The sequence below is a fragment of the Hemitrygon akajei genome, chromosome 28 (genome assembly GCF_048418815.1).
Source record: "Hemitrygon akajei chromosome 28, sHemAka1.3, whole genome shotgun sequence".
NCBI classification, from domain to species: domain Eukaryota; kingdom Metazoa; phylum Chordata; class Chondrichthyes; order Myliobatiformes; family Dasyatidae; genus Hemitrygon; species Hemitrygon akajei.
Window position 1 is genome coordinate 30621274 of NC_133151.1, and position 144179 is coordinate 30765452.

Here is a 144179-nt window from a genome sequence, read left to right on the forward strand (position 1 = left end):
GTACAGTGTGAGAGTGTGGGGTTCATTCTGTACCTTTCAGTCTCTGGTACAGTGTGAGAGTGTGGGGTTCATTCTGTACCTGCCAGTAGCTGGTACTGTGTGAGTGTGCGGGGTTCCTTCTGTACCCATTTTTGTTGAAACTGCATTTTTCACAACCATATTGACCTACCGCTCGCTGATACTTAATTATCTATGTAACCAGTTTGAATGAAGCTGGTTACATTGGATTAGTACTTCAAAAGTCATTGAGACGGAAAGGGACCATCGGCCCATAATGTCTTTGCAAACAACTGATTAATAATCTACACTATAGGAGTCTATTTCATTCTCGCAGTGAACATGGGTAAACTAACACTGTACTGAGGGACGGTGAAAAATGACTTGCAGACTGTGAATGCTCTTGATTTCCAAATCCTGTGCTACAATAGAATGCAGAATAATGTGAAGATTCCTCCGTGTGTCTGTATGTCCCTCTGGTGTAATGACCAGGACTGGACACATTGCCTTAGGTTTGGCCAGACTTGTTTTTTTTTTATTCTTCTGCCAGAGTTCCCTGCTCTGGCATTTCGCACCTTCAACTGATTTCGTCAAGTCTGTACGATTCGAACTGACCGAGTGAACTAAATCCCTACCTTCCGAGATTTGTCCTCATCTTTTTCAGGGTCCCTCTGGCCCTCTGTATGTCTTCATGTTCCAATATTTTTTATGTATCCTCTGGTCTTGCTAAGATTCTCCGCCTGTATTGCCTGATTTTCGCGTAGACATGTACGCTCTGGATTTAAAAAGAAGAGTTTCCAATTATCCATCTGTGACATTCATGAATCATTAGAATCTCAAACATCACTTTTACCTTCCTACGCTCCAAGCAAATGAAATCATCCAAAACGAATACTTTTACAATATTAATTCACATTTAACGGGAACGATCAGTCAATATTTGAGAATGTAATTCAGCCCCGGTCCATCACGCTGTAGAAGCTGGTGATTGCATGGCAGCTGAATTGTGATCTTGTTCATGCTGAGTAAGCAGAAGATGCGAGTTCCAGTGGTCCCGGTCAAAGGGACCCTGAGATCAGCAAAGTAGGGAGTTCCGGTCACTTTTCACATGTTGCCTGCGAGATCTAAGCACCTAGTGCCAAAGAAACATGATCACCCAGGGCGCTCCACGCCCAAGGTGCTGTTCCCCAGAGAACTGATCAGGAATGAGGAAAACTTTCAGTTCCACTGAGAGGTCCTTCCCAGCCCCCGGACAGATCACAATGGCAGAACCGCACTCTGTGTGTGTAATCACGTTGCAAGTTGAAAATTCCCAGCCAACTGCAATGGAGCCATTGCACTGGTCCCGGCCCCCGGACAGGTCACAAAGGCAGAACCGCACTCTATGTGTGTAAGCACGTTTCGAGTGCGCATTCACAGCCAACTACAGTAGAGCCATTGCACTGGGTCCCGAGATGCTCCTACAATCTGGTGAAGACTCTGGCTGCTCCTCTTCCAAGAGCAAAATTTTCAATTCTCACCGTGACCTCGGGATCAGTCTCAGAAAGACATAGCTATTGTGGATATGACCCTTGTCCTGACCACGTTAACATCTCTGTCTCCAATCGCCTCTTTCCTCCTGTTGTCACCCATGTAAACAACCGACAGTATCTAGTAGCCAATCAATACATTATCCAGTTTGCCTTCGGTCTATGGAAGGAAATCCGTGCCGTCATCTTTTTTCATTCCCACCATGCAGCATGAAGCCTGTGAACTGCTTTCTGCATTATTCAATATAAGAGCATCACAGTTGTTAAGTAAGGTCCGCAGACAGTTAAGGTCCACTGACACTATAGGTGACTTTTGCTTGTACCCAGATTCTGCGAAATTCTTCTTAATTTAAGAAAAGAAATGACTTCGGTTCTTTTCGGGTTTAGGACCTGCTCTCGTTGTTTCACGACTTGGCGTTATTTGCAAGCGAAGGTCGCAACCGAAGAGTTTTGCTTGCCTTCGGAGGTCGAGGATTCGTGGATCTGGAGACGGGGTGTGTCGAAGGTCGGTGTCTGCGCAGGAGCTGGTGTCCTGCGAGTCGGAACATCTAATGGCGCGTGTCCGGAAACCTGAGATCTTGGGCACAGAGCTCGGAAAAAGCGAAGCAACAGACATTTAACATCGTAAACCAGCGTGTTGTTTGTTATGTATCTCCCCTCGCTGTGAAACTCAGAAACAACTTTCCCCTTATTAGGGACAGAGAGAGCCTGTGGTATGTCGGGTACCGTGTTGAATGAGCAGTCTTTCGATTACTGCAAGTCTGTGACTTTGCTCTTGCTTTGCTGCACGCTTGACTGCTCGGTGCTGTGTGCCGATGCTCTTGGTTTTGCTGGTGGAGGCGGAAGGGGGAGTTGGGAGTAACTTTGCGGTTCCATCATTTAACTGTCATTCATTCCTTCGGGACACTCCTCTGTTTTTCGTGGATGATTTCGTAGAAAAAAAACATTTTAAGATATTTATTGTATACATTTCTCTGACATTAATTGCACCTTTGTAACCTTCGAAAGGTTTGGCACAGGAATGGCATGATAACACAGATAAATGAGTTGTTGAGGAGATGATGCATGTTGGCAGAATTTCGCGTTCTTGAAACATTTTCTGGGAAAGGTATGATCCGTGCACGAGGAGCGGGTTACTCATGAGCTGGAAGGGATCCAATATCCCGGCTGCAAGGCTTATGAATGCTACTCAGTGGTGGGAGTGGGCGTGTGAGGGTGATTTTAAAATTGCGATGCAGGTGGCAGGGGACTGGAGCACCAGATCATCATTTGAAGGATTGGAAAGGAAGGTAAATGTCAAGGAAGGTTTTGATAGGGAAAATTGAATTAACAGTTATGATGAGACTGAGAGTTTGAAGTGTGTGTATTTTTATGCTCGGATTATTACGGTTAAATATGATGAACTTAAGAGTACATGGAACTGCAATGTTGTAGCCATTAGAGAGACTTGGTTGAGAGATGAGTAGGATGGGTGGTTAACGTACCAGATTATTTAGTAAAGTTAAGAAGAAAGTAAAAGTGGAGTTAGTTACACTACAGGACAGGGACAATATCACAAGGGAGACATAAAGGAGGGGTTAGATACTGACTCGATTTGGGTGGAACAATATTGAAAGGGTGTAATCATATGGATGGGATTGTACTACAGTCTCCAAATAGCCACCGTGACATTGAGGAACAGATATGTAATCGGATTAAGGAAATATGTAAAAGTAATAGGGTTGTTTTAATGATGGGCGTAGGGTGGTTCCAATTTCCCTATCACAAACTTGTACCATATTATTGTAAGGCATTTAAATGTGGCAGAGTTGTTTAAAGGTATCCAGGATGGTTTCTTAAATTAATATGTGGACGGTCCAATGAGAGGAGTAGCCGTACTAGACCTGCTGTTCGGTAATAAGCCTGGTCAGGTAACCGACCATACAGTGGGTGAGCAATTAGGGATCAGTGGTCACAACGCCTTAACTGTCAGGGTAGCTATAGATAAGGACAGGTATGGTTCTTCTGGAGAGCTTTAAATTGGAGTAGGGAAAATTATGAAGTAATTAGGCAGGAATTAAAAATAATTTATTGGTAGCACCTTTTCTCTGGCAAGGGAGGGTGCGTAATGGCCAATTGCACAGAGTACAGGAAAGGTATGTTCCTGCTGGAAGGAAGTACAGGAATCGATAGTTGGATGTCCGGAACGGTAGTGAATTTAGACAAAAGCATAAAAGGGAAAGCATGTAAAAAGTCGAAAAGTTTGGATCAAACGAAACACATGACGAGTATATAAGAAACCAGAAAGGAAACAATGAAAAGAATTAGATAAGCTATCGGGGTCCATGAAAGACCTATGTAAATAGGATTAAAGTGAATTCCAAGGCATTATACACATACATAAAGAGCAGAAGGATAACTGTGGATAGGGTAGGACTACACAAGCTCATTTTCTCGGATGCTGAAAAAATGCGAGTGAGAAACTTAATGAGTATTTTGCTTCATTATTTATTAGGGAAGATGATATGGAAGACAAGGAGATCAGTGCTGGGTATATAAATACGTTGGGCATTGAGAGATCATTGTGGAAGAAGTGTAGGGCCTCTTAATAAATATTAAGGTGGATAATCCCCAGAGCCTGTTGGGATTTATTGGAGGAGTTTGGAGTCAAAATTACTCGGCCCTTGACCAATATCTTAGTGATCCTTCTGACCACAAGTGAGGTCCCGTAGAGCTGGCGAACGGCTGTTGTTGTACTTTTGGCTAAAAAAAAAAGAACAGGGTAGTCCTGCGAAGACTGTGAGTCTTCCGTCAGTTGTAGGGATATTGATGGAGAACAGTCTTAAGGATAGGCTATACGTACGTTTGGAAACCGATGACTTAATTAGGGAGATGCAGCCTATGTTTCTGCATGGCAGGTCGTGCCTTCCCAACATGATTGAATTTATTGACATGGTGACGAGAGGGATTGATGAGGGTAGGGCAGAGGATGGCGTCTATATGGATTTTATTACGGCGTTTGACAAAGGCGCTCGTGAGAGGCTAATCCAGAAGTATATGATGCATGGAGTCGGTGGCTAATTGGCTGCTGGGATTCAGAGATGGATTGTACATTGAAGACAGTGGTTGAAGGGACTTATTCGAGCTGGAGCTCTGTAATAAGCGATTTTCCGCAGGGTTCTGTGCTGGGAACTCTTTTGTTTGTGGTGTATATAAGTGACCGGGATGAAAATGTAGAAGTGCTGGTTAGTAGATTCGTCGAATGATACCAAGATTGATTTAGTTCTGTGCAGTGTAGAAGACTGGTAAAGAGTGCAGCATGATATAGTTCAGTTATAGCTCAGTTGCAGATAAGGGCTGAGTAATGGCTGATCGAGTTTTACTCAGATAAATGTGAGGTGTTGCTTCTCGAGTGGGCACAAGCATGGAGAAGTTCACCGTTAAAGGCACGATACTTAACAGTGTTTTTGAGCAGAAAGATCTTGGGATCCAAGTTGCTAGCTCCTTTAAAGTGGCTTTACAGTTTGATCACTGTGTTTTACGTGATAATCAGTCTACAATCTATGTTGCCAGACTTCCTCCACCAATCCGACCTCTGGTCTTGTGCACCAGCCTTTTATGTGACTCCTTGTCAAATGCCTTCTGAATATGCAAACACACCACAGCGACAAGATCTCTCCCTCAACTTTGTTGGTTACATCTTGGAAGAGTTCCATTCGGTTTGTCAAACATGAGTTAATTTGAACCAAACCATGTTGATATGGTTTTATATCAATATACTTTTCTAAATGCATTTTTATTTCTGTACTGATCGCAGATTCCAGCGTCTTGCCGACAGCAGATGGGAAATGAGCAGGTTGACATTTAACTGATTTTTGTCTTCCAGTCCTGAACAATGAAGTGACATTGGAGATTTTCCATCGTACTGAAACCTGAATTGGAGATGGTGTACTTTGACAAACAATAAACTTTTCAACTTTTTTCCAGCCGGTTTCTTTCAACAGCACATCACCCATCCCCCACTCCTACGGACTGCAGTACGTTGGGACCTAGTGATGAATGTTTTTGGTCACGTTAGATTTTCTGTTGTGATGACTCAGAACATACTACAGTATGGCATGGAAACAGGCCCTTCAGCCAACAATGCTGTGCTGAATTAATTAAGCTACTAAGTAAAGGCACAATTCAGCTAATTTGTTTTGTCTACACAATGTTCATGTCGCTGCTATCTCCACACAATAATGTGCTCATCTGAAAGCCTCTTAACAACCTCTATTATGATTGGATCTACCACCATGCCTGGCAAGCACATTCGAATCATCCACCACTCCCTGTGTGTAACACTTCCACTGAACATCCCCCTGTTGTGTTAAACGCACTCACTTTATTATTGGAGACATCTTTCCTGTAGAAAAAGTACCTGCTCTTTATCCATGCCTTTCAAATCTATAACCTTCCATCCCATCTCTTCATACCACTGTTACAGAGAAAACAGCAGAGGTTTATCTATCTGTCCGCATAGAATATGCCTTCTATTCGGGCGAGCATCCTGATAAACCTTATCTGCACCCTTACAAACACTCTATATTGTTCCTACAATGGAGGGACCACATTTGATTGCAATACTATAAGTGCAGTTTAAAGAGTTTTATAAAGTTGCATCATAATTGACTGACATCATAACTTAATATCTTGACTAATGACGGCAAGTATCCACACACCTTCATTACCACCATATCAACTGGTGTGCTCTCAGTTAGGGAGCTATGGGCTTGGATCCCTTGATCCGTCTATAATGGAATTATTGGCTTTTATGGTTGATCTCCCAAAGTAAAACGCATCATTTCTGGCTTTGTTAAACTCAGTTTTCTATGTTTTACCTATACCTGCCATTTCGCTGTTACCTTTAGATTTTACGTCTCTTGCTGCAGATTCCTGAAACGTTTCCAGAACTCTGGTCTATCTCCATCTCCGGTCACTCAGTTCACAGCAGATACTGCTGAAAACACACCTAAAACAGTGTGATCCTAGATCGTTTCTGTAACACAGCACCAGATGAAACAAACCTTGACCTTTCGACAAATTCCTCTTCTACTGTACCTTGTCCCTTTGATTAATGTAATCAATCTACAGAATATATCACTGATTACAAACAGTTACCCTCTTAGCTCCCTTTGATATTTCCTCAGTTATGTTTTGCCCCCTTGAGAGGGAAAGTTGGGAGTCTGGAGCGCACTCTCACCCGGCTGTCCTTCTCCCTGTCCCTGATTATTTCCTTACAGCTTCATTCCCCAACACTGTCCCTACATCATATCCACCACTCTCCAGTACGCAGTGAACAAGGACACCCTCCTCCTTTCACTTTTGATGAATTTGGAATATCCCAGAATACTGAGCTCCCAGTCCCGGTCACCCCGACAACATTCTACCAGCAATAATTGTTAGATCAAACACAGCTGTTAGTATTTGTGCTGTCAGCTCCACTATCCTGTTATAAATGCTCCATGTGTTCAGATAAGGAGCCCAAAGCTTCGATATGCTTATACTTTTTATTTACCCATTTCACTTTCGAACATCAGATTTGGTGATATTCTGCACATTCCTATTACTTTGGTTATCGTTTCCCATTTGTAACTGGGGGACAGTTAGCAGCACAGGGACAGGCCTTTCTGACAGCATGTCTGTCTTGACCAAAAAGTCAAAATAATCTATATCTTAGTGCAAGACGTCCAAACCATATAAAGAGTTGGGTTTGGGGTGCTGTTTCTTTGCAGTAAAAGAGGACCTGTCGTTGATTGGATAACTAATTGGCAGTCGCTAATAAAAGCATTTTAGTCATGCGAAGATGCCATTTTAGGAATGGTCGGTATCAGAATGAAAAACTAAGACTTTGAATTAAGGAGACAGCGGCTGTTCTGTTTCGTTAAGTTCTCTTTTTCTCTTTATTGTACAGGTAAAGCAGTGGGAATGGATTACAGATATATGCTGTACTCCTCTTTCAGGACGTTAGAAATCAGGGAGACTTCTAATATTTCTGATGGTTACACGTGCGAAAATTGCATTTGTTTGTATTTCTTTACAGACCTTGTTAGGAAACTGGAGTTCGATGACCTTTGGAACATTCAAAAGACCGAAGGTTTGATAGATAGTTATAAGGTAGCAGTCATCCTTATTTTGCAGGAGGAAGGCAGCTGGGTTACTATTTGAATGGGCAAAAATAGTATGAAGTATTCAGAAGGGAGAAGGGATTATATTAGCTGTCCATGTGATTGCAAATTTTAATGGTTCAGCACAACATTTTGGTTCAAAGGCCCTAGTCCTGTTCTGTACTGTTCTGCATGCTATCAATTAATGTGTCTTCGTTACAGGATGGGTGGGACTGGAAGCTCAATGTTCTGAGGTTGGAATGATTTAGACAGGATAGAGTGAGTTATACTAAAGTGGTTGGGTGTCATTACACATGAAGAAAAATGTTACAGTAGTGCCTAGAGAGTACGTATTTATATTACAGTAAAAACGAGCTAATTTATCTTTAGACATATGAGCCCTAGGTACCACTTTAAATTGAATCAAAGTATATTTCGCACAAATAGAAGAAAAATTAACTAATTGAAAAATGTTCTCCCATTTCTCTACAGGTAAATAAAGTTGAAGCTCCCTTTCCCATTCATTTTTAATGTTATTGGACATATTTGGCTGTATATTCATAATCATATGATACATTATTGCTATTAAACCCTTTTGATAAGGGTTTAACCCTAAAAAAATTTCCATGGTATCAGTTGGATTTGAAATCAGAAAAGTAGGTAACATCGTATTTAAAAAATCTCTGATCTGCAATTATTTAAAAAATTCGGATATGAGCAAATTATATTTATCAGACAACTGCTCAAAAGACAAGAAACAGTTATCCAAAAAAAAATTACGATAACATATTATACTCTGAGTTTTCCAGACCAAACAGGCTTGATCCATAACAGAGGGTTGAAAGAAAACAAATAGATATAATCGGACTTGATAAAATAAATTTATTCAAGCCAAAATATTTACGAAACTGAAACCGGGTTCCGGTGCGTCATCGTCGAGAATGGCAGCTTAAGTCAATAGATCCTCCGGGAAAACGTGTATTTTACCCCGCTAAAACCATATTGGAAATGTATGTTTAATTATTGGATTAACCATTTGTTTATTCAGTTTAGAAACAAAAAAACAAGGGGAGCGATGTCCCTAAGATGCAAGTCAATGAAACTCCTTGTACAAATTACATTCAAGATTAACCTATTGTGGACTGACATTATTATCCACATCTTGTGTCCAAAATATTAATTACTCAATAATAAAATCTTAATTTCGGCAGTGCCAAGACCCCGTTTGTTTTGGATTTCTGCAAGTATTTTTTTACTTATCCTAAGATTTTTATTCTGCCATATATCTGACGAAATTTTAGAATCAATAGTATCAAAAAAAGGATTTAGGAATAAAGATTGGCACCGCTTGGAAAACATAACAAATTTAGTTAAAATAATCATTTTAATATCATTAATTCGATCAATCAATGATATAGACAATAAGGACCATTTAGTAAGCAATTCTTTGACCTGGTATATTAAAGGTAAAAAAATGAAGTTAAATAAATCCTTGTTTTCTTTTTAGCAATTTTAACACCTGGATAAGTAAAATAATCCGTAAACAATCTAAATGGTAAACATCTATAAATTGGAACTTGCATATTTAAAGGGAAAAGTTCACTCTTATTAAGATTCAGTTTGTAACCAGAAATGTTACTGAACTGAGCAACCAAGGATATAACAGCAGGAATGGATTTCTCAGGATTCGAAATATATAATAGCAAATCAGCCGCGTATAATGATAACTTGTGTATTACATTTCCGCGGGAAATGCCAAATATAGAAGGTGAATCACGAATAGCAAAAGCTAATGTTTCCAGGGCAATATCAAATAACAATGGGCCAAGAGGGCAACCTTGCCCAGTGCCACGAAACAAATGAAAAATAGGGATCTTATATTATTGGTAAGTACCGAAGACGTAGGGGCATAATATATCATTTTAACCTAAGATATAAATTGCGGGCTAAAATTCAATTTCTCAAACGTATTAAGTAAGTATGGCTATTCAACTGTATCAAACGCTTTCTTGGCATCCAATGAGATGACACATTCTGTAGTTCTAGATGACGGAGTATAAACAATATTCATTCCTCTCCTAATATTAAAGGACGAATAACGGTTTTTAATAAATCCGGTCTGATCAACCGAAATAATTCGAGGCAAAACCCTCTGGTACAAGAGGGAAAACAACCAGAAGTCATGATACATGTCGGTACCAACGACATAGGCAGGAAGAGGGATGAGGTCCTGAAATGTCAGTTTCCGTGTGAGGACCCGGAGCGATAGAGCAGTGAAAGAAGTGCACGGAGTAACGCCAGATCTAACATATAGAGTGGCTTTGAGGAAAGAGAAGCAGAATAAAGAGTGTAAAGTTAGTAAGGTAGAAGGGCTTAAGTTTCTGATGCAAGAAGCATCAGGAACAAAGGTCATGAACTGTGAGCTTGGATACATGCATGGAATTGTGATGTAGTGGCCATTACGTAGACTTGGCTGGCACCAGGGCAGGAATGGATTCTCAAACTTCCTGGATTTCAGTGCTTTAAAAGGGATAGAGAGGGTGGAAAAGGGAGGAGAGGTGGCATTGCTGGTCAGGGATACTGTTACAGCTGCAGAAAGGGTGGGTAATGTAGCAGGACTCTTTTGAGTCAGTATGGGTGGAGGTCAGGAACAGGAAGGGAGCAGTTACTCTAGTGGGGGTATTCTATAGGCTCCCGTGGTAGCAGCAGAGATACCGAGGAGCAGATTCGGAGACAGATTTTGGAACGGTGCAAAAATAACAGGGTTGTTATCATTGGTGACTTTATCTTCTCTAATATTGATTGACACTTGATTAGTTCCAAGGGTTTAGATGAGGCTGAGTTTGTTAAGTGTGTCCAGGATGGATTCCTGTCACAGTATTTTGACAGGCAGACTAGGGGGAAAGCAATACTAGATCTAGTATTAGTTAACAAAATGGGTCAGGTCACAGATCTGTCAGTGTGTGAGCATCTGGGGCACAGTGATCACCGCTGCCTGGCCTTTAGCATTATCGTGGAAAAGGATAGAATTAGAGAGGACAGGAAAATGATTAATTGGGGAAGGACGAATTATGAGGCTATACCCCACTGAATGTGCATCCTATCGGCCTATATCTTTGCTGAATACGGATTTTAAGATTTTTAGTAAAATTTTGGCTATTAGATTAGAAAATATATTGCCTCGGATTATTTCTGAGGATCAGACTGGATTTATCAAAAATCGCTATTCATCTTTTAACATTAGAAAATTAATTAATATTGTTTATACCTCTTCATCTAAAATCCCAGAATGTGTCATTTCCTTAGATGCCGAAAAAGCATTTGATAGAGTCGAATGGTCATATTTATTTAATACTTTGCAACATTTTAATTTTAGTTCAAAATTTATATCATGGATTAAATTAATATATCAGAAACCTTTAGCTTCGGTCTTCACCAATAATCAAAGATCCCCTTTTTTTCAGTTATTTCGGGGCACAAGGCAAGGTTGTCCTTTAAGCCCTTTATTATTTGACATTGCTTTAGAACCCTTGGCTATAGCTATTCGTGAATCACCCAATATTTTAGGTATTACCCGTGGGGAGACGATGTATAAGGTATCATTATATGCGGATGATTTGTTATTATATATATCTGACCCTGAAAGATCTATTCCTGCTATTTCTTCTTTGCTTGCTCAATTTAGTAATTTTTCTGGATATAAATTGAATTTTAATAAGAGTGAACTTTTTCCATTAAATATGCATACTTCAATTTATAATCAGGTACCATATAGAATTGTTACAGACTATTTTACTTATTTAGGTATTAAAATTACTAAAAAACATAAAGATTTATTTAAAACTAATTTTTTGCCTTTAATAGATCAAATTAAGCAACTTGCTAATAGGTGGTCCCCACTATCTTTGTCTTTGGTAGGTAGAATTAATGCCATTAAGATGATGATACTACCTAAATTTCTATATCTATTTCAAGCATTACCAATTTTTATTCCTAAATCTTTTTTTGATATAGTTGATTCTAAAATATCTTCGTATTTGTGGCAGAACAAAAATCCTAGGCTAGGTAAAAAATATTTACAGAAATTGATATTTTGGACACAAGAATCGACTACAGTTGCTGGCCCACAATGGGTAAATTTGGAATGTAAATCTGTGCAAGATTTCTCATTGATCTCAATCTTAGGATCTTCACTTCCTTTTTCGTTATTCAAAACGAATAAACAGATAACTAATCCTATAGTCAAGTATACATTACGAATCTGGTTTCAATTTCGTAAATTTTTTGGTTTGAATAAGTTTATGCTGTCAAGTCCTATAATATCTAACTACTTTTTCCGACCATCATCTATAGATCAAGCTTTTCTTTTATGGAAAACAAAAGGTATAACATGTTTTCGTGATCTGTTTTTGGATGATAACATTATGTCCTTTGAACAGTTATCTAATAAATATAATTTATCTAAAACCCATTTTTTTAGATATTTACAAGTTAGAAATTTTCTATATAATGAACTAAAGTCTTTTTCGAAAGAATGTCCATTGGACATTACAGAAAGAATTTTAGCTCTTAATCCTTGTCAAAAGGGCTTAGTAGCTATCATTTATAATATGATTATGAATGTACAACCAGATATATCAGAAAAAATTAAGAAGGAATGGCAGGAAGAATTGCATTGCCCTATATCTACTGAGCAATGGGAAAAAAATTATTATTGGTAAACTCATCCTCTATCTGTGCTAAACATGCTCTAATACAATTTAAGGATGTACATAGAGCTCACATGTCTAAAGATAAACTTGCTCGATTTTATTCTTATGTTAATCCAACCTGTGATAGATGTCATTCTGATATTGCTTCGTTGACCCATATGTTTTGGTCTTGTCCTTATTTACAAAACTATTGGAAAGATATTTTTAATATTATTTCAAGAGACTTAAATATTAATCTCCAACCATATCCTTTTACCGCAATTTTTGGTCTACCAATGATAGATAATAAGCGTTTATCCGCTTCATCCCAACGAATGATTGCATTTGTTACACTAATGGCTAGAAGATCTATTTTACTGAATTGGAAAGAAATTAACCCTCCAACTGTATTTCAGTGGTTTTCTCAAACTATTTCCTGTTTGAGTTTAGAAAAAATTAGAAGTGTGGTTTTTGATTCTTCAGTTAAATTTGAGGAAACTTGGAGACCATTTATTCAACATTTTCATATGAATTAAATGGTCTGATCCTGAACCTTATTGTTACTATCCTGAATTGTGTGGATGGAGGTTGGGAGTCATTGGCACTGCTGTATGTATTTAACATTATGCGATTGCCCATGTTGGTTAGTTTTTTTTTTAGTTTTTTTTTAGTTGTTGTCTTTTTTTTTGGGGGGGGGGGTTCTTAATTCCTTTACATTATACTATGAGTTTGAGAGATTCTATGTATTGATTAATACATATTTGATTGTTAATTAATCTATTATGTACTCTCAAATGATTTGTACTAATATTTTTCTTATGTTTATCTTAAAAAATTAATAAAAAGATTTGAAAAAAAAAAGAATTATGAGGCTATAAGGCTAGAACTTGCGGGTGTGAATTGCGATGATGTTTTTGCAGGGAAACGTACTGTGGACATGTGGTCAACGTTTAAGGATCTCTTGATCCAATGTTAGGGATAAATTTGTCCCGGTGAGGAAGATAAAGAATGGTAGGGTGAAGGTACCATGGGTGACAAGTGAAGTGGAAAATCTAGTCAGGTGGAACAAGGCAGCATACATGAGGTTTAGGAAGCAAGAATCAGATGGGTCTATTGAGGAATATAGGGTAGCAAGAAAGGAGCTTCAGAAGGGGCTGAGAAGAGCAAGAAGGGGGCATGAATAGGCCTTGGCGAGTAGGGTAAAGGTAAACCCCAAGGCATTCTTCCATTATGTGAAAAACAAAAGGATGACAGGAGTAAAGGTAGGACCGATTAGAGATAAAAGTGGGAAGATGTGCCTAGAGGCTGTGGAAGTGACCGAGGTCCTCAATGAGGAAACACGAGGAAATCTGCAAATGCTGGAAATTCAAACAACACACACAAAATGCTGGGGGAACGAAGGGTCTCGGTCCGAAACGTCGACAGTGCTTCTCCTTATAGATGCTGCCTGGCCTGCTGTGTTCCACCAGCATTTTGTGTGTGTTGTTTGAGATCCTCAATTAATACTTCTCCGGTATTCACAACTGAGAGGGAATTTGATGACGGTGAGGACAATATGAGTGAGGTTGATGTTCTGGAGCATATTGATACTAAGGGAGAGGAGGTGTTGGAGTTGCATTAGGGCGGATACATCCCCGGGGCCTGCCGGAATATTCCCCAGGCTGCTCCACGAGGCGAGGGAAGAGATTGCTAAACCTCTGGCTAGGATCTTTATGTCCTCGTCGTCCACGGGAATGGTACCGGAGGACTGGAGGGAGGCGAATGTTATCCCCTTGTTCAAAAAAGGTAGTAGAGATAGTCCGGGTAATTATAGACCAGCGAGCCTTTTCTCTGTGGTGGGAAAGCTACTGGAAAAGATTCTTAGAGATAGGATCTATGGGCATTTAGAGAATCATGGGCTGATCCGGGACAGTTACCATGGCTTTGTGAAGGGCAGATTGTGTCTAACAAGCCTGATAGAGTTTTTGAGGAGGTGACCAGGCATATAGATGAGGGTAATGCAGTGGATGTTATCTACATGGATTTTTGTAAGGCATTTGACAAGGTAGGCTTATTCAGAAAGTCAGAAGGCATGGGATCCTGGGAAGTTTGGCCATGTGGATTCAGAATCGGCTTGCCTGCAGAAGGCAGAGGGATATGGTGGAGGGAGTACATTCATATTGGAGGGTTGTGACTAGTGGTGTCCCACAGGGATCTGTTCTGGGACCTCTACTTTTCGTGATCTTTATTAACGAACTGGATGTGGGGGTAGAAGGGTGGGTTGGCAAGTTTGCAGTCTCACAAAGGTTGGTGGTGTTGTAGATAGTGTAGGGGATTGTCGGAGATTGCAGAGAGAGATTGATAGGATGCGGAAGAGGGCTGAGAAGTGGCAGATGGAGTTCAACCCGGAGAAGTGTGAGGTGGTACACTTTGGAAAGACAAACTCCAAGGCAGAGTACCAAGTAAATGACAGGATACTTGGCAGTCTGGAGGAACAGAGGGATCTGGGGGTACATGTCCACAGATCTCTGAAAGTTGCCTCACAGGTAGACACGGTAGTTAAGAAAGCTTATGGAGTGTTAGTTTTCATAAGTCGAGAGAAAGAGTTTAAGAGACGCGATGTAATGCTGCAGATCTATAAAACTCTAGTTAGGCCACACTTGGAGTGATGTGTCCAGTCTGGTCGCCTCACTATAGGAAGGATGTGGTAGCATTGGAAAGGGTACAGAGGAGATGTACCAGGATGCTGCCTGGTTTAGAGAGTATGGATTATGATCAGAGATTAAGGGAGCTAGGGCTTTACTCTTTGGAGAGAAGGATGAGAGGAAATAGAGGTGTACAAGATAAAGGAATAGACAGAGTGGACAGTCAGCGCCTCTTCCCCAGGGTACCACTGCTCAGTACAAGAGGACATGGCTATAAGGTAAGGGGAGAGAAGTTCAAGGGGGATATTAGAGGAAGGCTTTTCACTCAGAGAGGGGTTGGTGCGTGGAATGCATTGCCTGAGTCAGTGGTGGAGGCAGATACACTAGTGAAGTTGAAGAGACTACCAGACAAGTATATGGAGGAATTGTACGTCGAAGGGCCTGTAATATGCTGTACTATTCTGTGTTCAATGTTCTAAAGCATTCTCCAATCTAGTTCCCGCTATTTTAGAAAAAAGATCTTAAATCCGCATTCAATAATAATACATGGCCTATATGATCGCATTCAGTGGGATCTTTATCTTTTTCAAGAATTAAGAAAATAGAGGCACCATGAAAAAAATGGGGCAATTTACCAAAAATAATGCATCCTTAAAGAATTTACATAGACAGGGAGAAAGTATAGCAGAGAAAGATTTTTAAAAATCTAATGTTTAACCATCTGGGTCAGGTACTTTACCTGAATTCATCGAAGAAATAGTATATATTATTTTTTGTTACGTAACAGGAGCATCTAATACTAAACGTTTATTAGGTGATAATTTCGGAACATTCAATTTCCTTAAGAATTCACTCATTGTAGTGGAGTCATCAGGAGATTCTAATTGACATAAGGAGGTATACAATTCTTGAAAAGATTTGTTTATCTCATCATGATCAACAGTCATAGTTCCATCTCGTTTACGAATTTTAATAATCTGACGTTTAACCGAAGCAGATTTCAATTGACTAGCCAGTAGTTTACCAGATTTATCATCATAGATTAAATTGACTCCTAGACTTAATTAATAAGTTTCAATCGAGAATGTTAAAAGTAAACAGTGCTCCATTTGGATTTCGACCTTTGTTATCAAGCTCCTGACTAGGAGCAATAGAGTATATTTTACCAATTGCTTTAATCTTTTCAGGCAACATACAAATCTCTTTATTAATCCGTTTTTTTTTCCAGACCAGTAGAATATAAGATAATCTGTCCACGGAGCTATGCTTGAAAAGTATCCCATAAAACCCCGCCAGAAATTTCATTCGCAGAGTTTGTTGAAAAGAAAAAAAGATCTGTTCCTTAATTAAATTCACAAAGTCCGAGTACTGTAGTAATCCAGAATTGAATCGCCATTGTCCAAAACTAGAAGGCGTATCCATTAGTTTAATAGAGAGTTTCAGGGGCGCATGGTCAGAGATAACAATGGAATCGTAATTGCAGTCAGTAACAGAGGGAATTAAACGTGAGTCAATAAAAAAGTTGTCAATTCTAGAATAACTATGATAAACCTGAGAAAAGAATGAAAACATTTTTTTTCCTTTGGATGCAGAAACCTCCAAATTCCTGAAATTCCAAAATCAAGCATAAAGGAATTAATAAATGTAGCGGATTTATTCGGAAGTGCCTGATTAGACTTAGATCTGTCCACTGAAGAATTTAAATAGCAATTAAAATCTCCTCCCATTATCAACATATAGTCATTTAAATAGGGAAGGGGTGTGAATAAGGGTTAAACAATTCAAGATAATCAATATTCGGAGCATAAACATTAACCATAACCTATTTTTCTTGTTACAGAGTAGGCCAGCGATTACCCAAAATCTACCATTCGAATATGAAATGTTTTGTAATGAACAAATGAAATAAACGAAACTATAAAAATAGAAACACCTTTCACTTTAGCCTGGGAATTCGAATTTTTGGAATTCGAATCCAAGACCAGAGAAAAACGCTGATTATCCTCTTTCCTCACATGAGTTTCGTCTGCAAAAATAATATGGGCATTCATTCTGCAGAATACCTTGATTTTTGTTTTCCTTTTAATCGGATGGTTTAAACCGTTTGTATTCCACGAAACAAAATTAATAACCTTATCCATCATAGTAAAACAAATAATACGGTACGTAAAGGGTTAACCAAAATACAAACTCACGAACTCAGAAGAGGAAAAAAGGTTCAAAGAGGAACCGGACGTAACGACATATCGGACATTTTAGTAGTTTCGACAGCTCTTTTAAACAATGGAACAACAGTAACCTCTTTTCAGTCACTGGGACAACCTGCAGTGGACCTCCACAATCTTCACTCTCATTCCACAAAGCAGTTGGTCAGGCCCTGAGGATTCATTCACTTTAATACACCGTAGGCTGCTAATAACTGCTCGCTGGTAATATGAGTGTCCTTCAAAGCAACTCCACTACTTTGCACTATCTATTGAGCAAACATGATATTCTGCTCAGTAAACACAAAGTAGAAATTATCATTGATGGATTCATGCCACCCATTCCCTGTGGCACAGGCATGGACACTCTGCTGTTATTTATGGGGCCTCTCTCTCTCCCAAGCCGCACTATTACTCCTAACAGAGCTATTGAACCTCTTAGTATTTTGCTGACCTGCCTGATCAATCACATATCATTCGTCTGTCCTCCTGGTTTCCTTCTTAAAAGTATTTTTTATTCTTATCAAGTGATTTGCCCGATCCTGACCTCCTACACCCAGTGTATGCTTCCTTTATTTCTTGACCGGAGCCTTTATATCTCTCATTCACCAAGGTTCCCTAAACTTGCCAGTTTATGATTCACTCTAAAAGAAACATGCTTCTTATGGACAGCTGCAATGACACTCATTAAAAAAACTCCCACTTGCCATTTGTTGATATTCTGTCATACAGATTGTCTCACTCCAACTCTTCTAGATCCAATCAAATCCATTAAACTTCACCTTTTCTCCAGAATAGATCCCAGGTATATTAAGGACAAAAGAATTGTAAGGGATAAAAGCGTGCTCTTGAAGATCAGAGTGGTTGGCTACGTATGGAACCAAAAGAAATGGGGGAGATCTTAAATGGTGTTTTTGCGTCTGCATTTACTAAGGAAATTGCCATGGAGTGAATGGAAATAAGGCAAACAAGTAGTGAGGTCATGGAACCTATACAGATTGAAGAGGAGGAGGTGCTTGCTATCTTGAGGCATATCAGAGTAGATAAATCCCTTAGACGTGGGGGTATTCCCTCGGACCTTGAAGGAGACTAGCGTTGAAATTGCAGGGGCCCTGGCAGATATATTTAAAATGTCGGTATATACGGATGAGGTGAATTAGACATTGTCTCAATGAGAGAAGCGAGAGAGTCGTAGTGGATGATTGCTTCTCTGAGTTGAGGCCTGTGACTAGTGGTGTGCCACAGGGATCAGTACTGGGTCCATTCTCATTTGTCATCTATATCAATGATCTGGATGATAATTTGGTAAATTGGGTCAGCAAATTTGCTGATGATACAAAGATTGCAGGTGTAGTGGACAGTGTTGAAGGCTTTCAACGCTTACAGAGGGATCTGGACCAGCTGGAAAAATGGGCTGGAAAATGGCAGACGGAGTTTAATACAGACAAGTGTGAGGTATTGCAATTAGGCAGAAAAAAAACAATGTAGAACCTACAAGGTAAATGGTAGGGCATTGAGGAGTGCAGCAGAAGAGAGTGATCTAGGAATATAGATAAAGAATTCTCTAAAACTGGGGTCACAGGTAGACAGGGTAGCAGAGAGTAATTTTGTTACATTTGCTTTTACAAATCAAAGTATTGTGTATAAGAGTGGGAGTGTTATGGTGCGGTTGTTTAAGGCATTGATGAGGGCGAATTTGGAGTACTGTGTGCAGTTTTGGTCACCGAATTACAGGAAGGATATTAATAAGGTTGAAAGAGTGCAGAGAAGGTTTACAAGGATTTGAGAAACTGAGTTACAGAGGAAGGTTGAATAGGTTAGAACTTTATTCTCTGGAGCGTAGGAGAATGAGGGGAAACTTGATGGAGGTAAATAAAATTATGATGGGTATAGATAGAGTGAATGTAAGCAGGTTTTTTTTCCACTGAGGCTAGGGAAGAGGAAAAAAAAACAGAGGACATGGGTTAAGAGTGAAGGGGGAAAGAACTTTTTCAAACAGAGAGTGGTGGGAGGGTGGAATTATCTGCCAAATTAAGTGGTAAATATGGGCACACTTTTCACATTTAAGAAAAACTTGACAGGTACATGGATGAGAGGTGTATGGAGAGATATGGGCTTGGTGCAGGTGAATGGGACTAGGCAGAAAAAATGGTTCAGCACGGCCAAGAAGGGCCAAAAGGCCTGTGTCTGTGCTGTAATGTTCTATGGTTCTATCGTTCTGAACTATGAACTTGACCATACATTCCCATCACTATCTTCAAACTAATAGAAAGAATGAAGAAGGTATTAACAATTACAAGGGTAAGAAGTGGGAACACGAAACAATCCTCACAGAGGGATCAGAATAGGAGAGAGTGAGCAATTTCAAGTTCCTGGGAGTCAAGATCTCAGTGGATCTATCATTGTCCCAAAATAACAAAGCACGTGTAAAGAAGAGAAGACAGCAGTTATATTTCATTATAGTTTGGTTTCTCAATTAAAACATTCAAAAACCTCTCTTAATGTACAGTGAAGAGTATTCTAACAGGTTGCATCATTCTTTGGTGGGGATGGGGGCGGTTACTGCACAGGACCAAAAGAAACTTCCAGCAGTTGTGAAATTAGTCAGCTCCATCTTGGTTCTAGCCTCCGTAGTAGCCAAGACATCGTCAAGTAGCGGTGTATCAGAAAGACAACGTCAATAATGAAGGACTTCCATCACCCAGAACATGCCTTCTTCTCATGGGTAGGGGCAGGAAGGGAGCACAAAAGCCTGAAGGCGCACACTCAGTGTTTCAGGAACAGCTTCTTCCCCTCTGCCATACGATTCCTAAATGAATATTGACTCCATGAACACATTACTTTTATTATATATTTAATTTTTGTATTTGCACGATATTTCATCAGTTGAATATGCACATATATACTTACTTTTATTGTGTTATTTGTTTATTTTTATCACTTTCTATGTTATCATGTATTGGATTGAACTACTGCTGGTAAGTTAACAAATCAGAAACAGGTTTATCATCACTAGCAAGTGTCGTGGAAATTGTTAACATAGCAGCAGCAGTTCAATGCAATACATAATATAGAAGAAAAACAAAATAATTAATAAAAAATAACAATAATAACTAAGGAAATCGATCACAGTATACGTATACTGAACAAAAAATTGTGCAGAAAACAGAAACAATATAAAAAGTGAGGTAATGTCCAAGATTTCAATGCCCATTTAGGAATCGGGTGGCAGATGGTAGGAAAATGTTCCTGAATCGCTGAGTGTTTGCCTTCAGGTTTCTGTACCTCCTGGCTGATGGTAACAGTTGTCAAATTTCACAACACATGCCGGTGCTAATAAACGCGATTCTAATTGTGATGCTAGGGATTCTTGATCAGCCTGGTGAGCAGGCTGGGGAATGGTAAATGGTGTTCAGTCCAGGTGAGTGAGGTGTAGCAATTTGTGAAGTCATATCAGAGAAGGACTTTGTGATCACAGCCCAATCTGTCACAGAAACGTTCCTCTCCTCCATTGACTCCGGCTGCCTTTTCTGCTGCCGCGGGAAAGCAGTTAACATAATCAAAGACCGTTCGTTACCATGTCATTCTGTCTTTTCACACCTTCCATTGGGCAGAAAAACATAAAGGAGTGAGGACACACAGCACCAGGATCACAGACAACATCGGTACTACTGTTACAGCACCTAAAAAAGTATTCGTACCAATCTTCGAAGTTTTATTGTTTTACAACATGAATCCACAGTGGTTTAATTTGGATTTGTTTGACATTGAATAACAGAAAGACTAGTTCATGTCAAAATGAAAATTATATCTACAAAGTGATAAAACGAAAATAAGCCAATATTCACCCTCTGTAATATGACACACGAAATAATCACTGGTGCAGCCAATTGGTTTTAGCATGTATATAATTATTTGAATGGAGATCACCGTGCGCAGTCAGGATGTTTCAACTGACAGTCGTAAAAATATACCAGGGCCAACTGTTGCTGCGTCAGTGTCCTGGCAAAAAATACACCATGAAGACACCATGTCCTCTGATCAAGGCAAATGGACGGGATTTAAATAAAAATGGAAAAGATGCCTTTCACTACATTTCAATGTAAACGTGATAAATAACTATAGTCTTTATAAAAGCAAGGAAGAGCTCAAGAGAATAGACGGGAGTTTAATGTACATATATGTCACCATATAGAAACTGAGATGAACTTTCTTGTATACTCAACAAATCTATAGAATGATAACAGTTATCTATTCCATAGGTAGCAACTATAACAGAATCACTGAAAAACCGGCCAACTAGTGCGCTCAACCAAAGTGAAGAAGGCAACAAAGTGTGCAAATTCAAAAAGAAGAAACAATAATTAAACAACCAATAAATATTGAGAATATGAGATGAGGTGTCTTGAAACTAAGTTCATTGGTTGTGGGAAAATTTCAGTGATGGGGCAAGTGAAGGCGAGTAAAGCTAATTGCTTTTGGTTCAAATGCAAATTTAAGCAGGTTGTTTACACTTTTCCATCCACGGCCTCAGTATCTCTCATCAATCAGGGTTCCTGAAACATGCTAGGATTTTCCTTTACCCTACGAGAATCATACAGGTTCTGAACACCTGACATCACACTTTTGAAGGGCTCCCACTTCGCACAACCTTGCCCATTCTCCCTTCTAATCTGCATCTTTATATCCTGGAACATTGAGCTATCCATTCTTCCCTTCCTTCAGCTATGATTCAGTTGTGGCTGTGATCGAACCATAATAAATAAGGGCATAATTAGGCCATTTAGCCAAATCCAGTCTGCTCCACTTTCTATGATGGCTGATTCTTTCATCTCTCTTTCCGCCATTCTCTTGCCGTCTCCCCACAATCCGTTGATCCACGGACTAATCCAAAACCTGTCAACCTTTGTTTTATACTGAATGGCTTGGATTCCAGCCCTGTCAAGTGGCAATGAATTCAAGTTTCCTTACCAACTTTGTAAGCAATTCCTCTTCGATTCTGTTCTAGATGGATATCCCTCTATTCTGCAACTGTGCACTCTGGTCCTCGACACCTCCACTATAGGAAACATCCTCTCCATATCGTCTCTATATAAGCCTTCCAATATTCAATAGGTTCACTGAGATCCATCGAATTCCAGTGAACTCCACCGAGTAAAGGCCTGGAGCCACTAATCACTACTCAAACATTAACACTTTAACTTCTACATTCACGCTGATAAATCTAATATGTGCCTTCTCCAATGCTAGGAAATAATTTTGTTTAGATTAGGGTCACAAACCCGCTCATACTATTGTTGTAAGTGCGGTCTGACCAATGACTTGGAAAGCTTAAAGTAACATTTTGCCATGGCATACTTGTCCTCTTGAAATGAATGTATTTTTTTATTTGACTTCCTTATCACTGACTCATACTGCAAGTTACACTTCCTACAGGTGGACTCACAAGTCTCTTTGCACCTCTGTTTTTTTTTGTTTTTTTTTAAACTGCTTGAAAAGTAGTCTTCATCATTACTGCTTAAATGCATGACCATACAGTTCGCTGCACTATATTCCATTCCTTTGACCATTCTCCCACTGTCTGTCCTTCAGCAAATTCCTTGCTTCCTCAAAACTGCCTGCCCTCCATCGATCTTCGAATTGTCGACAAACTTCACCACAAAGCCATTCATTCTGTCAGCCAAATCACTGACCTACACGTAAAAGGAAGTGATCCAGCAGTCAGCCGAGTCAGTCACACCTGAGTTTATCCACCTGACCTGTCAAGCTTCATGCACTGAAGCAAATGCTGCTGAAACCAATTGTCTTTCCTTTCTTTTGTCTGTGCTCCTGTCCATCGTTCTGACTAAATTTGCCGTCATTGGCAAAAGTATTATCTCCTACTCAGGCTCACACTGCCTTCACTCCCATTTACATTATTCTGAGCATCACTCGCAAATCTACAGGAAATTCTGCCCCCTTCAGTTCAGGAGCAATCCATCTCTTGTGTGTAAGTCTCCCTACAACAGCGGAAATTGCAGGCATCCAAGAAATCCAATCGTGCCCCCTGCCTCAGCCCCTCAGTCAGATATTCATCTGAATCATCTTTCTATTTCTATCCTCACAAATATTTGTCACAGTGAAATTACTATTTTTGAAGTTGTGCTTTTTAAGTTCTGTCATAATTCCTTCTATTCGCTGTGTACAAGCTCAACCCTCTTTTTTACCAAGTTATATGTAGAACGAGCACATGAGAATTTTATGCAGCCGCTCTGACTCATCCTGACCCTGGTTATCAAGAGGCAACACACCATCCTGGGATCTCTTTTACAGCTACAGAATATTGAGTCTTCTCTCAAATACTGTCCAGATTGATCCTGCCTTTCCCTTCTGGGCATCTGTGGCACTGTCAGTGCCAGCAGCCTGGCTGCTGCTGGTGTGCCCTGAGAATTCATTCCCCCATTAGAATTTAAAATGTGTACGTTTTGTGAGGGGAGCAGCCACTGGGGGACCCTGCACTGCCCGACTCATTCTCTTCTCTTTCTAGTTGGTCACTAAATATACAGGCATCCTTCACACTAGCTGTGAACGTCACACTAAATGATCTGGTCTCACTGTTCTAGATGAGCCGAGCTGCAGCTGGTCCATGTTCGTCATGTGAATTTACAGGGGACACTGACTGACTCCCTGACCTACCGCATCCTGAAACAGCGGATTTCACTGGCATTACTCTCATTCTTGCTACTCCAACAGCGAGAGAGATTCGGGAAAGAAAAACTAAGTTTCATATCCTAGAGTAGACCACTGCATATGCCACTTGTCTATGTTCTGCGAATCCTTTGGCAATCTTCCTCACTATCGACAAATGCACCAAATTTTTGTGTCACCTATGTAGTTTCCTGGTTTGTCACTATAGACCTTGATAAATGGGCGAACAATATTGGATCATCTGCAGTCCTCTACCGCAACATATGTAATTAAAAATACACTACAAAGATCCCTGTGTAAGACCCAGCAATCCGCAATCTTGCATCATTCACTCATTAACCTGGAATGAATTCTATACTGTCCTAATGAGTTATCCACCTTCGATTTCTTTGAGAGTCCCTTTGCTCCCAGCAACTTGTTAACAGTGTCCGTGGAATATCAACGTATCTTTCCTGATGCTTATTCCCACCCACCCCCATCACTTTCCGTTTCGTGAATACTAACGTGAAATATTCATTTGGGATTTGGTCGCTTATTCCGTATTCAGACCTACTTTCATTCCTCCACCACTGAGTTTTCTGCATTTCTGTGTTCGCTGTAGTGCCCCTTTTGTTTATAATGTACAAGGAATTCTCTCTAGGCTTGGTCAGCAAAATCATTCCCTCTCCCCTACCATCATTCAGCAGTGCAGATTATCTGTTTAGTTTGCATACTGCTGCATATTCATCAAAGGCATTTTCTAATTTCCACTTTCTAAACTTTTCTTATCGTTCCTTTACCTTTTTGACTCCATTTGCAACATCTCTGCTCATGCAATATTTTTAGATCTGGATTCTTGTATTTTCCCCTCGCATAAACCAATTAAATTTGGAAAGACTCAGCTCTAAACAACTCTCACACGTCTGTTGTAAGTTACAGCAGCTCCCGGTCTCTGCTGTCCCCAGGTCCTGCCTAACATTAGGCTTGCAACACGCACAAAATGCTGGAGAAACTCAGCATCTATGGAAAATAGTAAACTGTCAACATTTCTGGCTGAGGCACTTTAACAAGACCGAAAAAAGAATACATGCTAGGTCGGGATAAGAAGATGGTGAAAGGTGAGCACTAAGTACAAGGTGGTAGGTTATCATTAACTTGCTCTTAGTTAAGCAAATTCCCCGAAGATTGTGCCCGTCTTTGAGGGTGACTGTTTCCAAAATGGTCTCCCACTGAAATTCATCAATTGCAAGGGCCGTGTCCCAGTGTAAGGACACTTAAATTAGTCCTTAAAGCATCTGCCTTTACCACCATCTCTAGCAGTAAACTCCACACATTTTCTATGTTTAGAAGTTAATCTCAGACATCCCCACTCTACTACACTTTTTTCGAAACACCTTAGAATTACTCGTTCTTGTTTCAGAGACTTAAACTTTGCGAACCATTCCCTAGATGTCCACTCATTTGATGTTTCCTATCATTTTGTATACCTCCATCAAGTCACCTCTTCCTGCCTAAGAGAAAAGCCCTATCTTCCTCCACCTATCCTCACAAGATATTTTCTGTGAAGTTCAATGTTCATAGTAAATTTAATGTCAAAGTATGAATGTTACCATGCATATTTTGCTGTGGGCATGTACAGTAAATACAAGAAAACACAAAGGAATCAATGAAAAAATGTACACACCAATTACTGGCAAAACAGCAGTGTAGAACAGACAACTCAGTGTTGAGCTGAGTGCCATTACCCCCTCTGCTTCCAAAGCCTGATCGTTGAGGGGTAATAGGTATTCCTGAACCTGGTTCTGTGCGACATGAGGCTCCTGTAGCTCCTTCCTTGATGGCAGCATCGAGAAGCGAGCATGATGATGGGGTCCTTGAAGATGGATGCTGCTTCCCTGAAAGAGATCTCCTTGTGGATGTGTTCAGTGGTGAAGACGGTTTTACCTGGGATGGACTGTAGTCTCAGCCAATGTTGGAGAAATTACAGTCACGCACTACAGTGTTGCTTTTTCTGCTTTCCAGAACCTGTCTATATTTCTGTTTCTCTTCCTGCTGCTGGCATTTCAAAAAGCTTTGGAAATTGAAGCATACATTATTCAAGGTTCTCCTTTGTCAATTTTCTGTTGCATCCTGAGATATGTCCAGTGTGATTGAGGGCATGGATGGTGTTCATGAATCGAATTGCATTATCACAGTTGTACAGTTTTCTGACCTTGAAGTGTTGTTGTTCTTCTAGTGTTTAACGGCGGTGTACAATACTGGGTGTGCACAGGACCGTGTGCTCACTGCATATTGCAGTGAGTTTTGCTGCTGTGAGTCCTGGTAGTGAAGGTCTAGCTATTGTAAAGTTCACTGTCCCTGTAGTCAAATGTTGACTTTTCTTGAGCAGTCACATATGAAGGGCATGTTTATACTAGAGATAGACCAAACCCTTCTATTGCATTACCGGCCAGATGTTATTAATCTCTCAGTTCTTATGGTACGTTGACGGCATACTTCACTGCATGTGGTCTGCGTCTCCAAATTTACTAAATTTCCCCAAAGGACTTACCCATCAAAATTTTTTGAGATCCCAAAAGCGCTTCCTCTTTAGTATCAACACACCAAAGAATATCACCATACCACCTTTCTCATCTCATTTTCCTCTTTGTCTTTTTCCTTAGTGAACACTAATTATTCATTTTCTACATCACATGCTAACTCTGGCTCCAGCGATAAACTATCACCTTTGTCCCAGTGTGGTCCTGTCCTCTCTTCACTATACTGTTGTTTACTGTGTATGCATAAGATGCCTTGGGATTCTCATTGATCTTCCTGAATGAGGACATTTCCTGGTAACTCTTCACTCTCCTGATTCACTGTGTGACTTGTCTCTTGCTTCCTGTATGTTCCTCCAAGACATTGTCCAATTTCATCTACCTCGTCCTTTCCTATAACTCCTCAATTTTTTAAACAGATACGATATTTCTCATCACCCTAAGTTCCTGACCATCCCTATCCTTCTCTACCCTCCTCAGAGGGACTGCGAACTAATAAATTCTGACCGGCTGGGCTGCACGTGATTTTAACATGCCAGACATCTGCTAACATCAGCTCCATCTCGTAACAACCAGTAACATCAGCTTTCAGGCAACGCTGTATGAAACCTGCCCAATTCTTCCTCAAATTTACAATCATCGACCTGCAGGGTCAAACATATTCTTTTCAATAATGATCTGAAAGCATCCAGAGTTAAGATCCATAAATATTTCACAATTAAACTCCAATAATCTTGGTAGGTTATTTTCTCAATACCATAGCAAGTTTGTCTCCCTCCCTGGTGGACTACCTACATTCTGTTTCTGGAAAACTTCCTGAACACACCAAACAAGTAATGCCCCACCTGCTCAATGCTACTTACTGACCTGTAGCTCTGGAATCCAACACCCGCTCTGTATGGCACACGATGAAAATCGTCAGGATGGCTCCAGCAAGCTTCCCTGTGAGAACATTACTTCCCCTTCATTGCAACCATGTGGCCCCTGAAATCACTTTTCGTGAGTTCCTATTTGCTAACTTTCTGCCCTACTCCTTAAATTCTCATTTTCAGGACCTTGTCTCTTTTTTGTTAGTTCTAATAAAGAACTTGGCCTCTGGTTCTTCACTCTGCCCTTTCAGAATGGCCCGTATCTACTCAGAGACATCCTTGGCCATGGCATGATTGGTGTAATGCATCATCCTTCAGTCTTACACATTTACACATATACACCTGTCTGCGCGCCCGCTAAAGTGCTTGCTACATGTCATTCATATCTTTCCATATGCGCTTTCTAATAGCCTGTATGTAATGAACATAGCTTGAAAATTCATTCGTTTTATTCTTCTTTGATTCGGCTCAGGCAATTTACTTATGCATTCGCAAACAAAGGAAAGTGCACCCGTGTTGAAACCACACAATTTGTTAGAACTCGTAAGATCTTAATATAGAACTAAAAACCTAATCTCTACAGTAGTATCTGTTAAACAGTGGAACCACAGATCCGGCGATGTCACACAGCCTGTTCTCTACCTACCTACCTATCTATCTATCTATCTATCTATCTATCTATCTATCTATCTATCTATCTATCTATCTATCTATCTATCTATCTATCTATCTATCTATCTATCTATCTATCTATCTATCTGTCTGTCTGTCTGTCTATCTATCTATCTATCTATATATATATATATATATCTCTTTCCCTCTCCTTTTCCCTCTCCCCCTCCCTTTCTCATGTTGTCTTCGTCGCTTCACTCTCACGCTCTTTCTCTCTTTCATTCGATTTTCTCTGCTTCTCCCACACGCCCATTCCCTCGCGCTGACTCTCGGGACATCTTCCTCATGTACTATCTGTCGCGCGCTCTCCCTCATGTGTTCTCTTTTGCGCTCTCTCTTTCGCGCTCTCAGACCTCTCCTGCTCCCGCCCACTTTCTCTATCTCTCACCGAGAGACAAGTGAACTTAACGGTACTTTGGCTTCAATTGTAAAACTGGAAAATTCTCTTACAGGAAGATAGTTCAAGTTGGCAGTGAGAAGGAAAACCTACAGGTAGAAAAGGAGGAGAAAAAAGGTGAACAAAAGAACAGGTTTTGACGGGATCAGGAGTGATTGATACAGACGAAAATATTGTCAAAGATCAGGCAGTTTCTTCAGAACCGGGAAGCAGGGATAACAGGTTCGCCTCAAGCTTCAATTTAACAGAACGAGACATGAGGCGCAAAGGCGATTTTCTGGGATGGTGAGGCTGTGATGCCTTTTGTGCTGAGTTTTGTAACTCGAAGGCAGCACACACGAATCGGGAAATGAGTAAACATTTGACAGGACTCTGATAAAGTGTCTCGGCCCGAAACCTCGGCAGTTTATTTTCTTTCGCAAATGCTACCTGACCTGCTGAATTCCTCCAACAATTTGAGTGAGGAAAAGAGTAAATAGTCGACGTTTCGTGGCGACACCTTTCATCAGGATCTGATTTTTTGCGTGTTGTTTTGTATTTCGAGCGAATGCCGGTTCTCTCGTGTTTGATTTGTAACTCAGTTTCCATTTACCCACAAGAGGTGGATAGAATATGGAGCATGAAGGCAGCTGAATTGTAATACTTTACAGAATTTATTTCTAACATTTCATGTTTCAAAATACCATTCAGTGGGTATTTCACCGCATTTTTTAGTTCCTCTCGGAATTTTCTCTGAGTCAGGACGTAAATACACGTGTTGGTGCAGGAACTGAGAATCTGCAGCATTCCTGCTGTCTGTTGTGTGATGTAACGGGGATCCGTGACAGAATAAACAAAACTCATTGAAATCCGTCTATAGATATAAAATAACACGTCTGTTCCCCACAACAATATGAAACTACCGGTTATACTGAAGAGCAAAACGATGGATTTGCGTCGGTTCTCCATCTCCCGGTCTTTGTCATTCTCTCCACTCTTTCGTCCCCGGAGCCCCCTGCGGGCTCGACTGGCCGCTAGAATCCGCCTGACAGTCAGAATATTGAACAGCAAAATCAGAAAGAATGGGACACAATGGGGTTAAAATTAGGTCAAACATTTCAAATGCCGCCCATGATGGAGAGTTTGTGAAGCTCGGTGTAACAACACAACCCCAGGAAACACCATCTATTATTTGTCCAGGCCCGTATGCAAAGCCCCAGGGTACAGTCTCCAAACAGGCCAACACACTCACTGTCCTGATAACCACACCCGCCGTTCTGTCAGTGCAATATTTTGTTTTCAGCTTCTCACAGCAAATAGCCACAAATCGATCGACGGTGAAAGCGACAGTCAGCCAGACTGAGGCCGCAGTGCTTGCAGAAAGCATCCATTGGCCGAGTCTGCACACCGGAGTGATGAACAAGAATGATCGGGAAAAATAAATCACAGTAGTCCACCCCAGTAGCGGATCGGAAATAACGATCAGGAGATCGGCCGCTGCCATTCCCGCCATGTAGCGAGTGACACATTTGGAGAGACCGCACTTTCCCCGGGACAGGATCACAATCGCCACCAAGTTCACTGGAAGAGTGACAGGGAACAGCAAAATGAGAAAATACTGAGCAGAAGCCAATGCTGCAGTTTGAGGTGATCCTATAATATTTTCATTTTATTGTTGCATTTAGCGGTGGGAGGGTCGAGAGGGGGCGCAGAGCTGGCGGAGACAGAGAAGAAGTTTACACAGTAAAATAAAGTCAATCTGATCTGAATAAGGATTGCTTACTGATGACGGAAATGTGAAGTGGCAGCGGAAAGCTAAAACTGAGTAACTACCCGCGTCTCGTCTGGATGAAATTAATAAATCCGGACGCTGACAGGGGGGGATTCTTCCGTTAGACAATCATCAATTTCCATGGCGATCCCTGTCAGCGACAGATCAGCCGAAGGACGGAACAAAAACAGGAAATGCCGGAAACGCTCACCCAGGCAAAACGGAACATGTGGAAAAACAGTTAAAGTATTTCTCCTCAGAACTGTTCTGAGAGACCCCTGATACCAGTGTTAACTTGTTTCTCTTTCCATACAAGCTGCTTGTGGTTTAGTGATTCCAGCATTCCTATTCCAGCATTTGCCACCTCTCTGACTTTACAACAGAACATTGAATAATTCCAAAAGATTAACAGACTAACACAACCTCACTGACAGACATGACGCCTCCCATTGAATCCATCATAATGAAACGGGGAGAGGAATTCAAACTCAATGCCGTAGTCAGATGTCAGATGCAGATATAATAGAAAACATTTCACAGAATTGATAACTACGAAACACCACATAGGTTGTATTAATTGACTTAGCATCGACTTCACTGTGTTGTCCAATTGCTTTATGTTCAGTCACATCACAGACATTTACTAAAAATCCACAACAGTTTCGTGTTACAACACGGAACTCCTCATATTTGCTAAAGTGTTAGTACAGTCTATGGTTTGATTGTTGTTCATAAATACATAATTGCTCACATTCAAATGCAGTCGATCAATTGGCTTCAGTTGCGTGGGCTGTATAAACACAATATTTACTAATGCAGTGTAAAAACTATGTAAAAACCATAGTGTTTACAAAGCAAAGGAAAACTAATAGCAGTTCAAATGTAAATGCTATACTGTAGGTTCCTGAATTCAGCTTTATTTTGGGTATTCCATTGTTTTGATGAGTATTCTTGTCGTTTCTACACAGTTACAACTCAACCTGAATAGGTAAGAACAGCTACTTAAAACAAAATGCAGAGAATAGGAAGCAATGCGTTCAGCTGAAGTGAGTGTGCATTTCAATTTTGCTCAAAAGTAATATGTGCTAACTTGATGTAAACCTTTTTGCTTAGCTTACCATGTGATTTAAAGTTGTTTACAAGCAATATTATGAGTGTGCCACTGCAGAAAGGGAACTTACTTAAGTAATATCACCAACAGCACATAATAGAAACATAGTGTTTACAAAGCAAAGGAAAACTAATAGCAGTTCAAATGTAAATGCTATACTGTAGGTTCCTGAATTCAGCTTTATTTTGGGTATTCCATTGTTTTGATGAGTATTCATGTGGGTTCTAATCAGTTACTACTCAACCTCTACAGGTAGGTACAGCTACTTAACACTGAATGCAGTGAATAGGAAGCAATGCTTTCAGCTCAAGTGAGTGTACATTTCAATTTTGCTCAATAGTAATATGTGTTAACTTGATGTAAACCATTTTGCTTAACTTACCATGTGATTTAAAGTTGTTTACAAGCAATATTATGAGTGTCCACTGAAGTTAGGGAACTTACTTAAGTAATATCTCCAATTGCACATAATTGAACCATAGCGTTTACAAAGCAAAGGAAAACTAACAGCAGTTCCAATGTAAATGCTATACTGTAGGTTCCGGCGTTCAGATTTACTTGGAGCATTCCATGCTTTTGAGTAGTATTCATCTAGTTTCTATTCAGTTACTACTCAACCTCTACAGGTAAGTACAGCAACTTAACACTAAATGCAGAGAATAGGAAGCAGTGCTTTTAACTGAAGTGAGTGTACACTTCAATTTTGCGCAAAACTAATATGTGCTAACCATGCATACCGTTTTGCTTATCTTACCATGTGATTTAAAGTATTTTACAAGCAATATCATGAGTGTCTGACTGAAGCTACGGAACTTACTTAAGTAATAACACCAATAGCACATAATAGAACCATAGTGTTTACAAAGCAAAGGAAAACTAATAGCAGTTCCAATGTAAATGCTATACTGTATGTTCCTGAATTCACATTTATGTTCCGTATTCCACGGTTTTGAGTAGTATTCATGTGGTTTCTAATCAGTTGCTACTCAACGTCTACAGGGAAGTACAGCTACTTAACCGAAAATGCAGAGAATAGGAAGCGATGCTTTCAGCTCAAGTGAGTGTACAGTTCAATTTTGTTCAAAACTAATATGTGCTAACTTGATGTAACCCTTTTTGCTTATCTTACCATGTGATTTAAATTTGTTTACAAGCAATATTTTGAGTGTCCCACTGAAGGTAGGGAAGTTGCTTAAGTAATATCACCGATAGCACATAATAGAACAATAGCGTTTACAAAGCAAAAGAAAACTAATAGACGCTCCAATGTAAATGCTATACTGTAGGTTCCTGAATTCCACTTTATTTTGAGTATTCCATGGCTTTGAGTAGTATTCATGTGGTTTCTAATCAGTTACTACTCAACAGGTAAGTACAGCTAAACAGAAAATGCAGAGAATAAGAAGCGATGCTTTCAGCTCAAGGAGGTATACATTTCAAATTTGTTCAAAACTAATATGTGCTAACTTGATGTAACCCTTTTTGCTTATCTTACCATGTGATTTAAATTTGTTTACAAGCAATATTTTGAGTGTCCCACTGAAGTTAGGGAAGTGACTTAAGTAATATCACCGATAGCATATAATAAAACCATAGTGTTTACAAAGCAAAGGAAAACTAATAGCAGTTCCAATGTAAATGCTATACTGTAGGTTCCTGAATTCCACTTTATTTTGAGTATTCCATGGGTTTGTGTAGTATTCATGTGGTCTCTATACAGTAACAACTCAAACTATACCGGTAAGTACAGCTACTTAACACTAAATGCAGAGAATAGGAAGCAATGCTTTCAGCTCAAGTGAGTGTACATTTCAATTTTGTTCAAAACTAATATGTGCTAACTTGATGTAACCCTTTTTGCTTATCTTACCAAGTGATTTAAATTTGTTTACAAGCAATATTTTGAGTCTTCCACTGAAGGTAGGGAAGTTACTTAAGTAATATCACCAGTAGCATATAATAAAACAATAGCATTTACAAAGCAAAAGAAAACTAATAGACGCTCCAATATAAATGCTATACTGTATGTTCCAGAATTCACATTTATTTTGAGTATTCCATGGCTTTGAGTAGTTTTAATGTCGTTTCTCTACAGCTACAACTGAAACTATAGAGGTAAGTACAGCTACTGAACAGAAAATGCAGAGAATAGGAAGCAATGCTTTCAGCTGAAGTGAGTGTGCATTTCAAGTTTGCTCAGAAGTAAGAAGTGCTAACTTGATGTAAACCTTTTTGCTTAGCTTACCATGTGATTTAAAGTATTTTGCAAGCAATATTATGAATGTGCCACGGCAGAAGGGGAACTTAAGTAATATCACCAATAGCACATAATAAAACAATAGCATTTACAAAGCAAAAGAAAACTAATAGACGCTCCAATGTAAATGCTATACTGTATGTTCCTGAATTCACATTTATTTTGAGTATTCCATGGCTTTGAGTAGTTTTCATGTCGTTTCTATACAGCTACAACTGAAACTATAGAGGTAAGTACAGCTACTGAACAGAAAATGCAGAGAATAGGAAGCAATGCTTTCAGCTGAAGTGAGTGTGCATTTCAAGTTTGCTCAGAAGTAAGAAGTGCTAACTTGATGTAAACCTTTTTGCTTAGCTTACCATGTGATTTAAAGTATTTTGCAAGCAATATTATGAATGTGCCACGGCAGAAGGGGAACTTAAGTAATATCACCAATAGCACATAATAAAACAATAGCATTTACAAAGCAAAAGAAAACTAATAGACGCTCCAATGTAAATGCTATACTGTATGTTCCTGAATTCACATTTATTTTGAGTATTCCATGGCTTTGAGTAGTTTTCATGTCGTTTCTATACAGCTACAACTGAAACTATAGAGGTAAGTACAGCTACTGAACAGAAAATGCAGAGAATAGGAAGCAATGCTTTCAGCTCAAGTGAGTGTACATTTCAATTTTGTTCAAAAATAATATGTGCTAACTTGATGTAACCCTTTTTGCTTATCTTACCAAGTGATTTAAATTTGTTTACAAGCAATATTTTGAGTGTCCCACTGAAGGTAGGGAAGTTACTTAAGTAATATCACCGATAGCATATAATAAAACCATAGTGTTTACAAAGCAAAGGAAAACTAATAGCAGTTCCAATGTAAATGCTATACTGTAGGTTCCTGAATTCCACTTTATTTTGAGTATTCCATAGGTTTGAGTAGTATTCATGTGGTCTCTATACAGTTACAACTCAAACTATACCGGTAATACAGCTACTTAACACTAAATGCACAGAATAGGAAGCAATGTTTTCAGCTGAAGTGAGTGTACACTTCAATTCTGCTCAAAACTAATATGTGCTAACTTGATGTAACCCTTTTTGCTTATCTTACCAAGTGATTTAAATTTGTTTACAAGCAATATTTTGAGTGTCCCACTGAAGGTAGGGAAGTTACTTAAGTAATATCACCGATAGCACATAATAGAACAATAGCGTTTACAAAGCAAAAGAAAACTAATAGACGCTCTAATATAAATGCTATACTGTATGTTCCTGAATTCACATTTATTTTGAGTATTCCATGGCTTTGAGTAGTATTCATGTGGTTTCTAATCAGTTACTACTCAACAGGTAAGTACAGCTAAACAGAAAATGCAGAGAATAAGAAGCGATGCTTTCAGCTGAAGTGAGTGTACATTTCAATTTTGTTCAAAACTAATATGTGCTAACTTGATGTAACCCTTTTTGCTTATCTTACCAAGTGATTTAAATTTGTTTACAAGCAATATTTTGAGTGTCCCACTGAAGGTAGAGAAGTTACTTAAGTAATATCACCAGTAGCATATAATAGAACCATAGCGTTGACAAAGCAAAAGAAAACTAATAGCAGCTCCAATCTAAATGCTTTACTGTAGGTTGCTGAATTCAGATTTGTTTTGAGTATCCCATGATTTTGAGTATTGTTCATGTCGTTTCTATACAGCTGCAACTCAAACTATAGAGGTAAGTACAGCTACTGAACAGAAAATGCAGAGAATAGGAAGCAATGCTTTCAGCTGAAGTGAGTGTGCATTTCAAGTTTGCTTAGAAGTAAGAAGTGCTAACTTGATGTAAACCTTTTTGCTTAGCTTACCATGTGACTTAAAGTATTTTACAAGCAATATTATGAATGTGCCCCTGCAGAAGGGGAACTTATGTAATATCACCAATAGCACATAATAAAACAATAGCGTTTACAAAGCAAAAGAAAACTAATAGACGCTCCAAAGTAAATGCTATACTGTATGTTCCTGAATTCACACTTATTTTGAGTATTCCATGGCTTTGAGTAGTGTTCATGTCGTTTCTATACAGCTACAACTGAAACTATAGAGGTAAGTACAGCTACTGAACAGAAATTGCAGAGAATAGGAAGCAATCTTTTCAGCTCAAGTGAGTGTACATTTCAATTTTGATCTAAACTAATATGTGCTAGCTTGATGTAAACCGTTTTTGCTTATCTTACCAAGTGATTTAAAGTTGTTTACAAGCAATATTTTGAGTGTTCCACTGAAGGTAGGGAAGTTACTTAAGTAATATCACTAGTAGCATATAATGGAACTATAGCGTTGACAAAGCAAAAGAAAACTAATAGCAGCTCCAATGTAAATGCTTTACTGTAGGTTCCTGAATTCAGCTTTATTTTGAGTATTCCTTGTTTTTGAGTAGTGTTCATGTCGTTTGTATACATGAACTCAAACTATACAGGTAAGTACAGTTACTGAGCAGAAAATGCAATGAATAGTAAGCAATGCTTTCAGCTCCAGTGAGTGTACGTTTCAATTTTGCTCTAAAGTAACATGTGCTAACTTGATGTAACCCTTTTTGCTTATCTTACCATGTGATTTAAAGTTGTTTACAAGCAATATTATGAGTGACCTACTGAATCTAGAGAAGTTACTTAAGTAATATCACCAATAAGAAAACCATAGCGTTTACAAAGCAATAGAAAACTAATGGCAGTTCCAATGTAAATGCTACTCAAATTACATGTCAATTTGATCAAATGTAGTATGTGCTGACTTGATGTAAACCTATTAAATGTTCTTACCATATGATTTAAAGTTGTTTGCAAGCAATATTATGAGTGTCCTATTGAAGCTAAGGAAACTACTTATGTAATATCACCAATAGCACCTAAGAGAACTATAGCATTTTGAAAGCAAAAGTAAACCAATGGCAGTTCCAATGTAAATGCTGTACTGTAGGTTCCTGAATTCAGCTTTATTTTGAGTATTCCATGGTTTTGAGTAGTATTCATGCCGTTTCTATACAGTTACACCTCAACCTGAACAGGTCAGTACAGCTACTTAACACAAAATGCACAGAATAGAAAGCAATGCATTCAGCTCAAGTGAGTGTACATTTCAATTTGGTCAAAATGACCAAATATGACAATATTAATATGTGCTGACTTGATGTAAACCTATTAAATTTTCTTACCATATGATTTAAAGTTGTTTACAAGCAATATTATGAGTGTCCTACTGAAGCTAAAGAAACTACTTAAGTAATATCACCAATAGCACGTAAGAGAACCATAGCGTTTTCTAAGCTTTACCATATGATTTAGAGTTTTTTTGCAAGCAATTTTATCAGTATCCTACTAAAGGTATATAGTTTACTCTCTGTAATATCACTAGTAGCACATAATAGAAGCATGGCTTTTTCAAAGCAAATGAAAGCTAATGGCAGTTACAATGTGAACGCTATATTGTAGGATTCTAAATTTAGCGCTATTTTGAGTATTCCATGGTTGTGAGTAGTATACATGCCGTTTCTATAGTTACCACTCAACCTGAACAGGTATGTGCAGCTACTTAACACAAAATGTTCAGAATATAATGCAATGCATTCAGCTCAAGTGAGTGCACATTTGAATTTTTCTCTAAAGTAATATGTGCTAACTTGATGTAAACCTTTCAGCTTATCTTTCCGTGTAATTTAAAGTTGTTTACAAGCAATATTATGTGTCTACTAAAGGAAGGGAAGTTACTTAAGTAATGTCACCAATAGCACATAATAGATCCATAGCGTTTCCAAAGCAATAGAAAACTAATTGTAGTTCCAACGTAAATGCTATACTGTAGGTTCCTGAATTCAGCTTTATTTTGAGTATTCAATGTTTTTGAGTAGAATTCATACCGTTTCTATACAGTTACACCTCAACCTGAACAGGTAAATACAGCTACTTAGCAGAAAATGCACAGAATAGAAAGTAATCCATTCTGCTCAAGTGAGTGTACATTTCAATTTTGCTCAGAAGTAATATTTGCTAACTTGATGTAATCCTTTTAATTTTATTTACCATATGGGATATGATGATTATACGGGATACGATGAAATCTTTTCGTAGGGGACAGATAAATTCATATTCAGCAGCTTTAAGAAAGAAGACTAAAGCGGAACTATGAGTGCTTAATAATAAATTTAGAGAGATCGATAAAGCGTATTCAGTAAAACCTACTGAAGATATATATAAGGAAAGAGTTGAACTTCAAACACAATATGATTTGCTTCTGACTCTTGCCATCAAAGAGCAAATTTTTAAATCTAAAAGTTTATTTTATATACATGGAGATATCTCAGATAAACTCTTGGCTGATCAGTTAAAGGCAAAAATGGTTAGAAGACAGATTTTGAAAAAACGCAGGCCAGATATAACTGAAACATTAGACCCTAATGAAATTAACAAGATATTTATGGATTTCTATACCAATCTTTATAAATCTGAATTCTCTGACAATACTTTTATTATGAACAATTTTTTGCAAAAATTAAATATACCTAAAATTTCGATCAAGATATTAATATACTAGATGCACCTATTAAACAAGAGGAAATAGCTAAAGCTATATCCTCTATGCAACTAGGGAAAGCTCCGGGACTAGATGAATATGGAGTGGAATTTTGTAAGACCTTCAATGAAAAGCTTTTACCATATTTTTGTCAAATTTTCACTGATTCTATATCCTCTGGGAACCTTCCAAAAACTTTTTATGAGGCATTAATTTCATTGATTCCTAAGAAAGGAGAAGATCTATCTGAATGTGCATCCTATAGACCTATCTCCTTACCTAATGTGGATTTTAAAATTCTCTCTGAGTTTAGCTAATAGACTTGGGAATAATTTACTTTCTGTTATCTCAAATGATCAAACTGGATCTATTAAAAATAGGATTCACATTTTAGTATTCGAAGATTGTTTATATTATTTATTCCCCCTCAGTTAAAGAATTTGAATGTATTGTGTCTCTGGATGCAGAGAAGGCTTTTGACAGGGTGAAATGGCCTTATTTGTTTCAGGTTTTGAAGAGGTTTAATTTCGGTCCGGGATTTATTTCCTGGATCTAATTGATATATCAAGCCCCGGTATCTGCGGTTATAACTAATGATCAAATATCCCCTTATTTTAGATTATATAGAGGAACCCGGTCAGTGTTGTCCTCTCTGTCCTTTATTATTTAATTTGGTTTTAGAGCCACTTGCCATTGCTGTTAGGGATTCTAATTCTGCTCAGGGTATTAAGAGAGGGGATAAACTTTATTAGGTTACATTTCAAACCCTAGGAAATCTATTACCTCCATGCTCTCCATATTTACTGAATTTAGTATTTTCTCTGGATACAAATTAAACTTACATAAAAGTGAATTTCCTTCCTCTAATTGAATATACACAAGAAACCTTTTCCAAATGGTCGCATATGATGATATCATTAATTGGTCAAATAAATGCTATAAAATGGTAATCTAACCAAAATTTTTATATACATTCCATCATTTGTCCCGAAAATGTTTTTTGGTAGAATAGATTCCATGATCCTGTTATACATTTGGAATAATAAAAGCTCTAGAGTGAATAAATCTTTATTGCAAAAATCAAAAAAAGATGGAGGTCTGGTGTTAACAAACTTTAGATTTTATTATCGGGCAATTAATATTCATTATATCTCCTTTTGGATTCATGATATAGATAATCCGGACTGTCCTTCATGGTTACACTTGGAGGAGAATTCGGTAAGGTCCTTTTTTGTTCTCTGGGATAGGTAGACAAGGTCTCAGTCCCATTGTTAAACATACATTAAAAATTTGGTTTCAATTTCGTAGATTTTTCAATTTAAATAACTTTGTTTTCTCTAGTAATCTCCATTTTAAATTTTTTTAAAAACCATCAATTTTGGATAAGGTTTTTTTAACATGGAAAACTAAGGGAATAAAAACTTTTTTAGATTTGTTTTTAGAGGACAGTTTAATGTCTTTTTCGCAGCTAGTGGGAAAAAATATGATATATCTAATGCATATTCTTTTAGATACTTACATGTTAGGAATTTCTATGTGACTTCTTACCGAATTATCCATTTGTTCATTTACCAAATATGATACATGCTACTTTTCAGATTAAATCATTTCAAAAAGGATTGGTAGCCATTATATATAAACAGTTAATGAATTCACTTATGATGCCAAATGATAAGATTAAACAGGCTTGGGAAATGGAACTTCAGATTATCAATGGAATAAAATTTATTATTTAGTTAATAACTTAACTATCTTTGTGCGTCTCTCACTAAGTCAGTTTAAGATAGTGCACAGGGCACATATGTCAAAAGATAAACTAGCACAAATTTTTTCTAATATAAATCCAATCTGTCATATATGTAACGTTGAGGTGGCTACCCTAACACATATGTTTTGGTCCTGTACAAAGTTAAATAATTTTTGGAGAGATGTTTTTAGAACGTTATCAAACGTCATAAGTGTGGACTTACAACCTAATTCACTTACAGCAACCTTTGGGATTATTTCAAAGGAAGCAGGAAATTTTCCTGCTTCCGCTAAACATGTGATAGCCTTTTCAACTTTATTGGCCAGGAGAGCTATTTTGTTATACTGGAAAGATTCTAATCCACCTATTGATTTTAACTGGCTCTCCTCCATTGTCTTGTTTAAGCTTGGAGAAAATTAGAAGTCAGATGTTCAATACATCTTTTAAATTTGAGCAGCCTTTTATTCAATAAATATGATTTATTTTTTTTATTTTTTTAAGTAAATTTTTAAAAGTATATTTTTTCTCTCTCCTTGCAGTTTCAGATCTGACTAGAAGGATGTTTTCTTTTTTTTTCTTGTAATTTTATCCTCAAATGGACTGCCCAGACTTTTTTTTTTCTTTTCGGTTAGTTTAGTGGTTATTTTTTTCTCTTAATTAAAAAGATTTCCAGTCTTTCTTTCTGTATGAATTGCCAAGAGGAGTTGTGTTTCTTTGTTTATATATAATAGTTCAATATAACATTTACATGACTTTGACCCCATCCCTTTTGTTGTTTTGTACGTTTATTTATTTGATCCAACTTCTCCTCTGATTTGTAATTATTATTTTATTTTAAAAAATCAATAAAAAAGAAAGAAAAAAATCCTGTATTTGAGAGCATCTGGCACAGTGTGAGAGTGCTGGTTTAATTCTGTACTTGAGAGCCTCTGCACAGTCAGAGAGTGTGGAGTTAAATCTGTGTTATAGAGTCTCTGGTACAGTGTGAGATTGTGTGGTTAATTCTGCATTTGACTATCTCTGGTGCAGTGTGACAGTATGGGAGTAGTTCTGTATATGAGAGACTGGTGAGGTGTGAGTATGTGGAGTTAAAGCTACATTTGAGAGTCTTTGATACAGTGTGAGAGTGTGGGGTTAATTCTGTATTTGAGAGTCTCTGGTACCATGTGAGAGTGTTGGAGTAATTGTGTTTTTGGAATCTCTGCACAGTGTGAGAGTGTGAGGTTAATTCTGTAGTTTAGAGTCATGGGCACTGGGTGAGAATGTGGGGTTAATTCTGTTGTTGAGAGTCTTTGGTACAATGTGCCAATGTGGGCTAAATTCTGTATTTGAAACTCTTTTGTACAGTGCGAGAGAGGCAGGTTAATTCTCGATTTGGAAGTCTCTGACACAGAGTGAGAGTCTGTGGTTAATTTTGTATTTGAGACTCTCTGGTACACTCTGTGAGTGTGAGGTTAATTCTATATTTCAGAGTCTTTGACACAGAGTGAGTGTGTGGGGTTAATTCTGTATTGGAGAGTCTCTGGTACAGCATGAGAATGTGGATTCAATTCTGCATTTGAGAGACTGGTAAAGTGTGAGAGTGTGGGGTTAATTTTTAATTTGAGAGTTTCTGCACAATCAGAGAGTGTGGGTTAATTATGTTTTTGAGAATCTGTGGTACTGTGTTAGGGTTAATTCTGTATTTGAGAGTCTCTGGCACAATGTGAGAGTGTGTGGTTGATGCTGTATTTGAGAGCTTCAGCACAGTGTGAGAGTGTGGGTTTAATTCTGTATTCTAGAGCCTCTGGTACTGTGTGAGAGCGTGGGGTTAATTCGGAATTGTAGAGTCTCTGGTACAACATGAGAGCATGGGTTTAAATATGTAATTGAGGCACATTGTGAGAGTGGGGTTAATTCTGTACTTGAGAGTCTCTGCGCTGTGTGAGAGTGTGGGGTTTATTCTGTATTTGAGAGTCTCTGGTTACAGAGTGAGTGTGGGGTTAATTCTTGTCAAGTAGGAGTTCTTGTTCTTATTTGAACATGTGCGGCTTTCCCACTTGAAAGGGATTGAAAACGCCTACCCGATGGTTTTTTAACCGGATTCCACTCAATAACCAAACAACTTTTCCTTTTTTTCCCTTTTATTTTTTGCAAGTGCCACAGTTTGATAGTTCCGTTAGTTAGTTATTAGTCAGTAGTCATGTCATAAATAAAGTCATACGTTGTCATTAGGTTAGGTCTAATCATTAGGATAAAAAACTGGCTGCCTCTCGGACTTCGTAGACGACTTCGGACCTGCACCTCCGTTTCTCGAATGGACCGTTATGGCCTCCGACCATTATGGTTCCAAACTGGGCAAACTCTCTCGAAGGTTTGCGAGCTTTTATTAAGCCTCGCACCATTTCCGAGTAGTGCCTGCGCACGATGGCAAAGATAGCAGCAAACCCAAACGCAGTGACAGCAGTGCTCTTTTTCATGAAACAGTCTCTCAAGTTATTTAAAGTTCGGCATCTACCGCGGATTCCAACTGCTGCTGTAACGCTGCAGGGTCCGCCCAAATGTTCCGGGCAGAAGCAGCACTCGGGCAGTAGGTACCGTTCAGTCTATCAGTGAATTCTTGCTCTTAATTTTAAATTTTATTTTCTTTTGCCTCTAGGTCCCAATACCTTCTAGAAACTCAAGCTTGACTTGACACTTCCCACTCGATCTGCCCATGGAAACACTGAGGAGATCGCCAGCTTCAAAGGGAAACTTGGCGGTCTCAGTTCGGTGTCCTTAGGATATATTGTTGACTTGACTTTCCATCTGTTCTTCAGTAGGTAGTAAGACAGCCAGCCGCCTAATGTCTCTGTGAAAGATGGTGGCTTGGATCTTGTCTTTTTTTTCCCATCAGAGATTGAATGCCTTGTTACTTTCAGAGCTTTTGTCACAGGTACACTGTAGCTTGGGAAGATCCTGACGTTGACGTCCCTCAAGATGCCTTTGCTGTCTGGATTAGTCTTGACGACTCTGCCAAGCTTGAAATGTCCCCTCAGTGCATTTTGGTCGCATAACCAGACGATGTCCCTGACAGTGATGTTCCTCTGTGCAGTATGCCACTTACTCCTGACAAACAAATTAGGACCAGCGAGTTGGCTCCAGCACCTCCTTAACTTGGTCACCTCTGACTGCATTGCTCGGAGGCTTTTGTAGGGGTAGGTGGAAAAGTCAAAGGTTTTGAAATCACCACTTTGAGATGCGCGACCGAGTAGAAGAGTGTAGGGTATGACATACTGGATACAGTCTTCCTGGCTCTGTACCCTGGTGTTAAGTGGGTGTTCATTGGTAAGGTTGGCTCATATGTGAAGAGTTGTCTGAAACTCACTGTAACTGAGCCCAGAGTCCTTCCCAAGACTCTGGAGTGCTCTCTTCACAATGCGCACAGCGGCTTCTACAGCACCATTCCTGTGTGGAGAATCCGGCAGATGGATTTTCCACATCCACTCCGTTCCATTTTTTGCCACTGTCTCCTGCAGGGCTGCTTCGTTCAGGCCATCCAAGAATCTGTACAGCTCCTCCAAGACTGGTTTTGCTCCAATGAAATTGGTGCCTGGATCTGACCAGATCTTTCTTGGATGTCCCCTGATTGTTGTGAACTTTTGATAGGCCATCAGGAATCATTCAGTTGATAGGCTGTTTACCAACTCTGGGTGGATGGCTCTACTGGCCATGCAGCAAAAGACCACTCCCCAGACTTTCAGTGTAACTCTTTTGTTGACATCATCTTTTACTTGGTAGGGTCGAAAGAGGTGAACTGGAACTGGAACGGTGCAGCAGGTTCAGTTCTTTCTGGGGGCAAGTCACCATTTACTTGTTAACATTTCCTTGCTTTTGCCTTCCTGCAGAGCATGCAGCCATCGACAATTTTTTGGGCAATTTACCTTCCCCTTACGACCCATGCCTTCTCACTTTGAGCAAGATTCCGGCCAATCCGTGATGACTCTCATTGTGAGCCTCTCGAGTTAGCAGTGTGGACACCCAAGCATCATAGGGCAAGATAGGGACACCAACTTGATCTTCGTTGAAGATTTGCACTCGGCCACCGCAAACCAAGTGCCCAGAGTCTTGGTTTTTGTAGACTACCAGCCTGTCTGTAGTGGTGCTTGGGAAGGTTGCGCCCTCTTGTGCTGCTAGAAAAATGTCTCTTAGAGCATCTTCCAACCAAACTGAATTGTACATCTTTATGTGTCACCCAGAGCACTGTATGTACACTCCACCCCTGAATCTGAGTAGGACAGATCGAATCTGGTCGAGGACATCTGGACCTTTCATCAGCAGGTCATTCAAGCTCACGCCTCTGAACCTTTGGCTGCTGATCCACACAAGTCTCATTGGGGTCGTGACAGAGTGCGGGTTCGAAACAATAAGGTGACTCACGTACCAAACTGGCCCGTTCCAGTGGATGACCGTGTCTTTGGACAATTTCATTGTAGCCCTTCGATCGACCATGTCATGCCCTTGAGCAGTGCAGGCAGCTTTCCACTAGGGTTCTTTGGCTAGTTGCTTTTCCGTCCTGAGAAATGTAGCCTCGACTGTTCTTTTATTGTTTGGCAAGGAAGCTGGATCTACTAAACAAGGATATCTGGTGTGCCAATGTGGTTCCTTGCTGTGGCGGTCACCTGCAACATAGGTAAGGCCTCTTCTTACAACTTCAAGTTCCCTCTCTTCAGCAAGAGTCATTCCTTTGCCGCCTGGCTGGCAGTTTCCACAGTGGCAAACCCCGCATTTTGTCTCGCATGCTGCACCAATACTATCCCACTACCACCACTCTTGGAAGTCCCGGTTGGTGGCTGAGGTACCTGACTCCTGGAGCTTGATGAGGACCATCACTGGGTTCTGGAAAACCAGCAACAGAGGAGCTGAAGGCAGTGTGGACAGGGCCAAAGAACTTATCCTGTTCTTCAATAGATTTGACACTGTGGCCCCTGCCCATCTCCCACATGATTCATCTCTTGTCGGCCCCCAACCAACACATACTCCACTCTCCCCTCCTACCTCTCCTCGCAGCCACCCACCCTGCTCTCGTGACTGCGGCCCTCCCTCACCTGAAACCACCACGGTGGGCTTCACAGCTGAACAGGTAAGAAGAGAGCTGAAACGTCTCCATCCAAGCAAGGCTGCAGGCCCGGATGGTGTCAGCTCCAGGGTGCTCAAAGCCTGTGCCCCCTGCTATGTGGAGTACTTCACCATGTCTTCAACCTGAGCCTGAGTCTCCAGAGGGTTCCTGTGCTCTGGAAGAGGCCCTGCCTCGTCCCTGTACCGAAGACTCCGCGCCCCAGTGGCTCCAATGACTACAGACCGGTGGCATTGACCTCCCACATCATGAAGACCCTGGACAGAGTTGTTCTACAGCAGCTCCGGCCTATGGTTAGGCCACACTTAGACCCCTCCAGTTCGCCTACCAGCCTCGACTAGGAGTTGAGAATGCCATCGTCTACCTGCTGAACCGTGTCTACGCCCACCTGGATAAGCTGGCGAGCACTGTGAGGGTCATGTTTTTTGACTTCTCCAGTGCATTCAGCACCATCCGCCCTGCTCTGCTGGGTGAGAAGCTGACAGTGATGCAGGTGGATCCTGGTGTCATGGATTATTGATTACCTGACTGCCAGACCACAGTACATGCGCTTGCAACACTGTGTTTCAGACAGAGTGGTCAGCAGCACTGGGGCTCCCCAGGGGACTGTCCTGTCTCCCTTTCTCTTCACCATCTACACCTCGGACTTCAACGACAACACAGAGTCTTGCCATCTTCAGAAGTTTTCTGATGACTCTGCCATATCAGAGTCATCAGAAAACTTCTGAAGATGCATCAGCAAGGGAGATGAGGCTGAGTACAGGGCTACGGTGGGAAACTCTGTCACATGGTGCGAGCAGAATCATCTGCAGCTTAATGTGAAAAAGACTAAGGAGCTGGTGGTGGACCTGAGGAGGGCTAAAGCACCAGTGACCCTTGTTTCCATCCAAGGGGTCAATGTGGACATAGTGGATGATTACAAATACCTGGGGATACGAATGGACAATAAACTGGACTAGTAAGAGAACACTGAGGCTGTCTACAAAAAGGGTCAGAGCCGTCTCTATTTCCTGAGGAGACTGGGGTCCTTTAACATCTGTCCAAGTTGCATGCCATCTTGGAGAATGACTTCCATCCACTCCATAATGTACTGCTTAGGCACAGAAGTACATTCAGCCAGAGACTCATTCCACCGAGATGTAACACTGAGCGTCATAGGAAGTCATTCCTACCTGTGGCCATCAAACTTTATAACTCCTCCCTCGGAGTGTCAGACACCCTGAGCCAATAGGCTGGTCCTGGACTTATTTCCACGGCATGATTAACTTATTATTATTGAATTATTTATTGTTTTATATTGCAATATTTCTTCACTATTCTTGGTTGGTACGGCTGTAACGAAACCCAGTTTCCCTCGGGATCAATAAAGTATGTCTGTCTGTCTGATGCCATCCTGTCTGTTTGGTAGAAGTTGCTCTGGGACTCTGCTGGTGAGCTCCTCGTACTTTACAGCAGTCGCGCTCATTGACCTTGCAAAATGTGTCTTAGACATGTGGGCCGACACAGACAGCTCCAGAAGAGATCAAGATATGCTCCTCTGACCGTCTTCCCCAGTGGCCCGTTCCACAGCATGAAGTCTTCAACAGCTCTGAGGCACTAGATGACCTTCTCTATGGCTTATGAGTAAATCTATTTCTCTGGGTCTCACAAGTTCATCAAGCGGTATGTCTGGGAAGAGTTTCTGCTGTTGCTGCGGTGTCACATGTTTGTGGACATTTGCAATGCTGTCTAGTCCATAACAAAGTAATTGGTGTGACTTGAGAGTGCCCTTGGGAATGCTTACTCTGATTTTTAGAAGGTACTGCTTTGTCTCTACCTGAACCTTCATCCCCGCCCCCCCCAATTCCATGGACGATGAGAGTGATTTCCTCACTTCTGAGGTTTAGTCTGCTTGCAGCCTTGTGGGTTATATAATTGGTGTCTGAAACTAAGTCAATTAACGTCCCGATTTTTTGTCCAGCATTAGCTCTGACCTCGAGAAGCATCATAATCACTGGCAGCTCTTGCAATCCACTTTCCACCAGAAGGCCCAGTTTATCTTTCACAGTGCTGAAGGCTCTGGATGCCGTGTTTTTAAATACATCGTGACATTGTTTGGCCAGTTCTGGTGAAGGTTTGCTGAAGAACTCCTCCTGATCCTCTGCATATTTCTCCCTGCCTTTATCTTCCTCAGGACCAAATCTGCTCTTCTTTTGACCTGCGCTGCTTTTCTTAATTTCAGCTTGGGGCACAGATAGTAATGAAGCTCAGGAGTATGCTCATCCTTGCTGTCTTGGTTTTTACACAGATAGGCAGGTTTGCAGTATGAACTGTGATTATGAACCTCGAGACACCTCTTGCATGCCCCAACTTTTTTACTACAGCCTTTTTTCTCTGGTAGCCTTAGCGCTCGAAACTGTTTGCAAAAGTATAGCTTCCTTTTGTGCTTTCTATCATCGCAGACTACACACCCTGCATGGTCGTAGACTTGGTTCTGGCATGTCTGGACTCTGCCATGGTTTCTCTTCTACTTGGCTCTTAATCCCTTAGTTGCTCGAACTGCTCATATATCCTCTCTTGCTCTTTGAGGAATTCCAAGAGACTGGCAAACCGATTATCTGGCGCCACAGCATTTCTCTTGTCAGCGACATAGACCAGCCATTCCTTTTCATTTTTAGAATCTTTTTATTGATACATAATCTTCTACAGCTATAAAATGATACAAAACTTCAACAAATTGATATATATACAATTAATAAAGCTGAAGAAAAAAAAGCTGATCGTAATATATGAAAATGGAAAAAAAATTATAAGGAAAAGAAGGTAAAAAGAGAACCCCCAACTAAATAAACAAGAAACCCCACTAACTACAAAAAAAAAGTAAAAAGGAAAAAAAAACATCAGGAATCAGCCCGCAAAACAATACATCTTACCATCATCTATATATATATATATATATATATATATATATATATATATATATATATAAAGAAAAAGAATAATCAACCGCCAATTCATGTTTATATAGAATAAAATTGTAAGGAAACCATATAAAATAATTCAAATTAAATGATAATATTTGGCAAAAGAGCCCCATCTTCTCTCAAAATTGAATCGAGGATCAAAAGTTCAACTTCTAATTTTTTTCCAAACTGAGACATAACATTACTTCAGAAAACCATGGAATTAATGTAGGTACAGAGGTATCTTCCATTTTAATAAAATAGCCCTTCTTGCCAACAATGTAAGAAATGCAATTACATGTTGATCTGAAGATGAAATACCCTAAATATGATGTAGAACCATTCCAAATAGAATAGTCAATGTAAAATTGTACACAATAAAGATTTTCAAAAAGATTTTAATGAAGAGCATGACGAGAACTTATGTGACAAAGTGACAACTTCAGTTTTACACCAATCACAGTCATTGTCTATGCTAGGAAATATTTTGGATAGTCTGTCCTTTGTTAAATAATAACAGTGAACAAATTCAAATTGAATTAAACAGTGATTGGCACATATCGAAGAAGAATTTGCCATTTTCAGAGCTCACAACCAATCTTCATTAACAAAGTAAATATTAAGTTCTCTCTCCCAATTTTGTTTGATCTTTAGTGTAGAGATTATCTTTTTGTAGTAAAAATAAATTATAAATTCTACCAATGGAACCTCTTACTAAAGGATTCAAATTCAAAATGGTATCCAACAAATTAGATTCTTGCATATATGGAAACTTAGATAAGTATTGTGTAAGAAATGTCTATTCTGAAAATATTGCAGGAAGTGTGTATGAGAGAGAGAATATTTGCTAATGAATTTTCCAAAACTCATCAATCGACCATCACAAAATAAATCTGTAAAAGGACGGATCTCCTTATTTCTCCATAAGAGAAAAATGGGATCGGTTGTTGAAAATTTAAATTAAAAAATTTCGATATAGAGAACTAGTCTATTTAAGTTGTTTAAAATTTTAAAAATTGCGAAACAGAAACCAAATCCATAAGGACTGTTTAATAACAGGGTAGAGATTTAAATTTGGAATTTTAGAGAGCTGTAAAGGTAATGGAGCTCCTAATAATGATCTTAAATAAAATTGTTTGACAGCTTTTAATTCCAAATCAATCCAAACTGGTTTTTGGCTCTTATCGAGCTAATATAACCAAAAACAGCCCAATAATACAGTCTTAAATTAGGAAGTGCAAGTCCACCATCTGTTTTAGATTTTTGTAAGTGATACTTATTAATTCTTAGTCTTTTATTGTTCCAAATAAAGGACGAAATAATAGTCAATTTGATCAAATTATTTTTTAGTTATAAAATAGGTATATTTTGAAAGATATATAAAAATCTAGGTAAAATTATCATTTTCACGGCATGGATACGACCTATTAAAGAAAGAGTAAGTGGATTCCATCCAGAAAATAGTTGCTTCGTGGAGTCCATTAAAGGAACTACATTAGCCTTATAAAGATCTTTATATTTTTTAGTAATTATAATACCTAAATATTTAAAAGAATTAACAATTCTAAATGGATATATAATGTTCATCAATCTCCGAACATTGGAGAAAGAATAACCGCCTTTAATAAAGCCTGTTTGATCCATAGAGATGATTTTAGTTAAAATTTAATAACGAACTAGGTCTATATGATGAACATTCAGTAGGATCTTTGCCTTTCTTAAGAATTAAGGAAATAGAAGCTAAAGAAAGAAGAAGCTAAACAACCCTTCTCAAAGGATTCATGAAATATTTCCAAAAGGTCTGGAGAAAGTAATCTTTCGAATTTTTTGTAAAATCCTACCGACTAACCATCAAGTCCAGGAGCTTTACTTGACTGCATTGACAACATAGCCTTCTGAATTTCATGCTCAGTAATTGGAGCATCAAGCATCTGTTGATCTTCAACAGTAATTTGAGGAAATTTAATCTTATGTTAAAAAGCCTTCATTTTGGAGGAATCTGCAGGAAATTGAAATCTATAAAGATCAAAATAAAAATCCTGAAAAATATTATTGATGTCTTCATGGTTACTTGCTATATCTCCATTTTCTTTACAAATCTTTAAAATTTGTCTTTTAGCTCTAGCTGCCCTTAATTGGGAAGCTACCAGCTTACTACTTTATCCCCAAAAATATAAAACTGACTTTTCAATTTAAGCAAATATCTTTCAATAGGATAAGTTAATAATAAATTATATTGTGATTGTAATTCCACTCTTCTTTTAAACAAAACATTTGGAGAGTTTGCATTAATGCTTAATTTGTTTTGAGATTTTATCTAATTCCATTCTTGTCTGTTACTTCAACTTAACTATATATGAAATAATCTGACCACGTAAATAGGCTTTTAATGTATCCCAAATCACTAACTTTGAGACATTTCCTGTATTATTGAAGAGAAAAAACTCTTTTATCTAAGTTACAATAAACTCAACAAATTCTAAACTTTGTAACAAATATTCTGGAAAACGCCAAAGTGGTCTGGTAGAAGCAGCATCTTTCAATTCAAATATTAGGTTTAAAGGAGCATGATCAGAGATAACAATTGCATCATATTCACATTTCTGAACATTAAATAGTCGATTCTCGAATATTTATTATGAACATGTGAGAAAAAAGAATATTCTCTATCACTAGGATGCATATGCCTCCAAATTTAAATTAAGCCGTAATCAATTAAAAAGGAATTAATAAATGATGCAGAATGATTAGGGAGTTGATGTTTGGATGATGCCTTATCCATTAAGGGATTTAAACAAGTATTAAAGTCACCACCCATTAATAACATATATTCATTTAGATCAGGTAATAGAGCAAAGACAGCTTTAAAGAAATAAGGGTGCAGTGGTGTGCAAGGCGCTACAAAAGGAACACACGGAGGCAGAGAGAGCTGAACTCGGATTGGTTTACTGATTCAAACTCGCGCGCTTAAAACCCCCTTCCCATGGGTCCCTGCAAACAGCGGGGCGGACGTGACGTCAGACCATCCCCTGAAGGTCTGCTCCGAGCGGGTCGTGCATCTGCTTGCAGCTTCCGATGGCGTTTCAAGCCCCGTGTGTGCAGACTGCCACAAGGGATCATCAACATTTGGTCCATAAAAATTAACCAAAACCATTTTCCTGTTATGAATTGTTCCTTTAACAATCAAAAATCAACCATTAATATCAGCTATAATGCCCTCATGGTTAAAAGGAATATTGGAATCAATAAAAATAGAAACCCCTCTAATTTTACTTCGAGAGTTTGCATGAAACTGAGAATCCTTCCAAAATTTAAAAAAATCGAATTTTATCACATAACCTGATATGCATCTCCTGTGCAAAGATTATATCAGGTTGGAATCGGTTAATAGTGTTAAATGTTTTCTTGTGCTTAATAGAATGGTTCCAACCACGGACATTCCAACTTAAAACATTTATCTGTTTAGATATCATCATGAGACTTTGTATCTTAAAAAAAAAGTAGTTAGACGCATGTCGGGATAAGATAGTCAAGAATGGCGGAGATAAACAACAATAATAATAATTAGCATATGCTCCGGGATTCCATAATGGGGATAAAAAATAAGAAAAGGAAAAAGAAAAAAAAAACACCCAAGCTACAAAGCCTGGAAATAAGTCGATATCAATCGACGCAAGCCCCAAAGAATGCATAAAAAGCAATTATAACTCCACCTGTCTAAATAAAAAGTTAAAATGAAAAAAAGTAATCTCTGTCTCCCTCTTCCAGATATAAAACTCATTACAGTCGACATATAACTCAATATAATTGATTTGGAAAGAACAGTGTTTTTTTTTTCAAAAAAGAAAAACGACCTTCAATTTTGTGAATAACTTTCATAATATTAGATAAGGGAAGAAAAACACTTCCAAATATTTTTTTGAAATATTTGCACAGAAGAAAAACAATCTCCATCTTTAAATTATCCAACCTATCTTTAAAAAGTAAGGAAATCCAGATAATTACTTAAAAGATCTTTACAAAAGCATACGGAGAAAAAAAAAACAATTAATTCATTTAATGCAAGAAGCAAAAAAAAATTCTAGATGGTTCAAAGTTATTTACAGTCTTTCAACAGTTCTCCCGTTATGTCTTCTAAGGTTAAAACCATCCAAACCAGTCTATTTCAGAGATTAAAGTACAGTTTAATGTAAAGGTATAACCATCAAATCTTCCAATTTTATCACTCCATACATCACGAGACAAACATTTGTAAATCATTCAAACTTCAGGCTTCAGGCTCGTTGGCAGAGAATTAATAGATAGATAGATAGATAGATAGATAGATACTTTATTCATCCCCATGGGGAAATTCAACTTTTTTTCCAATGTCCCATACACTTGTTGTAGCAAAACTAATTACATACAATACTTAACTCAGTAAAAAATATGATATGCATCTAAATCACTATCTCAAAAAGCATTAATAATAGCTTTTAAAAAGTTCTTAAGTCCTGGCGGTAGAATTGTAAAGCCTAATGGCATTGGGGAGTATTGACCTCTTCATCCTGTCTGAGGAGCATTGTATCGATAGTAACCTGTCGCTGAAACTGCTTCTCTGTCTCTGGATGGTGCTATGTAGAGGATGTTCAGAGTTATCCATAATTGACCGTAGCCTACTCAGCGCCCTTCGCTCAGCTACCAATGTTAAACTCTCCAGTACTTTGCCCACGACAGAGCCCGCCTTCCTTACCAGCTTATTAAGACGTGAGGCGTCCCTCTTCTTAATGCTTCCTCCCCAACACGCCACCACAAAGAAGAGGGCGCTCTCCACAACTGACCTATAGAACATCTTCAGCATCTCACTACAGACATTGAATGACGCCAACCTTCTTAGGAAGTACAGTCGACTCTGTGCCTTCCTGCACAAGGCATCTGTGTTGGCAGTCCAGTCTAGCTTCTCGTCTAACTGTACTCCCAGATACTTGTAGGTCTTAACCTGCTCCACACATTCTCCATTAATGATCACTGGCTCCATATGAAGCCTAGATCTCCTAAAGTCCACCACCATCTCCTTGGCTTCAGCTGGGTCATCAAAAATACGAACCTCAGAATTTTTGATGAAAAGCCTGAATTCAGCTTTGTTTTGATAAGCTGTACGCATAGCCGGAGCAAATCCAGTACGTTTTTTAACAATTTCATGAGGAAAATCTTCAAAGAAGCGAATCTCTGAACTTTGAAATTGAAACAACCTTTGTTATCTTGCAAGCTTAATAATGTGGTCTTTGTCTCTAAAACGAAGAAAACGCACAACAATATGCCTGTTTTTACCTTGGTCCAAAAGTTTTAAAGCACCAATTCTGTCGGCCATTTCAATCTCCAGAGGTTGTGGGCAAGCCTCCGGAGATAAAAACTGAAACATTTTAGCAAAATAATCCAGTGTGTAGACAGGTTCTGATTTCTCTTTCAATCCAACAACTCAGATATTATTCCGAGGCAATTGAGCTTCCAGATCGACGATTTGTTGATGAGCCTTTTCCAAACAAGAAGAAAGGTCAGCTGCATTTCAACTAACTTCTTTAAGATCGAGGCTCAGAGAATCAATTTTCTTCTCAAAAGGGAGAAATTTATCTTTTAGTTGAGTTACTTCAGTAACGATATAGCTGATTTGAGACTCTAATCTCTACCCAAGGCGATTCCTAAGAGGACTCGTCAGCTTTTTTAGGCTTTCCATTGCCTGGGTCCGGATTCCTTTTGGTGCTTCTTAGGGTAGACATAATTATAACTGTTGCTCTGCAGATCCAACTGAATAAGGTTAAAATTTCAAATTTTAAGTCGGAAAAGGGAGAGACTAAAGGCAGGCAGAAAGAAACTATGTCTTACATGTCCACAGGCAGGAGGCAGAGTCCAGCCATTCCTTTTTGAGAGTTTCCGGAAGTTTACCTTCAATTGATCTTGCAACCAGTGGATTTTTGATAGCACCCGTGTCTCCAAGGTCACTTAAGTCTTGAAGTGCCTTCTCCACAGTTTGAATTCCACTATTTTCCGTGGCAGCTGGTATTTTCTGTAACTCTTCCACTATTTCAACAGCAATGCACGTTTGATTTCCATTGCAGTTTTCAGAAGATGTCATCTGCAGTGTTATAAATAGCGAAGCTTCTGATTTTGTCGTCAAGACTGATGTAGTTGAACCTTTTTCACCGCTCTTGAACCAATCAGCTCTCCCTGCCTCTGGAGTGCTTTCTCCACCTGTGAAAATCACGTTTGATGCTAGTAAACTTGGGAAGGGCTATTGGCTTCAATCTAATGACCAGCGTGGGAAAATTGGAGGAAAAGTCCAATGCCGTCGGTGTTAGTCTTTCAGCTTCCTCCTTTCTCCCGGCCTGTATGAAGTGGGCCTTCTTGGAAACCAACTTGGGGATGTGGAGTTCGAGCCCCTTTAGGCGACTCTGAAGGTCCTTCCGATCCCCTGGCGGGATTCATCGTTTCCACCGACCATGCACCTCCTTCGCTGTCTTTACCAGTCCTTGCACGTGGTTAAACCTGAAGTCATATGCCTCCTGGTGGCCATCAGGTTGTATAGCAGCGATGTTTTCATATTCATCCTCTGCTGCTTGTAGTGCTGTGAAGAATTCAACATTTCCGAAGTTGTTCCAAAGAGTCTCCTGGATTAGGCTTCTGACCTCCTTTAGTTTCAACTCACACTCAATTGCCATCTTTGCCCGGTCAGCTTTTGGTTTTCAGTTAACACAGCTCCTTTCTCTGTGTTCAGCTATGCCTCCAATTCTGCAATGAGTCCGGCCTCCAAATCATCATTGGCTTTCCAGACCTTCTCGGCTTCTATTGTGAGTTTATCGAAACTGACTCTGAGCTCCTCTTCAGTCATGTCTTCATAGGTCCTGGTAATACTGTTGGCCAGGCGAGAAAATAATCGTTTTGCTGTCATTCGCACCAGCTTGAATTGCTCAACTGATTTCCCAATAGCTTGATCAGACATGTTTGATTTCCTCTGCAGGCTGTTCACAGATGAAAGGGTAAGTACAACTTTTTATGTTGTCTTTGATGTTGTTGTATCTTAACTTGATTTTCTTCCTTTTTCAGGATTCCAGGTTATTGCTCCTGCTCTTCCAGCTCCAAGCTCCCAGATTTCTGTTCCCCGGTCAAACAGTTTTTTTTTCCCCACTGTCTCAACCAGTTTTTCACTGCCAAGTCAGAGTTTTTGTTCTTCTTTGAACATGTGCAGCTTTCCCATTTGAAAGGGATTGAAAACGCCTACCCGAAGGTTTTTTAACTGGATTCCACTCAATGACCAAACAACTTTTCCTTTTTTTCCTTTTATTTTTCGCAAGTGCGGCAGTTTGATAATTCCATTAGTTATCAGTCAGTTGTCACGTTGTGAGAGTGTGGAGATGATTCTGCATTTGAGAGTATTTGGTAAAGTGTGGACTGTGGAGTGAATTTGGTATTCTAGAGTCTCTGGCACAGGGTGAGAGTGTGTGGTTAATACTGCATTTGATTATCTCTGCTGCAATGTGACAGTATGGAGTTAATTCTGTATTTGAGAGGCTGGTACAGTGTGAGTGTGTGGAGTTAAAAAATGCGTTTGAGAGCCTCTGATACTGTGTGAGACTGGGGTTAATTCTGTATTTGAGTCTCTGGTACAGTGGGATAGTATGGGGGTAATTGTGTATCTGAGAGTCCCTGGTACAGTGTGAGAATGTGGGGTAAATTCTCTATCTGAGAATCTCTGACACAATGTGAGCGTGTTTGGTTAATGCTGTATTTGAGAGTTTCTGCACAGTATGAGAGTCTGGGGTTAATTTTGTATTTGAGACTCTCTGGTACGTGATGGTGTGCGATTAATTCTGTATCTGAGAGGCTTTGGCACAGTGTGAGAGTATGGGGTCAATTCAGTGTTTGAGATTCTCCACTACAATGTGATGTTAATTCTGTAATTGAGAGTCTCTATACAGTGTGAACGTGTAGGTTAATGCTGTACTTGAGAGCCTCTTCACAGTCAGAGAGTGTGGAGTTAAATCTCTGTTATAGTGTCTCTGGTACATTGTGAGAGTGCAGAGGTAATTTTGTCTTTGAGAGTCTTCAGTACAGTGTGAGAGTGTGGGTTTTGTTTCGTATTTGAAAGTGAGTGGCACAGTTTCAGATTGTGGTGTTAATACTGTTTTTCAGAGTCTCTGGTGCAATGTTAGAGTGTGGGGTTCATACTGTATTTGAGAGATTCTGCACAGTGTGGGAGTGTGGTGTTAATAATGCATTTGAAAGTCTTTAGTACGGTGTGAGAGTGTGAGGTTAATCCTGTATTGAGTGTTTATGCAGAGTGTGAGGGTGTTGGGTTCATTTTGCATTTGAGAGACTCTGGTAAAGTGTGATAGTGTAGGGCTAATTCTATATTTGAAAGTACAGTGTGGGAGTGTGGTGTTAATAATGCATTTGAAAGTCTTTAGTACAGTGTGAAAAAGTGAGGTTAATTCTTTATTTGAGACTTTCTGCACAGTCAGAGAGTGTGGGTTAATTCTTTAAGAGAGTTTCTGCACAATCAGAGAGTCTAGGGGTAATTCTGTATTTGAGAGTCTACCGCAGTGTGATCGAGAGTGGGTTCAATTCTGTATTTGAGAGTCTCTGGTACAGTGTCAGTTTGAGTGCTTAATTTTGTATTTGAGAGTTTCTACACCGTATGAGAGTCTGGAATTGATTCTGTATTTGAGACTCTCTGGTACTTGTGACGGTGTGGGAATAATTCTGTCTCTGAGAGGCTTTGGCACAGTGTGAGAGAGTGGGGTCAATTCAGTGTTTGCGATTCTCCACTACAATGTGATGTTAATTCTGTAACTGAGAGTCTCTGCACAGTCAGAGAGTTTTGAGTGTCTGGAACCGTGTGAGAGTGGAGAGTTAATTTTGTGTTTGAGAGTCTTTGGTACTCTATGAGAGCGTGGGTTTTATTTTGTATTTGACAGTGCTTGCTACAGTGTGAGATTGTGGGGATAATTCTCTATTTCAGAGTCTCTGGTGTAATGTGCCAGTGTGGGGTTAATTCTGTATTTGACAGACTCTGCTACAGTGTTAGAGTCTGGGGTTCATACTGCATTTGAAAGGTTCAGTACAGTGTGAGAGTATAGGGTTAATTCTGTATTTGAGATTGTCCACTACAATGTGATGTTAATTCTGTATTTGAGAGTCTCTGCACAGTCAGAGAGTTTGGAGTTAAATGTCTCTTATAGAGTGTCTGGTACAGTGTGAGAGTGGAGAGTTAATTTTGTGTTTGAAAGGCTTTGGTAAAGTGTGAGAGTGTGGGGTTAATTCTGTATTTGAGAGTTTATGCAGAGTGTGAGGGTGATGGGATCATTTTGCATTTGAGGGACTGGTAAAGTGTGATAGTGTGGGGTTAATTCTGTATTTGAGAGTCTCTGGTACAGTGTGAGAGTGTGTGGTTAATACAGCATTTGAAAGTCTGGTGCAGTGTGAGTGTGCGGGATTAGTTCTGTATTTGAGAGTATCTGGCACTGTGTGAAAGTGTGGGGTTAAATCTGCTTTTCAGAGTCTTTCTTACAGTGTGAGAGTGTTGGCTGAACAGCCAACTTGAGAGCCTCTGCACAGTCAGAGACTGTGGAGTTAAATCTCTGTTATAGAGTCTCTAGTACAGTGTGGAAGTGTGGGATTAATTTTTTTGAGAGTCTTGTGTAAAGTGTGAGTGTGGGGTTAATTCTGTATATGAGAGTCTCTCTTATGATGTGAGAGTTTGGGATTAATTCTGACTTTGTGATTCTCTGGTGCAGTGTGACTTTGTGGAGTTAATTCTGAATTTGGGAGTCTTTGCTCAGTGTGAGAATATTGGTGGGGAGGGTCACACAACCCTGTTTCTTTTCTCTATCTGGCATTCGGTCTCACATATAGTCATCCCCATTTTTGTTCTCATAAGTTTTGCACAGGTGCATTAAGCTACATCTAGCTGATACTTAAATTCATGGTACATTATTATAGTCAGAATAATGCTGTATATAATTGAGTGGCCTTTGAAAAGACATTGTGTCCACACACAGAATTGATGTCAACTTGCCCCTTTGGATTGGATTTGTTTATTGTTGTCAACTTATTGTTGTCAGTTGTAGTGAGTTACTGTGAATACTTTGACACTTACAGATCGATTTCCTATCTCATGCCTCGTGGTAGTACAAGTTAAAGCAATAACAAGATGCAAAATAATGTATAACAGCTGAAGAGGAAGGCAGATGATCAGCTGGTCTATGATAATGTCGTAGATTGTGAGATGAGGAGTCCATTATATAGTTCTATAATAGTGGGATAGAGGTTTATTGAGCATGGTGTTACTCGCTTTTAGGGGGTTTCCTGTGTGTCTCCTACTTTTCTACTCAAGGGAGATGGGAGCACAGGTTTGAATATTTTTCAGATAGGGGTTGTAGGGTATTTGACAAACAAAGGGGCAAATGTTTACCGCAGTTATATTGTGATAATGGAGTTGTGTTTGAATGAATTCATGTCTAATATTGAGTGGAGAAGTGTGCTTGCACAACAGAGTGGCAATTTCTCCTCCTCATGTTAATGTTGGTGTGTCTGTATATCCCCGTGTTGTAATGACCAGCACTCCAGACAGTACATCAAGTGTGGCCAAATTCGTGTTTCTGTAGCTGCAGCGAAGATCTCTGTTCTGGCAGTCAGTACCTTCCCCCAACAAAGGCACGTCTGCACCCGACTATCAACGGACCGACCGAGCCAAGCTGCTGTCTTGCAACATCTTTCCAGGGTTCTTCTGGCCCTCCATTTCTCTTCACTTCCAACCATTTGTTAAGTATCCTCTGGCTTTGGTTAGTCTCTCCGCCTGCCTATCCTCACTTCCCCATAACCATACCTCAAATGCTTACTCTTCATGGAGACATTCATGCAACGAGAAACCCCGAGGAATCAAAGTTAGTGGAACCCTCAGGTTTGGCTGGCGACGTTAGTCGAGGGAAGACAATCTCTGGCCCCGCCAAACATGTGAAATCTGAGGGGCAAAACCTCTTGTTTGTGGGGATGGTACATGATGTGTTACCCTGTGATAATCAGTATCACGAAATAACAGACAGTACACCATAGGCAATTAAACACTCACATCCTCGTTATAAGTGTCTTTAGACAATGCGGATTCACAGTTATGCGAGGAACCTATTTCTACCAACGTCTCCTTATATCTCACAGTTATGTGAGGAGCGCCGCTTTCCCGCCAATACAAGTCACGTGCGCATGCCTCACTCCCACCAGAAGTCTCGCATTGGTTTTGGCAAGGTGTAGATGTGCGATCTTACGCTTTTAAACGTTTGTTGGTTTTACCTATGGTGCAGTGATTTTGTGCTTGAAATATTTAATTATGCCTCCTAAGCGACCGATATCATGGCCTGGGCCATCAGCTGTGCAGCAGAGAACCGCTTTAACACTTGAAAAAAAGTTGGAAATTATAAGCGTGGCATCAGGTGAAGGTAACACAGCTCTGGGACGCTACTGCCAGGAACAGAATCTTGCCTTTAAAGGTCTTTTGTTGCTTGACAATGCGCCAGCCCGTCCTAAACATTTGGACAGCATTCATCCTAACATTACAGTGCGTTTCCTGCCGCCTAACACAACATCGCTGATTCAACCACTCGACCAAGGTGTGATCCACATTTAAGGCGTATTGTTTTACGGCGAACTATCTCAGATGCTGCAAGCAACAGACAATTTTGAAAATCCCGAGAATTTACCAGCGGTGAGGGAATGGTGGAAGTCGGAACACTTGGCAGAAATGGCGATGGACATGTGTCAAAGACGGATCGACCCGATGCAATAGCGCAAGGTAACACGAATTCAATAAAACCATAAAACAAACGATACTTCATCTCCCAAAGAGCCAGTCCGGACACTGCCCCTCCCTCCCCCCGAACACAATACGACACAATTTATAACATTGATCATTACAGGAAATATTATAATTACGTGAGTTAATACAGATTTAGAGTAGTTTCAATCACATGTTAAGATACAATTAGATGTGAAATCATTATTGGTTAGTTATAATTATTTCTGCCAAGACTGGCCTAGATACAACTTAACTTCCTCATATTGGCACCTCCCCCTGACACTTCCCCCTTCTCTGAAACGTTATGTCCCATATTTAGTTATGCCTTAAGATGCCCCTTCCATCATACCATACCCATATTTAGTTATGCTTAGCACTTTTAGTGAACAATGCCTAATGCGTCACCTGTTGCCGGGTAGAGTTTCTTTCTGACTGCCCAGTAACATAAGGTACCTATAAGGCAATTTATCATAAGCTAATCATACCCCTTAATCCATTTCCCCATTTATCTATTCCTTTACCTAAGTTTACCTTTCCCTTCATCACATGGACCCAAGTTTAGAACAGAGTCAGCATTTCAGTCGTTCCCTGCCGTCAGCCCTTCTTCCCTACAAGCAAATTTATCCTGAAAAACAAAATGCTGCCAAGCAAACAACCCTCACCACTTTCTTCAAACCGGTGTCATCTCCTGCTGCCGGCAGTTCTAAGAGTTCTGAGAGTCTTCCTTCACCCCTTGCTGTGTTTGATATGATCCTGACGACCACAACCATCCACCTTATCCATGTAAAGGTGCCTGACACCACAACAACCACTCATCTCCCGGAGCGAACACACCTGCCACTGTTGGTACACCCTAATATGTTAACTTTCTATGATTTATCACATTGAATATTACCTTAAATTGATGAAATATTATACAAATCTTGCCTTGTACTGCTTTTGTGTTGTATTGGTATGAAAATGTGAATAAATTACAGATAAAACACATTTAGGAAGCCCTCTGGAACACATCCCTGTTTTCTCCATTTAAATAATTATTCACATTATGCAATTTCACATTATGCGTCGACTGCAAGGCACGAGGATAGGGTGCAAGTGAGATTTATAATTTTTAATTTGAGTAGAGGGTTAGTAAGGGAAAACAAAAAGAAAAGGGCCCATTTTAATTGAACAGTCTAATGTGCACGTTAGAGCTCACAGTTTCCTGTCTGGTGGTCCTCCATCAATTTCGCCTGGGTTTCATCGACTCCCAGCTCCACTACAAGTCCACTCCTTTCAAGTATCTTCCGCCGAACAGAAGACCGAGAATAACTCGCTCTCAGGCACTCCCTTCATTGGACAGCACACATTCCAAAGCCCCAGTTACCTCTAGTCATAACCGAAACACTGCTGCTGCAGAGAAACCATTATATTAGCACCGAAACCTTTCCCAGGGCATTACATGAGTAACATCAGAACCCTGATGCCCTTCCCCACCTCCCCCACACAAACAACGTTGACTCTTCCCCCGTCCCCACTTGCACCTGCAAAAGAACTGTCCCACACCCTGCCACCCACCCTGGAAGCAACAGCAATAGTCCCCAAAGAGGCATGGATCACCAGTACATCAAAATCTGTGGTCCGTAACCCAGCAGTTCAGTATCTCAGACTAATTAGGAAGAGCGAGTGGGAGATTGCTCTTGCAACAATGAGGGCAGGAGTGCAGCAGCTGGTTGTTCCTATGTTACAATCTTCCCCGTCGCTTTTCGACCCATGACCGACAGTCTCTCACTCACCTTCAAAAGAGAGAGCGGGGAGATTGCTCAAGTGCAAGGGTTTTCTTCTGACAGTAGCACCCACCTCCTGCTGCCCCAATGTTTCAGTCTCCCTTGATGCTTCATTTGGTGAACTGGGTCATCTCTGGGGTGAACATCTTCCTTGAGATTTCCAAACATCAGGCTTATGTGGAAAAGTTTCTGTTTACCCATCTAGCTGGGCTTTACATGACCTTTTAAATCACAAAAAACAGACTTACCTTCCTCTGCTCCAAAAAAAAAAGCAGAGGCACAGCCAAACCATTCTTACTTCAAAAGTGAAATGTTGCAAGTAGAATGTCACAGCGCTTCCACATTGGAAGAATGGGCAAACAGTGGCAGATGGAATACAGTGCTGGGAAATGTACGATAATACATTCTGGTAAAAGGAACAATAGTGCAGACTATGATCTAAATGGGGAGATGGTCAAAAGATTAGAGGTCAGAGCAAAACTCCCAGAAGGTTAATTTACAGGTTGAATCTGTGGTAAAGAAGGCAAATGCAATGTTGGCATTTATTTCAAGGGGAATAGAGTATGTAAGCAAGGAGATAATGCTGAGCCTTTGTAAAACACCACTTAGACCACATTTGGAATATTGTCAACAGTTTTGGACCCCATATCGCAGAAAGCACTGGAGAGAATCCAGAGGTTAACATGTGAGGAGCGTTTGGCAGCTTTCGGCCTGCACTCAATAGAATTGAGAAAAATGTGGGGGGATCTTATTAATCCTACCAAAAGTTGAGAGGACTAGATAAGAGTAGATGTGGAGAGGATGTTTCCTATGGTGTGGGTATCCAGAACCAGACAGCACAGCCTCAAAGTTTAAGGGCAACCCCTTAGAACAGAGGCAAGAAGGAACTTTTTTAGTCAGAAGCTGGTGAATCTGTGGAATGCTCTGTCACAGACTGTGCTGGAGGCCAAGTCCTTGTGTATATTTAAGGCAGAAGTTGGTAGCTCCTGATCAGTCAGGAAACTGATGGGGCAAGAAGGCAGGTGTATGGGGTTGAGTGGGATCTGGGATCAGCCATGATGGAATGGTGGAGCTGAATGGCTTAATTCTGCTCCTATGTCTTATGGACTTATACTCTAACACACCCTCTAACACATGCTCTAGATGCTGACTGGCCTGCTGAGTTCCTCCAGCATTTTGTGTGTTGATTCATGAAAGGAAGAATGCGTTTAACCATTAGAGAGGGTTCACATGAGGCTTAACAAAATTCAACAGCATGTATTACGAGGGTAGGTTGAGCGAGCTTTGGTTTTACTCTTTGGGGCGACAGGATGAGAGCTGACGTGTTAGAGGTGAACGAGATGATTAGAGGCACAGATTGGGTGGACAGCCAGTGATATTTCCCACGAAATAGTAATGTGGGGGGCAACAAAGGTCATTGGAGGCAAGTATATTGGGGAGGGGGGTGTCAGAGTTAAATAGAGCATTGAAAACCCTGCAAAGTGGAGTCTGAGGCAGATGTTTGAAGGACATTTAAAAGACTCTTAGAAAGGAACATGGAAGATGGAGGGGCATGGAGGAGAGAATATTTAGATTGTTCTTGGGGGATATTCTGAGGTCGATACAATATTGTGGGCCAGTTTTCAGTGTGAATTTCAGTTCAGTGTGTTGATTTACCACTTAAAACTCCAGAATTTCTTTCAGCTTTTTGTCCAACTTTGCCAACTCATTCTATCACCAGTGATTCCCACACCGCTCTCTGGGAACAAGAGCATTTCCCCATCACCAGACTGAGACAGAGTGGGGTCCCTTCTCTGTGAGTTCTATCAATTCCTGTAAACACTGGGCTTGTTGATTGACAGACTGAGCAGAAGAGAATGAGAAGACAATATCTGCTCAGAGATGGGACGTCCCAGTGACTTTGAGAACAGGAACAGTCACTGGGCAGCCTCTTCACCCATTCTGTAAATCTCTGTGTTCACTCCTCAGCAACAAACAACAGACTGGAAATTACAAATCAGAATATAATTTGATTCAAGCAGCACTGCAGCAAAGAAATACATTTCAGCCCATCTCGTTTGTGCTGACCTCTTTTTCTGCCTCGTTCCATAGACCGGCACCATATTCCTCCGTATTTTTCTCATCCATATATTTATTCAAATTTCTCTTGAATGTTGCAAACAAACCTGCACCCACCACTTGTGTTGAGTGAAACAAAAGAGGGGCCAGCACATATCAGGGATTTGGGGCTCCAAACCAGAAGGGTGATTACAGAGAGTGGGAAGAGGGAATCAGACCAATTGTTTGAGGCTAAAAAAGAAAGATAAGTAACATGTGGAAACATTGAAAAAAAATGTTTATGTTTGCAAAATGTTGGAGGAGCTCACTGAGTCAGATAGCTTCTACCGAGTAGACTTTTCAGAACAAGACCCATCACCGTGTCTAAATTGTTTATTATTTATTGCTCTGTTGCTGCTTGACCTGCTAAGTTCCTAAGCACTCTGTGTGTTGTTCTGTTTATTTTCAGAATCTGCAGATTCTGCTGTATTTGACATCTACATTTGTAAGTGAGACTGCGACACGGATTGCCAGCTGACTTTGAATATATTTGTGGGAATTTTCTGCGTTAAAATAGCTGTTGAGTTTTCTACAGAAACTACCACTGCGAAGTGGCGAAGAACCTCAACTTGATTGCAATGGCACCTTACTTACCCAGAAATCTGCGCAGAAGGGAACCAGTAGCAAATGCGCATGCGCACAACGAATAGGCAGCTCGCAGAAACTGCGCAGGCGCTAGGCAAACAGCGCGCTTTGGAGGATCGACTGCAGGTAGGAGCGGGGCTCTGGGCGGAGGCGTCCACTCCGTTACTGGGGAATAGTTGTTGCGAACTTCGGATACATCGCAGCTCCGCACCCCGGGACATTGCGGTCCTTTCCGTCTTTCACAGACTCACGATCCCAGGGACGAAGGAAGGCCCGGGGGGGGGGGGGGGGTGCCCATGTCGTTGGCGCATGCGCACCGAGGCGGGCGAACGGGTCTGTTTCCGAAGGTTCAAAGTTCAGTTTATTCTCAAAGTGTTCAGAGAAGAACTGAGATTGGCCTTCTGCCGATAACCACCAACTACAAGACAAAATGGAAATAAAAACATCAAATTCGAAACCCCAGCTACTCGCCGTCACCCAAGAACGTACACAACGCAGGAAGAACTCAGCAGGTCAGGCAGCATCCGTGAGAAAAGAGTAGCCAACGTTTCGGGCTGAGTTCTTCCAGCGTTGTGTACGTATTCTGTGATCCACAGCATCTGCAGTTGTATTTTTGTGTTTTGACCCTAGAACTAACATCGCTTCACACGGAAAACAGTGAGATTATCAAAGCTCTAACACTCTCACACCAAAGCTAACAGACCGCTTCACACGGAAAAACAACAGCTACAACATTCACCCAAATCCCCAACATTCTCCTTCATACCGAAACAAACAGATCACATCACATGTAGAAACGGAGGTACAAAATTCACCCCAAATCCCCAACCCTCACCCTCAGACCAATACTAACAGATCGTATCACAGAGAAAAACAGCAGCTACAACATCGAACTCAAAGTCCCGAACATTCTCTCTCACACCAAAACTAACATATCGCTTCACATGGAGTAACAGCAGGTTCAACATTTACCCCAAATCCCCAAAATTCTCCCTCACATCAATTCTAACTGATCGCTTAACACGGAGATACAGCAGCGACAACATCAAACCCCAGATCCCCAACACTCTTTCTCACACCAATTCTAACAGATCGCGTTACTGGGAAAAAGAGCAGCTACAGAATCAAACTCCAAATCCCCAACAATTTTCCTGGCATCCAAACTCACAGATTGCTTCACGTGGAGAAACATTAGCTGCAAAATTTACCCCAAATCCCCAACATTCTGTATCACACCAACACTCACAGATCGCCTCACTAGGAAATCACCAGCTACAACATTCACCCCCTATGATCAACACTCTCCCTCACACCAATACTAACAGATTACTTCACATGGTGAAACAGCAGCAACAACATTCACCCGAAATAAACAACACTGTCCCTCACTCAAGTACTCACAAATCGTTTCACATGGAAAAACAGCGAGAATGTCAAATGTCCAACACTCTTCCTCATACCAAAACTAATATATCGCTTCACACAGGAAAAACAGCAGCTACAACATCAAACTGCAAATCCCCAACAATCTCCCTCACACCAATTATAACTGATCGCTTCACATGGAGTAACAGCAGCTACAACATTTACCTCAAATCCCCAATATTCTCTCTCACGTCAATTCTAACTGATTGCTTCATGGAGAAACAGCAGTGACAACATTTACCCCAAATCCCTAACCCTCTCCCTGACCCCAATACGGACAGATATCCTCACAGGGAAAAACAGCAGCTACAACATCAAACTCCAGATCCCCAACACTCTCTCACACCAATTCTAACAGATTGCATCACAGGGAAAAAGAACAGTTACAACGTTAAACTCCAAATCCGTAACAATATATCTCACATCAAAACTCACAGAGTGCTTCACGTGGAGAAACATTAGCTGCAAATTTACCCCAAATCACCAACATTCTCCATCACACCAATACTAACAGATCACTTCACAGGGAAAAACAGCAGCAACAATATTAACCCCAAATCCTCAACACTCTCCCTAACACCAATTCTAACAGATTGCTTCACATGGAGAAACAGCAACAACATTCACTGCAAATCCCCAACACTCTCCCTGACGACAGTACTAACAGATCACTTCACCTGGAGAAACATTTGCTGCAACATTTACCCCAAATACTCAACATTCTTCATCACACCAGTTCGCTTCACACAGAGAAACAGCAGCAACAACACCAAACAGCAAATCCCCAACACTCTCCCTCACACCAATTCTAACAGATCGCTTCACAGGGACAAACATCAGCGACAACATTCACCCCAAATCCCCAACACTCCTCCTCAGACCAATATGAACAGATCGCTTCACAGCAGTTGAAACATTTACTGTGAATCCCCAACACTCTCCCTCACACCAATACAAATAGATTGCTTTACCGGGAAAAAGAGCAGTGATAACATTCACTCCAAATCCCCAATGCTCTCCCTAGCACAAATTCTGCCAGATCGCTTCACATGGAGAAACAACGACAAACTTCACCACACATCCCCAACACTCTCCCTCACACCAATACTAGCAGATCACTTCACATGGCAAAATAGCAGCTACAAAATGCACTGCAAATCCCCAACACTCTCACTCAAACCAATTCTAATATTGCTTCAATGGGAAAAACAGCGAGAATATCAAATGTCCAACACTCTTCCTCATACCAGAACTAACAGATCGCTTCACATGGAAAAACAGCAGCTACAACATCAAACCACAAATCCCCAATATTCTCCCTCACATCAAAACTTACAGACTATTTCACCAGGAGAAAAATTAGCTACAACATTTACCCCAAATCCCCAACACTCGCCATCACACCAATACTAACAGATCACTTCACAGGGAAAAACAGCAGCTACAGCATTTACCCCAAGTCCCCAACACTCTCTCACACCAAAACTAACGCATTGCTTCACAGGGAGAAATGGCAGCGACAACATTCACCCCAGGTTCACAACCCTCTCCCTCACACCAATTCTAACATATCGCTTCACAGGGAAAAAGAGCAAATACAGCATCAAACCCCAAATCCCCAACAGTCTCCCTCACAACAGTGCTAACAATAAACAATAGGTGCAGGAGTAGGCCATTCGGCCCTTCGAGCCAGCACCACAATTCACTGTGATCGTGGCTGATCATCCACAATCACTACCCCGTTTCTGCTTTCTCCCCATATCCCTTGACTCCGCTATCGTTAAGAGCTCTATCTAACTCTTTCTTGAAAGCATCCAGAGATTTGGCCTCCACTGCCTTCTGAGGCAGAGCATTCCACACACAGATCCACAACTCACTGGGTGAAAAAATTTTTCCTCAACTCCGTTTTAAATAGCCTACCCCTTATTCTTAAACTGTGGCCTCTGGTTCTGGACTTCCCCAACTTCCCTTAATAATCTTATATGTTTCAATCAGATCCCCTCTCATCCTAAATTCCAGTGTATACAAGCCCAATCACTCCAATCTTTCAACATATGACGGTCCCCCCAACCCCAGAATTAACCTCATGAACCTACGCTGCACGCCCTCAATAGCAAGAATGTCCTTCCTCAAATTTGAAGACCAAAACTCTACACAATACTCCAGGTGTGGTCTCACCAGGGCCCTATACAACTGCAGAAGGACCTCTTTGCTCCTATACTTAACTCCCCTTGTTATGAAGGCCAACATGCCATTAGCTTTCTTCACTGCCTGCTGTACCTGCATGCTTACTTTCAGTGACTGATAAACAAGGACACCTAGATCTCGTTTTACTTCCCCTTTTCTTAACTTGACACCATTCAGGTAGTAATCTGCCTCCCTGTTCTTGCCACCGAAGTGGATAACCTCACATTTATCTACGTTAAACTGCATCTGCCCACTCACCCAACCTGTCCAAGTCACCTGCATTCTCATAACATCCTCCTCACATTTCACACTGCCACCCAGCTTTGTGTCATTTGCAAATTTGTTAATGTTACTTTTAATCCCTTCGTCTAAATCATTAATGTATATTGTAAATAGCTGCAGTCCCAGCACCGAGCCTTGCGGTACCCCACTAATCACTGCCTGCCTTTCTGAAACGGACCCGTTAATCCCTACTCTTTGTTTCCTGTCTGCCAACCAATTTTCTATCCATGTCAGTACCCTACCCCCAATATCATGTGCTTTAATTTTGCCCTCTAATCTCTGATGTGGGACCTTATCAAAGGCTTTTTGAAAGTCCAGGTACACTACATCCACTGGCTCTCCCTTGTCCATTTTCATAGTTACATCCTCAAAAAATTCCAGAAGATCAGTCAAGCATGTTTTCCCCTTCGTAAATCCCTGGTGACTCGGACCGATCCTGTTACTGCTATCCAAATGTGCCGCTATTTCTTGTTTTATAATTGACTCCAGCATCTTTCCCACCACTAATGTCAGGCTAACTGGTCTTTAATTCCCTGTTTTCTCTCTCTCCCTCCTTTCTTAAAAGGTGGGATAACATTAGCTACCCTCCAATCCTCAGGGACTGATCCTGAATCTATAGAACATTGGAAAATGATTACCAATGCGTCCACAATTTCTAGAGCCACCTCCTTAAATACCCTGGGATGCAGACCATCAGACCTTGGGGATTTCTCAGCCTTCAGTCCCATCAGTCTACCCAACACCATTTTCTGCCTAATGTGAATTTCCTTCAGTTCCTCCGTTACCTTAGGTCCTCTGGCCACTATTACATCTGGGAGATTGTTTGTGTCTTCCCTAGTGAAGACAGATCCAAAGTATCTGTTCAACTCATCTGCCATTTCCTTGTTCCCCATAATAAATTCACCCGTTTCTGTCTTCAAGGGCCCAACTTTGGTCTGAACTAATTTTTTCCTCTTCACATACCTCAAGAAACTTTTATATTCTTTTATATTCTTCGCTAACTTACCTTCATACCTTATCTTTTCTCCCAGTATTGCCTTTTTAGTTATCTTCTGTTGCTCTTTAAAGTTTCCCAATCCTCTGGCTTCCTGCTCATCTTTGCTATGTTATACTTATTCTCTTTTATTTTTATAATGCCCTTGACTTCCCTTGTCAACCACAGTTGCCCCCTACTCCCCTTAGAATCTTTCTTCCTCTTTGGAATGAACTGATCCTGCACTTTCTGTATTATTCCCAGAAATACCTGCCATTGTTGTTCCACTGTCATCCCTGCTAGGGTATCTTGACAGTCAACTTTGGCCAGCTCCTCCCTCATGGCTTCATAGTCCCCTTTGTTCAACTGTAATACTGACACTTCTGATTTTCCCTTCTCCCTCTCAAATTGTAGATTAAAGCTTATCATGTTACGGTCACTACCTCCTAAGGGCTCCCTTACTTCGAGTTCCCTTGTCAAATCGGGTTCATTAGACAACACTAAATTCAGAATTGCCTTCTCCCTGGTAGGTTCCAGTACAAGCTGCTCTAAGAGTCCATCTCGGAGGCACTCCACAAATTCCCTTTCTTGGGGTCCGGTACCAACCTGATTTTCCCAGTCTACCTGCATGTTGAAATCCCCCATAACAACTGTAAAATTACCTTTGCGACATGCCAATTTTAACTCTTGATTCAACTTGCACCCTATATCCAGGCTACTATTTGGGGGCCTGTAGATAACTCCCATGGGGGTCTTTTTGCCCTTACAATTTCTTAGTTCTATCCATACTGACTCTACATCTCCTGATTCTATGTCACCCCTCGCAAGGGACTGAATCTCATTCCTCACCAACAGAGCCACTCCACCCCCTCTGCCCATCTGTCTGTCCTTTCGATAGGACGTTTTCCCTTGAATATTCATTTCCCAGCGCTGGTCCTCTTGCAGCCATGTCTCTGTTATTCCTACAACATCATACTTGCCAATTTCCAAATGAGCCTCAAGCTCATACTTTTAATACATTACTCCCCTCACCTCTCACACCAATTCCTATTGCACTTGGCCATACACTCCGATCCCTTCCTGAGCTTTCTGCCCCGTTAATTCTGTTGTCTTTCTTAACTTTTCTTATTTTCTCTTTCCCTTTAACTCCATCCTTATATTTCCATTTCATCTCCTACTAACAGATTGCTTCACATGGAGAAACAGCAGCAACAACATTCATCTGTACTAAACAAAACTCCCTCACACCAATACTCACAGATCATTTCACACGGAAAAACAGCGAGAATATCAAATCTCCAACAGTCTCCGTCTTACCAAAACTAACAGATTGCTTCATGCAGAAAAACAGCAGTTACATCAAACCACAAATCATCAGCACTCTCCCTCACTGCAAAACCAACAGACCGCTTTACCTGGAAAAACAGCAGCAACAGCATTCATCCCAAATCCCCAACACTCTACCTTACACCAGATCTAACAGATCACTTCACACGGTGGAACAGCAACTACAACATTAACCCCAAATCCCCAGCATTCTCCCTAATACCAGTTCTAACAGATTGCTTCACAGGGAAAAACAGCATCTGCAAAATCAAACCCCAAATCCCCAACAGTCCCTTACACCAATTCTAACAGATCGCTTCACAGGGACAAACACCAGCTATAACATTCATCCCAAATGCACAACACTCTCCCTCACATCAAAACTCACAGATCGCTTCACATGGAGAAACAGCGACAACATTCAGACATCCCCAACACTCTCCCAAACACCAATACTAACAGATCACTTCAATGGGAAAAGCAGCTACAACATCAAATCCCAAATCTCAACACTCTCCCACACCACAGTACTAACAGCTTGCTTCACATGGAGAAACTGCAGGAACAACATTCACCCGAAATAAACAACACTCTCCCTCACACCAATACTAACAGATCGCTTCACACAGAAAAACAGAAGCTACAACATTGAACCGCAAATCCCCAAAACTCTCCCTCACAGAAAAACTAACAGATCGTTTCACAGGGAGAAACAGCAGCTGCAACATTCACCCCAAATCCCCAATGCTCTCCATCACACCAATTCTAACAGATCGCTTCACACGGAGAATGAGCAGATGCAAAATTCACCCCAAATCCCCTGCACTCTCCCTCAGACCAATACTAACAGATCGCATCACAGGGAAAAACAGCAGCTACAACTTCAAACTACAAGTGCCCAACAATCCTCAGACCAATACGAACAGATCACTTCACAGCGAAACACAGCAGCTGCAACATTTACCGCAAATCCCCAATACTCTCCCTAACACCAATTCTAACAGTTCGCTTCATGGGGAAAAAGAGGAGCTGCAACATTAAACAAATTCCCAACACTCTCCCTCACAACAGTGCTAACAACAGTTCTCACAATAGTACTAATAGTACTAACAACAGCTTCACAGGGAGAAACAGCAGCTACAACATTAATCCGTAATAAACAACACTCTCCCTCACACCAATACTCACAGATCGTTTCACATGGAAAAACAGTGAGAATATCAAATCTCCAACACTCTCCCTCTCACCAAAACTAACAGATTGCTTCACATGGAAAAACAACAGCTACAACATCAAACCCCAAATCCCCAACACTCTCCTTCACACCAGTTGTGACAGATAGCTTCAAACGGAGAAACACCATAGAACTTTACAGCACAGAAACAGGCCTTTTGGCCCTTCTTGGCTGTGCCGAGCCATTTTTTGCCTAGTCCCAATGACCTGCACCTGGCCCATATCCCTCCATACACCTGTCATCCATGTACCTGTCCAAGTTTTTCTTAAATGTTAAAAGTGAACCTGCATTTACCACTTCATCTGGCAGCTCATTCCACACTCCCTCCACTCTCTGTGTGAAGAAGCCCCCCCCTCAATGTTCCCTTTAAAGTTTTCCCCCTTCACCCTTAACCCATGTCCTCTGGTTTTATTCTCCCCTAGCCTCAGTGGAAAATGCCTGCTTGCATTCACTCTATCTATACCCGTCATAATTTTATACACCTCTGTCAAATCTCCCCTCATTCTTCTATGCTCCAGGGAATAATGTCCTAAACTATTCAACCATTTTCTGTAACTCAGTTTCTCAAGTCTTGGCAACTTCCTTATAAACCTTCTCTGCACTTATTCAACGTTATTAATATCCTTCCTGTAATTTGGTGACCAAAACTGCACACAGTACTCCCAAGTTCGGCCTCACCATCGCGTTATACAGCCTCACCATAACATTCTAACTGCTATACTCAATACTTTCATTGATAAAGGGCAAAAGCTCTCTTTACTACCCTATCTACCTGTGACGCCACTTTTAGGGAATATTGTATCTGTATTCCCAGATCTCTCTGTTCTACTGCATTCCTCAGTGCCCTACCATTTACCTTGTATGTTCTACCTTGGTTTTTCCTTCCAAAGTGCAACACCTCACACTTGTCTGTATTAAACTCCATCTGCCATTTTACAGCCCATTTTTCCAGCTGGTCCAAATCCCTCTGCAAGCTTTGAAAACCTTTCTCACTGTCCACTACACCTCCAATCTTTGTATCATCAGCAAATTTGCCAATCCAATTTACCATGTTATCATCCAGATCATTGATATAGATGACAAATAACAATGGGCCCAGCACTGATCCCTGTGGCACACCACTAGTCACAGGCCTCCACTCAGAGAAGCAATCCTCCACTACCACTCTCTTGACTTCTCCCATTGAGCCAACATTGAACCAACAAGTGACAACATTCACCCCAAATCCCCAACACTCTACCTAACACCAATTCTAACAGATCACTTCACAGAGAAAAAGAGCAGAAAAGTGCTGTTCCAACTAACTGGTAGTTAGGGTAGTTCAGAAAGCTTATGGGGTGTTAGCTTTCATAAGTCAAGGGATAGAGTTTAAGAGTTGCGAGGTAATGATGAAGCTCTATAAAACTCTGGTTTGGCCACACTTGGAGTACTGTGTCCAGTTCTGGCGATGTGGAGGCATTGGAAAGGGTACAGAGGTGATTTACCAGAATGCTGCCTGGTTTAGAGAGTATGCATTATGATCAGAGATTAAGGGAGCTGGGGCTTTGCTCTTTGGATAGAAGGAGGATGAAGGGAGACATGATAAAGGTATACAAGATATTAAGAGGAGTAGATAGAGTGGACGACCAGTGCCTCTTCCCCTGCTCAATACAAGAGGAAATGGCTTTAAGGTAAGGGGTGGGAAGTTCAAGGGGGATATCAGAGGAAGGTTTTTTACTCAGAGAGTGGTTGGTGTGTGGAATGCCCTGCCTGAGTCTGTGGTGGAGGCAGATACACTAGTGAAATTTAGGAGACTACTAGACAGGTATATGGAGGAATTTAAGGCAGTGGGGGTGGGGGGGAATATGGGATGCAGGATTTAAGGGTCAGCACAATATTGTGGGCCGAAGGTCCTGTACTGTGCTGTACTATTCTATGTTCTATATTAAGAGCATCTACAACATCAAACCCCAAATCCCAAACACTGTCCCTCAGACCAATACTAACAGATCACTTAACAGGGAAAAACAACAGCTACAACTTTTACCCTGAATCCCCAACACTCTCCCTCAGACCAATAATAACATGTGGCTTCACAGGGAAAAACAGCAGCTACAACTTTTACCCTGAATCCCCAACACTCTCCCTCAGACCAATAATAACATGTGGCTTCACAGGAAAAAACAGCAGCTACAACTTTTACCCTGACTCCCCAACACTCTCCCTCAGACCAATAATAACATGTGGCTTCACATGGAGAAACAGCAGCAACAACATTCACTCAAATCCCCATTACTCTCCCTCAGACCAGTAACAGATCGTATTAAGGGGAAAACAGCAGCTACAGCATCAAACCCCAAATCCCCAATACTCTCCCGTACAACAGTACTAACAGATTGCTTCACATGGAGAAACAGCAGCTACAACATTCACCCGAAATAAACAACACTCTTCCACACAGCAACACTAGCAATCACTTCACACAGCAAAACAGCAGCTACAACATTCACCACAAGTCCCCAACACTCTCCCTCAAACCAATTCTAACAGGTCGCTTCAATGGGATAAAGCAGCTAAAACTTCAAACCCCAAATGCCCAGCACTCTCCCTCACAGCAGTACTAACAGATTGGTTCACATGGAGAAAGAGCAGCAACAATATTCACTCGAAATAAACAACACTGTCCCTCACACCAATACTTACAGATCATTTCACGTGGAAAATACTGCGAGAATATCAAATGTCCAACAATCACACGTAAAAACAGCTACACCATCAAACCACAAATCCGCAACACTCTCCCTCACAGCAAAACCAACAGATCGCTTCACAGGGAAGAACAGCATCTACAACATCAAACCCCAAGTCCCCAGCACTGTCCCTCACACCAATTCTAACAGATTGTTTCAGTAGGTTAGAAACCTATCCCCAAATCCCCAAAACTCTCCCTAAAGGCAATACTAACAGGATGCTTCACATGCAGTAACAGCAGCTACAGCATTCACTTCAAATCCCCAATAACTCCCTCACATCAATTCTAACTGATTGCTTCACACGGAGTAACAGCAGCGACAACATTCACCACAACTCCTCAACACTCTCCCTCAAACCAATTTTAACAGATACTTCAAAGGGAAAAAGCAGCGAGAACATCAAACCCCAAATGCCCAACTCTCTCCCTCACAACATTACTAACAGATTGCTTCACATGGAGTAACAGCAGCAACAACATTCACCCAAAATAAACAACACCATCCCTCACACCAATACTTACAGATCGTTTCACATGGAAAAATCGTGAGAATATCAAATGTCCAACACTCTCCCTCACACCAAAACTAACAGATTGCTTCACACAGAGAATTGGCAGCTACAACATTCACCCCAGATCCCCAGCACTCTCCCTCACACCAATTATAACAGATCGCTTCACAAGGAAAAAGAGCATCTACAACATCAAACCCCAAATCCCAAACAATCTGCCTCAGACCAATAGAAACAGATCACTTCACAGGGAAAAACAGTAGCTACAACATCAAACCCCATATCCTCAATACTCCCTCACACCAATACTAACAGATCACACAGAGAAACAGCAGATGCAACATTTACCCTGAATCCCCAATGCTCGACCTAACACCAGTTCTAACAGATCGCTTCACAGCACAGGGCAAACAGCAGCTGCAACATCAAACCCCAGATCCCCAAGACTCTCCCTCGTGCCAATACTCACAGATCATTTCACACAGAAAAACTATGAGATAGCGAATGTCCAACAATCACACATAAAAACAGTAGCTACAATATCAAACCTTAAATCCCCAACACTCTCCCTCACACCAAAACTAATAGATCACTTCACATGGAGTAACAGGAGCTACAACATTTACCCCAAATCCCCAGTATTCTCCCTCACATCAATTCTAACAGATCGCTCCACAACTGATCGCTTCACAAGGAGAAACAGCAGCAACAACATTTACCCCAAATCCCCAACACTCCTCCTGAGACCAAGACAAACAGATTACTTCACAAGGACAAACAGCAGCTGCAACATATACCACAAATCCCCAACACTCTGCCTCACACCAATTCTAACAGATCACTTCACAGGGAAAAAAAGCAGCTACAAAATCAAACCTCAGATTCCCAACACGCTCCCTCACACCAGATCTAAGAGAAAGAAGAGCAGTAGATGTAGTGTATATGGATCTCAGCAAGGTATTTGATAAGGTACCCTATGCAAGGCTTATTGAGAAAATAAGGAGGCATGGGATCCAAGGGGACATTGTTTTGTGGATCCAGAACTGGCTTGCCCACAGAAGGCAAAGAGTGATTGTAGATGGGTCATATTCTGCATGGAGGTCGGTGACCAGTGGTGTGGCTCATGGATCTGTTCTGGGACCCCTACTCTTCGTGATTTTTATAAATGATCTGGATGAGGAAGTGGAGGGATGGGTTAGTAAATTTGCTGATGACACAAAGGTTGGGGGTGTTGTGGATAGTGTGGAGGGCTGTCAGAGGTTACAGCAGGACATTGATAGGATGCCAAACTGGGCTGAGAAGTGGCAGATGGAGTTCAACCCAGATAAGTGTGAAGTGGTTCATTTTGGTAGGTCAAATATGATGGTAGGATATAGTATTAATGGTAAGACTCTTGGCAATGTGGAGGATCAGAGGGATCTTGGGGTTTGAGTCCATAGGACACTCAAAGATGCTGTGTAGGTTGACTCTGTGATTAAGAAAGCATATGGTACATTGGCCTTCATCAATTGTGGGATTGAATTTAGGAGCTGAGAGGTAATGTTGCAGCTCTATAGGACCCTGGTCAGAGCCTACTTGAAGTACTGTGCTCAGTTCTGGTCACCTCACTACAGGAAGAATGTGGAAACTATAGAAAGGGTGCAGAGGAGATTTACAAGGATGTTGCCTGGACTGGGGAGCATGTCTTATGAGAATAGGTTGACTGGGCCTTTTCTCCTTGGAGGACGGAAGACGAGAGGTGTCCTGATAGAGGTGTATAAGATGATGAGAGGCATTGAACGTGTGGATAGTCAGAGGCTTTTTCCCAGGGCTGAAATGGCTGGCATGAGAGGGAAACGTTTTAAGGTGCTTGGAAGTAGGTACAGAGGAGATATCGGGGTAAGTTTTTTTATGCAGAGAGTGTTGAGTGTGTGGAGTGGGCTGCCGGCAGCGGTGGTGGAGGCAGATACAATAGGATCCTTTAAGAGACTCCTAGACATGTACATGGAGCTTAGAAAAATAGAGGGCTATGAGTAACCCTCGGAAATTACTAAGGTAAGGACATGTTCGGCACAGCTTTGTGGGCCAAAGGGCCTGTATTGGGCTGTAGGTTTTCTGTTTTTTTATGTTTCCTATCTTTATATGTTTCTAGCAGATCGCTTCACACAGAAAAACAGCAGCCAAGACATCAAACCCCAAATCCTCAACACTCTCCCTCACACCAAAACTAATAGATTGCTTCACACGGAGAAATAGCAGAGGGAACCTCAAACACCAAATCCCCAAACTTCTCCCTTGTACAAAAACTAACAGATTGTTTCACAGGGAAAAACAACAGCTACAACATCAAAACCCAACCCCCTGCCTCCCTAAAAATAACTAACTTGTCACCCACAGGTAAAAGTAGCATCAAGAACATGTAACAAGAATCACTTCTTGCAGGCGTAGAGAGGATTGTTTCTTTAGCAATCTTTTTTATTGAGTTTCAAATGGATAAACAGAACAATGATAATGATACAAAGAGACTGGGATTACATTAATAACAGTTAACGTATGCATAAACAAACTCCAAGTAACATGTATAATCTAAGCCTCCCAATCTCTTAGTAACTAAACATGAGAAAGATTCAAAGAAAAAAGATTTTTTACAAGAAAAAATCCCCCTAAACTAACAAAAAAAACCAAAATAAAAACAAAACAAAAAAGCTGGGCTACTTTGTTTCATCGGTTAAAATTGTTATTTGTCATTAACTCTGCTCCTCTATACATGAACAAAAAGTTATTGAGAAGGATTTGGAAAAGGTCAGTTTACATCATATGAAAATGTTGAATAAATGGTTTCCAAGTTTCTTCAAATTTAACCGAAGGGTCGATAGTGCCACTCCTAATTTTTTACAAATTTAAATATGTTATAGTTTGGGAAAACCATTGAAATATAGTAGCGGGCTTAAATCTTTCCATTTAAATAAAATGGATCTTCTGGCCATTAATGTAACAAACGCAATCAAACGGCAAGCTGAAGGGGATAATTGACTAGAGTCTATCACTGGTAATCCAAAAATTGCAGTAATAGGATGACATAAATCAATGCATAAAACTGCTGAAATAATATCAAAAATATCTTTTCAATATTTTCCCAAAAGAGGGCAAGACTAGAACGTGTGTCAAGGAAGCTACCTCAGACTTACATCTGTCACAGACAGGATTTATATGACAATAAAAACGAGCTAAATTATTCATGGACATATGGGCCCTATGAGCCACCTTAAATTGTATCAAAGCGTGTCTAGCACACTTTGAAAAAGTGTTAACTAGTTGGAGAATTTTCTCCCATTTCCCTATAGGTAAAAATACCTGAAGTTCTCTTTCCCATTCATTCTTAATTTTATCAGACGTACCTAGACGTATTTTCGTAATCAGATCATAAATAATTGCTATTAATCTCTTCTGATAGGGGTTTAAACCTAAAAAAATTTCTGTAATTTCAGTTTGATGTGATACTGGAAAAGTAGGTAAAATAATATTCTAAAAGTTTCTAATTTGTAAATATCTGAAAAAAATGTGATCTAGGCAGATTTATTAGACAACTGTTCAAAAGACATGAGGCAGTTATCAATGAGTAAGCCATGAATTATTCCCTTTGTTCTCCATAACAGAAAAGCTTGATTAATTCTGGATGGTTGTTAGAAAAAATGAGATATAATGAGATACTTGATAGGATAAATTTATTCAATCCAAAAAATTTACGCAATTGAAACATACGCAATTGTATGTTTAGTTATTGGATGAGTCATTTACTTATTCAGTTTAGTAAGTGCAAAAGGAAGCGAGGTCCCTAAGATAGAAGCCAATGAGAACCCCTGTACAGTCTTGGGCTCGGTTATGCTTCTTAGTAATTTTAACACCCAAATAAGTAATCAGTAACCAGTCTGAATGGTGATTATCTATAGATTGAAGCTTGCATATTTAATGGGATAAGCTCACTCTTATTAAGATTCAATTTATAACCAGAAAAAGTACTAAACTGAGCAAGTAGTGATATTATTGCAGGAATGGATTTCCCTGGGTTAGAGATATATAGTAACAGGTCATCTGCATATAGTGATACCTTATGTATCCCATTCCCACAAATAATGCAAAATATATTGGGTGGATCACAAAGTGTGATTGCCAAGGGCTCCAAGGCAATATCAAATAGTAAGGGACTTAAAGGACAGCCCTGTCTAGTACCTCGAAAAAGCCTGAAAAAGGGGGATCTCTGATTATTGGTAAGTACAGAAGCCAAAGGTGTATGATATATCAATTTAATCCAAGAAACAAACTTTGGGCTAATGTTAAATTTCTCAAGCATATTAAATAAATATTCCCATTCAACTCTTATCAAACACCTTCTTGGCATCAAGCAAAATAACACATTCTGGAGTTTTAGATGAAGGAGTATATACAATATTCATTAACCTCCTAACATTAAAATACGAGTAACAATTTTTAATAAATCCTGTCTGGTCATCGGAGACAATTTGTGGCAATACATTTTCCCATCTAATTGCCAATATTTTGGAAAAGATTTTGGAGTCCACATTCAACAAGGAGAATGGACTATATGATGCACATTCAGTGGGATCTTTATCTTTTTTATAAATTAAAGAAATAGGTGCTTCATAAAAGGATTGTGGTAATTTACCTACAAATAGGGCATCTTTATAGATTCTGCATAACCAAGGAGAAAGTAGATTTGAAAAAGATTTGAAAAATTCTACTGTATACCCATCCAAACCAGGTGCTTCACCAAAATTCATCAAAGAAATTGCTTTCTTTATTTCTTCTTCGGTGATGGGCGCAACTAATGCTAAACGTTTATTAAGTGGTAACTTAGGAATATTAAATTTCCTTAGAAATTCATGCATTATGGTAGAATCATCAAGAAATTCTGATTGGTATAAAGAGGTATAGAATTCTTGAAAAAATATATTAATTTCATCATGGTCAATCATCAAACTACCATCCAGTTTACAAATTTCTTTAATCTTATCGACCAATGTACGTATTTCATTATTAATTTGTTTTTTCAATCCAGCAGAATATGATATAATTTTCAAATTTAGTCAAAGTGTCAAATACACCACTTCTAATTTTTTCTAAATTTAAACATAACATAGTTTGAGAAAGCCAATGAAATACAGTAGGAGGATTAATTTCCTTCCAATTCAACAAAATAGATCTTCTAGCCATTAGTATAAGAAATGTAATCATTCGACAAGCGGAAGAAGATAAATGAAGTGAGTCCATCATTGGTAAACCAAAAATTGCGGTAATAGGATGGGGTTGTAAATCAATGTTCAATACCGCAGAGATAATATCAAAAATATCTTTCCAATATCTTTTCAATAGCGGACACGACCAAAACATATGAGTTAGAGACGCTATTTCAGATTGACATCTAGCACAAATAGGATTTATATAGGAATAAAAATGAGCCAATTTATCCTTGGACATATGAGCCCTGTGTACAACCTTAAACTGTATTAATGAATGTTTAGCACAATATTTATTCAATATTTTCATATGATGTAATAGGACCCTGTTCCAGGCCTATTTGATTTTCCAGTTTTGATTGCATATATGTCAAGAGGATCGGAGTTGACGACACTGATGATTTTGTATTTTTGTGAGATATTATAAACAGCCCTTTTTTTTCTCTTTTTTTATTTTTTCATTTTCTCTTTTTTTGTTTTTTTTCTCTTCTATTAGTTATTAGATTTTTAGATTAGTTTTTTGCATAATGATTTTTTTCTTTTTTTATTTTTCTTTTTTATTTTATATTATGATACACTTAGGTTTGCTTTGTCTATTTGTATATTTATCATTTACGATGTGGGAATACTCATTTATACTGTAATCATTGCTCTTGTAATCTTTTATAGTTAGTTGAAATATGTATGCGTGTAATCTCATTATGTATCAATTTTATTTTGTTGTTATTAATAATGATAATAAAAAGATGGAAAAAGAATATGATATAATTTGCCCACGGATGTATACTTTAAAAGTATCCCATAATATCCCACTGGAAATTTCTTCCGTACTGTTAGTTGAAAAGAAACAGGCAATCTGTTCTTTAATAACGTTAACAAAGTTTAAGTTCTGAAGTAGAGTAGAATTGAACTGCCATTGCCTAGCGCTAAAAGTTACATCAGTTAATTTGATAGGTAGTTTCAAGGGGGCATGATCGGAAATGGCGATTGCAACCTACTCACAGGCAGTAACAGACGGAACTAATTGAGAGTCGATTTTTAAAAAGTAATCAATTCTAGAGTAATTATGATATAGATATATGAGAAAAAATGAAAATTCTTTATTGTTAGTATATAAAAACCTCCAAATTTCTAAAATTCCAGAGTCAACTAAAAGGAATTAATAAGAATAGCAGATTTGTTTGAAGGTATCTGATTAGACGCAGACCTGTCCATCAAAGGATTCAGGCAATAGTTAAAATCTCCGCCCATTATCAACATATATACATTTAAATTAGGAAGAGATGCAAATAGATGTTTAAAGAATTCAGGATAGTCAGCATTTGGTGCATAGATATTAACCATAACATCTTTTTGGTTAGAAAGTAAACCAGTAATTAATCTGGTCACCGAATTATAGGAAAGATATCAATAAATTAGAGAGAGTGCAGAGACGATTTACTAGGATGTTACCTGGGTTTCAGCACTTAAGTTACAGAGAAAGGTTGAACAAGTTAGGTCTCTATTCATTGGAGCGTAGAAGGTTGAGGGGGGATTTGATCGAGGTATTTAAAATGTTGAGAGGGATAGATAGAGTTGACGTGAATAGGCTGTTTCCATTGAGAGTAGGGGAGATTCAAACGAGAGGACATGATTTGAGAGTTGGGGGCAAAAGTTTAAGGGAAACACGAGGGGGTATTTCTTTACTCAGAGAGTGATAGCTGTGTGGAATGAGCTTCCTGTAGAAGTAGTAGAGGCCAGTTCAGTTGTGTCATTTAAGGTAAAATTGGATAGGTATATGGACAGGAAAGGAGTGGAGGGTTATGGGCTGAGTGCGGGTAGGTGAGATTAAGAGTTCGGCACGGACTAGGAGGGCCGGAATGGCCTGTTTCCGTGCTGTGATTGTTATATGGTTATATGGTTAATAGAAATCTACCATTCGGGTCTGAAATTGTTTCATAGTGAACAAATGAAATCGAGAAGTCTATGAAAATAGATACACCTTTCACCTTAGCCTGTGAATTAGATTGAAATTGTTATGCTTCCAAAACCTAAAAAAACATTGTTTATCCTCCTCCTTCACATAAGTTTCCTGGGCAAAGATAATCTGAGCATTCAAACTATAAAAACCTTTAAAAACTTATTCCATTTAATTGGATGATTCAAACCATTCGTATTCCATGAGACAAAGTTAGTAATATTATCCATTTTATTTCAATAAACCATATGGTATGTAAAGAGTTCACCTTCCTGCATAGGAAACTCGTGAATCAGGAAGATGGAAAAAGGTTTAAAGGGGAATTGGAAGTTATGACAATTCAGATATATTTGTAGTTTCAGTTTAGCTCAGATGACAAAAACTAAACTAAGGATAGCCCCACCCCCCCCCCCCACCCAGAAAAGCCTGAAAACTGGCCAATAGACAGCCAGAAAACTAACTAGAAACTGGCTTACTCCCACTCTCTTGATGGCAAATCTCCAAAATTGAAAAAAAGTTGCAAAATACCACCCAGTCAAAACATTGAAAAAGGAATGCCATATTTACAAAACATTTTGAGAAGCGAAATTATTAAAAAGTGAAACAGAATACAATCTTACTAATATTTCAGGGAAAAAACAATCAATCACCAGATCAGAAAAAACTTCAAACTCTAACAGTCAGATCTATAAACTGGTTATTAATTTACAAACTAAATGAATATAGACACAAAAAAAATTGAAAACAATGCAAGCTTCCACCTTAGTCAAAACATTAAGGAATGTTATAAACAACACTAAACAAGTGTTTAAAAAAAAAGATCAGCCATTTGCAAAACATTTTAAAAGTCGAGCTTCCAAAAAATGAAACAGAATACAATCTTATTAATATTTCAGAGAAAAAAAAGTCAATCACCAAAACAAATTCTTAATTATTTTCTAAAAATGAACAATTGAAAATAATAAATTAGCAAAGGTTAAAAAAGGACTCTTAAACATAGAAGCATAATAAACATCCATACTCTGAAACAGAAAATGAGTGTTAACAAACCAAAATCTTCAAACTTCAGAAGTCTGAATCTATGAACTGATTATTAACTTCTAAACCAAATGAATACAGACACGAAGAGACAGTAAATTTATTAGACATCTGGGATTGAACATTGATCATCAAGGAATTGTTGAGCTTCTTCCATGGATTTAAACCATTTACATGATTTGTCAGGCAGACCAACCCTTTAGCAGAGCTGGTTGAAACTTTCTTTGATAAAGCTTAGACATCACCGGTTTAAAAAGCAATCTTTCTCACATCACCTTGGGACTATAGTCTTCAACCAGGCGAAACTTGAGGTCCCCGTTTTCAATAACCCCTTTACGACAGTCAATTTGAATTAAATGCTCCTTGGTTTGCACATAGTGGAATCGTAGTATAACAGGTCGGGACTTCAGCTCTTTAGGGGGTTTGGCTCTTTAGGGGGTGGGCGTGATCAAGTATAGGGGTAGTAGAGAAAGCTTCAGAACCAAGTCTGTCCATTAAAAATTGAGAAAAGGATTTAGTAAGCTCACCACTCTTAGCATCTTCACGGAGTCCTATTATTCGCAGGTTCTGTCTATGGCTGTGACTTTCCAGGTCAATAATCTTGAGTTTATACTGTTACAGTGTCTGAGTAGTCGAAGTTAATTTCTTTTCCAGCGCATCCAATCTGTGATCTCTCTGTCTTCCAGCTTCATCGAGTTCAGATATTTGCCACTGTTGTTTTTCACTCTCCCACTTAAGAGCTCCCAGTCTGCTTTCAATCTCGTTTAATAATACTTCCAAAGTAGAAAATATTTTATCAAATTTATCATCCAGGAGTTTTGACATAGCTTCCAAAGTGAGTGGAGGTTGTTTAAGTTGTTTAGAATCTCCTTCTTTCCTTCCACTTCCATTACCTGCTTCCTTGCCTTTTGCCCTCTGGTATTAATTTTCAGCGATTAAAAATCAAAGTTCAGGCATATAAAAGTGTTATGAGCACTTTAATATAGATAGTGAAAGGGTGGTAAAAAAATTGAAAAATGAACAGCCCCAAGAGAATCTCTGCATAGAGTATTCTTTGTCTGTAATCCTCTTTTACATTAATTTCTCACCAATTCAAATACAGTCGGCCCTCCTTATCCGCAGATTCCGTATGCACGGATTCAACAAACCGCGGATCGGGGAAACCCGGAAGTTCTCTCTCCAGCACTCGTTGCTTGAGCATGTACAGATTATTTTTTCTTGTCATTATTCCCTAAACAATACAGTATAACAACTATTTACATAGCATTTACATTGTATTAGGTATTATAAGTAATCTAGAAATAACTTAAAAGTACAGGCAGTCCCCGGGTTATGAATGAGTTCCATTCCCGAGTCCGTCTTTAAGTCGGATTTGAGGTCGGAACAGGTACATTTGGTATTATTTAGCATCAGTTAGTCAAACGTTTTTCTTAGTATATAGAACATATTTTACCTTTCTATGCATATAAAACACTTAAGAAACATATGTATTTCAATAATTTAACCACTGCGTTGCTTAGTAATAATTGTAGCTTTTGTCGGGGCAGGGCCTTTCACATGCTCCATTAAAATTGTTCCAATCATTCACCGACTGTAGCCTAACGCTTTTCCAATGACCGATGGTGTTTCGCCTCTTCCCAACCGCTCTATTACTTCCACCTTATTTTCAATCGTGATTATTTTCGTGAACAGAAACACTGCGGATTCAGAGCTGCACCACCAGGTCCTGATGTCCACCGCACGGAGACATGTTAAATAAAGTCCGGGGTTCTGCTGGGTCCTGAAGACCACCGCACTGATACGTGTTTAAATAAGGGACTTGAACATCCCCGAATCTTGGTATCTGCGGGGGGTCTCGGAACCAATCCCCCATGGATAAGAAGGGCCGACTGTATTGCATTCCAGTGTCATTGGCTACAGGTCATGTGGTTGACCTTTAACACAGGCCAACATCCATTTATTGTCCTCTTCCAGCAAGTGACAATGGGTAATTTTGGCTCTTTGTTTTCTATCAGCCATGAGCTTGAATCACACAGACCAACATTCACAGTGTTGTATGCAACCAAAGAACACCTCACAAGCAACTTCTCATTTGGAAAGGACCCCCCGTTCAGCAGATCACCTGAGGTATCATTGTGTCTACTTTAAAACAGGACTGACTCACAAAATGGAGGGCACTGTCTTCTTCATAAAATAGTGGTCTCCACCTCTTTGGTCGAGAGAACAATTGGTCTGTCTGCTTCCACTGCCCTTGATACATTCAAATTCACAGATTTTTAGACTCATTCATTCTGGCCAACATCTCCCTCCTCTTGATCCAAAAATATTTATCTTAGGTTCACTAACCTCCCCCATTCTATTGACTACTCATAGGACAGTCGAGAACCCCCAGAAGTTGTGAAAGACTTATACTATTCAAAGATAAAGATACCATTTACTTCCTGAATTCATAGACTCTCTGTACAAAAAAATCACCTTCTCTGTATTAGAGATCCATCATTCAGCCTTTCACCTTCCAAGGTGATACACATTAAACAGTACTATTATCAGTGTACATTGCCACAGCATATGATGCTATTCTCACCCATAGATGTTTTTGAACATTTAATCCCCAATTCCAAAATTTATCCCATGAGTCTGACTCACTCAATATTTCATTTGCTTTATCAGGATGTGCCTTAATGTCCATTGATGGATTATTTCCTTTGCCTTCTCCGCAACTCGTGCCCAGTCTGCAGTCAAATGAGGCAACTCAGTAACAACATAGTTCCCCAAATATCAATCACTGCACTAGTTCTCCTTCATTTCTGTGTCTCCTGCTGGCTGAAGTAAAGTTCTTCCTCCACTAGCCCAATCTAAAGTCACCCTCCCGATTGCAAAGGATGCCCTTTCCATTCCTTGGTATGGCTCGTTGTTACTGTGGCTATGTAATATGTCTGTCCCACCGTGCATGTGCAGAGAAGCACTCATCAGGTGCAGGTAGAGCATACAATAAACAATTGGTACTGAAACCACAGTCCAGATGTTTCTGTCTTGTTATCTCTTTTAGACAAGCCCTGTGGGTATTCCCATTTTATACCATCTTGATAAATCTGTCTCTTTCATAGAAACATAAAAAACCTACAGCACAATACAGGCCCTTTGGCCCACAAAGCTGTGCCGAACATGTCGTTACATTAGAAATTACCTCGGGTTACCCATAGATCTCTATTTTCTGAGCTCCATGTATCTGTCCCTTTCCTGCTACAATAACTTGTGTTGCTGAGTTACAAGGTTCCTCATTATTTGCCCACATTGTGAACTCTTTTCAAAGAGTAGGTTGATCTATTTCCATGTCGGGGAATATGAAATTCCACACTGACTTAACCCTTCCTTTACTGTAATCACAGGTACCCAGTACTCTGTTAGTTCGTCTTAGACCTATTATGGCACAAGGATACCTTCCAAAACCCCTTACTCATCTAAAACGCAATTTGGTACTTGATGTGCACCGAATTGTAATAAATTTGTACCAGTCATGGCAGGCAGCAAACTAGTATATGTAGCACAGATCTCAGCTTTATGTGTTCCCTCGGATATGAAGTCAGTTGTCAAAGTTGTGGTATCTTGGGGAGGGGGGAGGTGCTTCAGAAATTTAACTGATCCTGAGCTACCTGTGACCAGTTTCATTGGTCTGTATCTGATTACGAAAATTTTCTCCAGATAGGCGGAAGGGTAAGTAGTGCTAAGGAAGCTATGCGATTGCAGCAGGGCTTGGACAAATTGGAAGAATGGGCAAACAATGGCAGATGGAATACAGTGTTGAGAAATGTATGATAATGCGTAATGCGTAAAAGGAACAATAGTGCAGACTATAACTGAAATGGGGAGAAGGTTCAAACATCAGAGGTGCAGAAGGACTGATGAGTCCTCATGCAAGACTCCCAGAAGGTTAACTTACAGGTTGAGTCTGTGGCAAAAAAATGACAAATGCAACGTCATGTGAGGAGCATTTGGCAGGTTTGAGTCTGTCTGGAATTTAGAAGAATGTATGGGGATCTCAGTGAAACCTGCCGAATGCTGAAAGGACTAAATAGGGTGGATGTGTAGAAGATAATTCCCAAGGTGGAGGCATCCAGAACTAGAGGGCACAGCCTCAAAATTGAGGGGTAACCTTTTAGAACAGAGGTAGGGAGGAATTATTTTAGCCGGTGAGTTGTGGATCTGTGGAAAACTCTGCCACACACTGCGGTAGGGGCCAATTCTGTGGGTATTTTTAAAGTGGAAGTTGGATCATTTCCTGATCGGTCAGGGCATCAAAGGATAGGGTGAGAAGGCAGGTGTATGGGATTGAGTGGGATCCAGAATCAGCCATGATGGAATGGTGGAGCAGACTCGATGGGCTGAATGGCCTAATTCTGCTCCTGTGTCTTATGGTCTTATGATCTAATATCCCACCTTTTCTGCTGAAGGGATTATTTCTGGTTTCCTAACTGCTGTATCTAAAGTTTTGACCATTGCAGTTCTTGATGCATAATATTGTCTTATCTTTTCCTATTTTTGACTCACTTATAAACTCACTGCTGTCTCCCAAGAAAATGAGCAAATAACTCTCATTGCAAACCAACACCATTATTTCAGTTAGATTCAAATTACCTGCACATGCTGGTACCCTGGTACCAAAGTGACAAATTCCCTTGTATCTCCTAACACTGCTCTTACCCCCTTGTGCTTCACAGGGTCTCACTTCATGTAGACTCTGCTGTAGTTCCAGCTACTTGAGGCTGTTGATAGTCAATGTTACATTATTCTCAACGTACTGAACTAACCAGTCACACTCAAATGTCATGTCTGCTCTTTTCTACAGATTCACGGTTCAGTCGTAAATCATTTTCAGTCCACATTTTCAATCTGTTTTCTAGCCTGTCCAATCTAGGCTCCCAATTATCTTTGGACTCAATCCATCATTCTTTTTTCTCCCCCCCCCCCCCCATCCAATTTCATTTCAGGACAGGGGAGGCAGAAAGCAATATGTTTTTATTTCCTTTTCTTTATTTTCTTTCTTCATTTTATTGCTGAGGATGTTCTACGAGGCTGTGGTGGCCAGTGCTATCATGTTTGCTGTTGTGTGCTGGAGCAACAGGCTGAGGGTAGCAGACACCAACAGAATCAACAAACTCATTCGTAAGGCCAGTGATGTTGTGGGGGTGGAACTGGACTCTCTGACGGTGGTGTCTGAAAAGAGGATGCTGTCCAAGTTGCATGCCATCTTGGACAATTACTCCCATCCACTCCATAATGTACTGGTTAGGCACAGGAGTACATTCAGCCAGAGACTCATAACACTGAGTGTCATAGGAAGTCATTCCTACCTGTGGCCATCAAACTTTACAACTCCTCCCTCGAAGTGTCAGACACCCTGAGCCAATAGGCTGGTCCTGGACTTATTTCTTATTAACTTATTATTATATAATTATTTATGGTTTTATATTACTATATTTCTTCACTATTCTTGGTTGGTGCGGCTGTAACGAAACCCAATTTCTCTCGGGATCAATAAAGTATGTCTGTCTGTCTGTCTGTTAAAACTTCCCTGATTTTCAGAATGAGAGAATGAAAAAAATTTTTGGTCAAATCTACTTGGAACAGCCATTCCAATCTCAAATCTTCCCAATCAGGATTCCCATGCACATTGAGTGTCAATTCTCCAAAATTGGGAGCATTGTCTACATTAACAGTATGTGCCAATGCTGATAACATGCCTGTTTCTCCCCTACCACTCTCAGCGGGGTGACATAGTACCATCCACTTTCCTCTGGAGAACTCAGTACCCTAACGTTCACTGATGAGCTTACTTTGTCTATAATTTCATAGAGCCCTGAAAAACTTGGATTTAAAAATTAGGTGGGCTAGTGTACTTGAATCATCTCTTTCTCCTGGACTTAATTTTATGGGACGCACTTTTGAGTCAAAGTATGCTTTACTCTGTTGCTTCTTCTTTCCCAGTTGGTGGGCTGCCACATAGTTGGCCTCCTTCGCTGTCTCTACCAATTATTGTACCCACTCTTCTGACACAATCCTATGGATTTCAGGTTTTGACAAGTCCAATCCTTTCATGTCCCTTCCAGTCATGAGTTTATAAGGGGTGTAGCCTGCTGGTGATGCCACTGTATTCCTTATTAGCTCCAGCAGACAATGCAAAACTACCTGCCTGTTGTTCCATGTTGTTGCACTATTTTGGCCGTCATATTTTTTAATGTTCAGTTCATCCTTTCCACAGTTCCACTGGACTGTGGTCTATAGGGTATATGAAATCTCTGCTTGATCGTTAAAAGTGTCATGGCACCTTGCATTATCTGGGCTGTAAAATCTGTTCCTTGTTCTGATTCTATACTCCGAGGTAAACCCCAGTCAATGAAGACACTGTCCAATGGATTCTTGCAGTAGCTTTGGCCATGTTTGTCTTAGTTGGGAAAGCTTCCACCCACTCGATGAAAGTATCTACCATGACAAGGATGTATTTGTACCCTCCTGGGGTGGCAGACAAAGGTCCAACATAATCTGTCTGCAAATTATCCAAAGCCCTTCCACTGGTATGGAACATTGGAAGGCTCATTTCTTTACATTTCCTTTTAATTCTGTATCTTCCTTCTGGTCCTTGGTTACTTCCATAGCCTTAATCTGTTGTTCCTTCTGTCTTCGCAGCTCTCCAATCTGCAGCTGCTCTTCCTGTCCATACAAAGCACCTTTCTTCATCAGCCTTTTTATTCCCCGCAGGGTAATTTTGACTGAGCCTTTGCTTCTCCAAATATAATCCACAGCTGCTTCGTTGGCTGCCTATGCACTCGTGGTGTTGGGTAACTTTAAAGCTATACTTTACCTTTCCTTCTATCTTCATTGTAACCTGCTGAATGTTGAAAGAACTAGATAGGGTAGATGTGGAGAGGATGTTTTCTAAGGTGTGGGCATCCAGACCTAGAGGGCACAGCCTCAAAATTGAGAGGCAACCCTTTAGAACAGAGGTAAGGAGGATTTTTTTTTAGTCAGAGAGGAGAAAATCTATAATCCTCTACCACAGGCTGAGGTGGAGGCCAAATCCGTGGGTAACTTAAGGCGGAAGTTGATCGTTTCCTGATCGGTCAGGGCATCAAAGGATAGGGTGAGAAGGCAGATGTATGGGGTTGAGTGAAATCTGGGATCAGTGATTGAGTGAAATCTGGGGGCAGAGCAGACTCGATGGACTGAATGGCCTAATTCTGCTCCTGTGTCTTATGGTCTCTACATATATGCTGCACCCAGTTCTCCTATCACCCATCTGTACTGATGCGGAGCCATCAAAAAAAGTTTTAAAAGTTTTCTCTGTGTTTTCCTTTTGTCTGTGGCATTGTTCTTAAGTATTGCTTCCTAGTCTCCTTCCATCTGCCATTTTGATACAAATGGCCCCTTAGGATTGTTTGCTATCATATCCTGACACCCACGCAGTACAATAAAGATTATCTGCAAGGAAGGAAGAAACTTTGGCACACTTTACTGCTACAACCCAACCCTGCAGTGACTGATCAAGACTTTTTAACTCGAGCATCCTCCAGCAGTTGCTCAATAAATGCTGAAATATTTTGTAAAAATCCAATAACAGGAAATGTGTTACTCTATGCAGTTAACACAAAGAAATGTTGGAAGTTACTCATCATGCACAAGTAAACAACATTCAGTAAGTTTAAATCATGAAATCCCCACATTAACTAAACTTCCAATATATTCTGACCCTCTCTGATTTTTGTTAGGAGTTAAATTGCATGAACTGTCTGCGTGGTAATTCCAAACATTTGGCCACATTGTCGGTTCCTTTTCTTGAGATTCTTACACACTTGATACAAATGCAATACGCCAACTTCTGTGGATAGCCATGATTCTCTATTTAAGCAAGTACAAGCGATGCTCTCCAAACAAGGGAACAGTCCTCCCTTTTTAATAGAGTTTTACACCACAGTCTGTAGTGAGATGCTGAAGATGTTCTATAGGTCAGTTGTGGAGAGCGCCCTCTTCTTTGTGGTGGCGTGTTGGGGAGGAAGCATTAAGAAGAGGGACGCCTCACGTCTTAATAAGCTGATAAGGAAGGCGGGCTCTGTCGTGGGCAAAGTACTGGAGAGTTTAACATCAGTAGCTGAGCGAAGGGCGCTGAGTAGGCTACGGTCAATTATGGATAACTGAACATCCTCTACATAGCACCATCCAGAGACAGAGAAGCAGTTTCAGCGACAGGTTACTATCGATGCAATGCTCCTCAGACAGGATGAAGAGGTCAATACTCCCCAATGCCATTAGGCTTTACAATTCTACCGCCAGGACTTAAGAACTTTTTAAAAGCTATTATTAATGCTTTTTGAGATGGTGATTTAGATGCATATCATATTTTTTTTACTGAGTTAAGTATTGTATGTAATTAGTTTTGCTACAACAAGTGTATGGGACATTGGAAAAAAGTTGAATTTCCCCATGGGCATGAATAAAGTATCTATCTATCTATCTATCTATCAGTCAGTCGTGTATGCAAGATACAGTTTTTAGCCACCCCTACAGTCACATGCCTGGCAACAGTGATAGTACGAGACAAAGAATACTGAAGCACCTAAAGCAGAAGCAAAGGTCATCCACCCGAGAACAATGTGTGCAATTAGTATCTAAACTCCTGCATGTCATCAGGACAAATTAATCTTTTAACATCTCAATAGTACTTGACAAAGACCACTTAATCACCTAAAAGTATCTAATTTCCTGCAAAGTCTCAACATCTGAAACAGCAGCTTTGAGTGTTGTACTGTCCCTTACTACAGCTTCCCTAATTGGCAAAGGTGCATTCCAGTGTGATGTTACTTCCCTTCTAAAATCCGTCTGCTGGCTTCTGTCCTGACCTCATTCCCCAACAACATGTTGTGTCTTTTCCTGAAAGGAAAATACTAGCTGCTTCTGGAGTATTCCTAAAGTTAAAATCAAACTCCTGCTCCTCCTCCCATGCTCTGATCATTTTCCTTAGTACCCATGACTCAGTATGTGTAGGGTCACTGGTGTGTTTTTGATCACTAGTGTGTAAGGTCACTGGTGTGAGTACGGTCACTGGTGTGTAGTGTCACTGGTGTGTGCGTTGGGTCGCTGGTCCAGCGTTTCCTGTTGTAATTATCTTGCTCAGCATCAGCTTTTTGTCAATATCCTTTTAAGTCCTCAGTGAGGCAGGCTACTGCTACTGGCTTCAGTCGCTGCTTAAATTCCTTGTCTGACAATTTCCCTTCGTCACAGGTGTGTCCAGCATGGTCCCCATATTGTGGCCATTTCCCCAGTACATTCTTCTGGAGGAAACCCCTCCAATCAAAACAATCCAAGTCCTCCGGATTTGCAGAATTCCCTGAATTGTTCATCCTGAGTCTACTAACAAACTACCCAGCCTCAGATCTCTCTGTTTTTCACCCACGTAGTCAGACTCCTCTTTCACTGGTGGAGAGATTTATTTCAAGCCCACAATGGGATACCAATTCTGTGACAAGAATCACCCCTTGTAATAATGATCAGTGAAGCACAGAGAGAATTTGTATTTATAGAAAAGAACCTTTATTGTCACAATGGAAGAACACGTGAACTTCCACGCCCAATACCTGTGTTCACACCAACTAAATTTTCCTGACCTTCCACGATAGTCAAAGCACAGAAAATATAATATCGGTCTGCTGCTGGCCACATGCTCCTCGTAGACCTGTTTCAAATCTCCAGGTGTCCCACATCCATGATAGTTATTCTCCTATAGAGTTAACACCGGCAGCGCACTTGAAGTATCTGCTTCTACGCTCATTTCTTACCAATTTAAATATTGCGTTCCACTGTCATTGGCAGTAGGTCGTGTGTCTGACCTTTAACACCTTTTACTGGCCTGCTCCAGGCCAGCATCCATTTATTACTCTCTTCCCAGTAAGTGACAATCGCTAAGTTATGGCTCTTTGTTCTCATCAGCCACCAGCTTGAATCATGCTGACCAACATTCACAATGTTATATGCAACCAAAGAATACCTCACAAGTAACTTCTTCTTTCAGACCATAAGATGTAGGAGCAGAATTAGGCCATTCAGCCCATTGCGTCTGCTCTGCCGTTCCATTATGGCTGATCCCGGATCCCACTCAACCCCGTACACCTGCATTCTCGTCCTTTCTTTGATGTCCTGACTGATAGGAAGCGATCAACTTCCGCCTTAAATGTACACACAGACTTGGCTTCCACCACAGTCTGTGGCAGAGCATTCCACAGATTTACAGCTCTCTGGCTAAAAAAATTCTCTTTACCTCTGTTCTAAAGGATCGGCCCTCAGTTCTGAGGCTGTGCCCTCTAGTTCTGGATACCCCTGCCATAGGAAACATCCACTCCACATCCACCCTATGTAGTCTTTCCAGAATTAGGTAGGTCTCAATGAGATCCCCACGCGTTCTTCTAAATTCCAGTGAGTACAGGCCCATAGCTGCCAAACGCTCTTCATATGTTAACTCCTTCATTCCCAGAATCATTCTTGTGAACCTCCTCTGGACTGTCTCCACTAGGAACACATCCTTTCTGAGATATAGGGCCCAAAACTGTTGACAATACTCCAAATGTGACCTGACTAGTGTCTTATTTTCTCAGAATTATCTCCTTGCTTTTATATTCTATTTGCCAAAATTGCATTTGCCTTCTTTACCACAGAGTCAACCCGTAAGTTAGCCTCCTGGGAGTTTTGCACGAGGACTCCCAAGTCCCTCTGCACCTCTGATGTTTGAACCTTCTCTCCATTTAGATAATAGACTGGACTATTGTTCCTTTTATCAAAATGCATAATCATACATTTTCCAACACTATATTCCATCTGCCACTTTTTTGCCCACTCTTCCAATTTGTCTAAGCTCTGCTGCAATTGCATTGCTTCCTTAGCAGTACCTACCTCTCCACCTATCTTCATATCATTCACAAACTTTGCCACAAACCATCAATTCCATTATCCAAATCATTGACAAACAATGTGAAAAGCAGCAGTCTCAATACTGACCCCTGAGGAGCACCACTTGTCACCAGCAGCCAACCCCTTTTATATCCACTAGCTGCCTCCAGCCTGTCAGCCATTCTGCTATCTATGCCAGTATATTTCCTGAAATGCCATAGGATTTTATCTTGTTAAGCAGCCTTATGTGTGGCACCTAATCAAATGCCTTCTGAAAATCCAAGTAAATGACATCCACTGCCTCTCCTTTGTCCACCCTGCTGGTATTTCCTCGAACTCTAACAGAATTGTCAGGCAAGATTTCCCTTCACAGAAACCATGCTGACTTGACTTATTCTATCATTAGTCTCTAAGTACCCCAAAATTGTTTTCTTTCTTTTTCCTTCCTCCCTTTTCAAAGAGTGGAGTGACATTTGCAATCTGCCAGTCCTCCGGGACCATGCCAGAATCAAGTGAATTTTGAAAGATCATGACCAATGCATCCGATATCTCTTCAGCAACCTCTCTCAGGACTCTAGGATGTATTACATCTGGCCCAGGTGACTTATCCACCTTAAAACCTTTGAGTTTGCTTCACACTTTTTCCTTTGTAATAGCAATGGCACTCGCTCCTGCTCCCTGGCACTCATGGACTTCTGGCACACTGCTAGTGTCTTCCACAGTGCAGACAGATGCAAAGTACCCATTAAGTTCATCTGCCATTTCTTTGTCCTCCTTACTCCTCATCACCATCATTTTCCAGTGGTCTAACTCTTTACATAACTGAAAAAACTTTTGGTATCCTGCTTTATATTATTGGCTAGTCTGTCCTCATGTTTCATCTTTTCCCTTCTTATATCCATTTTAGTTGCCTTTTGTTGGATTTTAAAAGCTCCCCAATCATCCAACTTCGCACTCACTTTTGTTACCTTATATGCCCTGTACTTGGCTTTTATGCAGTCCTTATCTTCCTTTGTTAGCCACGGTTGCCTACCCCTGCCATTTGAGAACTTCTTCTTCTGTGGAACGTATCTATCCTGCACCTTGTGAACTTTTTCCAAAAACTTCAGCCATCTCTGCTCTGCCATCATCCCCAGCAGTATTCTCTTTCAGTCAACCTGGGCTAGCTCCTCTCTCATGCCTCTGCAATCGCCTTTATTCCATTGCTATGCTGGTACATGTGAATTATGCTTCTCCCTCTCAAATTGCAGTATGAATTCAATTATATTATAGTCTCTGCCTCCTAAGGGTTCTGATTCTGTGTCTCCTTCTAAAGATATCTCTTACCAGCAGAGCCACTCCACCGTCTATGCCTTCCTGCCTGTCCTTTCGATGCAAGGTATATCAATTGATGTTAAGCTCCCAGCTATGGCCTTCTTTCAGCCACGACTCATTGAAGCCCACAATGTCATACTGACCAATCTTTAACTGCGCCACCAGTTCATCCACTTTATTCAGAATGCTATGTGCATTTAAATACAACACCTTCAGTCCTGCATTCTCCACCCTTTTGCATTCTGCCTCTGTGGTGTAACTTAACTCTTTGCTCTGTCTGCATTTGTACCCAATCATTGGCTGTATAGCATCAGCTGTGGACCTGTTGCTTCGGTAGGCAAGTTGGAGCGGATCCATTTAGACAGGAGCTGAGATGCTTCAACACCAGCCTCTCAAAACACTTCATCACTGTGGATGGAAGTGCCTCTGGATGATAGTCATTTAGACTAGTTAACATGCTCTTCTTGAACTCCAGTATGAGCAGACGATGGGCCAAATGACCTAATTCTGCTCCGATATCTTATGATCTTATGAAGCCCTCTGTCAGTTCCTTGGTCTTACTAATGATGAGTGCAAGATTGTTGCAGCAACACCACTTGACCAGCTTGACCCCCCCCTCCCCCTTACGCCTTCTCGTCACCATCTGAAATTCTGCCAATAATAACAGTTGAGTTGTCAGCAAATTTATAGATGGCATTTAATTTGTGCCTAGTCACACAGTCATGGGTGTCAAGAGAGCGTGAGGAGAGCAGCAGGTTATGCATACAGCCGTGAGGTGTGCCAGTGTTGATTGTCAGCAAGGTAGAGATGTTATTTCCAATCTGCACAGTTTGTGGTGCCCCGATGTTACAGTCAAACATCCAGTTGCAGAGGGAGGGACAAAGACCCAGGTTCTGGAGTGTTTCACTCAGACGTGTAGGAACTGTTACGTACCCCGTAACTGGGTGTCTTACCAGCAAAGATAGAAGTATCCATTGGAGTCTGGTACTATTTTCCAAACAGTGTTTATTAGTAAAATATACAAATCAATATCAACAATGCAAATATACAGATAATACACGTTAGCAATACTAAACCTAAAAGTGTGGGTATAATAATAATCAATAATAAACAAGCTCTATCGTTGTCTAGGGGATAATGAATTGTCATATGTGAGTATAAAGTTCAGTTCAGTTCATACAGGCTGAGGTAGTTGCTGGTCGATGTGTTGTAATTGTTGGAGAGAGAGAGAGAGAGAGAGAGAGAGCAAACAGTGACAGCCAGTCAAACCTTCCTTTACGTTCTTGATCCGTCGATGTGCTGTTGTGGCCATTCAGGTATGACCCCTCTCTCCTTTAGCTAGACCGTTCTTCTATGGTGGACTCGACACCCGAGCAAGGGTGGACACACACACAAGCCCCCACCGGCCTCACTATAAACACTGTGAGTTAAAATTGACCGATCCTTCGTTCGGTCTCCGATGCCCCACACTTTCTCGTGGGTTCCAACACTTAAGCAGTGCTCACTAGTGTGTCTCTTGGTGCGTCTCCTGGTGTGTCTCAGGGGTGTCTCCCCAGACCTCACTTTTATCCCTACTCATGGGGTCTCAGGTGTCAATCAGTTTTGAATGGCTTCGCCCATCAATCCAGCCCACTCCGGCTGTCCACTGAGGAATTTTAATGAACAGAATAGTACCAAGTAAACAATCCTTTTCCGAAGCCATGTCTTTCAGGAGTCATAATATGGTGGAACAAGTCTCTTCCTCCCTGTGTTATCTCTCCCTTATCTGAAGCAAATGTTCCAGTCCAAGTATGTTTTTGTCCCATCTCTTTCTCTCTCATTAGCAGCCTGGCAACAGTAACGGTTTGTAATTCTCCCAGGTGAGGGGGACATGGGCAACCTTGCACCCTTCTGCCCATCGGAGCTGTTCATCCTTCGTAACAGAACGATGGTGTTAAATGCTGAGCTGTAGTCAATAAACAGCATCCTGATATGAGTATCAGTATTGTTCAGGTGATCCAAGGCTGCGTGAAGACCCAATGAGTTTACATCCGCTGTAGACCTGTTGTGGTGATGGGCAATTTGCAGTGGGTCCAGGTCCTTGCTTAGACATAATTGAGGATGTCTGTGAAGAACACGAATTTCAGGTTGCATATTGTATACATTCTCTGGTGTTATATGGGACATTCGGAGCCTGTCACATTGTGAGGCTCTGTAGAAGGCTTCCATGGGTTTTTTCTGTGTATAGAGGCAGTCAATGGTGACATTTCTAAGACTTTCCACAGCAGTCCATAAGGTGTGTTTGGAGGTGGAGAGAAAGGGAGAGTATAGATCTGTCAGACACTGCGAAGCTCCAGTTCTCTAAGTCCAAGGATTAAGAACTTGGAGCAAAAATATACTTCTGAGTTAATCTGAGATGAGGAGTCTACCTTCCAGTCAGTGCTGCAGGAGAGAAAAGATCAGAATCCTCCCACTCGAGAAAAATCACCTTTGTTTTACCTCTGGGCCTTTTCTACCTGTGAGTACTTCTTTTGTACCATTCCTTCTGGGTACATAATGATGTCAAACACCTTTCTCCTGGGTAACAAGTGACCTGTAGCTTTCACATTACAGAAGTGCCTCAATTCAAATAGAAACACTGCTGCCTTCCCCTTCATATACATTGGCATTGCCATCGATGAGTTCACCACCGTTAATCACCTGGGGGGGGGGGGGGTCAGAGCAATGAGGACGTCTCCAGGATCAGCCATGTAGTATCATATGGGACATCACAACAGTGAAATTATACTACTGGAGAGAGACCAATTGATCCACGTCACAGATTGAAGGAATATCCCATTCTGATACAGATAGAAAAGCAGAAAGAACTGAATGATCAGTCCAGAGGTCTAGGTAGAAGGTCAGGGGTTGTCCTCCAAAGTGGATTGAACCACACGGTAACTGTGATATCAGTGATCACCTTGGAGACTAAAATGATCTCATCTGAAATGCTAGCACCACGCACAAAATGCTGGAGGAACTCAGCAGGCCAGGCAGCATCGATGGAAAAGACTTAAGCAGTCAATGTTTCGGGCCGAGAGCCTTCATCGGGTCCAGAGAAAACGATGAGAAGTCAGAGCAAGAGGGCTGGGGTGGGGGGGGGGGGGCGGGTAGGAGGAAACACAAGGTGATGGGTGTAGGGGGGGTGAAGTAAAGAGTTGGGAAGTCGATTGGTGAAAGGGATACAGGGCTGATGAAGGTGGAATCTGAAAGGCGAGGGGAGAAGGCCATGGAAGAAAGGGAAGGGGAAGGAGCACCAGAGGGAGGAGATGGGCAGGCAAGGAAATAAGGTGTGAGGGAAAAGGGGATGGGGAATGGTGAAGTGGGTGGGAACTTTCCAGAAGTTCATGAAGTTGATGTTCATCAATTGGGGATGACCCAGACAGAATAAATGGTGTTCTCCACCCTGAATGTGGCCTGATCATGACAGTAGAGGAGGTCATGGACTGACATGTCGGAATGGGAATGGGAAGTGGAATTAAAATGGGTGGCCACTGGGAGATCCCACCTTTTCTGGTGTAAAGAGCATAGATGCTCAGTGAAGTGGTCTCCCAATCTATGTTGGGTCTCACTGATGTACAGGAGGCCACACTGGGAGCACAGTATATGACCCCAACAGACTCGCAAGTAAAGTGTCGCCTCACCAGAAGATCTGTTTGGGGCTCTGAATGGTAGGGAGAAGTAGGAGCAGGTATGGCACCTAATCCGCTTGCAAGGGAAAGTAGCAGGAGAGAGATCAGTGGCGTGGGAGGAATGAACAAGGGAGTCGTGCAAGGGATCCCTGCGGAAAGTGGAAAATGGACAGAGAAAGATGTGCTTGGTGGTGGGAAACCATTGAAGACGGTAGAAGTTATGGAGAATTGTGTGCTGGACACGGAGGCTGGTGGGGTGGTAGGTGATGATAAGTGGAACCCTATCCCTGGTGGGGTGGCGGGAGGATGGAGTGAGGGTAAACATCTGCAAAATGAAGAGATGCTGGTGAGGGCAATGTCGCTGGTGGAGGAAGGAGAGCCCCTTTCTTTAAAGGTGGACATTTCATTAGCTGTGGAATGAAAAAGCCTCACATCCTGAGAGAAGATGTGATGGAGACAGAGGAACTGTGAGAAGGGAATGGCATTTTTACAAATGACAGGATGGGAAGACGTACAGTCCAGGTGGCTGTGGGAATCAGTGGGTTTATAAAGATAGCAGTTCATAAGCTGTCTTGAGAGCTAAACAGAGAGATTGAGAAAGGGGAGGGTGGGGTGTGTCAGAAATGGACCAGGTAAATTTGAGGGCAGAGTGGAAGTTGGACGCACAGTTGATGAAATCAATGAGCTCAGCATAGGTGCTGGGGCAGCACCAATCTAGTTGTTGATGTAGCATTGGCTAAAGTTGGGGACTGATCCCGGTGTAGGTTTGAAACATAGGCTGTTCCCCCTAGCCGACAAAAAGGCAGGTATAGCTGAGACCCATGGCTAATGCTTTGTTTTGAAGGACGTGGGAGGAGCTGAAGGAGAAATTAATGAGTGAGGGCAAGTTCCGCGAGACAGAGGGGAGTGCTGGTGGAGGGGAGCAGCTTGGGTCTGTTGTCTGGAAAGAAGTGGAGAGCTTCAAGGCCCTTCTGATGGGATTGGAGGTATGTAGGGACTGGACGTCCATGGTAAAAATGAAACGTTCAGGGCATGGAACAAAGTCATTGAAAAGATCCAGAGCCTGTGAAGTGTCACGGATGTAAGTAGGAAGGGACAGAACTGGGGGGATAAAACAGAGTCGAAGTATGCAGATATAAGTATGGTGGGCAGGAAGAAACTTTCTGCCTGGTCAGGCAGGTTAATGGATCTTGGGTAGGAGGTGGAAGAGGGAGGTGTGGGGTACGGGAATTATGAGGTTGGTGGCAGTGGATGGGAGATCCCCAGCGTCAATAAGGCCAGCAATGGTGCGGGTGAGAACGGTCTGGTGCTCTTTAGTGCGGTCCTGTTCGAGAGGTAAGGAAGAGGAGGTGTCAGGAAGTTGTCGTCTGATCTCAGCAAGGTAGAGTTCAGTCCGCCAGCCTACTACAGCAGCCCCCTTACCACCTGAAATACTGTCCTTCACCCATGATATCTTTTGTAAATATTTTTACAGGTTAGAAGTGACAAGTTTGCATGCAGGAATCTCAAAACACATCATGTCTTTGTCCGGATACTTAAGAAGTGACCAGATGTTTCCTTTGTAACACCGATATATCTGTTGTTGATCCTAGGAGATGAAGACGTATCTCAGTGAAATCCATTGGAACCAGGGTGCTGAGAACACACCAGCACTTATTGATCTGTTCCATCAGTGGAAAGTGATTCATTCTGTCATCAAAGCTGAAGATTCACAGCAGTGAGAGGTCAATCACTTGCTCTGTGTAGGAAGAGATTCATTCATCAGTCTAATCTGCTGACACGTGAGTGAATTCTTACTTTGGAGAGGTCGTTCCCCTAGCTGAGACTGTGGGGCTGAATTCACTCGGTCAACCCACTGGCAGATACACCAGTTCACACTGAGGAGATGCTGTTCACCTGCTCAGAATGCGGGAAGGGATTCACTCACTTATCTAACTTACTGAGACACCAGCGAGTTCACACTGGGGAGAGGCCGTTCACCTGCTCAGAGTGTGGGAAGGGATTCAGTCGGTCATCTTACCTGAAGGAACATCAGCGAGTTCACACTGGGGAGAGACCGTTCACCTGCTCTGATTGTGGGAAAGGGTTCACTCAGTTATCTAACTTACAGGCACACCAGCGAGTTCACACCGGGGAGAAACCTTTCACCTGCTCAGAGTGCGGGAAGGGATTCAGTCACTCATCTCACCTGAAGGAACACCAGCGAGTTCACACTGGGGAGAGGCCGTTCACCTGCTCCGACTGTGGGAAGGGATTCACTCACTTATCTAACTTACTGGCTCACCAGCGAGTTCATACCGGGGAGAAACCTTTCACCTGCTCACATTGTGGGAAGGGGTTCAGTCGATCATCTCACCTGAAGGAACATCAACGAGTTCACACTGGAGAGAGGCCGTTCACTTGCTCAGACTGTGGAAAAGGGTTCAGTCACTCATCTCACCTGAAGCAACACCAGCGAGTTCACACTGGGGAGAGGCCATTCACCTGCTCGGACTGCGGGAAGGGATTCAGTCGGTCATCTTACCTGAAACAACATCTGCGAGTTCACACTGGGGAGAGGCCGTTCACCTGCTCTGAATGTGGGAAGGGGTTCTCTCAGTCGTGCAGCCTTGTGGCGCACTATCAAGTTCACACTGCAGAGAGGCCATTCACCTGCTCTGAATGTGGGAAGGGGTTCAATCATTCATCCAACCTTCGGAAGCACTATGGTGTTCACACTGGAGAAAAAGTTTAAATATGCTGTATTCTGATATTCATCCATCACAGTCACTGAATCCAGAGGCTGTTTCAGAAGCGACTGTTGGTGTCAAACTCTGCTCATCATACCCGGTTCTGCACACTGCTCACTGGGAATGAGCGAAGTTTCATCTGCTGATGTTCACATTTAATGGGTCTGGAGTTTAAAATTGGGGATCTGAAACAAATAAATCAGTTCTATTTTAAACTTCTCACAGGTACTCAGTGAATCTACAACACACCCAGTGTACAGTCAGGAGCCAACTCAGCCCAGCTGGTCCCTGCCAGTATTTCTGTTCCTCAACCATGCTTTTAAAACCTTCCCTGCTGTTCACCTCTCACTGTCGCTGTGATGATGGGTCACCACTCTATGGGTGAAATGGCTTCCTTCGAATTTCCTGCATGACTTTCTGCAAACTGAAGAAGAAGATGAGCTGACTGCAGTTACGTCTGTCATGTTTGTCCCTCATATCTCTGGGTTGAGAAAGAATGACATTGATAGTTAAACACTTTATTCCCTGCTCATTTTCACTTCTTTCAAAGGCTGTGTGTCACACAGTTGGGTTGTTGGAAGACACCACTGCACTCTCAAGTCTGAAAGAGAATGGGGAGTGTTGTTGGATGTTCAGTGGAGCAGGGTCAGACGGGTCACCACAGGGCAGAGTTTCAGGCTGTGGACAGTGGGAGGAGTAAGAGGATATGATGAGGAGCAGGGGGCGTGGCAGCAAATGACAGAGTAGCAACATGTGGAAGCTGATTGAGAGAAAAATAGGATGATTTGACTGACACACACAACACCTGTTGACTGTGGAGGATTGCTGTGTAAAACTGGCTACTGAGTTCCTAAAAAAAATATTGTATGTATTGGTGCCATTTGGCAGAGGAGAGACAATGCTTGTAAATGCTTTCAATAGCACCGTTTTTACCAAGAACTCTCTGAGCTTATGAATGTACTATTGTCACAAATCGAGTGTGCAGGTGTCAAGAGTACAAAGTTGTGCTGAAAGATACGTGCATTCAGTGGACAAAAGCTTCAGAAATGGGTGCTGGACTTCCCAGGCACAGCTGAGATCTTGCTCTGGAAACCTAAGGATTTGGTTCTGGCATGAAAAATATTCTGACAATCAGGCATGAAGAACTTATAATGTATCTTCAAGTTAAGAAGATAAAAAATTATTACCAGTTGACGTGGAACATTAAGATCAGGTCTGATGCCAAGAAGTCGGTACCTAATGGGAACAGTTGAGAAGACTAGGTCCAATTTCCAGTGAATTAAAATGTCAATTAGAGCTGCACAGGATAAACAAACTCTTTATTTCACCTTTTCTTCCTCAGGATCTCACCTTTGTGAGCTCCCATCAGTCACATCAGGGTCACAGTGATCAGAAAGTCTCCAGGATCAGCTGTGGAAATGCTGTGTGCTCCTGGTAGGGCATTGAGACGTGCCCAGAACCATTAAACTGTAGGAATGGACAGAAAGATAGGCAAACCATAAACAAATGATGAGCAGGTCCCTTTGCCACCACTCTCCCTGAAAAGTCTCTGGGATGCCTCCTCCTATACCACTCTGGTCTCTGGGACAAATACTTTCCCCCTTGACTTGGCAAAGCACCCTTACCCCCTAACCCATCTCTGAGGTGTCCTCTACACCATTAGCCCCCGCAGTCTCTGTGAAGCTCCTGTTCTGCTCTCTTCACCTCCTTTTCCCTTTCCCGCTGTCTGTGATGCCAACTCCACCTTCTCTGAGACAACCCCTTCCCCACTGTCCTGTCTATTTCTCGACATCCCCAAGTCTCTGGAATGTCCTTTCCACACTGTTTTTGGGACTTCTCGTCCACCTTCCTGCCTCCTGTCTCTGGGTTTCTCCTTTCTAACTAATTCCTCCCCTTCCCCCTTCTCTCATTCTCTGAGATGTACCCAATCCCCGTTGCTCTACCCACTTAATTTCTCTTTGATCTGCCCCGCTCCATCTTCCAGCTAACAGCTCACCCTATCATCTCTGGTTAACCAGTACACTCGTCATCCTCCCCATGATACACCAGCTTTCCCATTCCCCTCCTCTTGGGACATCCACTCACCCCTTATCCCATCTCTGTCATGCCCACAATGTGCCCGACCCCTGTCTCTGGGAGCTCCTTTACCCCCATATCTTTCACTGAAACCTGCTCTTCCGATTCACTAGGATACTTCCTACCCCTCTTTCTCCTTCCACCTCTATCTTCCCATCTGCCCCCACTCAGCTCCAAGCCCAAGTTTCTCAGATGCCCCTTCACCTCTCCCTCTACCTCCCCTTCCCCACCCGTCTCTGGAATGAACCCTGCTTCCTGTCTTTGGAACAGCCACCTTTCTCCCCCTCCTTAGACAGCGGTGAGAAGTGAGTGATTAGCTGGGTCAGTGGTGCTGCAAAAACAACCTTACACTCAACATCACTAAGGCGAAGGACTCGAATGTGGACTTCAGGAAGGGGAATTGAGGGGAAGGTACACCAGGACACATTGAGGGATCAGTAGTGGAAAGGGTGAACAATTTGATATTCCTCGGTGTCAACATCTCCCAGATCAACAAGCACAATTACAAAGAAATAAACAAAGTACACTGCAGATGCTGTGGTCAAATCAACACGTACAAACAAGCTGGATGAACTCAACAGGTCGGGCAGCATCCGTTGAAAGGAGCAGTCAACATTTCAGGCCGAGACCCTTCATCAGGACTGAAGAAGGAGGGGAAAGGGACCCTATAAAGAAGGTGGGGGGAGAGGGAAGGTGCAGGTGAAAAACCAATCAGAGGAAAGATCAAAGGGTGGGGGAGGGGAAGCAGGGAGGGGATAGGCCGGAGAGGTGAAGAAGGAATGTAAAGAGAAAGCACTATGGGTAGTAGAAGGCAGAATCATGAGGTGATAGGCAGGTAGAAGAGGAGGCAGAGAGAAAGTGTGATAGGGAGAGGGAGGAAATTACCAGAAGTTGGAGAATTCAATGTTCATACCAAGGGTCTGAAGACTACCCAGACGGTATATGAGGTGTTGTTCCTCCAACCTGAGTTTGGACTCATCATGGCAGTAGAGGAGGCCATGTATGGATATATCCGAATGGGAATGTGAAGGAGAGTTGAAGTGGGTGGCAACTGGGAGGACCTGTCTATTGTGACGGACGGAGCAGAGGTGCTCGACGAAGCGGTCCTCCAATCTGCGTCGGGTCTCGCCGATGTAGAGGAGGCCGCACTGGATGCAATAGATTACCCCAACAGACTCACAAGTGAAGTGTTGCCTCACCTGGAAGGACTGTTTGGGGCCCTGAATGGTGGCAAGAGAGGAGGCGTAGGGACAGGTGTAGCACTTACGCTTGAAGGGACCGCTTCATTGAGCACCTCCACTCCGCCCGCCACAACAGACACGGTGGTCAGCAGCACAGGAGCGCCGCAGGGGACCGTGCTCTCTCCAGTCCTGTTCACCCTGTACACATCGGACTTCCAATATAACTCGGAGTCCTGCCATGTGCAGAAGTTCGCTGATGACACGGCCATAGTGGGGTGTGTCAGGAATGGACAGGAGGAGGAGTATAGGAAACTGATACAGGACTTTGTGATATGGTGCAACTCAAACTACCTGCGTCTCAATATCACAAAGACCAAGGAGATGGTGGTGGACTTTAGGAGATCTAGGCTTCATATGGAGCCAGTGATCATTAATGGAGAATGTGTGGAGCAGGTTAAGACCTACAAGTATCTGGGAGTACAGTTAGACGAGAAGCTAGACTGGACTGCCAACACAGATGCCTTGTGCAGGAAGGCACAGAGTCGACTGTACTTCCTTAGAAGGTTGGCGTCATTCAATGTCTGTAGTGAGATGCTGAAGATGTTCTATAGGTCAGTTGTGGAGAGCGCCCTCTTCTTCGTGGTGGCGTGTTGGGGAGGAAGCATTAAGATGAGGGACGCCTCACGTCTTAATAAGCTGGTAAGGAAGGCGGGCTCTGTCGTGGGCAAAGTACTGGAGAGTTTAACATCGGTAGCTGAGCGAAGGGCGCTGAGTAGGCTACGGTCAATTATGGAAAACTCTGAACATCCTCTACATAGCACCATCCAGAGACAGAGAAGCAGTTTCAGCGACAGGTTACTATCGATGCAATGCTCCTCAGACAGGATGAAGAGGTCAATACTCCCCAATGCCATTAGGCTTTACAATTCAACCGCCAGGACTTAAGAACTTTTTAAAAGCTATTATTAATGCTTTTTGAGATAGTGATTTAGATGCATATCATATTTTTTACTGAGTTAAGTATTGTATGTAATTAGTTTTGCTACAACAAGTGTATGGGACATTGGGAAAAAAAAAGTTGAATTTCCCCATGGGGATGAATAAAGTATCTATCTATCTATTTATCTATCTATCTATCAGACAGGATCTCCCGGTTGCCACCCACTTCAACTCTCCTTCATATTCCCATTCAGATATGTCCATACTTGGCCTCCTCTACTGCCATGATGAGTCCAAACTCAGATTGTTGGAGCAACACCTCATGTACCGTCTGGGTAGTCTCCAGCCCCTTGGTATGAACATTGAATTCTCCAACTTACGGTAGTTCCCTCCCTCTCCCTTCTCCTATCACACTTTCACTCTGCCTCCTCTTCTAGCTGCCTATCACCTCTCTCACGATTCTGCCTTCTTCTACTACCCATAGTGCTTTCCCCTTACATTCTTTCTTCACCTCTCTGGCCTATTCCCTCTCTGCTTCCCCTCCCCCACCCCTTGATCTTTCCTCTGATTGGTTTTTCACTTGCACCTTCCCCCTCCCACCACCTTCTTTATAGGGCCCCTGCCCCCTCCTTCTTCAGTCCTGACGAAGGGTCTGGGCCCGAAACATTGACTGCTCCTTTCAACGGATGCTGCCCAACCTGCTGAGTTCATCCAGCTTGTTTGTACGTGACAATTACAAAGAAGGTGGCTATATTTCAATAGGAGTTTGAGAAGAGTTGGTATGATTCCCACAAGATGTACTGTGGAGAGCATTCTAACTGTTGTATCACTGTCTGTTATAAAGAGACCATCACACTGCATTGGAAAAAGCTGCAGAAAGTTGTACACTCAGAAAGCTCCAACCTGGGCTCTAACCTCACCAGAATGAAGGACACCATCAAAATGCAGTGCCTCAAGAAGGTGGCAGATTCCCATCACCCAGGACATGCTACCATCATGGAGGAGGTACAGGAGCCTGAAGGCACAACACTCAACATTTCAGGAACAGCTTCTTCCTGCTGGAATTCAATTTATAAATGGACAATCAAACCATGAACACTTCAGTATTTCTAGACATTTCCTCCACCAATTATTATGTGTGTATGTACACACATACATACACACACATGCACACTCACATACTGTATATATAAAATGTGTATTATATATGTGAATGTACTTTATAGTTTTTATTACAATGTATTGCATTGTACTGTTGACACAAAACAACAAATTTAATGACATATTAAACCTGATTCTGACTCTGATATTGACTGTCCCCAGACGGTTCCAATGCTTATCCACTTCCCAAATGCTGTGAAAGGACCTGCCTCCACCACCACCTCAGGCAGTATGAGGGAAAAATCTTCCTCAGATCCCTCTAAACTACTTCCTCCTCTGTTTAAATCTATGTCCCTGGTATGTTGCTTACATGGGCTTCAGTGAGACCATTGTGAAGTTCAGCATGGTGGGTTTCTGAGGAACCTCAGATCACATGGGATCCAGGGACAGCTGGCTAATTGGCTTGATGGTATGAATCAGAAAGTGATGTTGGAAAGCTGTTTCTCGGACTTGAGACCTGTGAGTGCTGGTGTTCCCCAGGGGTTAGTGTTAGACCCATTGCTGGTTGTCATCTACATCAATAATTTGGATCAGAATGTGCGAGGGCTGTAAGTAAGTCTGCAGCAAATAAATTGAAACAATTACTTTCATTTAAAGGGAATTAAGTATTGTGGCGACCCACTTCCCAGCGCACTCGAACCGGCTCACAAAGTGGCGCGTGCCGGCATTGAGGCTGGTCCCAAAGAGGGCGCCAAGCCTGCTTCACCAGCAAGGGGAAAAGCCCATGCGCGGGACGGGACTGTGAATACATTCCCGCCCGGGGAGGGCAGGATCAGGAAGGCTTTAAAGCAAGGCCGCGAAGCTTGAATAAACCTCTTTTGCAACTGCAGCTCACCGACTCCGTGTCATTTCAGCGCTGTGTGTAGCACACCGCTACAGTATAAACATATCACATTCCTAACTCCATTCCATCTTCTGTCTCCCTCACCTTACCCCTCCTTCCCTGCCTTTCCCCCGAAGGCAACACACCTTTGCCTTCCACAATGCCTACCTCTCCTTCACCTTCCCCTTCCCTCCACCCCCCAGAGGTCATAGGTTAAGGTGAAACAACAACAGACATTGGGGAGTTTCACTCAGGTGGTGCAAGTATGGAATGTGCAGCCAATGCAAGTAGATGGTGCAGGTTTGGTTGAACATTTAAGAGGAAGTTGCATACATGGATGAGAGGGGTATGGAGGACTGTGGTGCAACTGGATGGAATGAGGCAGAAAACCAGTTAGCACAGACTAGGTGGGCTGAAGGTGATTTCTGTGCTGCAGGATCTATCAATCTAATAATCTGATTTGTAATTTCCACAAGCGGTTTGCTGCTAAAGACCGAACCCAGAGACTTAAAGAATGGGTGAAGAGATTTACCCAGTGTTGGCTCCTGTGCTCAAAGCCATTGGGACGTCCCATCACTGAGCAGATGTTGTCCCTTCATTGTCTTTTGCTCAGTTCTTTGAACTAGATGTCACTCAACTAGTTCAATATTTACAGGAAATCATATAACGCACAGAAAAGGGACCCAACTCTTCCACACTGAAAACTGACTCATGAATTTTCTATTGACATTAGATTGTCCTCCAAGATCAAACTAAATGTTCCCTTCTACCTACCCCTCAATATTTTCTCATCTGTGTACCTAAGAGGTCCTTAATATATTTGCCTCAGATTTACACCTGGGAGGTGTAACACACATCCATCACTGTGTGAAGAACTTAACTGACAACACTTTCCTCCAATCACCTTAAAATCTTGGCCACCAATATTAGCATTCTGCCCTGGGAAATATCTCTGGCTACCCACTCTGTGTCTCATATCATCTTTTCCACCTCTATCATGTCAGGTTTCATCCTCCTTCACTCCAAGGAGAAAGGTACCAGCTCATTCAACCTGTCTTTCCCACCCTGGAAAACCACCTCTCCACTCTTACCAAAGCTTCCACGTCCTTACTATAGTGTGGCACTCATTACTGAGCATAATGAGTGTGGTCTCACAAGGATTTTATAGAGCTTCAACGTTACCTCGATGCTCTTGAACTCAATCCCTGACTAATAAAGGCCAGCACACCCCAGAAGCCTTCTTAAACACCATATTGACTTGCGTGGAAACTATAGATGCGGCCTTAATATTGCTCTGTTCCTCCACGCTGCTAAAAATCGTACCATTAACTCTGCATTCTGCCTTCAAATTCATATTCCAAAGTAAATCACTGCACTTTTCAGGAGGGAGAAGCATATGTAAACATCACAATGTGCCTGCACCTGGTGTGCAGCAGGGTGAGTAATTATGTTACCAGTGGCAGAAACCCTATGTAAACATTACAAATCCTTCTGCCCTCTTCTCACTTCTCCCCGTCACCGGTGCCCCTCTTCTTCCCTTTCTCCCATGGTCCACTCTCCTTCCCTATCAAATTCCTTCCTTTCCATCCCTTTACTTTTCTCTCCCACCTGACTTCACCTATCACCTTCTATCTTCCTCCCAACTCCTTTGTATTCTGGCGTCTTCTCCTTCTGTTTTCAGACCTGAGGAAGGGTCTCAGCCCAAAGCACTGATTATTTATTCAGAAGCTACCCGAGTGGCTGAGTTTCTGCACCATTTTTTGTGACTCTTTGGAATTCGACCATCGTGTTCCAGCGATCAAATGCCTAACGGTACAAATTGATTGACAGTGGAACAAAAAATGAGCTTTACTTTGACTTGATACACATAATGCCTGTTGACATGGAGTATATTGCTTGTGGAAGTTTTCTGAATTAAACTGACAATTGAATTCTCATAAAATATTGATTGGATTGGTGCCATTTGGCAGAGTTTGACAATGGTAAATATTTCAATGGCACTGTTCTTACCAAGAAATCCCTGAGGTTAAGAGTGTACTATCACTGTGAGTCAAGTGTACAGGTATCAAGAGAACAAAGTTGTGCGTTAAGTGGAGAAAAAGCCCCAGGAATAGGAGCACTGGACCGCCCAGACACAGATGAGTCTTTCTATCTAAAGCTAAGGAATAGGGACTCAGACGAAAGGTATAGCTCTAAGTTTGTCTTGTATGAAGAAATCATAATGTACCTTTCAAGCGAGTAGATGAGTGATTTTCTACCAATGAAATCAGGTCCAATGTTCACAACCAGCTGATGTCCATATGTGGTAACTAATGGGAATAGTTCTGATGAGGCCTGAAATAAAGAACTTTCAGTGAATCAAAATATCAATTTCATTCCCAATCATTTTTAATCTTATAGAAGGGCTCTGAACTTATTTTCATAATTATACTGTAAAGTTTTGATATTAGCCCTTTCTGAGAAGGATTTAGTTCAAACAAATTCTCCAAAATACCTGAAGACACAAAATTTGGAAAAGTAGGAAGTACAGTATTTAAGAAATTCCTAATCTGTAAATATCTAAAAAAAATGAAATCTAGGCAAATTATATTTATTAGATAATTGTTCAAAAGACATAAAACAATTATCCAAAAATAAATCGGAAAATCGTAGTAATCCTTTAGTCTTCCAAGCTGAATAAGCTTGGTCTATAATAGAAGGATAAAAAAAGCAATTGGATACAATAGGAATATTTAAAACAAACTGAGTCAATCCAAAAAATTTCCGAAATTGAAACCATATACGTAAAGTATGTTTAGCTATCGGATTGTCAATTCATTTCGGCAATTTAGAAAGAGCAAAGGGAAGAGAAGACCCTAAAATAGAGCCCAATGAAAATCCCTGTACAGATTTAATTTCCAGGTTCACCCAATGAGGGCTAAAAGATAAATCCCAATCCTTTCACCAACATATCAAATATCGGATATTAACTGCCCAATAATAAAATCTAAAATTAGGTAATGCCAATCCACCATCCTTCCTTGCCTTCTGTAAATATTTTTTACCTAATCTAGGATTTTTATTCTGCCATATATATGAGGAAATTTTTGAATCAACATTTCTTACATTAATGGCTAGAAGATCTATTTTGTTGAATTGGAAAGAAATTAATCCTCGTATTGTATTTCATTGGTTTTCTCAAACTATGTTATGTCTAAATTTAGAAAAAATTGGAAGTGTTGTATTTGATACTTCTATTAAATTTGAAAAGATATGGAGACCATTTATTCAATATTTTCACATGATGTAATATGACCCTGTTCCAAGCCTATTTGTTTTTTCAGCTTCGATTTTATATATGTTGAGAGGATCGGAGTTGACGACACTGATGATTTTGTATTTTTGTGAGATATTATAAACAGCCCTTTTTTTCCATTTTTTCTTTTCTCTTTTTTCGTTTTTTTCCTTATTAGTTATTAGATTATTAGATTAGGTTTTTTTGCATATGTTTTTTTTCTTTTTCTTTTTTCTGTTTTTTTAATATATATTATGATATGCCTAGGTTTGCCTTGTTTATTTGTTACTTGTATCGTCCATGATTTGGGAATACTCATTTATACTGTAACTATTGCTTATGTATTCTTTCATGTTCAGTTGTAATGTGTATGTTTGTAATCCCATTATCTATGTATCAATTTTATTTTGTTGATAATAATAATAATAATAATAATAATAATAATAAAAAGATTGAAAAAGAAAGAAAATATCAATTACAACTGTTCAAGATAAATAAACTGCTTGTGTCATTTCTGGTTGTTCCTCAGGTCACTTTGTCAGACTATTGTTTCTTCTTTTCAATTGAATAACAAACTTGGGTCTTGGGTAACAAGAGACCTGTAGCACTCATTCCTTGAAAGTTACACACATTAACAATCTCCAGTGAGAACGTCTATTCACCTACTCTGACATTCATTGATATTGCCATTCTGGGTTCACCTCCATAAATCACTTAAGGTGACCAGTAAGTCTTCAGGGGCAGCCATGTAAATACTGTCTACTCCTGACAGGGCAGTGAGGCATTCTCAAAGCTGCTAAGCCGGAGCAATGGTCAGAGATATACTGTGCCAAATCACAGATAAATGACGTTTTGTACAAACTTTTTACAGGGTAGAACATGCAAGGAATTTGAGTATAGCGATCCCCAGCACAGCATTTCATCAGTCCTGCATGTTATTTCAAGTCACGAGCACTTAAATGCCATTAATCTTTGAATGTGGCATTGGTGATGCGCAATTGCATCTGGATATTCACCACACCAGTCATGCAAGGAGAGCCGGAGCATATGCCAGTGTATGGGGTGAAATTTGGATGAAGCAACCTGGCGATAAATTGTGTTCAAGTTACTGAAGGAGTGAACAGATGTTTCCTTTGTAACATCATCATATTAGTTGTCAATCCTTCAGAAACAAAGCATGTCAAAGGCCTGCAAACAACAGGTGCACAACATCCACGGATTCTCCTTGCCTGGTTATTTCTTCAAAAAATTCCAAGAGATTAGTCGGGCAAATTTTTCCCTTCAGGAAAACATGCTAACTGTGACCTATTTTATCATGTGCCTCCAAGCACCCCGAAACCACACCCTTAATAATTGACTCCAACATCTTCCCAACACAGAGATCAGATAACCTGCATGTAAATTCCTTTCTTCGGCCTCTACCTTCTTGAAGAGTGGTGTGTCATTTGCAATTTTTCGGTCATAGAAACATAGAAAACCAGAAAACCTACAGCAAAATAAAGGCCCTTAGGTCCACAAAGTTGTGCTGAACATGTCCCTATCTTAGAAATTACTAAGCTTACCTGTAGGTCATCTGGGACCATGCCAGAATCAATTGATTCTTGAAAGGTCATTACTAATACTTTCACAAACTTTTCAGCCACTGCTTTCAGAATACTTGGGTGGTTCAGGTGACTTGACTGCCTTCAGATCTTTCAGTTTCTCAAAAACTTTCTCCCTCCTAATGGCAACTTCACTCACGAACACTCTCAAATGTCTGGCATATTGCTATTTTCTTCCACAATGAAGACTGATGCAAAATACTTATTCAACTCGTCTACCATTTCCTTGTATCCCATTAATAACTTTCCAGCAGTCCGATATCTACTCTCCTCTCTCTTTAGCACTTTATGTATCTGAAGAAATATTTGCTATACTATTCAACATTATTGGCTAGGTTACCTTCGCTTTCCATCTTTTCCTTCTTGGTTACTTGTTTAATTGCCTTCTATTGGTTTTTGAAATCTTCCCAATCCTCAAACTTCCCACTTATTATGCACCTTTGTTTTTTTTTATTTTGGCTTTTACTTACCTTGTCAAGTGTAATGGTGTCATCTTGCCTTTTCAATATTTCCTCATCTTTGAAATGTGCAAATTCTGCACCTTCTGAATTGCTTCCAGAAGTTCCAGACTTCGCTGCTCTTCCATCATCCCTGCTGGTGTTCTTTTCCAATCAATTTTGGCCAGTTACTCTCTGTAATTTAGTTTACTCCACTGTAACATTAATATATCTGACTTTAGCTTCTCCTCAAATTGTAGGGTGAATTTTATCATATTATGATCACTTCCCTGCCTTGGGGTTCCTTTACCTCAAGCTCTCTAATCAATCCCAGCTCATTCCTCAATACCAAATCCAGATTAGTTGCTCCCCTAGTGGTTTAATGGGCTCGACTACAAGCTACTCGAAGAACCCATCTTGTAGAAATTCCCCCTCTTGGGATCCAGTATCAAACAGATTTTCCCAATCTGCCTGCATATTGAAACCCCCATTACCATTGTGACATTGCCGTTATGACATGCATTTTCTACCCCCGTTGTAGTTTGTGGACCTTATCTTTATAACTGTTTTGGGGTCTGTATATAAGTCCTATTAGGGTCATTTAACCCTTGCAGATCCTTAGCACTACCCACAACAGTGCAACATCTTCTGACCCTATGTCACTTTTTTTCTAATGATTTAATTGCATTTTTTTAAAATCAACAGAGGCACCCCTCACACGAGCCGTTTGGTCGCCCCCACACTCTTCTCCCCTGCCTCTTTTATGGGTGACAGTCCTTCCTCCTACCTATTCATCTCTGGACTTTGCCTATTCTCCCCAGTGTCTTTGTCAACAGTTGAGCCAACCCTCTTCACTAGTTTGCTCCCTTCCTCCCTACCCCATCTGTAGGTCGACCTCAGTCTAGGACACCTACTTCCCCACCTCACACTCTGCATCTGTAAAGTCTCACCCTTTCCCCAAGCCTGCTACTTCCATCACTGGGTGGGTCACCCCTTAACCACTTCTCAAATCCATTCAACTCCCAACCCATATTTGGTCATCCCCTTCCTCATCCCAGATAGTCCATTCCTGGATGCAACATTCCCCCTCCCACCCACTGTTATTGGACCTCCAAATTTCTCAGACCACACTCAAAATCAATCTCTTACCGCCACCTCTTATCCCACCTCTATGTCATCTTTCCCTAACCTCTGCCTCCCCTGTGTTGACCCCTTTCCTCTCCTCGTAGATGCTGAGTCAACCTTTCTCACCCCCACCCCACTCAATCATCTCCTATCGTTCCCCTCCCATCTATTGGTTACACCCTTTCCCTCCAATCTGGATCTTCTTCAACCCCCATCTCTCCTCTGTGGATCTGCTCCTTCCCTCGTCTGTCCCCTTCCCCATCTGTAGATCTCCTACCCCCATCTCATCTCCACATCTCCTTATTCCCCTTACATCATATCTGGAGCTCCTCCTACCCCCATTCCCTCACCTCTGGAATTCCTCCTTATCTCATCCCTGAATATCCTTCCTCTACATCCCCTTTTCTCTGGATCTCTTTGTTCCCTGTTCTGTCGTCACTGAATTTCCTCTTTCTCCCTTACCTTGTACCCAGATCTTTGCCCTTCCCAGTTTCCTTCTCCTGATCTCCATCTTACCCTTTCCCTTACCTTTGGATCACCTGCTTCCCTATCCCTCGTCTCTTTGATCTCCTCCTTCCCACTTCCATCATCCCAGGTCTCCTCCTTCTCCCTTCTGTATTCTCTGGATCTCCACTTTCCTTTTCCCCTCATCGCTGGGTCTCCTCACTGCCCCTGTCTCCCGAGACTTTGCTCTTACCAGTCTCTGGATCTCCTCCTCCGATGTTTCCTTCTCTTTGGGTCATCGCTACCTGCCCCCCAATGGCCACAGGTCACTGGGTCTCTGTGGTCACCACCCCCATTACAGACTGTCTGGGATGCAATCTCTTAATCCTTCAATTCCCAGTCCGTATCCCCACTTCTCACATTTCCAGGCTGTCCTCTTTCCCACATATCAGGGTTGCCTCTCGCACACCTGCATTCCTTTGGGCTTCCCCCACCTCAGTCAATCTCTGGGACACTCCCTTTCCCAGAGTGTCTCTGTGATTCCCACCTCCTCCCCTATACAGTGCCTCTGTGATGACACTCCCATTCCCGAGCACGTTCTCCCATTGCATCTGTCTCTGAGAGGACCCTCTTTCTCACATCCTTCTGAGAGGACTATCCCCAACCGTTTTTGGGACGCCCTTCAATCCCTCAAAGTCTCTAGCACTACCGACTTACCATACCCCCACTTCTCTACATGTTCCATTATGTGAGGTGGTCTTCCACCCTTATGTTCCACCATGGACCACCATCTGTATAGCAGAGATTGTAGAGCTTAGGCAAGAGACCACAGACTGTCGACCACAGTACATACACCTTAAGTCAGAGATGATCCATGACAGATCATAGAGCACAGACTGTAGAGGTTAGGGCAGTTCCCAGATGTCACAGACCATGGAGATTCTATGAGAGACCAAAGAGTTCTGACTGCAGAGCACAGGCTGCAGATCTTAGGTGAGAGACCATAGACCACTGACAGAAGAACACAGTTTCAAGAGTTCAGGCCAGTGAGCATCGACCAAAGACCTTATGCCAGAGTTGATAGAACACAGTTTGTATAGCACAGATCGCAGAGTTTAGGCCAAAGACAACAGACCACAGGCTGTAGAGCATAGTGCATACAGCTTAAGTCAGAGACCATAGATCATAGAGCACATCATAGTGTTTAGGCCACTGACCAGAGACAACAGATCATGGATATTCTTTGAGAGACCAAAGAGTTCCGACCGCAGAGCACAGGCTGTAGAGCTTAGGCTAGAGACCATAGACCACAGTCCGTATAGCTGAGATTGTAGAGCTTAGGCAAGAGACCACAGACCACAGGTTGTAGAGCATAGTACATAGAGCTTAAATCAGAGTCCATCAATGACAGATGATACAGCACAGATCATAGAAGTTAGGCCAGTTACCAGAAGCCACACCATGGCAATTCTTTGAGAGACCATAGACTACCAACTGCAGAGCACAGGCTGGAGAGTTTAGGCAAGAGACCATAGACCACAGACTGCAGAACACAGTTTGAAGAGTTCAGGCCAGAGACCATAGACCACAAACAGTGGAGCACAGACCGAAGAGCGTATGCCAGAGACCATAAACCACAGTCTGTATATCAGAGATTGTTCAGCTTATGACAAAAACCATAGGCTGCAGAGCATAGTGCATACAGCCAGAGTCAGAGACCTCAGATGACAGAGCACACACCGTAGAGGTTAGGCCAGTTAACAGAGACCACAGACCACGGAGATTCTATGAGAGACCATAGACTACCGACAGCAGAGTACAGGCCATCTGAGGTCTGAATGGCCTGTTTCTGTACTGTTCAATGTTCGATTATCTCTCCCAACTGACGACAAGTGAACCAGATTGAACATCTTGGGCCAAATGGCCTGTTTCTGTCCCTGTACCGTTTGATGTTCTGTGTTCTATCCTGACCAACTATAGAGTGAACATGACTGAACATTGTGGGCCGAATGGCCTCTCCCTGTCCCTGTACTGTTCAATGTTCTATCTGGACTGACTACAGAGTGAACCAGACTGAACACTGTGGATAGTATGTACTGTTCCTGTCCCTGTACTGTTTGATGTTCTGTGTTCTATCCCCAATGACTACAGAGTGAACCAGACTGAACTTTGTGGTACGTACCCCGTAACGGGTTAAAAAGAACTAGCAGAAATTAACACACCTGGAGTCTGAGTCTTCCATTATAAACACTATTTTATTAGTAACTACAGGATAAAGTAATATAAAACAAGATAAGGCAAACAGGTTAGCAGAGTATATGCATATATAAGTGAATAAAAGTCCCCAAGCTTCTCCCAGCTCAGGTGATAAATGAAACAATCTTAACAGTATGAAGTCAGTTCAGTTCTGGATATTGAATTGAGTAGATTTGAAGAGAGAGGGGGAGATGTTTTGTCTTCCCAGTGCCGATGCCGTCAAATCTTCCACGTCGTCCTCCTGCTCCCGAAACTTATTAAGGTCACCGACTGAACCACACAAAAGAGAATGCCATTTTCACGTGGTAAAGCTATCAACCCAAGCAAGGGTTAAACAGACCGATAGCTTCCCACTGGTCACACCTCTGTCCACACTGTGAGCAAAAACCCCACCTTTGTCATGGGCACACAAAGCTCAACCAGTGTCAATGTCTTCCATGTCTCTGGAGTGTCTGATTACAAAGCCAGTTGACCTTGTAGAAATTCCACAACTGCTGAACACCAACTATCCATCATATAGCTCCGCCTTGCCATTTCCAAGGCAAATTACAGGCTTTTTTGTTGCTCTCTCTCTCTCTCTTTTAAGGAAACAGTCTATATTTAATAATCCTTCAGATCTTGTCACAGTGGACTGAATGGCCTCTCCCTGTTCCTGTACTCTTCAGTGTTCATATATTCTATCTGGACTGACTACAGAGTGAACCAGACTGCACATTGTGGACCAAATGGCGTGTTCCTGTTCTGTTTGATGTTCTGTGTTCTATTCCGAATGACTACAGAATGAACCAGACTGAAAATAGTGGGCCGAATGGCTTGTTCCTGTACTTCTGGATGTTCTGTGTTCTATTCCGAATGACTACAGAGTGAACCAGTCTGAAAATAGTGGGCCGAATGACCTGTCCTTGTACTTCTGGATGTTCTATGTTCCATCCTGACTGACTACAGAGTGAACCAGACTGAACATTGTGGGCCGAATGGCCAGTTCCATTCCCTGTACAGTTCGATGTTCTATGTTCTTTCTGGACTGACCACAGAGTGAACCAGAATGACCATTGTGGATAGAATGGAATGTCCTTGACCCTGTACTGTTTGATGTACAATGTTTTTCCCAACTGAGAACAGAGCGAACCAGACTGAATCCTGTGGGCCAAATGGCCTGTCCCTGACTCTGTACTGTTCGATGTCCTATGTTTTATCCCAGCTGACTATAGAGTGAACCAGACTGAAAATTGTGGGCCCATTGGCCTGTCGCTGTCCCTGTACTATTAGATGTTCTATGTTCTATCTTGACCGACTACAGAGATAACCAGACTGAATATTGTGGGCCCATTGGACTGGCACTGTCCCTGTACTGTTTGATGTTCTATGTCTTATCCTAACTGACAACAGAGTGAACCAGACTGAACATTGTGGGCCTAATGGCCTGTCCCTCTCCTTGCACTGTTCGATGTTTTTTTTGTCATTTTTGTTATTGAAATTCATCATCAAACATTTCCATAAGATGTATTTCAGATATTCTGTGTGTGTGTGTGTGTGTGTATCACATTGTCATACATGCCACAAATCTCCACATAATATTTATCTGAGGTATACATTTCTAGAAAAGAGAGGAAAGAAAGAACAAGTAAAAGGAGAAAATTATGTACAAGTAGGGAGTGGTCATTTTTTTTACAACATATTCATTGATTTGTGAGGATAAAATCAGGCCTGTTATGTAGTTAAACCATTTTTCCCAGTATGAATCAAATTGTTCCAGCTTATGATTAACAGATGCTGTTATCTTCTCCATTTTGTAAATGTCCATTGTAATTTCCATCCATGCATTTAAGGTTGTGCTGTACTGTGATAACCATTTCCTAGTAAGAGTCTTTTTAACCAGCCACCAGCAGTATATTCATTAAATATTTATCTCTTTTTAACCATTCTTGAGGTATATACACAAAATATATGGTCTTACTTTCTAAGGGTATTTCACATTTACAGATATCTTGTAAAGCATTGTGTATCCCACTCCAACGGTCTTTGATAACGGGGCATTCACAGAAAATATGACAATGGTTTGCATTTTCAATTTCTACTATTTCTCCAGCAAACAGAGAGGTTACTGCTTTTTCCATTGAGAGTAGGGGAGATTCAAAGAAGAGGACATGATTTGAGAGTTGGGGGCAAACTTTTAAGGGTAGCACGAGGGGGAATTTCTTTACTCAGAGAGTGGTAGCTGTGTGGAATGAGCTTCCAGTAGGAGTGGAAGAGGCAGGTTTGGTATTGTCATTTAAAGTAAAATTGGATAGGTATATGGACAGGAAAGGAATGGAGGGTTATGGGCTGAGTGCGGGCCACTGGGACTAGGTGAGTGTAAGCGTCGGCATGGATTAGAAGGGCCGTGTTGGCCTGTTTCCATGCTGTAAATGTTATATGGTTAATGGGATTTCTGAGAGGGTGTAATAAAGTATCTTATCAAGTTTTCCCATCTGAACTCCCTCCATTTCTGTGAACTGGTACACTTCCATTGATCCCTCCATATTATTGTCCATTCTTCCTCAGATATAATTATCCCTCCTTCCTTCTCCCGTTTTGTTTTAATGTATGAAGTCGAATGTGTTTTAAGATTTGACAAACCCTTATACACACTTGAAATGATTCTACTACCGTTATCTGAATTATCTGCTTTTCTAAATATCTCTATCAAACATGTTCTTGCCTTGGTTACATTTTTAACCAGCACTGTTTGATGTTCTAAGTTATATCCCCACTGACTACAGAGTGAACCAAAGTGAACATTGTGGGCTGAATTACTGTTCGATGTTTGATGTGCTCTGTTGACTGACTACAGAGTGAACCAGAATGAACACCGTGCACCAAATGGCAGTCTGTTTTCTATGGTCTCTCGCCTAAGCTCTACAGCCTGTGCTCTGCAGTTGGTAGTCTATGGTCTCTCATTGAATCTCCATGGTCTGTGGCTTCTAGTAACTGCCCTAACCTCTCTGGTCTCTGCTCTATGATCTGTCATCTGTCTCTGACTTATGCTGTGGTCTGAGGTCACTAGCATAAGCTCTGCGACTGTGGTCTATTGACTTTGGCATATGCTCTTCGGTCTGCGCTCTACTGTTTCTTGTCTATTGTCTCTGACCTGAACTCTTCTAACTGTGTTCTGCAGTCTGTTCTCTGTGGACTCTTGTCTAAGCTCTACAGCTTGTCCTCTGCAGACAGTAGGGTATTGCTTTCAAGAAGGAGCTAGATAGGTATCTTATGGATAGGGGAATCAAGGGATATGGGGACAAGGCAGGAACCGGGTATTGATAGTAATTGATCAGCCATGATCTCAAAATGGCGGTGCAGGCTCGGAGGGCCGAATGGTCTACTTCTGCACCTATTGTCTATTGTCTATTGTCTCTCATAGAATATCCGTGGTCTGTGGCTTCTGGTAACTGGCCTAACCTCTGTGGTCTGTGCTCTATGATGTGTCTTTGATAGTCTCTGACTTAGGCTATATGCACCATGTGGTCTCTGGCTTAAGGTCTGCAGTGTGTGCTACACGGACTGTGGTCTATGGTCTCTGGCATAAGCTCTTCGGTCTGCGCTGTACTGTTTGCTGCCTACGGTCTCTGGCCTGAACTCTTCAAACTGTGTTCTGCAGTCTGTGGTCTATGGTCTCTCGCCTTAGATCTACAGCCTGTCCCCTGCAGTCGGTTGTCTATGATCTTTCCATCGTCCGCTCCATTGACTCCTCATTTCAGTTAATTTCTTTTCCCCGTGTTCCACTGGGCTCCTTGATTAGGGCACCTGATCCTTATTCGAACCGGCAGCATAAAAACTCCAGCTTACATCTACTCGCTGCTGTTCCGTCTCCAGGGCTGTGTGGCAATGCTTGTTCCGGTCGCCAAGAATAGGGACCATCTTCTAAGCCAAGACACAAATTGTCTGTCACTGTTCGGTTTTGTTGTCTCGTGTCCAGCTGAGGATTGCAGGCCGTTTGTCGCCGCTCCAAGCCAAGATACAAATCATCTATCTTTATTTGGTGGTGTTGTTTCCGTGTCCAAGTTCGAGTCCTGGCTCTGTGTCAACGTTCTAGTCCCAGCTCCATGTCCGAGTCCTAGTCCAAGCTCCGTGGCCAAGTCCAAGTTCAGGCTCCTCTGGTTTGTTGTCTAATGTTCATGTCCATGTAAGCATCTAGGCCGCACTCTCTGACCTTCCTTGCAACTATTAATATATACACTTCTGTTACTGCTACCTCTGTGTCTGTGTCCTGCACTTGAGTCCACTTCCAGTTGTCCTTGTAACTGAACGGACCCCCGAAACATGGACCCAGTGGACACAGACACTGTCTTTCAAACTCTCACTAACCAGAGTCCCCTCCTGACAAACCCCCCCACCACCAACCCACCCGAGTCGTCGGCAATCCAGGCAAGCCAGTTAGGTTGCCTGGAGGCTCCCATTGAGAGGGGTTACTGTCATGTTTTGGTCCATTGACTCCTCATTTCAGTTAATTTCTTTTTCCCATGTTCCACTGGGCTCCTTGATTAGGGCACCTGGTCCTCACTCAAACTGGCAGCATAAAAACTCCAGCTTATATCTACTCGCTGCTGCTCCGTCTCCGGTGCTGTGTGGCAATGCTTGTTCCGGGCCGCCGAGAATAGCCGAGAATCTCCTGAGCCAAGATACAAATTGTCTGTTGTTGTTTGGCTTTGTCGTCTCGTGTCCAGGTAAGGTTTGCAAGCTGTTTGCCACTACTCCGAGCCAAGATACGAATCGTCTGTCTTTGTTTGGTGTTGTGGTCACCATGTCCAAGTTCGAGTCCCGGCTCCGTGTCCGAGTCCTAGTCCGGGTTCCGTGTCCAAGTAAAATCCAGGCTCCTCTGGTTTGTTGTCTGATATTCACGTCCATGTAAGCATTTAGTCCTTGCTCTCAGGCCATCCTCACAACTATTAATAAACACACTTCTGTTAATGCTACCCCCGCGTCTGTGTGTCCTGCACTTGAGTCTGCTTCTAGTAGTCATCGTAACAGGTCTCTCATAGAATCTCCGTGGTCTGTGGCTTCTGGTAACTGGCCTAACCTCTCTGGTCTGTGCTGTATGATCTATCATCTATAGTCTCTGACAAGCTGTAGGCATTATGGTCTACAGCCTTGGTGTTTGGCCTAAGCTCTGCGATCTGTACTATACGGACAGTGGTCTATGGTCTCTGCTATAAGCTCCTCAGTCTGTACTCTACTGTTTGTTGTCAATGCTCTCTGTTCTGAACTCTTCAAACGGTGTTCTGCGGGCCCTGGTCAATGTCTTTCGCCATAGATCTGCAGTCTGTGCTCTGCGGTCGGTAGTCTTTGGTCTCTCATAGAATCTCTGTGGTCTCTGATCTCTGGTAACTGTTCTAACCTTTACGGTCCATGGTTTATGAACTATCATCGATGCTTTCTGACTTAAGCCGTATGCACTATGCTCTGCACCCTGTTGGGTGTGGTCTCTGGCCTAAGCTTTGCGAGCTCTTACTTCTAGTAAGTGGGCTAATCACTGCAGTCTGAGCTCTTTCGTCTGTCATCTGTAATGTCTGTCCAAAGAAATTGTGCCAGAATCACGAGACCACAGTCGCTGTAGCACAGATCACAGAGCTTAGGCCAGAGACCAGAGACCACAGGCTGTAGAGCATAGTGCATAGAGCTTAAGCCAGAGACCAGCGATGACAGATAAGAGAGCACAGACCGTAGAGGTTTGGCCAGTTACCAGAGACAACAGACCACAGAGATTTTGTGAGAGACCATAGACTACCGACCGCAGAGCACAGGCTGTAGGTGAGAGACCATAGAGCAAAGATTGCAGAACACAGCTCGAAGATTTCAGGCCAGAGACCATAGACCACAAACAGTAGAGCAGAGACTGAAGAACTTATGCCACAGACCATAGACCAAATTCCATATAGCTCAGATTGTAGAGCCTAGGCCAGAGACCACAGTCCACAGACTGAAGAGCAGAGTGCATACAGCTTAAGTCAGAGTCTATAGCTGACTAATCATAGAGCGCAGACCGTAGAGGTTAGTGCAGTTACCAGAAGCCTCAGACATTGGAGATTCTATTAGAGACAATAGACTACCAACAGCAGAGCACACGCTGTGGAGCTTAGTTGAGAGACCATAGACCACATACTGCAGATCACAGTTTGAAGAGCTCAGGCCAGGAATCATAGACCACAAACAGTAGACTGTAGACCTTATGCCAGAATCGATAGACCACAGTCCGTATAACACAGATCACAGAGCTTAGGCCAGTGACCAAAGACCACAGCCCGCAGAGCATAGTGCATACAGCTTAAGTCAGAGACCATTGATGACAAATCATAGAGCACAGACCGTTGCAGTTAGGCCAGTTACCAGTGACCACAGACCAAGTGATTCTATGAGAGACCAAAGACTACAGACTGCAGAGTAGAGGCTGCAGAACACCATTTGAAGAGATCAGGCCAGAGAACAATTACCACAAACAGTAGAGCACAGACTGAAGAGCTAATTCTAGAGACCATAGACCACAGTCCGTATAGCACAATTCACAGAGCTTATGCCGGAGACCACAGACCACAGGCTGTAGAGCAGAATGCATACAGCTTAAGTCAAAGTCTGTAGATGTCAGATCAAAGAGCACAGACCGTAGACGTTAGTGCAGTTACCAGAAGCCACAGTCCACAGAGATTCTATGAGACACCATAGACTACAGGCCATAGAGCACAGGCTGTAGAGCTTAGGCAAGAGAATATAGACCACAGACTGCAGAACAGAGATTGAAAAATTCAGGCCAGGGACCATAGATAACAGACAGTAGAGCATAACCAAAGAGCATGTGCCAGAGACCATAGACCTCAGTCCATGTATTAGAGATTGTAGAGCTCATGCCAGAGACCAGAGACCACAGACCATGGAGAACCTATGAGAGAACATAGACTACCGACCGCCAAGCACAAGCTGTAGAGCTTAGTTGAGAGACCATAGACTACAGACTGCAGATCACAGTTTGAAGAGCTCAGGCCAGGGACCATAGACCACAAACAGTTGGGCACAGACTGAAGATCTTGTGCCAGAGACTGCAAACAACAGGCTGTAGAGCATAGTTCATACAGCTTAAGTCAGAGACCATTGATGATAGTTCGTAGAGTACAGACTGTAAAGGTTAGGCCAGTTACCAGAGACCACAGACCACAGAGATTCTACGAGATACCACAGATAACCGAATGCAGAGTACAGGCTATAGAGATTAGGCAAGAGACTATATAGCACAGACTGCAGAACATAGTTTGAAGAGTTCAGGCCAGAGAACAGTGACTACAAACAGTGGAGCACACACTGAAGAGCATATGCCAGAGTTGATAGACCACAGTCCAACATAGCAAAGATCGCAGAGCTTAGGCCAGAGACCAAAGACCACAGGCTGTAAGCATAGTGCATACAACTTAAGTCAGAATCTATAGCTGACAGATCATAGAACACAGACCAAAGATGTTAGGGCAGTGACCAGAAGCCTCAGACCTTGGAGATTCTATGAGAAACCATAGACTATCGGCCGCAGAGCACAGGGCTGCAGAGCTTCGGCAAGAGATCATAGACCAAGACTTCAGAACACAGTTTGAAGAGTTGAGGCCAGGTACCATAGTTGACAAACAGTAGTGCACAGACTGAACACCTTATGCCAGGGACTATTGACCACAGACCGTACAGCACAGATCGCAGAGCTTAGGGCAGAGACCACAGACAACAGTCTGTGGAGCACAGTGCATACATGTTAAGTTGGAGACCATCAATGACAGATCATAGAGCACAGGCTGTAGAGGTGAGGCAAGTTAACAGAGACCACAGAACACAAAGATTCTATGAGAGAGCATACACTACCGACAGCAGAGCACATGCTGTAGAGCATAGTCGAGAGACCATAGACCACAGACTGCAGATCACAGTTTGAAGAGGTCAGGCCAGGGATCCTAGACCAAAGTCCATATAGCACAGATCGCAGAGCTTAGGCCAGTGAACACAGACCACAGGGTGCAGAGCATAGTACATACAGCTGAAGTCAGAGACCAGCGATGACAGATCATAGAGCACAGACCGTAGAAGTTACGAAGTTAGCAGACACCAGAGACCACAGATATTCTACGAGAGAGGCAAAGACTACTGACTGCAAAGCACAGGCTGTACAGCTTAGGCTAGAGACCATAGAGCACAGACTACAGAACAAAGTTTGTAGAGTTCAGGCTGGAAAGCATAGACCACAAACAGTAGAGAACAGACCGAAGAGCATATGTCAGAGGACATTGTCCACAGTCCGTGTATCAGAGATTGTAGAGCTCATGCCAGAGACCAGAGACCACAGGCTGGAGAGCATAGTTCATACAGCCTAAGTCAGAAAACACAGATGAAAGATAAGAGAACACAGTCTGTAGTGGTGATACCAGTTACCAGAGACCACAGACCACGGAGAACCTATGAGAGAACATAGACTACCGACCGCAGAGCACAAGCTGGAGAGATTAGTCGAGAGACCATAGATCACAGACTGCAGATCATAGTTTGAAGAGCTCAGGCCAGGGACCATAGACCACAAACAGTTGGGCACAGACCGAAGATCTTGTGCCAGAGACTGCAGACCACAGGCTGTAGAGCATAGTCCATACAGCTTAAGTCAGAGACGATTGATGACAGATCACGGGACACAAACTGTAAAAGGTAGGCCAGTTACCAGAGACCACAGACCACAGAGATTCTACGAGATACCATAGATTACTGAATGCAGAGTACAGGCTGTAGAGCTTAGGTGAGAGACTATAAACCACAGACTGCAGAACAGTTTGAAGAGTTCAGGCCAGAGAGCAGTGACCACAAACAGTGGAGCACAGACCAAAGAGCTTATGTCAGAGTCGATAGAGCACAGTCCACATAGTAAAGATCGCAGAGCTTAGGCCAGAGACCAAAGACCACAGGCTGTAGAGCATAGTGCATACAGCTTAAGTCAGAGTCTATAGCTGACAGAAAATAGAGCACAGACCATAGAGGTTAGGGCAGTGACCAGAAGCCTCAGACCATATAACCATATGACAATTACAGCACAGAAACAGGCCATTTCGGCCCTTCTACTCCGTGCCGAACGTTTACTCTCACTTAGTCCCACCTACCTGCACTCAGCCCGTAACCCTCCATTCCGTTCCTGTCCATATACCTATCCAATTTTTTTTTAAATGACAAAATCGAACCTGCCTCTACCAGTTCTACTGGAAGCTCGTTCCACACAGCTACCACTCTCTGAGTAAAGAAGTTCCCCCTTGTGTTACCCCTGAACTTTTGCCCCTTAACTCTCAACTCATGTCCTCTTGTTTGAATCTCCTCTACTCACAATGGAAAAAGCCTATCCATGTCAACTCTACCTATCCCCCTCATAATTTTAAATACCTCTATCACGTCCCTCTCAACCTTCTATGCTCCAAAGAAATGAGACCTAACTTGTTCAACCTTTCTCTGTAAATTAGGTGCTGAAACCCAGGTAACATTCTAGTAAATCTTCTCTGCACTCTCTCTATTTTGTTGTCATCTCTTCTATAATTCGGTGACCAGAATTGTACACAATACTCCAAATTTGGCCTCACCAATGCCTTGTACAATTTTAACATTACATCCCAACTCCTATACTCAATGCTCTGATTTATAAAGGCCAGCATACCAAAAGCTTTCTTCACCACCCTATCCACATGAGATTCCACCTTCAGGAAACTATGCACCATTAATACTAGATCACTCTGTTCTACTGGATTCCTCAGTGCCCTACCATTTACCACGGAGACCTCGGAGATTCTGTGAGAGACCATAGACTATCAATCGCTGAGCACAGGCTGAAGATCACAGTTTGAAGAGTTGAGGCCAGGTACCATAGACGACAAACATTAGTACACAGACTGAACACCTTATGCCAGAGACTATAGACCACCGTCCGTATAGCACAGATTGCAGAGCTTAGGGCAGAGACCACAGACAACAGTCTGCAGAGCACAGTGCATACATCATAAGTTGGAGACCATCAATGACAGATGAGAGAGCACAGACTGTTGAGGGAAGGCCAGTTAACAGAGACCATATGAGACCACATTCTATGAGAGACCATAGACTACTGACAGCAGAGCACACGCTGTAGAGAATAGCCAAGAGACCATAGACCACAGACTGCAGAACACAGTTTGTAGAGTTCAGGCCAGAAAGCATAGACCACAAACAGTAGAGCACAGACCGAAGAGACAGACAGACAGACATACTTTATTGATCCCGAGGGAAATTAAGTTTCATTACAGTCGCACCAACCAAGAATAGTGTAGAAATATAACAATATAAAAACATAAATAATTAAATAATAATAGGTAAATTATGCCAAATGGAAATAAGTCCAGGACCAGCCTATTGGCTCAGGGTGTCTGACACTCCGAGGGAGGAGTTGTAAAGTTTGATGGCCACAGGCAGGAATGACTTCCTATGATGCTCAGTGTTGCATCTCGGTGGAATGAGTCTCTGGCTGAATGTACTCCTGTGCCTAACCAGTACATTATGGAGTGGATGGGAGACATTGTCCAAGATGTGGCAGATGGAATTCAACCCGGAGGAGTATGAAGTGGTACACTTTGTGGAGGAGCAGAGGGATCTGGGGGTACATGTCCACAGATCTCTAAAAGTTGCCTCACAGGTAGATAGGGTAGTTAAGAAAGCTTATGGAGTGTTAGCTTTCAGAAGTCGAGGGATAGAGTTTAAGAGATGTGATGTAATGATGAAGCTCTATAAAACTCTAGTTAGGCCACACTTGGAGTACTGTATCCAGTTCTGGTTGCCTCACTATAGGAAGGATGTGGAAGCATTGGAAAGGGTACAGAGGAGATTTACCAGGATGCCACCTGGTTTAGAGTGTATTGTTACGAACCCCGTAACTGGGTCACTTACCAGCAAAGATGGAGACGTCTGTTGATGTCTGATGATACTATTTTTAACAGTATTTATTAGTAAAAATACACAAAAATAATATCAATGCAAATATACAGATAATATACGTCGTCAATACTAAATCTAAAAGTGCGGGTATAATAATAATCAATAAGAAATAAGCTCTGTCGTTGTCTAGGGGATAATGTATTGTCCGATGGAAATATACAGTTTACTGCAGTTCCACAGGCTGCCGTCTTTTGGTTGTCGCTGTGTTGCACTTTGTTGGAGAGAGAGAGAAATAGGAATAGAATGGGAACAGTTACCGCTACGGGTTTTTCCAACCTTTATGATTTCGATCCGTCAGGTGTCTCTTTGTCGTGGCCGTTCAATTGTGACCTCTCCTTTAGCAAAACCGTTCTTCCGTGGTGAGCCCACCAACCCAGGCAAGGGAGGACGCACACGAGCCCCCACCGGCTTTTGCTATTAAACACAGCGTTTTTAACACTGGATTTCCAGCGTTTCTCCTGGTGCGTCTAAAGGGGCTGTTCCCCAGACCCTCTTTTATCCTTACTCACGGGGTCTCAGATGTCAATCAGGTTGGGATGATGCAATCCCTCAACCAGACCACTCTGGTTGTCCCCTGAGGGTTTTCAATGAATAGTATAGTACTCAATACACAATTCCGTCTCCAAGAGACAATGGCCATTATCAGTGGTTCCGTTTCGCTGAGGTCAGGACACATTCCAAACCTTGTGTATTCTGGACGTCTCTCTCTCATTTCCTGGGTCTCAGACCCGAATTAATAGCAATCTTGCGATTCTCAAAAAGGAGGGGGCGACTTTGTACCCTTCGGCCCCTCAGAGTTGCGTCACATTCGTAACAGTATGGATTATGATCAGAGATTAAGGGAGCTAGGGCTTTACTCTTTGGAGAGAAGGAGGATGAGAGGAGACATGATAGAGGTGTACAAGATATTAAGAGGAATAGACAGAGTGGACAGCCAGTGCCTCTTCCCCAGGGCACTACTGCTCAGTACAAGAGGACATGACTTTAAGGTAAGGGGCGGGAAGTTCAAGGGGGATATTAGAGGAAGGTTTTTCACTCAGAGAGTGGTTGGTGCATGGAATGCACTGCCTGAGTCAGCTGTGGAGGCAATACACTAGTGAAGTTTAAGAGACTACTAGACAGGTATATGGATTTATTTAAGGTGAGGGGTTATATGTGAGGCAGGGTTTGAGGGTTGGCAAAACATTGTGGGCTGAAGGGCCTGTAATGTGCTGTAATATTCTATGTTCTCTGTTCTAAGATGGCATGCAACTTGGACAGTAGCCTTTTTTCAGACATCACCGTCAGAGAGTCCATGTGCCAGAGGACATAGACCACAGTCTGTAGAGCAGGGATTGAAGAGCCAGATACCACAGACCACAGGCTGTTTAGAATAGTGCACACAGCTTAAGTCAGAGAACATCGATGTCAGATCACAGACCACATACCCTCGAGATTCAACCAGTTAACAGACACCACAGTCCACGGAGATTGCATGAGACACTATAGACTCCCGACCACCGAGAAAATGCAGAAGAAATTAAGTGAGAGACCATAGATCACAGACTGCAGAACAGAGCTTGAAGATTTTTGGCTAGAAACCGTAGACCAGAAACAGTAGATCACAGACCGAAGAAGATATGCCAGAGATCATAGACCACAGTCCATATAGCAGAGATTGTAGAGCTTATTTGAGAGACCATAGACCATGGACTGCAGATCACAGCTTGAAGATTATTAGCAAGATACCATAGATCATAAACAGTAGAGCACAGATTGAAGAGCTTATACCAGAGTCGATAGACCAAATTCCGTATAGCTGAAATTGAAGAGCCTAGGTCAGAGGCCGCAAACCACAGGCTGAAGAGCAGAGTGCATACAGCTTTAGTCAGAGTCTATAGCTGACAGATCATAGAGCACAGACCGTAGAGGTTAGTGTAGTTACCAGAAGCCTCAGACATCAGAGAGTCTATGAGAGATCATATACTACTGACAGCAGAGCACACGCTGTAGAGCTTAGTTGAGAGACCATAGACTACATACTGCAGATCACAGTTTGGAGAGTTCAGGCCAGGGTTCATTGACCCCAAACAGTGGAGCACAGACCGTAGACCTTATGCCAGAGTCGATAGACCACAGTCCGTATAACACAGATCGAAGAGCTTAGGCCAGTGACCACAGACCACAGGCTGCAGAGCATAGTGCATACAGCTGAAGTCAGAAATCAGCGATGACAGATCATAGAGCACAGACCATAATAGCGGTTAGGAAGTTTCTGCAGGCTGCACGAGGTGAGGGAAAAGATTGCTGAGCCTCTGGCTAGGATCTTTATGTCCTTGTTGTCCACAGTAATGGTACCGGTGGATTGGAGGGAGGCGAATGTTGTCCGCTTGTTCAACAAAGGTAGTAGGGATAGTCCGGGTAATTATAGACTAGTGAGCCTTATGTCTGTGGTGGGAAAGCTGTTAGAAAAGATTTTTAGAGATAGGATCTGTGGGCATTTAGAGAATCATGGTCTGATCAGGGACAGTCAGCATGGCTTTGTGAAGGGCAGATCATGCCTAACAAGCCTGATAGAGTTCTTTGAGGAGGTGACCAGGCATATTGATGAGGGTAGTGTAGTGGATGTGATCTACATGGATTTTAGTAAGACATTTGATAAGTTTCCACATGGTAGGCTTATTCAGAAAGTCAGAAGGCATGGGATCCAGGGAAGTTTGGGCAGGTGGATTCAGAATTGGCTTTCCTGCAGAAACTAGAGTGTCATGGTGGAGGGAGTACATTCGCATTGCAGGGTTGTGACTAGTGGGATCCCACAAGGATCGGTTCTGGGACCCCTACTTTTTGGGATTTTTATTAATGAACTAGATGTGGGAGTAGAAGGGTGTGTTGGCAAGTTTTCAGATGACACAAAGGTTGGTGGTGTTGTGGATAGTGTTGAGGATTGTTGAGGATTGCAGAGAGACATTGATAGGATGCAGGAGTGGGCAGAGAAGTGGCAGATGGAGTTCAATCCAGAAAAGTGTGAGTTGGTACACTTTGGAAGTACAAACTCCAAGGCAGAATACAAAGTAAATGGCAGGATACTTGGTATTGTGGAGGAGCAGAGGGATTTGGAGGTACATGTCCACAGATCCCTGAAAGTTGCCTCACAGGTAGATCGGGTAGTTAAGAAAGCTTATGGGCATGTCCCTACCTTAGAAATTACTAGACTTACCTACAGCCCTCTATTTTTACTAATTGCCATATACCTACCTAAAAGTCTCTTAAAAGACCCTATCATATCTGCCTCCACCACTGCTGCCAGCAGCCCAGTCCACACACTCACCACTCTCTGAGTAAAAACTTACCCCTGACATCTCCTCTATACCTACTCCCCAGCACCTTAGACCTGTCTCCTCTTGTGGCAACCATTTCAGCCCTGGGAAAAAGCCTCTCACTATCCACACAATCAATGCCTCTCATCATCTTGTACACCTCTATCAGGTCACCTCTCATCCTCTGTCGCTCCGAGGAGAAAAGGCCAAGTTCACTCAATCTATTGAGATAAGGCATGCTCCCCAATCCAGGCAACATCTTTTAAATCTCCTCTGCACACTTCCTATGTCTTCCATATCCTTCCTGTAGTGAGGCGACCAGAACTGAGCACAGTACTCCAAGTGGGGTCTGACCAGGGTCCTATATAGCTGCAACATTACGTCTTGCTCCGAAATTCAATCCCACGATTGATGAAGGCCAATACACTGTACGCCTTCTTAACTACAGAGCCAACTACAGAGCATTGAGTGTCCAATGGACTCAGACCCCAAGATCCCTCTGATCCTCCACACTGACAAGAACCTTACTATTAATACTATATTCTGCCATCATATTTGACCTACCAAAATGAACTACTTCACACTTAACTGGTTTGAACTCCATCTGTCACTTCTCAACCCAGTTTTGCATACTTTTAATGTCCCACTGTAACTGCTGACCGACCTCCACTCTATCCACAACACCTTCAACCTTTGTGTCATCAGCAAACTTACTAACCCATCCCTCCATTTCCTTATCCTGGTAATTTAAAAAAATCACGAAGAGTAAGATTCCCAGAACAGATCCCTGAGGCACCCTCTGGTGACCAACCTCCATGCAGATAATGGCCTGTCTACAACCACTCTTTGCCTCTGTGGGCAAGCCAGTTCTGGATCCACAAAGCAATGTCCCCTTGGATCCCATGCCTCCTTATTTTCTCAATAAGCCTTGCATAGGGTGCCTTATCAAATGCCTTGCTGAAATCCATATACACTACAGCTACTGCTCTTCCTTCATCAATGTTTTATCACATCCTCAAAAAATTCAATCAGGCTTGTAAGGCATTACCTGCCCTTGACAAAGCCACGCTGTCTACTCCTAATCACATTATACCTCTCCAAATGTTCATAAATGCTGCCTCTCAGGATCTTCTCCATCAACTTACCAACCACTGAGGTAAGACTCACTGGTCTTTAATTTCCTGGAGTATCTCTACTCCCTTTCTTGAATAAAGGAATAACCTCCGCAACCTCCAATCCTCTGGAACCTTTCCATTCCCCATTGATGATGCAAAGATCAATTCCAGAGGCTCAGCAATTTCTTCCCTTGCCTCCCACAGTAGCCTGGGGTACGTCTCATCCGGTCCCTGTGACTGATCCAACTTGATGCTTTCCAAAAGCGCCAGCAGATCCTCTTTCTTAATTTCTACATGCTCAAGCTTTTCAGTCTGCTGCAATTCATCACTACAAACACCAAAATCCTTTTCCACAGTTAATACTGAAGTAAAGTATTCATTAAGTACCTTTGCTATTTCTTCCAGTTCCATACACACTTTCCCACTGTCACACTTGATAGGTCCTATTCTTTCATATCTTATCCTCTTGTTCTTCACATACCTGTAGAATGCCTTGAGGCTTTTCTTAATCCTGCCTGCCAAGGCATTCTCATGGCCCCATCTGGCTCTCCTAATTTCCTTCTTAAGCTCCTTCCTGTTAGATCTTCTAGATCTGTAACATTACATAGTTCTCTGAAGCTTTTGTAAGTTTTTCTTTTCTTTTTGACTAGATTTATTACAGCCTTTGTACACCATTGCTCCTGTACCCTACCATAACTTCCCTGTCTCATTTGAACGTACTTATACAGAACTCCACTCAAATATCCCCTGAATATTTGACACATTTCTTCCATACTTTTCCCTGACAACATCTGTTTCCAATTTAAGCCTCCCATTTCCTGCCTGATAATTCCCCTCACTCCAATTAAACACTTTTCTAACTTGTCTGTCCCTATCTCTCTCCAATTCTATTGTAAAGGAGACAGAATTATGATCAGTATCTCCAAAATGCTCTCCCACTGAGAGATCTGACACCTGACCAGGTTCATTTCCCAATACAAAATCAAGTACAGCCTCTCCTCTTGAAGGCTTATCTACATATTGTTTCAAGAAACTTGCCTGAACAAACAAGCTCCACCTCATCTAAACCCCTCACTCTAGGGAGATGCAAATTGATATTTGGGAAATTAAAATCTCACATCAGAACTCTGTTATTATTATAGCATTCCAGGATCTGTTTCCCTGTCTGCTGCTCGATATCCCTGTTACTATTAGGTGGCCTATAAAAAACATCCAGTTAAGTTGTTGACCCCTTCCTGTTCCTAACCTCCACCTGCAGAGACTGCATAGACAATCCCTCCATGGCGTCCACCTTTTCTGCAGCCGTGACACTATCTCTGATCAACAGTGCCACGCCCCCACCTCTTTTGCCTCCCTCTCTGTCCTTTCTGAAACATCTAAAACCCGGCACTTGAAGTAACCATTCCTGTCCCTAAGCCATCCAAGTCTCTGTAGTGGCCAACACATCATATCTCCAAGTACTGATCCTCGATCTAAGCTCATCCACTTTGTTCACAATACTCCTTGCACTAAAATAAACACATCTGAAACCTTCGGTGTGAGCTCATCCCTTCTCTATCACCTGCCTATCCTCCGTCTCGCACTGTCTTCAAGTTTTCTCTATTTGTGAGCCAACCTCCTCTTCCTCAGTCTCTTCAGTTCAGTTCCTACCCCCACAATTCTAGTTTGAACTCTCTCCAGTAGCCTTAGCAAACCTCTCCACCATGTTATTTATCCCTCTGGGATTCAAGTGCAACCCATCCTTTTTGTACAGGTCACAGCTGCCCCAAAAGAGGTCCCAATGATCCAGAAATCCAAATCCCTGCCCCCCCACTCCAATCCCTCAGCCATGCATTTATCCTTCACCTCAACCTATTCCTATTCTCACTGTCGTGTGGCACAGGCAGTAATCCCCAGATTTCTACCTTTGTAGTCCTGCTTCTCAACTTCCTTCCAAACTCCCTGTAGTCTTTTTCAGGACCTCTTCCCTTTTCCTACCTATGTCATTGGTACCAATATGTACCATGACCTCTGGCTGTTCTCCCTCCCACCGCAGGATATCTTGGACGCGATCAGAAACATCCCAGACCCTGGCACCTGGGAGGCAAACTACCATCTGAGTTTCTTTCCTGCGTCCACAATTGCCTGTCTGACCCCCTAACTATTCCCTTCCCTACTCTTCTGAGCTACAGGGCCAGACTCTATGCCAAAAGCACGGCCATTGCCACTTCCACCAGGTAGGCTGTCCCCCCTTCCCCCAACAGTACTCAAGCAGGAGTACCTATTGTCAAGGGGTACAGCCTCAGTTGTACTCTCTAGTACCTGACTCTTCCCCCTTCCCCCTCCTGACTGTAACCCACTTGTCTCTCTCCCGTGGCCCTGGTGTGACCACCTGCCTATAACTCCTCTCTATCACCTCCTCGCTCTCCCTGACCAGGCAAAGGTCATTGAGCTGCATTTCCAGTTCCCTAACTTGGTCCCTCAAGAGCTGCAGCTTGACACACCGGGTGCAGATGTGGCCCTCTGGGAGGCTGGCAGACTCCAGGACCTGCGGCATCTCACACCAAGCACAGAAAACTGGCCTCACACACATACTTCCTCCTTTCCACAATTAACAGTTAAACCTACCTCGCCTTGTCCTGCTACTGCCACATCCCCATGTTTGTTAAAGTGAATCAAAGAACTGCGCAATCCATCCATTTAGAATAGCTTTTTCTAAGTAATACTATACGCTTTACAAAATAAAAATAATACCACTCACAAGTGGGTGACAAGTCAAATGCATGTAAAGCAGGTAATGTTGAAACTAAATTTAGAGTGAAATCGTAAACAGATGTTAATCTAGTAATGATCAGCAACAATGTGGTCACTGTCATTTTTATTAAATATGAAATAGAATATAAGTTAAAATAACATTCAAATTGTATAGGACAACTGTCACAATATTTTTATACAACGATCAATATTAATGACACAATGGTAGAGCAGTCCAGGGAGTCTCCACTCCTCACACAAATATTATCGATTCCCTTAACAGTCTGAATCACTTGATTTCATCTGGAATTATTGTAAAGCACTCAAAATTTTACTTTTTTCTTTTCATCTCAAACAATAACAATCTATATTTTCTTTAACCTGGGCTCATTTATGCATCATTTACAATAACATTCATTACGATCAAGTAAATCCGTGAACTTCTGAAATACCTTGTTTGTCTACTTTACTGTTACAGATTCAGCAACAATAAATATATGAGTCAGGCAGGGGTTTTTATAACAAATAACACGTGTATTAAACACTGAAAATAAACCCCCCAAAAGTAAACAAATCACTAACGTAACCGGAAATCAGCTGCTGTGCGGCAGCTTAAACAGTTCTTAAAGCAAGGAAGCTTAAACAGTTCTTAAAGCGATGTTGCAAAAACAGTTCTTCAAAGTAGTATTGCAAAAGTTCAAAATGCTCACAGTCCATTTAAGGGAGAGACTTTTTAAGACGATTTAAATTCTCTTTCACGTCGTGTTGCTTCGGTTCCCAAATTGAACTTTTCCCACGAAGAATATATGAAGATGAAATGTAACGGCTTAAAGGCACTGACCTTTCCTTTACAGAACTGTTCCCAATCCTTTCTGCTATTTCACAGGGATTAACACGAGAACAGTCAACGAATTCCTTCTGAATAAGGATCAAACCAGGTCGAACCTGTTTCACCGTCGAAATCGATTTTCCTCGATCTTTCAACTCTCGAACTCCAATCTTCACTCTCCACTGATTCTCAACTAGCAGTGTTATAAAGAAACTGCTGGCAAATACCTTTTAAACTTTAGGCATTAAATAAAACTTCATCTTTCAACTAAACTGCGTCATAACATTAAATCACGCAGTGGCATGAAGTCAACATAGCAAATCCAGCCACGAACTGCCCCTCCTCACAGGGAGGGGTCCTCCTTTTATACCCTGTAAAAAAAAACCTGTCACATGTCCTCTACTGGCGGGAAAATGACATCACTCCACCATCACAAGACCATTATCTCAAGTCCAGTATAGCTTCAACACCTGTCACGTGACAAGTACACCACTGTCACGTCACGGGTAGGTAACATTACAAATTTGTTAATGTGCTCATCTGTTTTTTGTGCAATACAGTGTATATATGTCATTATGGTGTGTGAAGGAAACACTTCAATATGACATACCATTTTAGTTCAAAGTGCATAAAAGTCTCCATAATGCTCATTCTCTCATAGTGCAATTGAAAGGTTTACACCAGCCTTGTCGAGTACTCAGGAGACACTACTGGGGTGGGCTTTGTTGTAACCTTACCTGTGGGAGCCAGGGGTACAACAGGTTCCTACAATTTCCTACTCAGACATTGGTACCAGTTGTGTCTTGTTAAACACTGAGGTAGACTTGATTACATTTTCCTGTTCTTTCTGAGTCATTTTCTCTAACTTTATTTCATCTTCTCTGCTCGTACTGTGAGGAGCAACCAATTATTTTTGCATTTCTCTCCAGGTGAACACCACAGGGCACCTGAAAGTTTCCTCTCTCCTTATATCTGTACTTCTGCAAGCACTCCCTTCTTCCATTCCACCCACTTCTCAACATACTTCATTCTTTCTGCTTCATAATGTGCAAACACACATGCCACCAGAGTTCTCTTAGATGTCCAGTAAGGGACTCTCACGCCACCATTCAGATACACAATCAAAACACTCCACTCATACTTCAGAATTCTCTTTCATTCATCATGGGATCAAATCCACCCCAAGGCATATGCATCATGACCAATGGGATTCAGTCCAGCATGAGGCATCCTCTTTTCGCATCGACTCATGGGATCCAGCCCGGCCCGAGGCAGCCACAGTTTCCCTCTATTCACTCACCTGATTCAAACCCACCTAATGCTCCTTTTTTACTGTTGCAGCTTTCCTACATTTGACAAAGGTGATGGACTACTCCACACAGGAGGAATTCTGTTTGAGGACTGATCAGCTACTGGGGCTGATTTCCTTTCTCTTGTAAAACAAAGCCAAGGGTTCAGTTTCTCAGAGGAAACTCCATGTTTCCACCATCACCCATTAGCTGGAATCTGAAAACTCGCACTCATTCTTCAATCAAACCTCAGTTACCTGTGCACAAGGAAAACAACATGGCCTCTGAACCAAACTGATATGGAGTTTGAACAAAGAAATATCACTTTTTACAGAGTTGTTTATTCGGAGACTGTTAATAACAAAATGGTAATCTTTACATCCCCCACCCCCATTCTGCACTTTCCGCAACGATTGTTCCCTGTGCGACTCCCTTCTCCACTTGACGCTTCCTACTGATCTCCCTCCTGGTACTTACACTTGCAAAAGGAACAAGTGCCATCTCCGCCCCTATCCCTCCTCCCTCACTACCATTCAGGGCTCCGAAAGTCTGCTGGGACTGTCTACTGCATCCAGTGATCCTGCTGTGGCCTCCAAACAGATGGCATGAACATTGATTTCTTGCACTTCCACTAATTGCCTCCTCCTCTCCTTCACCATTCCACATTCCTGTTTCCCTCTTTTACTTTATCTCCTTACCTGTCCATCCCCTCCTCCTTCCCTCTCTTCCATGGTCTTCTATTCTCTGCTATCATATTCCCCTTCCTCTAGCCCCTCATCTCTATCACCAGTCAATTTCCCAGTTCTTCCCTTCACCCCTCCCCCTCTCCCAGTTTCACACATCACCTACTACCATTTACTTCTCCCTTCCCTCCCATAGAACCATAAAACCATAGAACATTACAGCACAGAAACAGGCCTTTTGGCCATTCTTGGCTGTGTCAAACCATTTTTCTGCCTAGTCCCACTGACCTACACCTGGACCATATCCCTCCATACACCTCTCATCCATATACCTGTCCAAGTTTTTCTTAAATGTTAAAAGTGAGCCTGCATTTACCACTTCATCTGGCAGCTCATTCCACACTCCCACCACTCTCTGTGTGAGGAAGTCCCCCCTAATATTCCCTTTAAACTTTTCCGCATTCACCCTTAACCCATGTCCTCTGGGTTTTTTTCTACCCCAGCCTCAGTGGAAAAAGCCTGCTTGCATTCACTTTATCTATACCTATCATAATTTTATATACCTCTATAAAATCTCCCCTCATTCTTCCATGCTCCAGGGAATAACGTCCTAATCTATTCAGCCTTTCTCTGTAACTCAGTTTCTCAAGTCCCTTGTAAACCTTCTCTGCACTCTTTCAACCTTATTAATATCCTTTCTGTAATTTGGTGACCAAAACTGCACAAAGTACTCCAAACTCAGCCTCATCAATGCCTTATAGAACCTCACCATAACATTCCAACTCTTAAACTCATTACTTTGATTTATAAAGGCCAACGTACCAAAGGCAGTCTTTACTACCCTATCAGCCTGTGACGCCACTTTTAGAGAATTTTGTATCTGTATTCCCAGATCCCTCTGTTCTACTGCATTCCTCAGTGATGTACCATTTACCTTGCATGTTCTACCTAGCCTTTCCTTCCAAAGTGCAACACTTCACACTTGTCTGTATTGAACTCCATCTGCCATTTTCAGCCCATTTTTCAAGCTGGTCTCCAATCTTTGCATCATCAGCAAAGTTGCTGATCCAATTTACCACATTATCATCCAGATCATTGATATAGATGACAAATAACAATGGACCCTGCACTGATCCCTGTGGCACACCACTAGTCACAGGCCTCCACTCAGAGAAACAATCCTCCCCTACCACTCTCTGGCTTCTCCCATTGATCCAATGTCTAATCCAATTTACTACCCCACCATGTATACCTAGTGACTGAATCTTCCTAACTAACCTCCCATGCAGGACCTTGTCAAAGACCTTACTGAAGTCCATGTAGACAACATCCGCTGCCTTCCTTTCATCCAATTTCCTTGTTAGCTCCTCAAAAAACTCTAATAGATTTGTTAAACATGACCTACCATGCACAAAGCCATGTTGACTCTCCCTAACAAGTCCCTGTCTATCTAAATACTTGTAGATCCTATCTCTTAGTACTCATTCCAATAATTTACCTACCACTTTCTTAATCGGACTTCTCTTTTTTTTTCAAGTCCTGATTAAGGGTCTCGGCCCAAACGTACATCGAATCTTTACTCTTTACCATAGATGCTGAGTTCCTGCTGAGTTCCTCCAGCATTTTGTGTGTGCTGCTTTGGATTCCCAGCATCTGCAGATCTTCTCATGTTTGAAATGGAACCTGTTTATGTTCAAATTCCTTATCTGTTTGTTTGATCCACATTCAAACTACAATAATACAGTATTAATGCACAAAATAATCTGCACATTAAATGCCAATAATAATCGGAAATTAGTAAAGCAACTGTTACACGGCAATCTGTCACTTACATCATTATCTTGTCTTGGAATATAAAATGGGTCCTGCTGTGCAAAGGGAAGCTCTGCTCTTCAAAACCCTTTCTTGCCAAGACTGACTGCACACTGTCTATAAACTATCCTTGCCTGAGCATTAACTTTATGCTTGCCTTGTTGCAACTTCCACTGGCTCACCCACTGAAAAGTCAGTCACCTGGCTCACTTCTCAGAACAGAATAGACCTCCGGTCTAGTTGGACTATGCACATACTACTCAAAGAACCCCTTTTAGACATGGCTAACAACATCTGTCCCATTGAATGTTCTGCTCCATGGAATTCCCAGTCAGTGCTCAAAGTTCAAAAGTTTAAAGTACATTTATTATCAAAATTATGCTCACATTATACAACCTTGAGATTCATCTCCAAACAGGCAGCCATGAAACAATGGGACACCCCCCCCCCCCCCCCAAACATAAAAAGAGGACCATTCAAAGTGCAGAGAGAAAAAATAACATGCAAACAAACAGAGAGCCCGAAGTTCAGCACAGGGGAGAGTAAACGTCGTGGAGAAGTGATCTGAACCAACGTTCAGTCCGATGTGGGTACTACCTGGAAGAGAGCTTTCTTGACCTGGACCAGATGGATGGAAAGTTCCATTTTCATGCAGTGTGACACTACAAATCTGAATCACGTTCACTTGGTTCAATGATATTTCACTTCTTTAAATGACTTGTAATTTCTTCATAGATCAGACACCAGCATCTTGCCCTCAACACATGTGAAGTTAGCAAGACTACAATTGCCTTCTGTTGTATTCTAACTTTCTTGAACAATGGAGGCAGTTGAGGTTTTCCACTCCAGTGGGTCCCTCCTGGAACACAGTGTGTTCTGGCAAACAGCAACTTCTACCTGCACTTTCTCTCCAGCCACTTCCCTGTTAAACTCTCGAGTGCAGACAATTGTGACCTGGTGATGTTAACTTTTAGTCTCACTAGATTTTTTTCTCATGATGGTGAGTATTATAAGTTATTGCACAGTGCTGAAATGTCAACCAATATATCATTGAGATGTGTCCCATGTCCCCAATGTGAATAATATTCACATATTGAGTTTAATTTATTGCAATTTTATTTGTTAGCTGTAACTATTGAGGCTCTTGCCACTGGTTCCTGAATTATTCTCAGTCTGTTGGCCTACCTATATGCCTTGTCACTGTCTGTGCTCTAGGCTTTGATTTAATGTTTCTCTTGACCCCATTGGTCCATCATTCTCCTGGGTCTCTCTGTCTAATTGGGATCAATGTCTGCTGAGTGTTATGAACCAGCTGTTTAAACATCCGCCACTGCTCATCTACCGAGCTGTCCTGAGTCTATTTACCCTGTCAAATCCAGACAACTCCACCTTCACATCTATGTAATTGTCCTTAATTAGGTTGAGGACATTGGCTGTGGACGTGGGTGTTCATCCTCAAATTGTATCTGGAATCCTCCCATGCTGTGTTTACTGCTTCCTCAAGCATCCTTCACCACAGGATCGCTTATTAATCCCACATCATCACATCTGAAATGTCCTGTTCCTGGGCAAGTTCTGTAACATTATGCTGTAGGAAACTGTCTCTGGCCACTCCACAAGTTCCTTTTCCTGTGCCAGATCGATTAGTTTTATCAATGAACAAGGGCACCCTCCTCATTTCACTTTTGCAGATTTGTGTGGAACATTGAATAAGCTAGAATACTGAGTTCCCAGTCCCAATCTGCCTGCAAACGTGTCCCTGTAATACCTATAACATCAAACACATTTGTCACAATACAGTACAATTTTCACAATGTATTTTCACATTTCTGAGAAATAGTATTTAACTCTAATTCTTACATTTTGCTTATTTTAATGTAATCTTCTCCCTCAGTTGCAATTTCTATTTCACTTCCACGGTGAAGGAATTTGCATTCAAAGTCAACATCTTCTCCACAATCACCATCTGCACTGGTGCACCACAAGGCTGTGCTTGGCCCCTACTCTACTCACTTTATAACTGTGATTGTGTGGCCAAGTACAACTCCAATGTCACATTTAAGTTTGCAGATGACACCACTATTGTTGGATGAATCAAAGGTGGTGACAAATTTGCCAACAGCAGGGAAATGGAAAATCTGGTTGAATGGATCCTCAACAATAACCACTCATTCAATATCAGCAAAACCAAAGAGTTAATCATTGACTACAGGAGAAGCGAAGTGGAGGTCTATGTGCCTCTTATCATCAGGGGATTGGAGGTAGAGAGAGTTGGTAACTTTAAATTCCTTGTTGTTATCATTCCGGAGGATCTGTCCTGGGACTAACAATGAGTGCCATTATAAAGAAGGCACGGCAATGACTACTTAGAAGTTTGTCTGTAATCAGCATGACTTTTAAAACTTTAACATACTTATATAGACGCACATTGGAGAGTATCCTGACTGGTTGCATCACGGCCTGATATGGAAACACAATGATCAGGAATGGAAAGGTCTACAAGAAGCAGTGGATGCATCCCAGTTCATCACAGACAAAGCCCTCCCCATCATTCAGTACATTTACAAGAAGCACGTCTACAAGCAAACTGCATCCATCATCAACAACATCCTTCATTCACCTCACGCTCTCTTCTCACTGCTGCCATCGGGAAGGAGCCCTAGGTCCCACACCACCAGGTTCAGAATGAGTTATTACCCCACACAGGTCATGCTCTTGAAACAGCATAAATAACTTATCTGAACTGATTCCATAACCTGCAAATGTCATGGTTTCTTGAAATGATCAGGAGACGCAGACGATTCTTCGAGAAGTTAAGCCTTTATTTGCAAACTAAAGCTGAAGCAATCAATGAGCCTGTCACTGACCGCTCCCCGAGCCCCGGTACACAACGTGTTTTATAGCCATTTCTTATCTCAGTTACATTTTGGCCTTATCAGCATACCCATTCATTCTTTAGCTGCATATCATCTATACATTAACTAATCAATCGCTCTTGACTAGCTCTCGATTCACCACCATTATTTCTTTCCAGTTCACATCTTGAGCCTCATTCCTGGCCACGGTTGTTTCTCAGTCAGCCTCCCTCAACATTCCATTGCCTGTTTGTATCATCCTGTCTGCCACCGTTATCTCTTCATAAGCCATTCTATTGAATAATATATGGAGTACATTTCAGCTAAGCATATTTCTGCTAATTTATAGTACATAGAATATAGTTCAATTAATACACTTCGGTTAATTATAGATGATATATCTAGTAAATATATGTAATAAAGAGTGTTACATAGCTCAATTAATACACAGCTTCTACTCCCATTTCAGGTATTTTTCTCAATATAATCCCTTCTTTGACACCCACAGGGTCTCACACAGAAAGAGAAGACTTAGAATCCGTGCACAAAAGCCAAAACAGAGTTCAGTATTTAATCCCAAACTTGGGTCAACTACAATTTCCGTACTCGGAACTCAAAGTGATCTCTCTCTGTTAGCTACTGAGCCAAAAACCTGTCCCTCCATAGCTGAGACAGGAAAAAAGACTCAGGCGCCTTTACAGACTAGTGGCTACATGATTAGCACTCTTCGGTTCAGCTGAAGCGTTGCGCAGACTGTAGCAGTACATCATTGGTTTTTCTCCTTGTGTGGGGTCAGATTCAACAATTTCCAGGAGCATCGGGAATCGTTTTGCTGCTGCACGCACTATCAAAGTCTTGAGACATGGAAGAAAACAGCACAGAATTATCGCACAGCTCATCAGCACAATACCGGCAGTTATCGCTATTCTGGTCAGCCACGCTCCCCATCCCCCTAATCTGCTTTCTAACCAGTCAACCCACTGATGTCCAAATCCTGCATTCTGTTTGACCTCCTTCCGCAAATTCTTTAGTTTATTCATTGCTCTGGTGAAAGACCCCTCCGGGCTAGTATTGTTTGGTATAAAAGTATTGTTCTCCAAACATTACACACACACACACCCTTTTTCTGCCAAAAGTCAATCGAGTACCTGTCTGTTTTGCCACGCCATCCTGCTAGTTGCATCCAGCTGTTGCCCTAAGGCCTCCAGCCTTAGTTACAGGGAAAGGTTGAACAAGTTAGGCCTTTATTCTTTGGAGTGTAGAAGGTTGAGGGGGGACTTGATAGAGGTATTTAAAATTATGAGGGGGATAGATAGAGTTGACGTGGATTGGCTTTTTCCATTGAGAGTAGAGGAGATTCAAACAAGAGGACATGAGTTGAGAGTTAGTGGGCAAAAGTTTAAGGGTAATACGAGGGGGAATTTCTTTACTCAGAGAGTGGTAGCTGTGTGGACCGAGCTTCCAGTAGAAGTGGTAGAGACAGGTTCGGTATTGTCACTTAAAGTAAAATTGGATAGGTATATGGACAGGAAAGGAGTGGAGGTGTTATGGTCCAGTCCGGAGCCCACATTCTGTGTCTTGATCCGGTCTGCGGACTCTGGACTCTGGGTCTTGCAGCCATCCCTCCTTTTGCACTTGAGCCCAATTAGTCACACCTGTGGATCATCGTGTCTTGTTGGGGCTCAAGGAGGCACACC

General features: G+C 41.7%; 1 protein-coding gene across 1 annotated transcript; it reads left to right on the forward strand.

Annotated features, from left to right (window-relative positions):
• The first annotated feature begins 64107 nt into the window (after positions 1-64107).
• On the forward strand, positions 64108-104227 carry LOC140717794 (uncharacterized). The gene is made up of 2 exons (XM_073031517.1): positions 64108-64160; positions 100422-104227. Exon 2 carries the CDS (start codon positions 100715-100717, stop codon positions 101561-101563), a length of 849 nt encoding a protein of 282 aa, XP_072887618.1. The 5' UTR covers positions 64108-64160; positions 100422-100714; the 3' UTR covers positions 101564-104227.
• Positions 104228-144179: the final 39952 nt, after the last annotated feature.

Bases quoted from the DNA above. Each gene is read 5' to 3' on its own strand.
- LOC140717794 (XM_073031517.1), top strand. From the start codon at position 100,715: ATGCTGTTCACCTGCTCAGAATGCGGGAAGGGATTCACTCACTTATCT.